Source organism: Pieris napi, chromosome 16 (assembly GCF_905475465.1).
Source record: "Pieris napi chromosome 16, ilPieNapi1.2, whole genome shotgun sequence".
NCBI classification, from domain to species: domain Eukaryota; kingdom Metazoa; phylum Arthropoda; class Insecta; order Lepidoptera; family Pieridae; genus Pieris; species Pieris napi.
Window position 1 is genome coordinate 9,269,168 of NC_062249.1, and position 144,179 is coordinate 9,413,346.

Here is a 144,179-nt window from a genome sequence, read left to right on the forward strand (position 1 = left end):
CGTATGATGCCACAGTGCAACTTGCAACTAAGAATATTGTAGTTTCATCACGATGAATTATACGTATTATAAAGTCTGGAATGTCGGAATATGTGCCTGTAATAGTTTCTTCGTAATTTCTATAGACCGATGATCAGCTATCTACCGCAATAAATTCTTTTTCGCTCACTCACGACTTGTTGATTTCCTATTTCGTAAATATGAACCTCCGAAAACGGGAACTAAACAGTTATAACTGTATAATATGAGGTTCTATTATTTAAAAATAAAGGGTGCGTGTACTTATGTACGCGCGTAAGATGTTATACTTCTTTGGCATTATTAAAAATAGTTTTTGATTGCATGCAACTAGTTAATTACAATTAAATAATCAAATACTGGAAAAGGAGTCATTATAGTCAATAAAGTTCAGTTTACATTTGAAAAATTAAATAAATAAATATTTATTATTATTCTCTTACGTTAAGTGTAACATAAATTCTATTATTATTCGTGTGGCAACTTCATTCTGTTAATTTTGTGTCACGGTGCGCGCGCATCGTAAAATTTCAATCTCATCAATTTTTCATAACGCGCCTAAAGAAGTATAACTTCAAAAAGGGACTATCACGAAATTTTATCCAGAGATATAAAAATGTTGAATTCGTTTATTGTTTTTTGAGAATTTCAACCTAGCGTCATATTGTCAAACGAATCTAATATGTTTTAATATTTTTAACCCATTACTAGAAAACTTATAGAAAATGGTATCAGTATGACTCATTAATTGCAGCCACAAACGGATGACAGGTAGCGACCTTTTCTAGTCACGATCAGAGGTGCAAACTTATTCTGATCTCATTCCTACCCTTTAACTTAACCATTGTGAAATATGCTTTTGTGCAGTTGAGAATTTGAACTCAATGAATATGAATATTAAAGAGCATTAAATATTAACTGGAAATCCAAAACTAAGATTGATAAAACTTGTCATTGATATTTACAGTTAAAAGTCATAACAAAGAAATGTTAAAAAAATTTAAAGTAAAAAAATCTCAAGTCTAAAACGCGCCGCGCACTGCATTGAGATTTTTTTCGTTTTGGGACCATAATGTTGCTACATCATTTAATGTTAGTAAGTGATACTACACTCCATTCTTTAAAAATACGACGATAATATACAAAGATACGATATAGAGATGTTATTTATACTATATACATATGCGCTATGTATGGGCATGAAGAATGAAATCTACATAGAACAAACATGGGAGCGATCGACTTAAACTGCACCAATTTTGTGAGTAGGTCCGGTTACCGCAAAATGTTTAATCCTAATTGGTTCGTTGAAGCGTCTGTAATCGACATTATTGCCCGTATTCTCATTAAATGTCAACGTCTAGGGCTGCGTCTAAGGAAAATCAGATTCAGGTATCGGCAGCCATTTGCCAATTTATTCCGTATATTTTAAGGAAGGATATAACTATTTGATTTCTGCACATTTCATGAAAAAAAAATTAACTGTCTCGGAACTTTCCACAACTTTTATGTAGCAAAACTTATGCGTTTACAATATGTGATTAAAGTATAAAAAGTGTTATAAATATCGGTGTTTAATTATTATAAAACATAACCTTATTCTTTTTGTAAAATGCACAATCAACTCCAACATTTTAGACGGAAAAAATCGATTTAGTCAGCCCTATTTCGCAGGCTTACGCGGTGTATTGGCGCGCTTAGTGCACAATTAGGCGAATGACCCATCACCTGAGGTCTACTTAAATAGAAGTTTAGGCTGCGTTTGGTAATTAGAACGAATACAGCTCATCTTGACGTATTGGTATGAACTCGAAATATGGGCTTCTTGTGCAAGAATGTATGAGCAAATCAGCTACGTAAGTCTGATTAGCAACTAATTAACGATATACGTAAACCAATTAAAATCTTTGTACCCCAATACATAAAAAGTCCTCTTAACGCAACGATTTATCAAACACCTGTCTCTTGTTATCACTGCTTAGACACAATTGTCAGAAGGAGACGGAAAAGTTCTTTAATTGAGAGTGCTATCAGATAAATATACTTTTTACTTATTGATAAAGTATACCAGAAACTATTCATTGAATTGAGTTTTTAGTTTTATGATACGACGTCAAAACGCCTAGTGTTATTTAGTTAATTATGACAATGTTACAAAAAATTCTGATCTCTACAGATGCAATCGTCAGCTAACATAAAAAATTTGACTTAATAAAAAAGCGATATTAATTATTTGCAAATTTAATGACTAAAGGTAATCTTAGCTTAATGACCTAAGCAATCACGACCTAACTCGGCTGTCTAGCTCTATATTACGCACTGATTCACTTTAAGTAGGGTGATCTTGATCGGTTAAAAAAGTAGACTTTTATCTGAATTTGTACTGTATTAGAAGGGGAAGAGAGGTAAAGAAACCTGGCACTAAGAATGTGAAATTGATTTAAAAACTTTTTAAATTAGTAATTTAGATGTTTCAATTTTGTATTTTACTGGATTTTAATTGTATTTTTTTTAACTAAACCGAAGAAAACCTTAGTTAATAGTCACGCTATCCTTCAATTGATGTGATGAAGGTCAAAGTGTGGTTCATACAATTTAAATTACCAAAACGTAAGCACTTATGTTTTTGCTATTATTAAGTAGACCAGAAGTTACATCACTATTATTCGTAATTGCCAAAGCTTTTTATGATAACTTAGTTTTAGTTCTCGACCAATAGATATAATAATTGAATCACCGTCATTTTTAATTATTAGAAAAAGCTCTTAAAACTTTCAATCTACTATTCAACCTACTGGAATTAAATTTCTCCCATATTAACAAAGATTCGTTTGATATGTCTGTTAGCAAAGATTTATAGCGACATGAGAGATAGTGTTGAATATACAAATGCAAATGAAGATATGCAAATGTTATGTAACGTACAAGCTTATTTGAATACTATTACCAGCATTACATCTTTGTTAATTGAAATATTTTTTTTACGTTGGACGTAACGTAACGACTTAACGACGTTAAAATGACTAGCTTTTTGAGTAAATGAAAGAAGAACGACCGCCGACTCGTCGACAGTCTAGATATTGCTGGAAAGATGCCGTAGAAAAAGTATCAGTAGCGCGCGATCGGTATATGTGACGTTCTCTGGTTTCAGGCCAAGAATCACTTTGGGTGGTAGTAAGTTTAAGCAGTTTATACTGTGTCAGTTACTATAGAAAACTGCGTCGATATATTATTAATGATAGGTTTAGGTATCTATATAAAACTAGAAACCAGTAGAAAGTTAGTGGAGTTGTTATTAACCTATTTCATTTCCAAAGGTAAAGAGGATTACCAATACTCTTACTAACGCACTTGTGTCACTTCCATAATAGTTGATAGCAACACGTTAACTAATTATAACTTACCATCATCAACAATGCCGGCGGCTTCATCTCTGGCGTTCTGCTCCAAGCTCTTTAGAATCTCTTCTGGAATTGGGGGAGGGGTAGGGAGATGAGCACCACGGGGTTGGTAGCCGTTCTCATCAGCGGTGTATGTGATGCTGTAGTCCTGACCGTCATCGCCCTTGTAGGAGAAGCTACCCTGGGACTGGACTCCGTTGGTGGCTACACCGGAAGCATCAGCTCTGATTCCGTTTGAGGTTTCATATTCGTAAGAAAAGCCTTCGGCGGTGACATCACTGTTAATAAAATTAAATATAGAAATGTATAGTATCTTTGCGTAACTTGACTATATAGTTTTACCTGTCAGTTCCTTTCAGAATAGTTTATTATCCAATATCTCAATACCTTAGAAATCTAATAATGAATCGAACCTAATCTTACTTAAACATATGTAAAAGTACCATAAATTGACGACTCATTGGTCTAGTGGTTAGTACCCCTGACTGCGAATCCATGGGTCCCGGGTTCGATTCCCGGTTGAGACGAACATCGGTGATGAGCATTTGGTGTTGTGCTTAGGTCTTGGGTGTTTAAATATGTATTTATATGCCTATCTATCAATAATATGTATGTATATCCGTTGCCTAGTACCCATAACACAAGCTTCACCAGCTTAGCATGGGACTAGGTCAATTGGTGTGAATTGTCTTTAAAAAAAATAAAAAAATATGTTTAGTACCTGTTAAGTTTCAGAATTTGAGCACTGGCGTCAGCAGATTGCCTGCCACCACCTACACCACCCGCGTTGTAACCACCAGCACCTCCATTTCCAAAACCGCCTGCGCCTCCCGCTCCGAAACCGCTTCCGGCTCCGAAACCTGCATTTCCAGCTCCGAAACCACCATTTCCAGAGCTGAATCCACCGCCGGAGCCGAATCCACTACCGCCGGAACCGAAACTGGATCCTCGGAAACCGGAACCTGTGGCACCATAGCCTGCACCATCTCCTCCTCTAGGAGGAAGGTAGGCGTTGTCTAAGCGGGCTGCTGAGCAGACACCAAGAACGGCGGCAACAATGAACTGTAAGAAAGAAAACTTATTGCAACTTAAAGACTCTTTTCTACTTTTCATTTAACTTTGAACTATTTACCTATATTAGCTACGAATTAAGCATTGCACAACGTGATCCAGACAAACTATAACTCTAATATAATTGACCTTTTGATATATTTCATAAATTGATGAGTTGGTTGGTCCGATAACCAAATGCATTAACAAATGTAGTTCGTGTCTGACAGTAAGCTTGGGGCAAAGTTTGTAGGGCACTTGCTCAAACACTCGATTTGCACTTGTGAAATCTGATGTAATTATACCATCTTTATCTTACGTATGATTCGATATCTTATAGACGAAACTTTGTATTAGAAATATTTAAAAGCAAATTATGTAGATAATTTTTACGACATTGTTTTTTTAATTTGCAATTTTTATGTTACTCATGTTTAGAAATGACTAAAACGCATTTCAATTTACAAAATTTAAAAGGGGACAGTTTAAATATAAAACAACTAACATTTTAGTAATCAAACAATTATTACGAGTATTTGGGACGTGAGAATAAAAGAAACTTGCGAAGAAAAATTGTTATCAAAACCTATATTACTTGGAAAATATGCTTGTCAACGAAAAACCTTCATTATACGCCGAAGAAAACCTATTTTAAGGTTATTATACCTATTAATGTAGACTAATTTAGACTAGACTAACATTTCATATTGTTCACTAAAAGTCTATGAAAATGGGACGGGGCGTAAACTCCACAAGTCAACGGATATCCGTAACATATTTATGACATTTAAAAAATTCAGAAGATCTTTTGACATTCTATTTTGATAAAAGTATGAAAGAATCTATCAGTCTATAAGACAAAATACGTAATTTGACTCACAAGAGAATCAGAATTATATCCAAACCCCATAAGAATTGAATAACTTTTATAAATATATTATATAAATAAAAATATAGTTATTAAATAAATAAGATATTAAAAGGTTTCAAAAACCACCCTTAAATTAAAAGAAAATATATAAAATATCTCAAACTTCACCATTTAAATATTACTTACCAGTTTCATATTTATAAATTAATAAATATATTAACTAAGTGATGTTTGCTCCGGTTAGGCACAAACTGTGCTGATGGATGCAAGGAGCTAGGTTTTATACCACTAAGATTGCCATACCAGCTTAAATGGTATCACGGTCAATTCGATAGTAAGGTCTTCTAAGTGAACGCATCTTTAGATGCGATAAGGACTGGAATTTTACTTTTTTACAGCCGACAAAGTATCGCATCCTTATTATAATCTGTGATATCAAGGTTTGTCAACAAATTTATTTAAGGAATAATAAATAAAAGAAATTAATAATTATAATATTATCTAGCAATAAATGGTAGTATTTGTTGAACTCTTTTGTATTGACTTTAAAGGAAATTGCGTAGGTACATATTTGGTTTTAGACTTAAGATGGATTCAATAAAATATTTATAGGCTTAATCTATTGAATATTAATAAAAAGTGTTTGATAAATTTCGTAATTATGGCAATTATACCTACGCTGTATAATTTATTGTCGGCTGCTTAAGGATATATTATAATCAATTTGATAGGTTAGATTTAATTAATATAATGAATTCGTAAGAGTTTTATAATTCTAATAACACGTGTAATTATTTATAATTTATAGATATAGATATTATCATATTTTTTAGTCTATTTTACTAACATAATTTTAGTTAAGTTTTAAAGTTTAAATTTTACATTTTGTTAATATTATTAATTATTAATTGTTTATACGTTAAACTTTAACTGTTTTAGATTGTCTGTATGATTAACTATCATCTTATTTTGTAATTTTTTTATATAAATGAATAAGTGCTTCTGTCAAAAGCTTAAATAAAATATAATAGAAACTTATTTTTTTATGTTTAGAACACTAGAACTACAGAATAAATTAATAGTCAATATAAAAAGATGCTCTATAATTTAGTTTTAGATTTCTGCATTTCATTAATTGTTATTTGTATAGACAAGTTGGATAAGTATGGTCGGTCGATTTTTAGGTCAAAGTTTTGCTGATATTGTGTTGCTGGATAAAAACGTTGATAAAAAAAATGTGGCGCTACAACCTCTTTAGGTTTTGGCCTTAGATTTTTTTAATCATGATCATTTTTAAATCTAATAAGCAAGTAGGTGATCAGCCTCCAATGCCTGACACACGCCATCGACTTTTTGGGTCTAATATCAGTTTTACATTCACGCGATACTTTAATACATATATCGCGTTTACACACTCGTCCTTCCGTTTTCCCTGCCCACTTCCCTGCTCACTACGGTTTCCTATCGATGTTTTCCTTCACCGTTCAAATGTTAAATGCGCACATAGAAATAAAGTCCATTGGTGCACAGCTGGGGATCGAACCTACGACCTCAGTAATTATGATGATAACACTGCTCTCAAGCGTTGATAAAGAAAATATAAAATTAAATTGGCATTCTATATTTAACTAGGCTTTAATAATTACTTTTATTGCTGTAAAATACATAAAAATGTGAAGACACTTATAATAATTAATCAGCAAGGTTAATTTCTGTTTTACAGCTTGTCCTTGGACATAGGCCTCCTCTAAGAGCTTCCACTCTTCTTGGTGACCAGCTGCTACTTATATCGTCTTCCCATCTTTTTATTTGTCTTCCTCGTTCTTTTGGCTTTAATACGTTATATTAAGTGATACGGTTATGACAGAATATTTTCATAAGCTTCAAAGGTTGTATAAATGTACGAAGTAATCGCGTTAGGAAACAACGGAGATGCGTTTTATATTATCTATTATGTTACTCAGAGGACAGTAATTACTTAGCTTCTTGCTGTGAAAACATATGGCGTATAATTTTATCTTATGCTTATTAATGTGTATATTTAAATAAAAAAAGTGCGTGCGTGCAAAGTACACATGTCAGAAGTGAAAGTTCTTTGGGAAACTAATTTTTAAGTGTTAGGGAGGGAAAAAGGAAGATATGTTAGGAATTTAATGAATTTGATTGTCATTAAAATTTTAAAAGTGTCGAATATTAATACAAATTATAAATTAAATTTTAATTTACAATTCGTCATTTGAGATTTCAAATTATTAAATTATTTTGCATTAAATATAAAATACTAATATTTCATAAATTCTCTTTAGGAAATTTTTATGTTAAAAATAGAATTTCTATAAGGTAATTCGCCCTTCTCACTCTCTTTCAATCGGTCTCAATAGCTCTCTCCCTTTTCTTTGACAAAAACGCTGCGCATCTTCGTGACGTTCTGTAAAAATTTTACCCTCATGCGCCTAAAGAAGCTTAACTTCAAAAAGTAGAGCCTCCTAGTTTGTAGTTGTGTATACTTGTTTGTTTAGGTTTGCATTCTGGATAAACATACGATGACATTTCGAAATCATTCAAATTTTAATAAAATTATAATAATTATTTAAACTAACAGACGTATTATATTAACGTATAATACGTATTTACATTCTGCTAGGGTTCGTAACATTTTTTTAATAATAGAAATTATCCTTCACTTTTTGGAGCACACCACGACTAAGTGGAACCAACTGCCCGTTGCGGTATTTCCGAACCAATTCGATTTATAGTCCTTTAAAAAATGAGCGTTCTTTTTTTAAAAGCCTAGCAACGCACACGTGAATCTTACAAAATTGTAAGTATCCGTGGGTAGCAGCACCATTAACGGACAGGAGGCTCACTCGATGCTAACAACGGGTTTGCTCCCCGTTCTATAAAAAAAAACGTTGATGAAGTATTTTTTACGCTGGCAGCATTTTCTCGCTGTATGCTTATACGCTGTTGAGTCCAGCTCTGGGATCACGGCTTCTGTCCTCTAGACACCAACTTATACCCTCGAAAATCTCTTAAGTTCAAAATAAAAATTATATTGATAAGCCAGCCTTGTTTGACAAGTTTTATTTCTGTATGTTCACAATCTAACGTGAGAATACAATGAATGGTTTTGAAATATTTTTTATACAAGTTATTTGAACGATTTCGTGCACTTAAAAGGGTACAGCCATTTCGCAGAGATTACTCTTGGTGCAAATTAGCTTACTTTTTGCGTATTATCTAGTTAATTTTCTGTTAGTTTGATTATGTCTTAATGAGAAAACCTATTATACAGTTTTATCTAAGGCACCTGTTCAATAAAGGTTATTTATAATAAATGCTTTCGACTCCATGAACTTGGAAATTTAGTTATTCTAAGAAACTAATTTATATACGTAATTGAAATATTTCGATTATTATCACTTTGACAGTTTCCGAAAAAAAAACAATATTTTTGACAATATTAGCGAATCGTCAATAGCGTCTATTAAAGTCACGTTCTCGAATCTTCTATATCTTCTTATAAATTTTCGTAATCAGCAAGTAGATGTATGCAAGCCCGACTAACTTTTATTTCGACCTTAATCGGACCCAGACACTCTATATTAAAGCCATTCAATGTAAAGCTATATCCATTAATAACCCGTAACCATGGTAACGAATACGGTAGTTTGTTAAAGATCGCCTTTGTTTCGTCCTAGAACAAAGAGGTTCTAAATGTATACCGAATAAAAAACAAAAAATAAATTAACTAAAGTACTATACTATTTTAGGATATTAACAAATTGCTTAATGGGTACGATTTTTTCCTCAATTACATTACTTGAGTTAAATAATAAAAACAGTCTATTAGTAAAAACCTTCAGGCTATTTCAAATGTTTAGTACGGTAATTATTTAAACTACTTAGAGAACTATGATTCAAGAGAACATTTGACTATCATAAAAGTATCTCGTAATTCGAATAAAACCCAAGTCACTGTCTTTTTCTTATATAAGAATATGTGCCACCGCCTATTATAATGAATTCTTAAGGTACATATGTTTTTTTGATTAGACAATTCACACCAATTGACCTAGTCCCATGCTAAGCTGGTGAAGCTTTTGTTAACCCACTAGGCAATGGATATACATACATATTATAGATAGATAGACATATAAATACATATTTAAACACCCAAGACCTAAGCACAACACCAAATGCTCATCGCATCACAAACATCATCGATGTCGGGATCGAACCCGGGACCCATGGATTCGCAGTCAGGGGTACTAACAACGAGCCCAATGAGTCGTCACACAGTCGTAATACAGTATTATTTCCTTAAAAAAACGACAGACCAACAAATAACTATGTTATGGGGCAGACATAGTTATTTGTTTAATATTGATTTGATGCATACTAAATCAGCATACTAAATCGGGGCACTGTATTTTAAACACCCTTAGTTGGAACACGCCTGTATACTTCTATTATGTCAATGTTAAAAATGTTTTGTATCTAGAAGTTGTATCATAGTCTGTACTTTTAATAAGTGTCGTTACATCCTTTTATGTCCTTTTAGGACCTCAGTATCTATATTTGTGTATTTGTTTCGTGATAATCGGCTTTTGTCTAATAGGCAAGTATGATCAGCCTTCTGTGCCTGACGCCTTCTACTCGATCTACAGCATGCCGGTTTGCTCACGATGTTTTTCTTCATCGTACTAGCGTCCATTGGTGGCACTACCGGGGTTCGATGTCATAGATGGGAGTCACGCGCTGAAGCCACTGAGCCAACGCTTATACTAATGATTATAATTACCTTACTTCATAGGATCATTTTGTACTTATGGTATACAATAATGAGAACATTTCTACATAACTCGAGATGGGTCTATGAGAATCACGAACGATTGAATATTCATGCAGTGTAGGTGTCTGTTAAGGTGACCGGAGATTTCATATTTTAATGCGAATATATTATACTAAGCCTTTTTTTACCTTTCCGTTTTTATAGGATATTTAATATTTAAAAGAACAGTATTTGCAACACCTGGACTTTTACCAACAAAATCTTTATAAAATATAAAAGATGATAAAAAAATAAATATAGAAGCGTTATAAACAAATAATTTTGTTATATATTACTACACAGGCATATATAATAGTACTTTACATTTTTATAAAACCCTTTTATTACAATAATTACATTTGCATCTAGAAGAAAAGAAAGAAAAACAAATGATATTTTGGTAAAAATTTAAGTTATATTGTGTATTTTGTGGAAGATATTTCCAAAAACTAATTCTTTACCTTAACCTTATCACTGTAATACTACGCAAATATTTTTTAAATATGTTTTTTTAAGTAATAGGAGGCAAATGAGCAGGAAGCTCACCTGCCCTGCGATTCTATAACTCACTTCACGAACTCACACAGCGGTTTTCGCATCTTCTGAAAAGGTGGGAGCTTGTACTTTATTGTTTATCAGAATGCCAAATCATAAAATGACTGCTTCACGACTGATTTGAGAGCGACCGCCGATGCGAAAACCGCTGTGTGAGTTCGTGAAGTGAGTTACCCGCCACCCATAGACGCAAGTGCGTTGCCGGCCCTATAAGAATTGGTATGCTCTTTTAATGTCCCTATGTGTGCGGCAGACCTTTGAGCACGAATCTTTGTCCCTTCACTAAAGGTTAAAGTAATATCATGAAAGCGCATTCTTTGATCGGATTCTTCACGAGAATTTGACATCGTGACCGAATCGGCGCGGCAGGTGTGCCGAACATTATTAATATATGTATGACATACAACGCGAGTTTTGATTACGTCTTCTATCTTTATATATATAATTCTTCTGTGAGTGTGTATGTCACTGAACTCCTCTCAAACGACTGGACCGATTTTGATGAAATTTTTTGTGTGTGTTCAAGGGGATCTGGGAATGGTTTAGATTCACAAATCAGCCCGCCAGATGGCGCTGCAGTCGGTACTTTCATACTTTGCTTTACTAATCGCTTGAAATATCATGCAGGACAACGTCTGTCGGGTCCACTAGTTTATATATAAGAACTGTATTAGTTTAGTAGTTAAACATCCTATCCCCGGGGGTTGTCCAATCCGGTTGTTGATATTTGCTTCTGCGGTGGAGGAATAAAGGAGTGAACACCTTTAATAGAAAAATGATCAATGAAACAGCAACCAATTGTTTATTAGAGAAATCTCTTTAGTTTGTATAATACTAGAGGTTCTTCGCACGGCTGACATTTTTTGTATGTTCAGGAAGGTAAAGTATTGGATTTGCGTTCCCTAATTGCCATTATCTTAATATATATATTTCTTGTGTGCGTGTGTATGTGACTGAACTCCTCCTAAACGACTGGACCAATTTTGATGAAATTTTTTGTGTGTCTTCAAGGGGATCTGGGAATGGTTTAGATTCACAAATCAGCCCGCCAGATGTTAAGGGTAGTCCAGTCCACCCCTAAATTTTTATTTTTTAGACAAAATTTTTAATTTCTATTTTTTTATGATACAGCATTAAAAAATACATACAACCCCTAACTTTCACCCCTCTACGATCAACCCCTATTTTTTTATTATAAATGATATACATGGCGAAACGACGTTTGCCGGATCAGCCAGTTTCTTATAAAATCTGATAGATGAGGCTGATTGCAGATGGATTAAAAAAAAAGGAAGGTAAAGTAGCTTAGGGTCACAGAAATATTTTATTTATTAGTAATCTTATAGCTAACACATATCACATATATTATAAAAGAAAACACCTAGACGATACATATTGCCAAAACAGATTACATTGATAAACAAAATATACGAAACAGAAAACATAAACATTAATAGACAAAAAGAAAAACAAATGAAATGATTTTAGAACACGATCAGTAATCTTTGAGTTCATATGGTTACAAACATATAAATTATTTATAAAATATAGTTAAAAATACACAAATTTACAATATTCTTAAACATAGTAATAATATTAATAAAAAATGTTTAAATGGAAAACTTAAATATATTTAAAAAGTTAGGACGTGGCAGTATACCTTTAATGCTGGCATTTCCTCGCTGAATTGCGATACATAATCGTTTATAAAATTACTAAAACAGACTATTCATTATTTATTCTCAATCAAGGAACACAACATATGTGCTTATTTAGAACGCTATATGACTTTCATTTGAATGTATATTTAGCGACAATATGCGTGTAGACGGGCCACCACTAGCCCAGCCCATGAATATAAAATAGAAATATATATTTTTGTGTATGTATAATGTATATATATATATATATTAGGAAATTTCTTAATGTGTGTATGAATGTAAATGTTTGTACAAAATATATGTATAAAATATGGTCCCGCACAACAAGTGTCGGGGATATTGGGAAATTTATTATATAAATTAAGAAAAATATGCGTGCTTACTGAGAACTATTAGGAGTGTTCGACACAACCGAAATCTGATGACAATTGTATTGTTCATTAACACATATTTCATACATTTATATAACCATTGAACGGAAAATCCTAATTGTAATTTTACAAGTTTCTACATGTTTAATATCAGAATGTTGATACCCTATAATTTGCTAATGTTGTACCTAACAACAATCAACCTATTATATTTTGTATAGTGTAAAGTAATAACTCAATAATAAATAGAACGTAAAATCGTTATATTTATATTATTATCACATTACATAAAGTCCGAATGTTCATTCCACAGCTTAAAGGTTCAATAGTATCGCAAATATAATTGTTAAAGATTGCATAATTATTTTGTTTAATTATTTAAAAAAATCATTGTGAAGTATTTACAATACTCTTAACGTACATAGAATAATAATCAAAATATACAATTAAAGATTAATAAATAGAAAATTAATCAAATTAAAAAAGTTTACGCTCAACTTTTACTTTTAGTTAACAGTTTAATTGTTAAAGAATCTAATATTTAAAATTATCGTGTCACAAAGTTCGTTCCCATACTCCTCCAAAACGGCTCGACTGATTCTTATGAAATTTCAGTAAGTCTGGGAATCGGCTACTATCTCTCAAAGGGAGGGCAAAACTTGCTGAGTTTCTTGCCCGTTCTTCTCAGAACAAGGCCTCCTGGTAGTTTTGCGAACGGATGGCGTAGTCTTGCACTTTCGTGAATTTTGTAAACGTTGCTGACATTCATAAGCATGCTTTAAGAAGCATCTAAATTGAATAAACGTATTTTGATTTTTGATTCTTTAATACCCCTAAGTGATAAAGAGTGTCTACTCCAAAAGTTTATTTTTTATTTTTTAGAGAAATAGAACAAAATATGATTGTTTTGTTTTAATACCTATTAATCTTCCCTATACCATATTACTTTTACAGTACTTTAAAAACATTTGCATCTAGCTTGTTAGTTAATCATCAATGTATGAAATTTGATGTTTTAAAATTTCTAAGTAATGTACCTATCAATTTTAAAATTATTTTCTTCACTACGCGTCAGTAAACTACATATCAGACGCTCTAATTTTATATGAAGCTTCGAGCAAGGCTGAACGGGTCACCAGTTCAGAGAATTCAAGGCAATGTTATTAACTAAAACGGTGCATCAAAAATACCAAAGCACTTTACACTTTTATTACGCATTTTATTTATTTTACCTTAAATAATCAAGAACATTTACGTATTACTTACTTAAACCTTAAATTTTTACGTTATGTTAAGAGTAGCATGCGCTGGGCGATTATAAGTAGTCATAAATTATATTTATTTAAATTTGCATAATTAATGTAATTTATTTTTATTAGACGCAATTTTCGAAACACAAATGAAAGCTATAGAGGCTTTTTTGGAAACTAAAGAAGTATTAGTGTGGGTTCTGGGTGTGACCATCAAACCTTCGTGGATTCGAATATCGACCGTGTAATAATTCTTTGTGCACTATTTTACACTCCGAGCGAGGAAGGAAAATCGTTAAAAACTTTCATAAAGAAATATGCGGCGAAGACTGGATGTTTTTTTTAAATTTTCAAGTGAATGGTAATTTCAAATTCCTATATTCAGATGTAATTTTAATATTTGTTATAGCACTACGAGCTTGATTGAGCTTTAAAAGTTTTAATAATTATTTAATAAAACTAGTTTGCGTTAATCGTGACCGAGACTATTCCAAAACTACTTTTACTGTTCATCTTCATGACTTGTTGAAATGTATTGCGAATTCACTTTGCTTCTTGATGTGACCTTTTCAAATTGTATCGCTCGTTTAATCTCGATATATTGGACTATTACAGAGATTATTTTGATCTCAAAATTTCATCAAAAGTGGTGAATACTTCTTGGAGATTAATACTGGCTGGTAATAGATTTTCTGAACATGTCATTTAAAAAAAAGTTATTTATTAATTCGAATGACAACCTGATCATAAACTCATATTAAGTAAGTATTGTGTGTGTGTCATAAGTAGTGCGATAGTAACCTGTTTTATCGTAAATGTATAAAAAAAAGTTGCTTAATTTATTCGTTTTTCATTCATTCTTGCTGTCATAGCCTTAACACAATTTTACACAAAAATAAAAGATTTAAAGGCTTGTTTATGTAAACAAAGGTTATATATTAATGTTTAACTAAAAAAACAACAATGATTGTTAAAAAGGATTAAATATGAACATTCTAAATTAACCTTTTAACAAATAATTATTGAATCAATTTAATTTACGTCAATATCAATAAAAGTTGTAATTTTCCTACGGATAGTTTAATTCAGTCGATGTCATAAACGGGGCTATTCAGGTAATACGCTAATAAGCTTTTAAGAAGCGAAAAACAATAACAAGATTTATTTCAAATAGGCTTTATAACATAGTAACTACTTTTCCAAAGGAAATTGATGAGATTATGCTTTCTTTCTTTATAGAACGGGGGGCAAACGAGCAGGAGGCTCACCTGATGTTAAGTGATACCGCCGCCCATGGACACTCTCAATGCCAGAGGGCTCGCGAGTGCGTTGCCCGCCTTTTATGCAAGCGAATATCGATTTTTTTAAAGAAATGGTTTCTCTTGTTTTTTAATTTTAGCTGATCCCCATTTAAGGCGGCATGTAGGACCAATGCTTTAGTGTATATACTTTATTCTTATTATGATTTTTAATTTTACCCTCAAATATATAGTATTTACAATATTCTTAACCTAAATAGTAATAATAAAATGTTACGGCTTAAATATTATTTCCTTCAACTTTGATTTTGTTCCCTTTGAAGGAGGGACTCTTGGTCCATGGGGTTAAATTATAAGCTGGTGCTATCCTCGCTCAACGATTTAGTGTCGCAATATAGCGAGGAAATGCTACCAGCATTAAAGGTACACTGCAACTAACAAAGGGGGAGAAAACTTTTGAAATTTTCTTTTTATCAAATTTAAATGTTTTTTTTTTATATTTAAGATATTAGGGGTTCTATACAGACGAACATCCACTCTCGTACTTCATTTGAAGGCATTTAAAAAGCTTCTTGTAAATTTTCTTTTACATAGTATACAGTAGTTGTTGCTTCTAATATTTTCTAAGTAATAATACTAATAATAATATATAACTACATATATACATATATTATAATTAGTAATAAAAGATTTGGCGTTTTAAGTTAAAAGCTCTATACGTGAATAGTCCTCCACAGCTAGTAACATTAATTGATCTACACACCTAGATTCCTCAAGAAGACGCCACTAACAAGTAAACGGTTCGCCCACAATATCATTTACTTTTGATATATAAGTACGACTTGATGCTCTAGTCACGATTCTTTCTCAATAACCAGACATTATACATGTAAAATAAATACCGGCAGATACGGAATTAGGAAAACTACCAGAGATAAAATGAGATTGTAATATCATACATGCAGGAGGCTAAACATAGCGTATTGTTATTGTATGTATTTCTAAAAAAAAAAAAATATATAACAGCTGCAATGTTTTAAGCAGGCTGTCTAAATGGGTTAAAGCGGATTTTTACAGGACAGAATGCAAGCCGTCGGGTTACTTAAAGCTAAGTATTTCCCGCCCAAGGACAACTGCAACACTGAGATTTGCAAGTGCGTTGCAAATCTAAGTGTTGATCTTAGTGGTAAGCTCTTCTCTTGAATGCCCCTTTTACCATTAACAAAAGAGAGTAATGTATAAGTAGACTAAAACATTTAAACTAATCACAAAAATCAAATAACTACAAGCAATTATATTTTTTTTTAATCAAGTAAATCAATGCTGTATGAAAGTTATAATAAACCTACCTAATAATAATAAAAATTAATTTAATTAATTGAGATTTAACGTGAAAGAGTTCTTGCATCGAATTATTATTTTGTTATATCACCAGTCTCAATTCTCAGTCGTATTCTTCTTTGCTGAAGGACGCGTATATGTAAGGTTCCTCGTACACTGCTAGTGCCATCTCCATCTTTGTTCGGTCTGTAGCTTCCCTGACCCAGCTGACCAGTGATAATCGTGACATGGTCACACCATTGGGTTAATAACTTGAAAGAATTTTTATTTCTTCAAAATTTCTTATTTTTACAGAAAATAAATTGCCTCGATATAGGCTGTATCGTTGTTCATCTTGAAAGAAACCCTTTAGTTTCTCATAAAACATTATATTTATTTTCTGTTATTGGGTTACGTGGAAGAGATCACGTAGTCGCAATAATGTCACCCGTTCTACCATTTAATTATTTTAATCGAAATATATGATAATACAATATTGTCTTAATTTCATTATTGGAACAAAATGCTTTATAGGCTTTTATTAATCTTTAGTAATCCTTATGCATCACTTTTGCATACAAAACGTAAAGTGTAATTTATTTTCAATTTTCTACATAATAACCGATGATTTATTTGTTAGGTGTGCTTCGAAGCCTTTGTATGGCGATTACACAGACCAGTAATTTGAACATGACTCAATTTATATAACATTTAGCCGTAGGTGCCATACTGTGTGGTTTAATAATATGTCTTTTCTCATAGATATAATCCACATCTGGTAATTTGACATTAGATTGATAGAAATTGCTTTGTTATATTCCCAATTGCTATTTATGAATTAACATTTTTTTGTATACTTGCGTGCTTGGTGCATCCGTGTGACTTCTTTGATACTTCAGGCAACTCGATTGTGACGAAGTTGCATGGATCTGGTTGGCACTGCGCCTGATTCGTAAGTTCTCATGTAATTTTTACACGGGTATATTTTATTTTTTCATTTCATAAGTGTTATTCTTAAGTGATTGTCCTCGTTTTAACATGTGTGATGTTTGAGAGCATAAGTAAAATAAAATCATTGATCTAAGGACGGTAATATTACGTAATCTTAAGATAACAGATTTCGGGTCGATCGCCTACACATTCATTTGATCAAATTAAGACAATTGTGGGTCTCTACATCCCTATGCCATGAGACAAGTTGAGGATAGAGCGATGTGGAGGTAGACCTTCAGTAAGACTACCTACAAGGAAGAAGAAGATTAAAAATGCCATCAGACGCATCTCACGATATTGTTTGTACTCGTAAACTATAGGAAATTGTGAACCATAATACATTTAACGTAATGTTTTTCGTTAGCTTAGGTTAGAGTAAGCTTTAAGGAGAAAGCATAGCTTATAAAAAAATATGCACTTCTCACACTCTTAGTTATTTTTAGCACGGGTTAAGTAATAGAAACTATAATGCCGCACGTTGGACTTTAAATGTACAGAGTTTTACAGAATTTAATTTTCTAATTAAATAAACTGCTGATGCTACTTCGTTTTATAATAATAAAACAATAATTGAATATGTATATTTATAAACAAATAACGTTATTTGTTTAGTGTGAAATACAATTATAGTTACGCAAAGTAAGGAAGCTATGTAATATAGTGTAAAAGCAATAAATAACAACAAATATGAAATGCCCACCTAATAGACACTATTTGTTAAAAGCTATTAATTGCTTGGTTATTCGTTAATTGCGTAGCGTAATACCGTTACGTTAAATGTTAAGATAGTTGGTCAGAGTTTGAAATTAGCCGAGTCGAAGAATGCTAAGGTGAATTGTGGATGACATCGGTCCTAAGCTCTTGGGGTCTCATACATCTTATCTGACACAGACTTACGCGAACGTATCAACTGTTACGTCATACGTAACAGTATAAGCCAGTTGCTCTCCTTTTTATTTAATTATGTCAATTGTACTATATTAATGTATATGCAACGAAGTGTTAATAAATAATAAATAAATATACTGCTGTCAACAACTTACTGTATTTGTGTTATGTGTGACAGTGTCAGTGAGATGGTTGTGGCGTTAGTTTCTTATGTACCTAATACACAAAGCATTTTCTGGGACCGTGTTATATTGTCTAAGTTATAGTCATCCTGTCAGAGTATTATCAGACAGAGTGAAGTGAAAAATTGCAATAACTTAGTAAAATCAATAGATAACAAAAACACGCTTTTACATTACGGGATGCTCAGGGCAGTCATCGCAAGCCATGGGCACTTTACGTATTGGTTGCGTTGCCGGCCTTTGAGAGATGAGTATACACTTTGTTTGGACAATGCATCTCCCAGGGAAGACCCCCCAAATGAATATTAATTGATTCCCATCTAGCGGGGGTAGATACGAAATAATATGTTATTTTCGAATTCTGCTGCACTTTGTTATTTTCATGTTATTATTTTAAAATTATTGGAAACGAGAATATATAAAAAGTCCCCCATATTTGCATGTCATTTTGCGTGATCCACTTACACAGTACAGCCGTAATGTCAAGGGTCGGCAGTCCTTTCTAAGTTTCTCTGTAATTAAACGAACAAAAACTTTATTGTGCTCAGGGCAAACTGAAGATGAGGCAACATATCGCACATCGGCAACAACAGTGTCACAACACATAAAAATAAGAAATTGAGATAAGTATCCCTTAAAAAGGGCAAACACAAACTTTATCGGCTAAAAAAACGTCATAATTATTGTGCTATTCCTCGCCGAGAGATGGCATTTAATACCCTTTTTCACTGAGCCACTTTCCTACCTTTGGCGGCGTAAACAATGTCACATCAAAGTTGATACGGAGCGGACGTGCTTCTTGTGTGTGTAGTACAGACATAACCTGCGTAACGACCCTATTACGGTAAGTAATTTTCATATAATTGTTTTGATATTTGCAAAAAGACAGTCACATCAAGTGAAATGACCATATTTTTGAGTTATTCTCCACTAACTATCTTAAAATTAGATAATAGAACTGTCATATTATGTGAAATGACAATTTTCGTGCTTTAGTGTTGACTGATACTGAATTATTATATGAGTAGAAGTGTTTTAACATGTTATATATAACTGTACTACCGACTAAGAAAAGTATTTAATTTGGTATTATTTAATAATGTGTCTTTAATTCTGCTTTATATAAAGTTTGAAATTTATCTTAGGGCGCATTACAACGGTTACAACTAAATTTTTTTTACTTTAGTAGGATATAATGAAGAGGAATTCAAGGAACAAGTTCATGATAGATTTAGTTTTACACAATGACACTCCAGAAGTATCCGTTGGCATAGATGAATCTGAAGCGTATAGAGAAAATCTCAATAATACCAATAAACTGAATCTACAAGTTTTAAACAATTTAGTCTACAACATAATAATTTAGATAAAGTAGTACGCAAAGATTTTATTAAGGATTAATTACATTATTAAGGGTGGTGAGTGTAAGTATAGATTAGAATGAAGACGATTTTATCGCAAATAGTGTCTATAGCGTTTATTATTGATCTAGGTATGCTAAGAAGAAGATTTGTTTGTAATAGCCAGGAAGAAATAACTGATATACAAAACGAAAATTCATAGAAGGTGGTAAGACAGCTGCAGACTAGAGAGACTATAAAAAGGATTGTGAATCAAAACAGCAACCTTACGCTAATGAGACAATGTATTAGAATCTTTAAAAAAACTTAAACATAAGTTTTGTTGCGACAAAGAAAGACCGCTGTGAACTTTGCACAAATTATGAAATTGCCGAAGGTAGTGCAAAAGAAAACTTAAAGCTGAAATATTGAAAACATATAGAAGAAAAGGGACGTGATAAAGGAAATATCTATTCTATTTTGTAGTAGGTGTATATGACTTACAAGCTGTTTTGCAGCTACCTCGTGAAAACACCTCAATTTTTATTATAAATCAAAATTAAGTTATTTTAACTTAACGATTTCACAATTGAGTACTGATAGAAACGAATGTTATTTCTGGCATGAAGGGGAAGCTAATCGTGGGTCCGATGAAATCGTGCGTACTATAAAACATTGGAAGCAAAACTACGTCTTATGATGGTCCAGGTAATTGCAGTAGCCAAAACAAAAACAGATTTATTTTATCGTTATATTAGTTTTTCCTGTGTAAGTATTAAAAGTATATCTCAAGTTTCTGATAACCGGACATACACAAAATGAAGGTGATGCTGTCCATTCTACCATTTAAAAACATACCGAAAAGGTTAAAATCTGGGCCTATTTACGTGCCAAACCAGTACGCTGAAGTGATCAGGTCAGCGAAGAAAAAAGGAAGACCGTACAACTTGACTAAAATTCCTGAATTCCAGCGATTTTTGTCGTTAAAAACTTTATCGCAAAATATACGCCATTTTGATGTTGTATGAATAGTTTTAATATCTTACTTGTTTCTTATATAACTGGTAATAACTACCTACAAAGATATTGTTAAATATTATTTGATTTACTTATAAAAAAACAATAAAAAGTATTAACAAATAAAAGTGTTTCATTTTACGAAATTTTTGATATTTTTTTCTGAAAAAGTGACACATTAGAGGAATTTAAAAGTAAAAAATAAATATAAAATAGAACAAATATCTTTAGATTTTAATTTACATAAAAACCTAATAGAGCATTAAATAATCTTCTTAAATATATCATAAGTTCTCCGATATGCTTTTCCAGCAAAAAATAAATGGAGTTCTAAATTTAAAAAATAAATAAATCGTCATTTCCCAAAAACTACATTTATTCTGTTGTGACACTCTCGTTGCCGATGTGCGATATATTGTTAAGGTTAACCAAATAATAGGCTTGCATACAAAGAGGTTTTGCCCTAAATAAACAATTAAACTTTCAAGTGAATTTAGTATGGAAAAAAATATGAACAAGAGTTTGCATTCCGTGTACTTAAAGTTAGTCACAGTAATATAATTATTTATTTTTATTATCACGCCTGTTTCCTGAAGACACCACGAATACGGTCCTGACATATCTCTCTCGCTTCATCCACATTCATGACATTCACCATGCATGCTCGTCGGTTATGGGAACTTTTATCTCGTCCCTTTTCTAGTATGTCTTACAATTTGGTCCAGGTATGTACGACCTTCCCAACCCGATTTAATCATCCACGGTTGTCATATCCTACTTGACAACCGCTTTCATCCGTTCGACATGGCCAAACCACCTAAGCATTCAAACTCAAACTCAAAATATCTTTATTCATATAGGAAAACAAGTACACATGAACGTCAACAAAAAAGATGATTCTAAATTTACATTTAGGTACTACCAGTTCGCAAGTCAAGCGTAAGGCGTAAGCGGGCAAGAAGAACTGGCAAGAAACTCTATGCTACCTACTCTTTTTTATCGCCAAGTTTTGAGTCATACAAATTGTTTCATACAAATACAAACTGGAGAAAATCATTCCCAATTAAATATTTTTTTTATTTAAGATTAGGATCATTTAAATATTCGTCAAATTTATAAAAAGCTTTATTGATTAATTTACTTTTAACGAGTGTTTTGAATTTATTCAGGGATAATTCTCTAATTGCGCTTGGGAGTTTTTTGTAAAAACGAATACAATTTCCCTTTCGCATCCTTGTCATTGCGTCCTATTTAACTCAAACTGGTATATAATTATAATAACAATACAAATTTTACGTCATTTTAATTTTGCCCTTTATATCTGCAGTAACAGGATCAGGATTTCAAAAAGGTTAACTGTATCATTGTGACTCAGAACATGACGTAAACCAAATAATAACTTCGCGAATAACACTTATATTAAGTAAGTAATAAATTGTTTAGTAAATGGGGCAATTATGAACCATTGATTTGGGTAATCTTTGAATATTCACGATACTGGTAGAAATGGTGTGTGAGACTATTTTTGAAGTGAAACTTCTTTATCGGGGTTGGAAAAAAATTTAGTGTAAAATTTTTTCGCTACGCGTCACGTTTTTCGGTTACGCGCCATGTTCCTTTTTGAAGTCAAACTTCTTTATCGGCGTTGGAAAAAAATTTACCGTCACATTATTTATTATTTATTATTGAAGTGAAACTTCTTTATCGGGGTTGGAAAAAAATTTAGTGTAACATTTTTGCGTTACGCGTCACATTTTTCCGTTACGCGCCATGTTGCTTTTTGAAGTCAAACTTCTTTACAGGCTTTACAATATGACATATTATAGTATGTTTTTGACTTTGAAGATTGACAACGGATTACATTTTCGAAGTCAAACTTCTTTATCGGCGTTAAAATATGACATATAGTATGTTCTTGACTTTGAAGTTTGACAACGGATTACATTTTCGACTTGAAATTTGCGAATCGCAATTTGCAGCAATTAATTTGTAAATTGTATGCTAGGCAGTGTATCAAAATTTACTGTGTTTAAATAAATAGTTTCGGACCTCTAAACTTAAACCAATTATGGCTCTGCGTACAACAAAGGTTTTATATAAGTTTCACTTCTTACACCTAGTACACGCACACATTTTTTTATTATTTATTATTTATTATTTATTATTTATTATTTATTATTTATTATTTATTATTTATTATTTATTATTTATTATTTATTATTTATTATTTATTATTTATTATTTATTATTTATTATTTATTATTTATTATTTATTATTTATTATTTATTATTTATTATTTATTATTTATTATTTATTATTTATTATTTATTATTTATTATTTATTATTTATTATTTATTATTTATTATTTATTATTTATTATTTATTATTTATTATTTATTATTTATTATTTATTATTTATTATTTATTATTTATTATTTATTATTTATTATTTATTATTTATTATTTATTATTTATTATTTATTATTTATTATTTATTATTTATTATTTATTATTTATTATTTATTATTTATTATTTATTATTTATTATTTATTATTTATTATTTATTATTTATTATTTATTATTTATTATTTATTATTTATTATTTATTATTTATTATTTATTATTTATTATTTATTATTTATTATTTATTATTTATTATTTATTATATATTATTTATTATTTATTATTTATTATTTATTATTTATTATTTATTATTTATTATTTATTATTTATTATTTATTATTTATTATTTATTATTTATTATTTATTATTTATTATTTATTATTTATTATTTATTATTCGACACTTAATATTTTAATGACAATTAAATTCATTAAATTCCTAACATATCTTCCTTTTTCCGTCCCTCTAAGTATCGGAAATCTAAACTTTGTGATTTGTATAAATATGAACAACACTTCAAGATTAGTTTGCCACTGAAGTTTCACTTCTGACATGTGTACTTTGTACACACACACTTTTTTTATATTATTTATTTTACCGTCTCTAAACAAGTCGAAGTAGCAGGTTCACAATTCAACGCGTATATTTTTTTTCACACTACGCCTAAAAAAATTAATTGTAATTCATGTAAAGTCGCGCACTCTTTTGTGAACTTTATAAAGAAATACATATCCACTTAATTTTTACCCTTCTACCAGTAACCCCCAATATTAAATAGCGATATTGGTACTATAATAATCTTTGTATGGCCGAGTCAGTGAATAATATTTGTTGGTAATTTATAAGAAAAAACCTTAACTGTCTTCAGTCCATCGCTTTCGCATCGTGGTCTACCCACGTTTCATTTTCCTGGAGGTCCCCTCCAACGGGTGACTTCGTCGGTCCATCTTTTTTACACCTTGCAATATGGCCTGCCCATTTCCATTTCAGCTGTAAGGCGTGGGTTAGCGTGTTAGTGATCTTAGTTATTGACCTGAAGTGACTCTTTTCGTATTTTGTGACTCTTTTCTATTTTTTTGGATGCTCCGCTCCATTGCTCTTTGGACACGAGTCACCTTTGACTACACTATTTCCGCAAACGTCCAGGATTGGCTCCTATAAACAAAACACATTACATGATAGGAATTAGTAACATTCCATAATAAACAAACAAAATAGATAAAACAGTTATGACCATATACTGACGATAAACCATTCCATTATATATTAATTAATAATAACTAATACATATCTAATTTATAAAGTAACCTAGACTTACTTTCTAGTATATGTCGCGACCGTAATCTTAAACGATGCAATATAATAGTTCAACTTCAGTAATTAGTGCAAATCGTTTGCGCATCCTTGAACGCTCCCTTCTTTAGCAATAACATAGATACAGTTTCGAAAATATTATACTTATTTTAAATATATGTTTCAATTTTGTTAAATTATATATAAATTCTAAATTTAATAAGCGTTTAATGTTGTATAGACCAGTGTTGGCCTGTGTGACTATCATCCCTAAGGTTCGAACCGCGGGAAAATGGACTTTTTGTCTATTTGACACAACACTCGCTCGTACGGTAAAGGATAACATTGTAAGGAAACGGGTGTGAGACCTAAAAAGAGAGCGTGTATCAGGCATAGTAGACATAGTGAGAAAAAAACAATTGATAACGAAACAGAACATAATTTATTTTAATATTAAGAGAAAATTAAATAGCCCAATTCCGTTAAAAATACTATAGAAACGTAGAACATGATGACCTCATACAGATCAAAAATACTTGATGTTTTATGCCTTCGACATTCAAGAGCCTCTCACGTCAAACCATTTACCTAACTAAATCGTCTATTTCAAATAGCTAAGTACACTATGGTGCAAGAAGTTAAGATGAAGCATTATCTATCAAGATGCCTTCATTAGCGCTCGCCCGCAGGTAGAACTTAATTAGCTTAGCTCACTTTCCCATGAGCCTTATATGTACTATCAGCAAACGACTTCTAAAACATTTTTGATTACTTATAAAATTATTACGCCAGAAGCTCACTAGATGGCGTTGATGAATGACGCTCAATCTATGGTTCGTATGAAATGGAAAACTATGAGAGTGATTGTTTGGTTATGACTGCGTGTGTGACAAAGAAATGTGTAATCGGAAATACACGCTAAAGTATTCTTAAAACACTCTCGCTTTTATCGAAATATATATATTAAGTTTATAAAAAAACGACCAATATTTAGGCCTTGACTTGTTTAAGCTATCGCGGAATATGGTTAAATGGAATATTAAGAATATCCATAGCGTTAAATCACCTGCATCATCAGCACACCCCACATACATACATAACTTAAACCAGGTCTTTTTTAGGAAGGAAAATAACCTATTGCTCTCAGAGAAAGATATAAATAAATATTACCAAAAAATTATAGCAGAAAAAAGTTAATCAAAATATTAATTTCCTTGCTGATAGTACTTTGAGAAAATTGCATTTTCATTTATCATTATTTTGATTAAGAATATTCTGATTTAAAATAAGCTTTACTCGAACAAATGGAACTACAATGTTTTAACTACAGTAAAAAGTGAGTATAAATTTATTTATAGTTTACAATGTTTACATTATTTAGTATTCATTCCGTGTGTGACAACGAAGGCTCTCGCTGACGATAGCCAAAAAGCGCTAGAAATGATGATTTATATTAATAATGTAATAAATTATATCCGTTAAAGTTTAATTTAAATTTGTAGTACTTGTGTAAGCCAAAGACAATATAGTATATGAAGGATTGAACATAAAATTTTATTATGTACTAGTATACTCGGCCAAGCGTTGCTGTGGCTAAGATTTTTATTATATTACATAGTAGTAAACTATTCAAGAGAAACGGCAGGAGAACACCTATCCACCATGCCTTTTTGGTGGTTATGCCATTTAATTGTAGCTTATGTGAAACGTTGGTATTTATTTTGATATGGATCAATACCTAGGTACGAATAAAGAGCCTTTACTAGCGGTGGTAGTTTAATAAAAAATAATAATAAAAGGACGCTTATTGTGACGTAACTATAAAAGATAGAGACATGCTGTCGTATGTATATCATTTTGTTCTATCATTAATAGTTTTCGCAGTGCACGCGATTGAAGGAAGTTTTTTGTTTATTTTTTTACACCTTGGGTTATTCAAGTTTTAGTAAGCATCCCTAATTTTTTTGAAAATATAACATAGCCCATATTACTCGAGAATAGTGTAGCTTGCCAACGGTGAAAGAATTTTTGAAATTAGACCAGTAGTTTCGGAGCCTATTCATTTCAAACAAACAAAAAATCAAATCTTTCCTCTTTATAATATTAGTATAAATAGTCTTACGCGATTTTGTTATTAACAAAATTAATCTTTTTGCTTAGATGAAATACATTAAGGTGCAAGATTGCTTAAGATTTCCATGCTTTATTCCCAACAAATGTGTCAAGTTTCCTAAGCAAATACATATTGATGAATATAAATTTAAACTAGGTTTGACCTTAATCTAAACCACCTCCCTAATTATTTAACGGGGTTAGGTTTGATTTCCGGTGAAACAATAATTGTTTTATGCCTTCTGAAACTTCAGAGTAGATTCTTTATAAATGTAATATAGGTGTTTTTTAATTTGAAAAAATCGAGTAAACATCTTTATAATGGGTAATAGATGTAGTGTAGCTACCACGCTACAAAGTTAAATAATAATTTATTGAATGTTTTATTTATTTATTTGTATTCGTACAGTTACATATATTATAAATAAGAAAACGCAGACAATATACAAAGCCAAAACAGATTACATTGTTACACAAAATATACGAAAAACATAAGTCGATAAAAAAGTAAACTGAAATTTAACATTAAACAAACAACAACTAAATATTTTAAGGAAAAATAAATTGTTACTACTGCTAACTTCTAAATAAAGTCAAAGTCTCTAAAATGTTTCCCCAGACCCTCTTTGGTAAGATGGCTTCATAGTCAGCGCATAGCCTTCGAGATGAACAGGTAGAGAAATACTTACCATAGTGTGAAACTGGCTCACATCGCCTAATAAGTAGTATCATGATTATTAATTAAGACATCTCTACTCGCTTTTGGTATTAAACCGCTGACGATACAATGTTGTATTTCATCAGCTGACAATAATTTAAATACGATTTTTCTGAAATTAGCGTGGAGTACTTGGACATTAGTACAGAATATTTTATTTTATAATGATTTCTAAGAGGTTTTCTAGTATTTTTCTCTTTTGCACGGCGATTGTTGCAAAAATTTTCTATTCTTATTTACGCTACAAAAGAGTTTATATGTAGTATTGTCTTTGATTAACATAACCTTTACACATTTAAAGAAAAAACTTTTTACCGGATTAAAGTTATGTATTATTATAAATTTACAATTATTTAACATAATTTTAAATTTAATTATTTATAATATGTAATAATTACCAATAAGGATTTGCAAAGATATCCTTTGATAATAAAGGTCATTATTATTTAGGAATAATCCGATTCCTTATTCGTGAGCAATTTGATCATACGGTGTACAAATATTTTGTCGGTGATGAAGATTGAAAATATTTTTTTCTTATGTATTGGATTTTTAAACATGAATAGTTGCTACTGCTTTAGGTTTTTAGGATTTATTATATGATTTTATTGTTATAATATTTACCCATTAAGTATAATATGTATTTATTTTGGCAAACGGGCAGGAGGCTCATCTGTTATTAAGTGATAAAATGGACACTCTCAATGTCTGGGCTCGCGAGTGCGTTGCCGGCATTTTAAGAATTGGTACGCTCCTTTCTTTAAAGACCCTAATTCAATTATAGCTCTATTAAGACTAACAATCAAAGTTTGTTTAAGGAAATACCAAGGCTTTATAGTTTCATAAACGGTATTGTTAGCGATATAAAAATTTCTCAATACGATACTTGACCTTACAAAGAAACGCCTTAAGGAACAAGTTACTGGCAATTTAACGTCGAAGAAATCTCCACATTCTTTGTTAAAATATACAACGGTATTTTGATTGAGCCGATAAATCCAATACATAGTGTAGTGTGGTCTCAGTATTCGCACTTTTGGTCCGTTGTGCGTTAAAGAGATTAGTATTAATTTAGGCTAAGGTGCTATGTGAGTAGTAAAAAAATGGTTGTCGTGGCATGAATAGCGTCTTGCTTATGATTTGGTTTTTGTTTTGTAATCAACAACATATTATTAATTGTTAACGCGTGTGTAGTCCAGACCAGCCTTGCGATTCTGTAACTCACTCTTCGAACTCACACAGCGGTTTTAACAGCGGCGGTCGCGCTCAAATCAGTCGTAAAGCAGTCATTTTACGATTTGGCATTCTGCTAAACGATCAACTACAAACTCTTTCCTTATCAGCAAGGCAGCACTGGTACTATGTCGTTACTACTGCTATATTGCTATAGCTATCCCGGCTTCAATCATGATTTTTTTCACCAAGATTGCGACATAGTAACGGATTTTCAGAGAACATCAGAAATTCATACCAAACGCCGGGTTTGGAATCTCGCTGTTGGCAATTACAGAGTACAGGCGCTGTCCTCACTTTCAACGTAGCGAAAATTGTATCAAGCTATTTAATATAAAGAAAATTATAGATAAAATAAAATTCTCCAACAAACGAACTCACTACAGAAACAACAGGCTAATTTAACACTTATATTTGACATTTCAAGTTATCAATATCTAGAGCTTGAACAATGGGTTCTTGCAATAAGTGTCATGAAGGCTATCTAAATCTAAATAAAATGATGAACCTAAAACAAAGGCTTTTAAAATGATGATAAATATATTGTATGATATCCCGTTAGCTCTCATCGGGCATGGTGTACTATGTTGAACTATGTTGAAATCAACATAGTTCAACAAACTAACTTCAATATAACTAAGACATGGCAATATCAAGAAATATTCTCGTACATTACTCGTCGAAGACCAATCCCTCTCCGAGCGGCTTGATTCCTTGGCGTTGCGTAGAGGTCATACTGTGTCTTCTGCATTTACCATGGAGAGTGTTCAGAGGAGTTTTTCGGATTGATACCTGCAGCTGAGCTTCATCATCGGACGTCGAGGCAGAATACGAAACTTCACCGGTATCACCCACGTCCGTCGTTCCACAGCTAAACTTTTTTTAAGGCAGTTTTTTCCGCGCACCACTACTATGTTGAACCAGCTGCCCACTGAACCAATAAGGCTAAGGTTCGTTCGAAAATAGATAGTACCAATTTTTAAAAGGCTGGCAATGCAATCGCAAGCTCTTTGGCATTTAGAGTGTCCATGGGTGGCGGTATCACTTAACATCAGGTGAGCCTCCTGTACGTTTGCCCCTTGTTCTATAAAAAAGAAGCATAATCCATCCACCATTGGTTCGCAGCGCGCTAAAGTTCTATGCTCACATTTCTCTTCTTTAAATCTATAGATGTAATTTATTACAATTATTTGACTTTTTAAATGCTGTAACTTAGCGAGATTACAGTCAGTCAATAATCCCTTTACTTACCCAGTTTAATTTTATAATTTTTAAATTATTTTAATAATTATGGAAGATTAAATGCATGTCATATATTAAGCATTTACCACAATAAAGTTAAAGAACGTTCCCAATAAATAAAAAACAACATTTGTAATCAGCGCCATCTATGAAAGCTTCTACAATTCAGAGAACTAACAAAAGGCTCTTTATATTCTTCCAATCGAATGTATTGATACATTTGTTTGGTTTGCGTGTTCTTCGCTAGATGGTGTTAAATTACATTGAAAGTATAATTATTTGGGTTGTATTAAGAGTGTGGGATAATATAAGAATATTATAGATTTGAATATTAGGGCATAAAAAATCATTGATGTATCAGTAAAAATTTAATAACAATATTTAAGTAACAATTTTAATAATAATAGCCATATTTAGGATTATATGTTGGTAATTGTTTGGGTCCGCTGAAATCTTCTCCTCTAACCTGCGTTTGAGTGTAAACAGGCATGGTTTCCGTGCGAGGACTGGCCGCAGTTACCCATTTTGGATTTCCGGTGGATATCATTACTTCGTCGTCCTCTGACATGTATGTTGACTTATATGATGGTTCTGTGCTTGCATTTTCTATAGAAAAGTTTGGTGTGGCCGTTGTTGGAAAATTTGTCATCATCTTAGAATGGAAATCAGTTACCCGACTAGGATCACCATTTAAATGATTAAAGTTCATATAATACGTTGTTGGAGAAATGGTACTTTTATAATTTTCACTTTCATAATTATATTTCTTGTTGGGAAAAAATGGCTGATTATTTTCATAAATTCTCACTTCATCTGTTGGTCCAAATAGATTTGGTTTTTCAGAATTGTTGGTATCATTGTTTGGTGAATTATTATATGAATTTGCATCATTAACATTCTCCATAGATTTGATGCTACCTACTCGTATTTTAGGTTTTGGCGATTCAGATGAGTTATTTTCTGTTTCTTTACCAATAGCTTCAGGTGAATGTAGTGGTCGATCATAGCTGTAGCCCTTATCATAGATTACTTGCACTGGAATTATTACATTATTCAATGGGACGTTACTAGGTCGGTTCATGTTATTTAAATTATCGTCAAACATATTCGTAGGTTCGACTATCGTTTTCTTCGTAAGAAGCCCTTTATTTTGTTTCGTAGCTTTATTATCATTGCGAGGCATATAATTCTTATATCCATACTTTTCTTCATTGTACGATCCTGAAAAATAATATTTTTATAGTTTCACTTATATCACGTAAAATTTAAAATATTTGTAAATAATATATTACCATCATCGACAATTCCTGCGACTTTATTGATATAAGCTTGTTCAATAACTTTTTGTATCTCTTTAGGAATAGGAGGTGGCGTAGGTAAATGGGCACCACTTGGTTGAAATCCATTTTCATCTGCAGTATATTCCATCTTGTAGACTTTGCCATCATCACCGATGTAAGAGAAAGATCCTTTTGACTTTATACCATCTTTAGCAGTACCAATAACATCAGTGTTAATACCATCAGAAGTATCAAAGCTATAGGAAAATCCATCTGATTTCAAATTATTGTTTTGCTTTGTAATTATAGCGTTTCTGTCATTATTTTGTGATTCCATCCTTCTGGCAGACGACAAATTGGGTTCATATAGACGAGGTGAGTATGTGTCATATTGTTTCTGGTCACCTTCTATTTCAACTTCTTTGCCTGAATTAATAGTAGGATAATAATAGTCCATGTTAGAAATTTGATTTGCGAACATTGTGTTTGGTTCAAAGTTGGACAGTGATGACATTGGAGAGAAGGAATATTTCTCCTCGATTCCGGAAACTGGTATAGCTACTCCTGTACTGTTAGATTTATTAACATCGCCATAGCCGAAGGGTTCATCAACTCTGTGTGATTGGTTGATAACCTGTGGAATTTTGGATTCCGTGGTGTCATAAATAAAATCAGTTAATGTCGGCACCTGTGCAGATGGAGTAGAAATATACTCTGAAACTGAGTTCGTAGTGGTCGCTAAAGCAGGTGTTGAGCTTGTTGGTGTATTAAAATCGATATCATAGGACACAGGTTCACTGCCTTGAGAGCCAATATAGTAATTTCCCATTTCTTTAAGTTCTGGAGTAGTTTTCAGGGCTGTATATTCCGTATACACTTCATGACTTGGTAATTCTAAGGGTAGATCGCTGTAGTTAAGGTCTCCCGCTGACAAATGCGCATCAGGAGGTGGTAGATAACCACGACTTAATTTGTCGCCTAACACCAATTCGGTTAGAAAGAAGAGAACCTGAAATTGTAAAAGGTTATTAATATTTTAAACAGTATTAGTAGCAATATATGATTAACGAGTACTAACCAAAAATATCTCCATAGCGATGTTTTAAGATCAGCCACCAGATTTGATGTGTGCTTTGTATCATCCAATATTGATATTTATAGTATCTTTATCTAATTGCTATAAACTGGACGTGACGGACAGACAACGTGACAAAAGTCTAATTGTTGCTGTCAAATGTGTAATGTGAAGACGATTTCATTCACATTTCATCAACGCATTGTCGTAGTCGTGTAATAATTGATCCTTGGCATATTGGTTAAAATGTAATATAGTATTAGTAAAACTGAAATTTAAGTTGTACTATAATAATTTTATAGAGCAGTGTTGGCCTAGAAGCTTCAGCGTGCGACTCTCATACCTGAGGTCGTAGGTTCGAACCTCGGCTGTGCACCAATGGGCTTTCTTTCTATGTGCGCATTTAACATTTGCTCGAACGGTGAAGGAAAACATCAGAAGGAAACCGACATGTCTTAGACCTAAAAAGTCAACGGCGTGTGTCAGGCACAGGAGGCAGATCACCTACTTGTCTATTAGATTTAAAAAATGTTCATGAAACAGATTCAGAAATCTGAGGGCAAGACCTAAGAGAGGTTGTAGCGCCACTGATTTTTTTATAATAGTTTTATATAACTTAAATGATTTAGGACATTTAAAAATATTACTTAAGTATGTTAGAAAACTATATTAACTTCCAAAACTAGGAACACAAATTTAATAAAGTTATTAGTTTAATTTTATAACAACACAATTGAAACAGGTGCAAAGGTACGCAAAACTAATTCTGGATTTGATAAATCATCATAAATTTCACACTAGAGAAATGTAACTTATAAAATCTCCACATTGGCTTACTGTACAATAGTTCTTTTAAGCGTAAACTAAAAGTTAAACTGACGGAATAATGGTAAACTCGAAAATTTCTTCGATTCTATAATATAGCCACTACACATCTTTAATCGACATTTTGTCCATATATTTTAGGTCTATAATTTGATTTGGTCTATTAAGAAATTAATAGGATACATATAATTCTTGTTGCATAACCAGTAATTGGAAATTTATAGAGAGACCGCAACATAGCATATATCGAAAACGGTTTCACTATATTTTTTCCAATTAGCCATCCAACGGTGGCGTACTATACAAAATTATCTAGGACCATCAATCATTTGATCCTCTTCCATAAGTCGTGACCCCTTATCTGAAGCAAGGACATAGATATAACCAATATTTACCATTCAGAGCATTTATTTGCGAAAGGTCAAAATAGACACGAAATCTAATCGTCCGACCATTGTCTCCATTATAATTTGGCCTGATCTTTGACTCGGGCAAGTTTTGTAATCAATATCGATATAATTAACGTCAATGCACGGTCTCATCATTTACAAATTAAGCGTGAAGGCTTCGAAGGGCGTGTACTGCGTGTAATGTAGTTAGTGTTGCCCAAAATCGGTCTTGGTCTTGCAGTCTTGGTCTTGTTCTTGCGCTTTTGCAAGACCAAGACCAATACCAAGACCGCCTTATTATAGCAAGACCAATACCAAGACTGAACCCTGCAAGACTTGAGCAAGACAATACTTAAGCCTGCAAGACTCTTGCGTCTTGCAGTTAAGACAAACTGAGATTTGGGCGTTATTAAGTAGGTATTTGGTTTCAATCCCGATTTTGAGAAACGTTCCCCAGTATCAAAACCGTAGGTATCACAAATCATAACACTAAACTAAGGGCTGCAGTTGTATTTGTAAGTGGCAACGTGCCGCTCGTCTGAAAGCACCCTGAAACGTATTGTATATTGATTAGGTAGGTAAGTACTTATTATATTTCAACAATTTATTAAGTAGGTAGCGTGTTAATACTCACAAATCTGTTCCCTAATAACTTTCTAGCAAAGTTCATACCTTGTAGGTATCTACCTATAATAATATGTTATGCTTGTTTATGTCTAATGTGCAGATCTAACGTTAGTACTCGTAGGTTGGTATGTGCTTAAAATTATAGTTAACAAAATTATATAAACATCATGTAGGTGTGAAACTTATGTTTCAAAGTTTATATTATTCTTCTATTTAGCAGAATTTAAAACTAACAGCGAGTCGAGTAGGTCTAGTAACAGTTTCTACGGCAGCCAATACTATGGTACAGACGCCAGCACATCAAGCTACTACAATCTATCAAATTTCTTCAACAGATTTTCAAGTTTATCGCTAAAGAATTAAGGTTCAAAGTTGATTGGCGAAATGTGACGTTCTGCGAATAAACTGTTGGTCAGTCGGTGTATTAAATACCTACTTATTTGATAATTTACCGACAAAGACACCGCGGTTTGGAACAAGTGTAACACAGCATTTGACACTGAGCGCCGCATTCGCCGACAAAGAGTACGGACAGAGGCACACAAATTTTTACCTATTTTGGTAGGGTTGGTATAGGAGTATAAAATTAAATGACCTTGAAGATGTCCCAGCAGTATGTAGGTATATATTGAATGCTCTGAGTTTTTTTTATTTAAATACATTCTCAGACTGGCTTGAATTCGAACACTACAGCGTTAAAAGCTGTCGGGCGAGATGATAATTAATAACTAAGTAGGTATTGCATCTATTGAATTGCGAATATTTTGATTTCGAAATAATCATTGTTAATATCGGTAAATGATAGATAGTGAATGATACCTAGGTACTAAAATGTGAGCAGCAAGATTGAAAAGTGTATATGCCATGTCAGTGCTTTCAATAAGTTTATTTTAAAAAAGCTCTCTAGTAAGATTTAGAGTTTACCATTCAATTACACACAACATATTATTGAAAAACAAAAATTATGAAAAAGATATTTAGACTGAGTACTTAGGGTCGATTCGACCAAACAAGAGTAAATCTTAATCTTAGAATAAATCGTCAGTTAATCGAGAGTAAATAAATTTTACGTTTTACCAACTACAAATTCTAAGAATTCGAACCGTTTCGCACGGAATAACAGCTATTCCTAGAATAATTTAATGGCGTCAGTCAGTCCAATCAGCTGATTTCTGTCATTTCACAAATATGTATTCTGTGTTTTAATTTCAAGTCAACGCAACGCACTAAATTAATAGTCTGGCATTGTATAATGAAACGTTTAAACAATTTAGTATTTATTTATTTATTTTTAGATTTTTTATTTTCTATAATATTAGAATGAAATTCAACTAGGCTCAACAGAAGTTCCTTTTTAGACGAAAGCCTCAAACAAACAAGAAATAAAAACTTTTTGTTGTCGTTTAACACCTGTTAAAAGCTACTTTTTCACACTATAATACGGCAAAATCGAGTTGACATGATATATGCTCTTACACTGTCCCGTTGTAGAACAACATTTATTTGCCGAGTTTTATTTTCGTTCACCATTTTATTGCTATTCGCGTATTGTTATTCCTAGCGCAATTATACTATCGATTACGTGCACAAACGACTATGGATTTACTCGAGATTAAAATCATGGAATAGATTATTCTTGGTATAGTTACTCGTGTATAAATTGAAGTTTGGTCGAATCGACCCTTAGGAAATTAGTAGAAAAAATATTCTATCGTGGATACCTAGTTATTAAAAAGTGGATAAACGTTGTATTTACTTAATTTTATTTTTCTGTGCTAATGCCAACATTGACAACCCCACCAAAATAGGTAAACATTTAGTCCGCTTCTAGACTTTGTGTTGCCGCCGTCGCTTTCATGTCAAAGGTCGCCGCCACTGCCCATGTTCTAAACAATAAAATAAGTTTCCGGGTGCTCAGAACGGACGCAAATAGATTATGTTGTCCTCGCAAGGAAGAATGTAGTCGTAAGGATAGGTAGATTTTATAAAAATTGTTGTAAGTAATAAAAATATACCTAGTTTATATTATTACTAGCTGGCCTGGCGAACATCGTACCGCCTAACAGTCGATTCTTTATTTGTTTAAAATACTTATTCTGCTATTCGGGACACCGGTCTAGCTAGTAAGATAAAAAAAGAAAATTGATAAGACAACAAATACATTATGTCAAAAAATAAAAATTTACCTTCCCGGAACCCCTCCACTAACACTTGAACTTTATGCTATGGTATTAAAGTTCAAATTCACTTTTAAGTATTATTACGAATATTTTGTATGGGAATATAGAAAAGTGTTGTTTTTAGACTGATTCACTCAATTTTATTTTAATTTTTCTCCATAAGAACCATCTTCGTACTTCATGGTATATTATTTAAAAAAATCAGACAAATCGGTCAAACCGTTTTCATGTTATGTCGTGACAACGGAAAACGGGTTTCATTTTTATATATATAGATTACCTATTATACCTTTTTAAAGGACATTGCACTGCAAAATTGGAAGTGGGTGATTTTAACAAACTTGAAACGTGGAAAAGCTCCAAATATGAGCGACGTCATATTGCTTTACGCATTTTGTTTTAAAATCATCGAGAATTGCAGTGTCGGTTTATCAACTTCTATCGTACCTACTCTAGTAGCGACTATTGTCTTCAGCGATGATTTACTAAATAAATAAAAATAATCGTCGTGTAGGTACGACGATTATTTTTCTAAGGAATACAATTTTGTTGTAGTAGGTACCTACATCGTTTCTTACTTACACATACTTTAACGACAGTACCTACGTAGCAAAGCGCGACAGTCACGAGTACGACAAATTGCCTAAAAAATGTACCTACGCACACTGTAATGAAATCTGCTAATCTGAACACAATGCCTGTGGCCTGCCTGCTATTATTGGTTGATGTACAATACATTGCTGAATGCTCCAGGATAGCCCGCAAGCCCCCACAAATAGCAATAGGCAAATAGGTATTTGCAAGTCTTGCGAGACTTGCGAGACTCTTGCTGCAAGATCAAGACCAAGACCAAGACTGAGAGCGCAATACCAAGACCAAGACCAAGACCAGGTGTATTGACGCAAGACAATACCAAGACTGGCCTAAGTCTCGTCTTGGTCTTGCATTTGGGCAACACTAAATGTAGTGGTAATTTCTAGAAGTATAATGACAATTTAATTATTAAAAGAATATCTTACATATTTATTTTCTATTACACGCCCAGCTTACAGAATTCCTGTTATACTTAAAGCTACTTTTACTATCATCTGTCATGAAAACCTTTAGTCTGTCAATTGAATTGTCCTGTACTGACCATGAATTAATTAAAACCGCCACCGCTATGATCATCTGCTTGCAGCTAGCAACACCTCGTTCTATATATGTGTAAAATCATGATTTAACAATGATAATATTGTATTAGAACGTCACCAATGGTACTTGGTAGTAAATAAATGTCATTAGATGTGACTATGAGCAGTGTTGGCCTAGTGGCTTTAGCGTGCGACTCTCGTCCCTGAGGTCGTAAGTTCGATCCCCGGCTGTGGACTTTCCTTCTATGTGCGCATTTAACATTCGCTCGAACGGTGAAGGAAAACATCGTGAGGAAACCAAAAAGACAACGGCGTGTGTCAGGCACAGAAGGCTGATCATCTACTTGCCTATTAGATTGAAAAATGATCATGAAACAGATTCAGAAATCTGAGGCCCAGTCCTAAAGAGGTTGTAGTGCCATTGATTTTTAGATGTGAATATGAGTTAACTAAGTAACTGCTCGGAAGTTGACAAGTATGAATAGGGTTCTTGAGTGCTATAAAAAATTCTAAAATATTTCATACAAATATTATACATATACACATTTTGAAACCCTTTTAATTTAAATAACTAAGAATACAGTATACCCTTAGAAAATATTTTTAACTGTAAAACAATTTTATCTGTTTTGTTGGACATTCCAAAACGAAGTCAAAGACTGATTAAAGAGTTGGTGTTAAGACCATTTTTAGTTTTTATTTATTGTTTAAGATATCATTGGTAACTAGTTTAGCTCAGAAACATCGTTAATTTTACTATTCATAGTATAAAATATTATACTACCCATAATATTATCAGAATATTATGTTTAGAAGTATCAACTTAGGCACTTTTCCATACTAAAACAATTATTTTTAAATTAGTAGTGTAAGAGAAAATGGTGAAAAGGTGGTTTCACAATTTTAACACTAAAGTAAAAGATACGCCAAGCTTTTAAAAGTTATAAAATAAAGAGTATATTTCTTCACCGCGCTTCTTTTTTTGTTCGTGAAAAAGAAACAATGTCTGATATGTACGATTATCTCTGGTAGAGATCTTGCAAGACTGAATGTAAAATTCAATGTAGTATGAAATTTTATCTAGATCAGATCAAGTTGTTATAATAACTTGAAGACGTTCAAGCTTTTCTCTATCTAGATTTGAAGTCATTAGGTAATGTTCTAAATTTAAAAATCTGCATTGTCATGAAATATTGTGAAAGTGATAACGTTTACCTCTATTTAAGATATTACTACATCTAGTTACTACTACCTGTTTATAAAAACTTTAGAGTATAGGTATAGTTTAGGGAAGAAATTTTTCATTTCTAGATACTATTTACATTTTGCACAAATCATAAATTCCTATTTATAAAGACTGAGCAGTGTTGGCCTAGTGGCTTCAGCGTGCGACGGTCATCCCTAATGGAGTAGGTTCGATCCCCGGAAGTGCATGATTGGACTATATGTCTATGTGCGCTGTTAACATTCGCTCGAACGGTGAAGGAAAACATCGTGAAGTCACCGGCTTGCCTACGACCCAAAAAGTTAACGGCGTTTGTCAGGCATAGGACGCTCATAGAAAATTTATTAGATTGATAAATATTAAATACCATGAAACATAAATCTGAGGCCCAGATTTAAAAAGGTTGTAGATCTACTGTTTTCTTTATTTATAAAGTTGTGTTTACACTGTAATAAAAATCGTCATTAATATACTGCAGATAAAACGGTGCAATTATTTGGATTTATTTTTTATTAATAGAAAGCTAGTAAGTCATTTCATAATTCATATATACGCTTCAATATTCAGAGACAAATCTGGCTAATAATGCATATTTGAAATAGGCATGAGCTTTTTTATTGATTAGCATTTTTTACGTAGTAGTGTAGTCAAGAGTAGGTATAGTAAAAGAACAATTTTCTTCTATAATTTATTAAATCTAAGTCCGTCGGAATGCATCAGTCTATATCAATATCTTGGAGGTAAGTAAGCTTTGGTCACCGAAGGAATTCTTGATGGTTGATAATAGTTAGGGTTTCTGAAGGCTGCGGAATCGGTGATGATGGAGTCATCGTCTGTTTGGGCGTTGGATGGATCAACGGTGTATCTGTTTTCATAGTTACCGTAGTTCTCTTTGTAGTTGTTGCTTTCATATTTAGCCTCGTTGTATGAGCCTGTAAAATTTCGCTTTAATACACTGACATGCCTATGTTATAAGGGAGCGTTCAAGTATTACGTAACGAATTTTGGACGGGGGGGGGTTGTAAAACGTTACGATGCGGGGCGGGGATTGAATTACGCGTTCTTATCTATATTATTTTAGACTTTCCAGTACTTTACACCACATAATGATAAGTTTTAGGTATAAAGAGCCACTGGGTAGTCACGAAACGTTACGTGGGGGGAGGGGTCAATAATCTCCAATACACTGGAACCCGCTGAACCAATATTGAAAAATCTTGAGTCTAATTTCCAATAGAGCCGATAATTTCAAAAGCTTTTCCATAGATGTTGCAAGTTTATTGCTATTAAAATAAAGTATTTACCGTCATCAAAAATTCCCGCAGCTTCATCCCTTGCGTTTTGTTCTAGAGCCTTAAGGATTTCTTCTGGAATGGGTGGGGATGTGGGGAGATGATCGCCTTGTGGTTGGAAACCGTTTTGGTCAGCGGTATATCTGTAATAAGAAGATTTATTTGTTATGTTTTGATTAGATGGTAATAGTTTTCTCTATAAAACTGTAATAAGTATAAATGTTTAAATTCAGTGACCATCTGAAAATTATTTTGTACGATTGTTGCGTAGATAATTAGTGTAATTCTGAAGGAATAAAAGCTTTTATTTATTTTCTAAATATTAGTGTATTGCTCTTTTCCAATTAGAAATATCTTCACCGTGGTTAACTTATAGCTGATATAGGAAAACTAAAAATGTAAAATATTTTTTTTTTTTGGAAAGGAAAGGAATTACTTACCTAATACTGTACTGCTTTCCATCATCACCAATATAGGAAAAGCCGCCTTGAGCCTCTACACCATTTGTCGCTACACCGCTCTCTTCAGCTGCAATGCCATTCTCTGTTTCGAATGCAAATGAGTAGGAATCACCATTGTTCACATTGTCTTGGCGGAGGATCGCTGCGTTCCTTTCAAAAGCAGCCTGTGTTCTCTCCGGGCGGTAGTCAAAGTTGCCTTCATAGTTGTATCTGTTGACGTCTTGGCCATTGGGAATGAAGGTATCACCAGAACCGAAATTCGGGGTATCCAAAAAGTCTCCACCAGCAGCTTGGGCTGATGAAGGAGGCAGGTACGTTTTGTCCAGCTTAGCTCCGCTAGACAAGGCAGCCACGGTTAGGATTATGAACTGAAAAAAATAAAAAATCGTATTATTCTTTTGTTTAACCTAGAAAAATACAGGTAATCATTTCAGAAAAAAGAGTTAAGGATATGTATAATTTTCCACTATTAGATGCTTAGAAGTCCGGGGTTTGATTCCCAGCGAAGCAATGATAATTGTAACGAGCTATCAGATCAATGGTATTTAAATTTCACAGTCCCATACACGATTATATAGGGTGATTAGTACTCCATACACACAACTCAATTATAAAGTCTTTAAAAAAGCTAATCAACTTGCAATTATAGTAAAAGCAATATATAAACAAATCTATACCAGTTTCATTGCGAGGATGTTGCTACTGCTAAAACGCTGATAGTACGAATGTGTTGAGAAAAAAATGATGTGCTTATTTATAGCGAATGTTGTTCATATCGATCTATATTAATCCACTGCTCTTTATTAAATCGTGTCTTGATTTTGTAATCTAAATACGTGAAGATGGACGTATCATTATTGGACGGTGTTATGCATGACGAACTTGAACAAAAAGGCAATTGGACCGACCGAGAATGATTTTTTGTCATAAAAATACATCATATTCACTTATTACATTATCTCTAACATATGTATAATATATCAATATAATATTGTTACAAAAAAAATATTGGTTGTTTGTAAAGTAGGTTTACGATCGAGATGTTTACGTGATAACGTCTTATTGGTGATATAAGTTTTTGGGAAGTAAGGAATTAATGAAGATAACAATTTTTTCAAATTTTAAATTACATCTATCGTTTTATTCACACTTTTGATGATAAATTTCGGGTGTAAAATGACAAGTTTACTTATTCGACTATGATATACATTTTTCTTCATACATTCACGGAATGACTGGCAGCGCTCGAGATGAGACGGGAGATCGGTCCGTCTCTCTCTCGTTATACCTGCGATCGCGCTCGTGAGGTTTTGGTGTGACACAAGTTTCTGAACATGTCACCCGACTAAAACGATTTTAAAGACGTTATCACGTCAAAAACACCGTAGATCTCTTCAAGGGTTTTTTATTAATTCAACGATTACACGCAGAAATACACTATTTACCACACACAAAATACTATTACTAATTACGTGCACTTAACTCAGTACTTTTTCACTTGTCTTCACTATTCGCACTTTATCTCTTCGATTTTAATCTCTTGGAATCGCATTCGCAATCGAATTTTTTGGGTCGCGTTTAGGCTCGCTTATATATCCTTGTCGTAACGGGGTCCTAGAATGATCTTTCTGGCTTCGATAAGGTTCCAATCTTGTGAAAACTGCATGAAAATGCTTGCAGTTTCTCTTTACCTCAAGACGTAATAAAAATGCCTAGAAATGCCCATTTAAAGTTTGCATAACACCATCCACCAGTAACAAACGTAACTTCTATGATCATGCTTCTTTATGGACTCCGCGACCTTGCATACCAAGCGACCTCAATATTTTTACTTTTATTTTAATTAGTGGTATATTAGCACTCGTGATCTTAAAAATCCGTGTTGATACATTGATCTGGACAATTATATTAAATGGGTGAACTTAAAAGCTTTAATAAGTGTTATTTATGCGTTTAAGCCTTTCATATATTATATTTGAATATATGTATATTAAATGTACATAATATGTTTCTAGGATAATTCTATCATCCTAGAAACATATTATGCATAAATATTTAGATTTTTTATTATAATGTACCATCCTATTACGCGCAATATAATACTTATATGTTATATCGTTGATTTTAGTATTCATTTCTCACTTCCTCTCAAAGTGGCGAAGACTACTTCAAGTCCTTAATTATCGTGGTGAGCCTGCCTGATAGCTTTAAGATAATCCCACCACCTTGAACCTTTGATCCTACCCGTAGTGCTCCGTCTGTTACCTTAGGTCTCGTGGTGCAGACCCGTACTTATTAATATATAAATACACTATTATGTGTTAGAGTACGTCTGTAGGTTGCCGTAGGGTTGTTAGGTCTCACCCTCTTAAATATTTAGTTCAGCTTGCTTATACAATACACTACATATTATACTATACAAATACTTCTGACATGTAATACATATAAATTTAAACACATATTTCACAGTCCACTGGCTGGCAAGCTGTACATTATATATGTCACCGTAAAATTGTAAACACCGTTAGATTGTAATCTATCTCGCGAGATTATAAACTGTCGAAAGATTGTGAACCTCAACATACTGCTTACAATTTAACGTATTAATATTCGGTAGTTATATGAAATTGTTGGAAAGTAAAATTAATCTGTAATTGACCAAAGAAGTTTGAATGATAACTAAGTTAGTGTAGTACAATCTACCGAATAATAATACGTTAAATTGTAAGCAGTAAGCTGAGGTTCACAATCTTTCGACAGTTTATAATCTCGCGAGATAGATTACAATCTAACGGTGTTTACAATTTTACGTTAACATATACGTATTGATTTTGTTCGACGTCCTGGGGAATAGAAAGTATTTCCACCACACTATTGTTAACTTATTTTTTTAATTATGTAGATATTCAATAATAAATAAATAACTTAATGTTTCAAAGCTCTTATTAAACTCTTAAATAGCTCTGTGCTTTCAAGCAGCGTTGGTCTATTGTCTATTCTACGGTCGTGCACTCGTATACGCTGTGCACCAATGGATTTTTCTACGTCGCATGACAGACGTGAGAAAACCAGCATGTCTTAGAGCTAAAAATCTAATCTTAAGTCTCTATAAAAATGATGATGATGCAATTTGAGCCCAGGGACCATATGGGGTTGTAGTGCCATTGAATTCTTTTATTTTTCGCTCCGTACTTTCCCCAGTTATTTTTTTCTGGGGCGCGACTGCTTAGTGCGGGAGGGTTTTTGTGCATACCAACTAAAACCCCAAGGCGCCACCAACAATTGCCTTAGGCGGAATGCGGAACAGCAGAGCGTTCAAAAAATTTCATCAAAATATGTACAGCCGTTTAGGAGTTTAATAACGAACGCATGCACAGAAGATTATTACCAGCTGTTAATTTTCTGTATAGATAAATAACCTAGATACCGACTGCAGCACCATCTGTCGGGCTGATTTGTGAATCTAAACCATCCAGGGCGCCACCCAAACGCATACAAAAAAAAATCAATTAAAATCGGTCTAGAAGCTATATATATAAAGATATAATTTAATGAAAGTATAACGAGTGAGTTATTAATGAATGTGTAAGGGATATACAATTAAATTCGTGACGACCTGCGACAAATGAACCGTGCAATTGCATTATGCATTTTGCCGCAAACAAGAAACATGATTTATACTTGCATTTATGAAGGATCCAGCTAGTTCGTTATTTTGTAAAGGCTTTTGTTCAATTGTCCCAATGTTGGCTTTGAACGTGTGAATCGGCTGCGCATTAATGGACTTTACTTTTTATCCGCATATAACAAATTCTGTGTTAATTGAATACAAAGAAGCTTAAGAAAACCGGCATGTCTAAAGGCATACAAGGACGTCCCTAAAGAGCTGTCAAACAATTTTTTATTTTTAAAGATTGATATATGTGATACTAAAGTAGAGATTGTGACTTTAGCAACGAATTGGAATACAGGAAAGATACAAAAATCGTCATCAGTCACAGATAGTTGATCAGCTAGCTACTCTTTAATAAGATTATGATCAAAGAAAAAAAGCAAGATTAAACCAAGACCTTTAAAGTCATAGCGCCACTGGATTTCTATTGTTATTATTTATTAAATTTATGTAAGAACTTTTATAAGAATAATTGAAAATCTTTTGTCTTCAACTTAAGTCCTTTGTTGGTTATTGTTAAAAGTAAAATAATTGAGGTATGGTAACGTGTTTGAATCAAAATTATACTTTTTATTAAATTAATTTCTTATTACTATAATTTTCCAGTGTAATCTTAAAATGGTATTTAAGTTCGGCTGCTTCTATGATATTTAGGAATAAAACTGTTTACTAAATCAAGAGTGGGAGTTAATAGTAATAAAAATAACAAAGTTTATTTGCTTCTTCACAATATTGCATTACACGGGTTCATATAATACAGGTATTGAACATTTTTGTGGGAGGCTGGTGCCTATAGAAGTAGGACTATAGAAGTCTTGTGGTAAGTGTGCACATCACCAGCATTCCATCGCGGCCAGAAAATATACAAAGAGACGACTACATATTATGACTAAACTAAACTAACAAACGAAACAAAATAAAACTAAATCATGAGTTGTTGTGGATGTGTGAATATGTGTAAGTGTGAGTGAATTATACGTGTGTGAAAGAATTTAAATAAAAGATAAGATTCGGGTTAACTCATAACGCAAACTCACCACCAGTCTTTTTGATCGCCAAGCTTTTTACAAGATTTTCATTCTCACAAGTTGGAATACATTTCCATTCAAATCCTTTAAAGTTATCATTAACAGGAATATTATTATTACTTTTACAGCCTAAATAGAAATATTTCGTATCAGCATCAAATGTTTCCTAAAAACCCAAGTCATAAATTAATTTAATAGTATACGTGAAGAAGTTGAACTAACGATGGCTCATTAGATTCATGCGTGAAGTTTTTAGTTTTGTAACAATTTTAATGTAACGTTGCAATGTAAGTAATGTTCATGTAATCCGTCTTGTTTATGGTTCAATGTTATGATGAGCTTTTAGTATTTTAAATGTCATAAGGATGGCGCTGTTACATGCGAGCCGTTGGGAGTTTCCATATGCGATAGGGGTACAGCCGAGGAGTGGTTTAGTAGGTATTTCTCACCCGCCTCTCTGAGTAGCAGAGTGGTTGCCTGGTGTGTGTGGAGTCCCACATATCCCTGTTGTCTTCCAATTGCGGGGATAGCGTAAATTTCTCCACGACACTAAAAATACTTTAAAAATATTTTATAAATATACAATAGCTAACGATACATTCATGCCGGACCATAAATTAAGTTACATACAATTTCTTTTTCTGTATCGCTCTGTGTATAATCTGTATATCCAATGAAATAAAATTCGCAAAACAATGATTATATTACCAAGTAAAAAGTGCTTTGAAATTGAAAGCTTTAATGCTGTTAGTTTTTACCCATAAACCAAGGGTTAATAAATATAATAACCTACAATAATTTTTATTTGAAGACTTTGCTTTTTTCTTAAACAAATATATCTATTGATTAATTAGCTTTATTAATTTTCAGATTCTAAGAATTATATTCTATTACATATTTTGTGCCCTACTAAGAAGTCGACTAAACGACAATTAATGAACCCAAAGAAGGTAATACCAATTGAAACGCCATCGTTGCGGTCTTAATAACCCTTCTTTCTTGTTTTAGTAATTATTTTGTCGTGTTTTGTTTCAATTACAATAATCTTATAAGATTCGATAGAGATAGACAATCTGTGCTGGGGAATTTCAGTTTGGAGAATTTTGGGAAAAAACTATTTGGAAATTTAGAAATATTTCTTATTCCGAACAATATGATTGTAATAAAGAATGATTCAATTTAAAAGTTGTTATTTTGAATCACATCATGTTTGTGTGCCTCAAATATTTCTTTTAAATGGCTTTTTTATGAAAATGCCTCTATCTACCCAAATGTATTCATGTTTGGGATTTAATAATATCATCTCATGATATTTATGACAGGCCAACAACAAACCCGAAGCCCTCAAGGTAGAATTTAGTGCAATTTAATAATTTCTTAGTAGGCTCTACATGTTTGTCTTACTCAATCGTTATACTGATCCGTAATGTCATGCTATCATAGTAGCGTTGCGTGTTCTATAGATTGACCTTTTAAACCTATAAAAAAGCTTCGAGTGCGTGAGCGTAGATTGAGATGTTTCGTAGGAGTATTTTTAATATAAATTATCCGTGATATTACACTAAGTGGTAATGAGCAAGGAAGTTCATGAGAAAGAGAAGTTTCAATTGAATTAATATAAATACACGAATTTTTTTTACATCATTTATTGCCATGATCACTTGGTGATCTTAAACATAATAAATTGTTCTATTTACAAATGCTCGATAAACTATTTTTTACATTTTAATGCCTCTTTCGTTGTATATAAACTATTCTAGTATTTGTAGCCTTCTTCTGCGTTATAGCTTGGTGGTTGACGAGGTCCACTGAACTGTTCCGGTTGGTTCGCAGATGGAAATACCGGTTTTGATCCTTGATCTTGGGTTGGTCTGTTGAAACCAGACGACGATCCTTGAATTTGAGAAGGGTTAGTCTGGCTTTGACCTGGATTCTGATTGAAACTAGATTGCAATGGGCCCTGGCTTTGAATTGGCTGGTTATAACTAGTTTGTGGTGAACCAAATGCAGGTTTATTGGCACCAGATGGTATCTGGCCTTGACTTGCTGGTTGCCTGAAACCATTTTGCGACAACTGATTTTGGTTGAAGGGTTGAGATGGCCGTTGGTACTGGTATGGTGCTTGAATTGGTGCGGTTTGTTTCGCAATAGAGTTAGCGACTACAGGCAAGTTGTTTGAAGTAACTGAAACTTGGTTTTGAGGAGCACCATTAGGTGTATTGAAACCGTTTGAGGAAGGTGTTATACCTTGCGTGTTTTGTTGATACTGTTGGTTTAAAGGTCTGTTCGAAAATTTGTTTGACGGGTTGGTTTGATATTGATTTCCGCCCTGAGGCTGATTAGGGAAACTTGGCCGCGCTGTGACCCCAAAACCTGAATTTCCTGGTTGATACTGAGAGCCTGAAGACTGTTGGTTGTAATTTTGCGCTGAAGATAATTTAGACTGAGGTCCCTGACCTGGTTGGTTTGAAGAAGGTCTGTTCGAAAATTGGTTTGACGGGTTGGTTTGATATTGATTTCCGCCCTGAGGCTGATTAGGGAAACTTGGCCGCGCTGTGACACCAAAACCTGAATTCGCTGGTTGATACTGATAGCCTGAAGACTGTTGGTTGTAATTTTGCGCTGAAGATAATTTAGATTCAGGTCCCTGACCTGGTTGGTTTGATGAAGGTCTGTTCGAAAAGTTGTTTGACGGGTTGGTTTGATATTGATTTCCGCGCTGAGGTGTAGCACCCTGGTCTAAGTTTTGAAAACTGGGCTGATTAGGGAAACTTGGTCGTGCTGTTACGCCAAAACCTGAATTTCCTGGTTGATACTGATAACCTGAAGACTCTTGGTTGTAATTTTGAGCTGAAGATAATTTGGACTGAGGTCCCTGACCTGGTTGGTTTGAAGTGGGCTTAAAACCAGATTGTTGATATTGTGACACTTGACTAGGTTTGAAATAGTCTTGCCCACTCGGTATTGTTTGAGACTCAGGTCTGGAGGCACCGTTGAAAGGGTTTAATTCCTGTCCATTTCCAGATTTTGAAAATGGAGAGTTTGAAGGGATTTGGGATCCAAACTGGGGACGAGATTGGCCGGGCTGGCTACCAAAAGCTTGTTTAGTGTCCTGTGTGTTCTGAGGACGAGAGTACTCGTAGCCAGGTCTTCTCTGTAACTGAGCTTGGTTAATTGATCCTGCATTCTGATTGAAAGACCTGATCGGTTCAAAACTCGAAACTCCATTTGTGAATCTATCCTTGTAACTAGTCTCACTTGTCGGTACATTTTGGAATCCAGGTTTTGTTTGTTGAAATCCGATTTGAGAACTTGCTGGTTTATCAATTGGAGCGGTGTATTGTTGAGATGAGAACTGGTCTTGTCCCTGAGGCTTGTTTATAGAAGTGGCGCCTGAATAACCTTGGGAATTATCTTCGTTTTCATAATCTTCTGGACGGTAAGCACCTGTAAATATAATGGCAATTATAATTTATATTTTTAAAATAAATTACATCAAAACAGAAATGAATCAATTTTGGTAAAGTTGAATTGAAGCGTTCAATGTTTATGCATAAGTAAATGTAAGGTTAACATGATTATTTAGCTGTCTTAGAAAAAACATATACAAAATAAACTACGGTATTTCATCAGTTCAATTTCTTAGTTACTTGTATTTTTTTTCATTTATAATATAATTTAATAGCGATATTCAAGTGCTACAAAAGCATGCAAAATATCAGTAAGTTTTTTTTTTAATTTTGAAACACTAACGATAATTATAGTTATTTACTCGTTAATTAATCACATATATATTATTTTATTAAATCTTACCTTCTTGTGTGCCAGCTGCGGCAGCTTGCGCATTTTTTTCTATCGACCTCAATATTTCCTCAGGAATTGGGGGCGGTGTGGGTAAATGTTCTCCTTGTGGTTGGTAACCTTGTTCATCGGCAGTATACGTAATAGTGTAAGCTTTTCCATCATCACCAGTATATGAATACCCTCCTTGAGCTTTAACACCACCAGACGCTACGCCTGTTTCCTCAGCAGTTATTCCGTTAGTTGTTTCAAAGCTGTAAGTAAATCTGTCCCCGTCGTTTTCGTTGACGTATTTGAGGATTTCAGCGTTTCTATCAGCAGCCGCCTGAGGGCGTTCAGATTCAGGGCGTGAAGAACTTCCTACAAAGTTTTGACCGTTTATCTGGCTGTATCCAGAGGGTGAAGCAGCATTGGGTCCAAATGAATTACCAAAAGATTGCTGACCCAATTTATTGGGGGTATTTGATTCCAAAGATTGTGGCTGGTTACCTTGAGAATTACTTGGTCCAAAACCTGAAACTAAACCATTATTTCCTTGGTTTGGTGTGCTGTCCGCAGGTCCATACACCTGGCTGGGTTTCGTCGCACCAGATCCAGAAGTAAATCCAAATGGGCGGTTCGATTCGAAATTCAAAGATCCTGACTCTTGCTTGCCTGGCGTTTGTTGATTACCTTGACCGAAAGAATTAGGTCTGGAAGGCTGTCCAATAGGTGGTTGTCCTAATGGTTGGTTGGCTGGTCCTGTCGTCCCGAAATTCGACACGCCTGGAGCTGTTAAAGCTCCCGGACTACCACCAGCAGAGCCCGCATTAGCCGGTGGAAGATACGTTCTATCTAATTTATCCCCATAGCTACATGCTACTATCGATAATAATATTAGCTGAAAATAAAAGTAATATTTTAGTAAAATATTTTCGTGTAAAAAGGTTTTAAAACAATTTTTTCTACTGTTAAAGTTGTTTGTTTTATGTATGGGTAAAATTCAATAATTACCAGCTTCATATCGGTTGCTAGATGTAAGGACAGACACAGAATGTACCGTTCGTCAGAACCATGCTATATTTATATCTCGAAATTCGTTCACCTTAGTTACTAAAAGCGCTCACGGACCTAACCTTTGACTGTAGGTGAATCTTCATTTCACTGTGTGAGTGCCGTCTTACACAATTTTCCGATCGATTTTGTTGATACACTAATTATTTTGATCGACGATTTGTTGATTTTGCGAAGGCACGCGACTCATTGTATACATATAATAATAATAAACGAGATATATAATAATTATTATCTTTATTTAAAACAAAATATAGTTGTTAAAATTGTTTAAGGTTTCCCTTTGTTGGTGAAACTATTTGAAATATTATTATTTCATACAGCAAATTTAAAAAAAAAAAACATCATTAAGAGTACACTCGCAGTAAAACCTCCTTGGGTCCTCACTAGGGTCTACAAAGTTATTTATACCAGTATATTAAAAAAATATGATTTTTCAATGAATTAAGATTTTTGCTTGATTAGTAAAAATTCATATTATCACGATCCTCATCCTACCAAAACTATTTCTCAAATATGTTGCAATTAAGTTCATTCCAATTACTTTACGAAAGTGCTTAACATTATATTATAATATTTATTACAGTTAGTAATTGGTATTCGTTACAGAAGGGCATAAAATGGTAATGTGTTAACAGTGAAATGAAGCATAGCCTTTACGAGCTATACTGTATTTGTTATTTAAGTAATTAATCAATAATATTAATTATTTAGCACCAATGTATTATTGTGAGATATCTAGTAACCCAAAGTATGACTTTCACATTTATTCATTTTTCATTATGGAAATGAATACGATCTCGTAACTACGAGAAAAATGCTTAAATAATAAGATCCTCCTGCGTCCTGGGTTCAATTCCCGGCGAAATAATAATTATTTCATATTGGTAATAAAAGGATGTGTAGCTTACTAAAAATGTAGTGTCTGTATAATTGGAATACAGCACTTTAAATGGAAATTCGATTATTATTGGAAAATATATTTATTTCCCAACAAAAAATTCTTATAAATAAATATTTATTTTATTCCCATTATTTTTACCTCAGTTGAATTTGGTATACATCATAGTCGATGTATACAAAATGTAATTTTCAAATCTTTGTAAAGTAAAATATCGTGAGAAAATCGTTAAATAAATTTATGGAACCTAGTTATTGCGTCTGTTTAAAATTGATTCATAAGGCATTGTTTCATTCGTTAGTAGCGAAGACCCTCGACTTGTAAATTTATGGAACTACAGAAATCAGAGTTTATAGAAACCTACATTACATCGACAGTCGCCTTACTTACGCCCGAACCCAATAATCAATCCACAATCTCAGATTGTTTTCAAGACCGTGACAGTCGATCGATCTCTTATCTGCATCCCAATAACCAAACCCTACGAAGACAATCCATTTTTGGCGATAAAATGCTCTTTGTCGTTCCATTTACCCAGTTTTCACTCATATTTGATAATCAATGTAAACCAAATATAATAAATAAATCCGTACAAATAACATTAAAATATACATTTGTATGTTAAAACATAACAGTTTTTTTAATTATTTAAAAAACTGGTGTAAGTTAAAATCTGTTAAAATAATTAACTGTTGAAATTGAGCTTTCGTCATGTGTCATTTTCATACAAAGGTCTATCCACAGACACCGATACGACCTCCAATGGATAGCTTGTATCGACAGATGGCTATTACAATCAGTCGATTGGTTATTGGCACACTTGTTACAACATTTGGATTAAGATTACTATCTCAGATGGTGGATTATGGATTGAGATAGATTATTGGGTTCGGGCGTTAGACGTAACTTGAAAATGCGTATACTTACATATTTGGAACAGTGGCTCCATCTATTTTTAAAACCAAGAGTTCTTCGTCCGTTATCACACATATAATTTACACCTAGAGGCGTAATAATTTAATTCTAGGTTAAGCATCTTAGCTATTTAAAATTCCTAAACAATTGTGAAATGTTAAGTATGGTGTTAATTATAGTCATTCATGTTCATAATTCGTTTTAAGTTTTTGTTGTAATGCCCTTCAGAGGCGCGATTCACTTAATATTAGTTAAATGACGGTACTTCGTTAAAATTTATATGAATGTAGTTTAATTTAGGTGAAACATGTATACACAAAATCTGTATCAATATGAAGCTTTGTTTTTACCCACTGGTTCGAACTGAAAATTATTTTTATTTTGTATAATCATAGTTATTAAAAGTCCATAGCTAAGTTTAGTATGTATGTAACTCTTACTTTCTTACAGACAAACAGATATGGTCACTTCTTAACAAAATCAAACACTAGTTATCAAATAAATTACATAATTCACAGTTAGAGACATCGACAGTTTTTGTTTAAATATCGCGTCAATACGACCGATAATTTAAACAATTTAAAGAAGGCTTAGCAAAGACTTCAAATTGTTTTCTCTAGTAATTTAAAATAAATTTATGGTTAAATCATATGGCCTTTTCATGAATGTATGAAATTATGTTTCGCGTGTTATGCGTCGCGTAATGCTTTGTGTTAAAATTGTTAAGTTAACTATTAAGTTTGTTATGTAAGACACATGTATTTTTTACTTAAAAGGGTCCCCAAATCCATATAATACATTGTTATTATGAATAAACACTTTTTTTTATTATTTAACATAGCAACGACAAATTCTATTAATTTTCATACAAAATAATGTTTTAATAAGAATATTTTTTATAGTTTTCAAATGCAATTTTCAAATTTTATATTTTCAAATTATATAAAATTATAAAAATAATCAATTAAATATGTAAAGGTAAGTTGGTGAATCAGCCTTCTGTGCCTGACACAGTATGGTCTCGATTTTTGGTCGAAGACGAGTTTCGTATCGAGTAAATTCGGACATTACGGTAATTCAAATACACCACCCACAAGTGTCGCTAGGAGCAGCTACAGCCGCTAGGCCAACACTGCTCCACCACTCTAGCATGTACTTCAAGTACAATGAGGATCGAAAATCAGGGGCTGAACTACTTCGATAACATTGCTGATCCATAACATCATATGACAAGAATGCATATTTGAAAAAGGAACAAAATTTGTCTACAATATTTATTCAAATTAAGAACCCTTACTGCCTCACCCTACCTTGCCATTGCAAAACCTTCCCTAACTAAAGCATTGAGGTAGCTATAACGAAATGTACGTATTATTTGTTTAACTCTGCGTGACTGTTCATCAAATGACGCTAACACATCAGGTCATCTCGCCCACGATTATTTCGTGAATGAGCTAATTTATAATGCTAGTTATTCGATCTGGCTTTAACCATATATGATACATATTTTATGATAAAATTAATAAAGCCACTTTAATACAAACTGTAAAAATACATATCAAATGGGTGTTAGTTATGTTATTATACTCTTAGTCTACGTTCAAGATTCAAGATTCAAAGCCTTTATTTCAACTAATACAATAGAAAGTTTACAAAATATAAATGTATATAAAAAAGTTCTTTAAGAAGGTTTTGTTGCACAGCTGTCTTCTTGTACAGCTTGCCTTTGTGGCACAAAGGTCTCCTCCAGTTGTTTCCAGTGCTTCCTATCCTCGGCAAGTCTTTGCCACAAGGACCAGTGGCTTTTTGTAAAGTCATCAGCCCACCGCGCACATGGTCTTCCTCTCTTTCGCTTGGTGTTGTAGCGAGGTGTCCATTGAGTGACTTTTTTCGACTATTTTGCTCTCTATCTAGTCTACGTTAGTTATTGTTATTTCCGTGTCTTTGTGTTCTGCAGACAGCCCTTTTGGGTTAAAAACCTCCTCCTGAACTTTCCATATAGGTCTGTTGTTACCACCATCCAATTCTCCCCAGAAACCTTAACTAAGTCGTCAGCCCATCGCTTTTTGGGTCTTCCCACGTTTCTTTTTCCTGGAGCTCCCCTCCAGCGAGTGGCTTCGGCGGTCCATCTTATACATGCACACCTTGTAATATTTCCATTTCAGCTATAAGGCGTGGGTTAGCGCGTCGGTGATCTTCGTTTTCACCATGATATGGTCCCTAAGAATTGTGTGGATCTTTTTTAAATTTAGGATGCTCCATTGCTCTCTAGTCACCTTCGACTTCACTTTTTCCGTTAACGTCGAGGTTTGGCTCCCGTAGACCAGGCATGGGAGGATGCTAGTGTCCATAACAGTAGGCTATTTAAAAAATTCTTTTAATGTCCATTCCACGCTTTTGATTCCCTTATTGCCACTTCTTCCTCAATATTATCTTTAGTAAAGGATATTTGTTTTCCTCAATATGTGTATTTTGTAACATAATCTATTTTTTTCTTCTAATATTTATATTTGGCTTTCGGCTGTTCGTTTTCTTTGTCTTTTGTTGTCTTACTTGCGTTCACTTTTACACCAATATTAGAACTCTACGGGTTCTATATTATTACCACCGTTGTTTGATAGGCTACGATGAATGCACGTGGATGTTATGATAGGTTCTATTCCCAGGAAAACAATATTTGTTTCGGTTGCCAGTATGGAAAATGTTCAATGAACTATGATGGTTTATTTTTATGTTTAAACAAACATTATATAATATTTTTACATATTTAGAGCATTACGAAGCGTTATTGACGTTTAAAATTCTATGTTATTATAAGTAACAACCGACATCAATATATTTTTTTATTGAAAATATAATGAAAATTTTATTTTATTTTTAAGTAATTCTTTCCAAATGGCGGAATTTTTTAAATAAATAAAGATCATCAATTAATTTGGCATCATTGTTTTGAAATGTTAATTTTCTTTGCATTTTTTGGTCCCAGGTTCTTATAGTAAAAAAAAAATAGAATTGTTTAAATCAATGAACAAGGTTCATAAGACGTGGAGATAAAACTACTTGTGTATGTACGGATATTTTGACCACGACCTGTGAATTCTATCAACCTGATTTGTTGATGGTTTTTTGTTATTGATTGATGTGTCCAACATTTAATATTACAGATGGTGAAGGCTAGACTTACAACAGATATTTAAAATCAAAATAGTAAACAAAAATATTAAGCCTCATTTGTTTAGTAAAAAGACAATTGTTATCTGTCAGTTTATTTATTACGATTTGCGAATGCTTGGGGATAAGAATAAAAGTACTTTATATTCCGAATATAAGCTATTTAAGAAGCCTTTTTCATATAAGTAGGCAGAGACTACAGAACTTTGTATATAGATAACTTTTGCCTTGTCATAAAAAAATACATATTATACATTTTCTCAAACATATGTAAATATCAATTATATTGCGCAGTGTTAGCCTAGTGGCTTCAGCGTGCGACTCTCATCCCTGAGGTCGTAAGTTCGATCCCCGGATGTGCACTAATGGACTTTCTTTCTATGTGCGCATTTAACATTCCGTCGAACTGAGAAGGAAAACATCGCGATGAAACCGGCTTGCCTTAGACCCAAACAGTCGACGGTGTGTGTCAGGTACTGGAGGCTAATCAACTTCTTGCTTATTAGATTAAAAAAATTATCATGAAACAGATTCAGAAAAGACATTTTTTTTATTGAGAAAAAGCTTGCCAACGCTCGGCACACTGACACATTGGTAAAAACAAACACAAAATACAATTTTTAATGTGACAAGCACTTATAGGCAAACATGACATACATATAGACATCATAACCTATTATTAAACAAAACAAATATTACAAAAAGAAAACAAAACAATTACTAATCAAATAAAAAACTCTAATTACAAAAAACTAAAGAAAAATCCATTTTATAGTGTGAGGGGAGCAACTATGTATATCCAGAATGAGAGTGAATCTGAGATCCAGACCTAAAGAGGTTGTAAGGCCGATTTACATTATCTTAGTGTTTAGGAGAGTGCTTTAGGATAGTACTTTAGTTGAAACATGTAAACGCTACTTGCTTTAGTAAACTCTACGCTAAAGAACTTGCCTTTCAAGTTGTACTAAAGCACTCTCCTAAACACTAAGATAATGTAAATCGGCCTGTAGCGCCACTGATTATTATTATTATGTAAATATCAGTAGTTTATATAAGTAAGCGTTAACTAAAACAGACAACAGACAATTTTAAGTATCTCAATTTGGTTCGATATTACAAAACAAACCTGTCATTTATTATAATTTAGATTATGATATCCTAACGTAGGTTTCTGTATTTTAATCGCAAAACGCACCTATATTGTTTCAAGCTCTGTGAACCTTTTTTGGTCAAAAATACAATTCTACCTAAATTTATGAACATTTTTACATATTTACATTTTTATAGACAGAATAATAATAAGAAAAAAGACTAAATAGGATAAGCGTAGGATGAAAAAAGTGATAGTATGTTAACTTCAAGGATTCGAGCCGTCATCGTGTCACGCAGTTGATTTTTTTATTTATATACATACTCCTAAGGATATATTTTCCTTATTTCCTATTTTTACAGCAACGTTATAGTAATATAATATAAAAGCAATAAACTAGACATTATGAACAAGTGTGTATTTTACAATAAATAAATTTTGTAGTTTGAACGCACATATTGAAAAATTACAGGACAAAATAGACAGTTTTGTTTTTGGGTTAAAACGACTAAAGGAAACTGTTAACCATGCTATGGTATTAGCTGCTTATCATGCATATTATGCATGATAAGCAGCAAAAAAGTGGGAGTAAACCCTGAACAAGACAGCTTATGTTTGCTCTGGAATCTTTACAAACAAAGGATTTTTTAAAAAGAAACAAATGAGGAGGGTTCATATCAACTTGTGGTCACATACTTCCATTTTAGATAGATTTTGATGGTTGGACTTTCTATTGTTACTGATAAATTAATAAGTCTTCTATATACTCTGTTTAAAACAGATTCTAATACCATTCCATTACAACCATAATTGTCCTGATTATATCACCTAAAGTTATTGTTGAATTTATAAACCATTATATATACCATTGAACTTTTGTGGGTCTAAAGGCGGAAAATAAAATTAAATGAAATACACGCATTGTTATTTGCGGAAATAACATTAGCTGTAAGTGCCGATTACAGTATAAAAGGGCAGCCAAAACATTTAATAATCATATTTCATTACTATTTATACTATTATGCAATTATACACACTAATGAAGACATCCAGAGCTAACTACTGACGGCTACTTCGGGCATGCGTAATGCTACAAACGTTATTCTGAAGTGTTAGGGTGATATTTTATTAAGATTCCATGCATCCAATGCATCACTCGATTCGAGATACGGAGTCATACTCAGCGGTAACTCTCGACTCTACTAAATACTACCATAAGTATCTAACTCATTTATTCATATACATAATGTACACTTACCGTACCTACAATCTATGGTGATCTCGTAAATATATAGATGCGTAATATAAAAATATGTATAAAACTGAATACTGAGTTGTATAGAGCAGTCCTGTTAGTTTTTTTTTATATTTTCTCTAAGCTCTACTGACGGCTAACAACTCATATTGAATGTTTCACTATTTCATTTCATATAATGTCTCAACCATTTGAACAGAGAGCAGTTTGTAATATTATATGTATCGATAGGCCCTTTATGGCGTGTTGCGTGTATGAGTTAATTGTTTGATATTTGTAGATCGTTACAATGAAGGTGATGGACAACGTAACACAGTGAAGGTGAATTTTTACCTAAGTTGATTAAATATATTAACAGATATGGAATTTGGACTTCGGTCTTTGCAACATCATCTTATGTGCTTGCGTTGATGTTAAAAATGTATTATAATATTGTTAGAAGTAAACTTCTTTTACGTTTTTATACATACTCGTTTAAGGTCTGTAATCTTCAGCGCAATCTATAGACCAATTAAATCTAGCACATCGATCTTTTACAATTTTGTAATATCTGTAGTACATTTTACGTAGTTAAGTAAACAATTTATATAGGTATTATTTCATTTTCATTTATCTATTTGAAAGTATTGATAGGCCCAAGAGCTGATACAATCAATACATAATAAGAAGAGATAAGGACGACTCATTGGTCTAGTGGTTAGTACCCCTGACTGCGAATCCATGGGTTCCGGATTCGATCCCCGGCTGAGACGAACATCGATGTGATGAGCATTTGGTGTTGTGCTTAGGTCTTGGGTGTTTTAATATGTATTTATATGTCTATCTATCTATAATATGTATGTATATCCGTTGGCAGGACCCATAACACAAACTTCACCAGCTTAGCATGGGACTAGGTCAATTGGTGTGAATTGTCTTTAAAAAAAAAATACAAAATGTATTCAAAGTAAGTATTGTAACTTAAGACAGTAAGTAATGTAAGACAAAAAAAACAATTTTATAAAATAATAATTTATTTATTGCTCCAAACATTAAGAATAATATCACACTATAATTTGCTATGCGTTTCAGTTAATTAATAATGATAGCCCGTTGAGTCGAAGGTTGATGGTATTCTATTAACATCAAATTGTTCCCCTTTGATTGTTGAACTTGCTTCTTGCAGCGTTAACGATTGTGCGTTTAATTCATTACGATTCGTTTCGGGCTTACCTAATTGTTTGTTCTGTTGCAAATGCCCACTACAACATGCGCTACCAAGAATTGTTGAACCAATCGGACGAGAATCCGCTTCCTTTGACGCTTCAAGCTTACTTTGATCTGGTTTGAATTGATCAAATGTTGGTCCTTGTAGTGTGTTGGAAAGTGTAGGAATCACCTGGGGTGATGATACTGGCTTGAATTCAAACTTTTCAATAACAGAGCCTTTATTATCTAAACTAAACATAAATTGGGGATTGAGTTGACCATTTATTGGGGGTGTTTCTATTATTTTCTCTTCACTTTTTTCAGGCTTAGCAGGGAAGGATTCTTCGGGTTTATTGTACTGATAGATTGCACCGTCATATGTATTAGAAGGTTGAAACTGTGAAATAGGCGTTGGCTCTTGAGGTTTCAAACTTGGCAATGTTGGAAATGGTCCCGTTGATGCAGCAGCTTGGGCAAATGTAGAACTTGGTCTAGAATTGAATGGCGAATTCGTTGGCTGGTTGAATAGTGAGGCAGTATTCGGGACAAATGAAGAAATTGAAGCTTGAGTAATGCCATTGTTTTGGAATGAACTCAGAAATTTACCAGTAGTTGATGGTAGAATCGGCTGCGAGGTTGGTTTATTAATATTTCCAAAAGACTGAGGACTTTGAGTTATTCTACTTTGATCAGAGAATGAATTTGGTTGCTGGAAGGGCTTGGAAGGTATGTCGTAAGTAGCATCGGGCACTTGTGGCCTGAATTGATTAATTATTGTTTGACTGAACGAAGGTATAGTTGGTTGTGGTTGTACAAAAGTACTTTGTGGTGGCGTCCTGTTTAAATTCTCAGAGGTTGTCTGTTCTTTCAATGAATTGGGGGTTTGTATACTATAATTTAGCTGAAACATACTTGGAAAGCTACTTCCAAAGGAGGGTTTTGTTGATGTACTTGACTGTGAAGTTTGATGGTTTAACATGAATGGTTGCAGTGACGGCTTATTGTGTTGATCGAGTTTTTCAATATTATTTGTAGATTGACTCGGTGGTAATTGATTTTGTTTCTCAAAGTTCTGTTGCTGCTGATTAACGTTTATTATTGAAGATGTTGTCGACATTTCCTGCATTTGATTAGAATTTGAAGTTGGTCTATTATATTCATAAATATTACTTTCGTATGTTGAGCCCGGTTGATTTGACGGAGTACTTTGAATTGCAGATATTTGTTGTTTAATGTTAGAATTCTGGCTAAAGCTCTCTATGGAAGGTGTTTGACCAAAGCCTTGAATATTTGAAGATCCCTGTGACAATATTGGCTTGTTGTACTGGTAAATTTCGCCATTAATTGGTTGCTGTGTTAAAGAGTTTTGCTGACTTACTGGTATTCTATTTACGTCTTGCTTATCGTCGGATCCTTGAAATGATGGCTTTTGGAATACTGTTTCTGGAGACAATGATGGTTTATTGTAATTATAAATGTTATCTTCGAATTTATTTGTCAACTGACTCTGTTGTTCGTTATTCTGTGGCTTACCAGCATGAGGCGATGTAAAAAAGTTAACTGGTGCAAACACCTGAGAAGAAAAAGTGTTTACAGGCTTATGGTCTGTACCAACGTTTGACGTTACAGTTGTCTCAAAAGGAGTAGTAAGCTCCCTGGATGGTTGGTTGGTTGGTGAAATAGTTGCTTGTGAACTTAAAGCATCTGATGGCTTTGTCTCTGTGAATGGTTTGATTATGTTTCCATTGTTGTTTATGGTTGAAACTAAAGAGCTAGTTTGTGTTGGCAGAATACCCTGTATGGTATTCATTATTTTAAACGGCTTCCCCGATGGAAATGCGGCTTGTGTGTTATCCTCATTTTGCAAAGGTTGTTGGGAAAGGGGTATAACAATATCTTGCGATGACGCAGGTGTACCATCATTTACCGATGTATTTAATGTTCCTCCGAAAGTTTGTTGAGAAAACTGTTGACTTGTTGAGATTGTCTGCTGATTTAAATTTTGTGTGGGATTAGTTTCTCCAAACCTATTATTGGTAAGAAAACTTGCTTGGGTGATATCTGGTTTGTTAATGAGCCCTGGAGTAGTGTCAGTTGCGAGATTAGATGTACCTTCTGAAGTTTGGAATTGAATCTGGTTAGCTTGTTCCTTATTATTGAAGATGCCTGCCTGGTTACTAAAGTTAGGTTTAAACGCCTGATTGTTCTGAGTAATGAAAAAGCTTGAAGGGGAATTAGATCCAGGTCGATTGGCAACTTTATTTGATTGTCTGTCGTTATATCTATCATTATCGCTGCTGTCTGAATAATCACCGGCGGTATTGTACTTCTGCGCGTCGTAGGAGCCTGTAAATAGAAAATGAAAGTTAGTTGATCATTTGTCAACGCCTCTGACTAGTATTTATGAGCCGCTTAAACATTCATCAAATAATACAATGGGATTACACTAATCGGTCTTGTCGCTGATTTTCTTGTGATTTAATAGTAATTATAATGAAAAGGATTTAGTAACGTATATCGGTAGGTCAGTTTTATAAAATTTAATACGTTAATATTTTCTTTAATGTTGGTCAGTGATTTTTGTTAATTTTTTTATCATTTAACGTTGAACTAATTTTTTTTAACCGTTCTTTTTTACAATTTTATTATTATTTCATGTATTTTTGTTAATTTGAGAATTATGTACTGCACTTTCTTCAATTCAAATATGATCTATATATTACAATAAAACTAGAGAAAAATGGCAGCTAAATATCAATTAAACATCTATTTTTAACTGTTTATGTGCTAGAATAATTGTTATGACATTTAAAAAATATACACAAAATGACAAGGTTAATGAAACCTTTCACTTAATACAACGGATTGTCAGATAAAAAACAATTTCAGTTTGGCGTCATTTCCGAAAACATTACGTCAAAAATTGTTGTTTTTGACAGTTACATTTTAAGAAAAATGTATGTGAATTACATTTAATTATATTAATGGAATTACTAAAACAAAGAAATAATCTTTAAAACAAACTCTTGAAAGTTTCTTCCAGAAAAGATGGAGCATGTTTTATGGTATTTGTTCGCGCAATAGCTTGTAATCAATTTACATTGGGTTACTACTAAAATTTGTCTTAATAATCTAATAATAATATCATTAATTAATGAGTACTGAAATCTTAAAACAGGTTGAATTAATCGTGGTTTTGTAGTCTGTAATTATGTTGCAATAATTGCTGTACTAAATTTAAAAAAAAAAAAAATTATTATCCATTATCATAAAATACTTTACCTTCAAGTTCATGCGATTCTGACGCTTAATCAATCTAAGAAAATACCAACAACTTCAACTAAGGCGCTACAGCAATTTGCTTGGCGCATTAAATTCGAAGAGTCGTAAAAGATTAATATTTAAATATTGTACGCTCTTAAAAAAAACATTGTTTACATTAAGTGACCATAATTATTGTGGGCGAACTTGCTGGTGAACAGGTTTATAATATATAGATTTCATTACTTCCGTATAAAAATTGCTTTCACATAAACTTTTGTTTATCATAACAACAATAAATTATCGTGTTATACGCGTGTTTTGTATATTATGACGTCCAATGAAACGGACAAATATTACAGTCCGGTACGGTTATATTTCTTTGCCAAAACAATTACTGTTTCGCCGCGAATCAACAATAATTGATTAAACTAGCATTTGACTGAGGCTGTTATAACAGTGAATTAAAAAAGCTCTAAAGCTTCTATTTCGATTCCCATACATTTCTATAAACAACAATTAATCTAACTATTAAGATTTTTATCATCACGATAATGAAATCCGTCTCTCAATTACATATTCGGGAGCTATCAAGTCATTTATTTCACTTAATCGATCGTAGAATCGAGTTAAGATTCGGTCAACGACCTCGAACATTAATAAGATATTTATCAGATAAACAATAACATTTAAGTTTATCGCTTTTAACAGTTATTTTTAACTGTGAGATTTTATTTATGATAATACATAAATAATGAACAGTGACAATTTATAAAATTACATTATTATATTAATAGGCTCGCGTTACGTTAAATACCAAAGCTGATGTAGAGATACACGTAGAAGAAGAAAAGTAACTGTAAAGTAACCAAACCCTATTGGTATAATGGGTTAGTGCTCATGCGCATACTGTAGCGCAATATTTTGGCTGTTAAGTGCTCTAACTAGTTTTTTTTTTTTTTTAATTTGATCTCAATTTTTTAAAGTGACAAATAAAACTGGACAAAACCAGCCCAGCCAAAATGGCCAGTAGAAAATATTATAATACATAATTTGTCATGTCAAACATAAACTACATCATTTTAGATTATTTTTTTTTATTTTTTAGCTTAGGTATATAAAAATTATAGAAATTTTATATTCTATTTCTTTGCTGGATTGACCATTATTTAAGAACCTGATCAGGTATTGCCTACCACCCTACGTCTACTTTGTTTCGGTAATTACGTTAATAAAAAAATTTAACATATATATACTAATATATAATAACGGCTAGATTTATGTCATTTTAAACAAAAAATATGTATATTTAAATACTCACCATCATCAAACAACCCCGCAGCTTCATCTTTTGCATTCTTTTCCAAAGACTTCATAATTTCTGGTGGAATTGGTGGAGGTGTTGGCAAATGAGCTCCTTTAGGCTGGAACCCATCCTCATCAGCCGTATACGTCACAGTGTACACTTGCCCATCATCACCAGTATAGGAATACCCTCCTTCCGCCCTTACTCCATCGACAACAACAGCCTTTTCAGCGGCGCTTATACCATTATCTGTTTGGTACAAATAGTTGTAGCTATCAGGGGTCAAGTTGTTCTCAAGCCTTACTATATTGGAGATACGATCGCGACTGGCCTGAATCCTCTCTGGCCTATTAAAGTCTACAAATCCTTGCGGGAGAAAAGAAATTCCACCCTGAAGATGTTTGTCCCTGAATGCCGCTTCTCCAACTTTTGAGTTTGTGGACCCGTAGCTGATTCTTGAAGCTCCTAGACCTGACAGCCCAGACTGATCTGAGGCTCTTATTCCAACTGCGGCATCAACCACGACTCCTTGATGGTCGTTTTCATAACTTCCAATAGGAAGGTTCGGAGGTTGTAGGATATCTGATGAGCCCCCGGCCGCTTTAGCTGAAGATGGCGGAAGATAACTGCGATCTAGATTGGCAGAGCTGCAGACCGCTATTAAAGCGGTAAAGATAATCTGAAAAATTATTATGTACTATTAAGTTTTATTTACAATTCAGAGTTTTAGCGATACATAAGCTATTAAAAAATTGGCGAAAATATTCAATAATCTTATTTTTTTTAGACTACAGCCATTTCCAATTAACCAAGCTTTCCACTAAGCACTAATTCACAACACAATCACAAAAGCTCGTTACCGCTTTCATCCTTAAGCACAGCTTCACACTGATGAGTAACCACACACTGATGCCCAGAAAAACCGACTTTATCTTTTATATTGATACCAAACTCATCCAAAAAAACGAGCTTATAGCTTTCCACCAAGTTGTTAATGCATTCTCATACAGCACTATATTCCTTATTACGATAAACATAAGGTTTAAAGTATAATTGTTTCGCTGCATATTGTTGCTCCGATTCTGATGCAGGCATAGACTTCAAGTTCAAGTGCCTACAAGAGTGATTAACACACGATTTTAATTGGGAATGAATCGGTTTAATGATCTAAAATGCCTTTATGTTTGTCGTGAAATGTTATACTAATAGGACGTGATAAGGTCAAAATTGTGTCAAGGAATTTATTAAAATTATTTGGATATGATATTTGTTTATATTTTGTTAATTGATTATTTATCTAGTAGTTTTATGTTTGTTCATTTTGTTCAAAAAGGGAAAATTGTAAGGAGCAGAATCATTGATATTAAGCGATACCACCACGCCCACGGACATCACCGTGCAAGCTTTTGACAAAAATTATGGCTTGAGCTTTACACTACGGCCGCTCACAGCTTGTTACGGTTTTTTTTTTAATTTTGGAAATTAATATAACCTAACATAGCTTAACTCAGATATAATTAAACCCTCGAATGGTGAAAGAGTTTTTAAAATCCGTTCAGTTTTTTGAATTTTACATTACAAATATACAAAAATGCAAATCTTTACTCTTTATGATATTAAGTATAGGTAGATTATACAATAAAATCAGTCCTATTATAATTGGTCTTATTTATTATTTCATAGGCAAAATGTTTACATTATTTCGAAACTTCCTTTAATATTAACTATAGTTGATAGATATACGATTTTATTAAGCGTGGTTACCCTGTGATGAAGAAAGAATGGTTTAGTTTAAATTGCGTGTTTAAGGTATAGTTAAATTTTTTATAAGGGTGTATGATTGTAGTGTAGTAATAATGATATATACATATTATGACCTATACCAGCTCGTGCCACACGATTGATACTTATTTTATAAAATGATCAATCATTGTCTAATTTTTAAATAGATATAAAAATAAGATTATTTATAAAAATAATAAGATTATTAATAAATAGATAAGATTTTTAAATACATTCTGTGTATATAAAGTTAAGCTGTGTTATATTATCCGTGTCAGCATTTTAAATTTTCTGAATCCATCAGATTGAAAGTACATAGCATTAAAAACCACTCACACGCCTTGAAAATGTAAAAATAGTATATCGCGGATGTATTTTTTTTTAATTCGTTGATGGTTAAGTGATTAATATGTCGTCCCATAGTACTGCAACGTGATAGCAATTCATTGACATTTTTACTCATGCGCATGGTATGTAGGACCCTAATTGGTTACGTACCGTATGCACTTGTATTTTGAATCAGTAATTTTTTTTACTCACAAGTGATGTGTGTTTGTGCCTACGAAAACATAATTTGATTCTTTTTAATACTTTTTTACTGTATTATACAACTGCTAAAAGCTTTAAAAAGAATCAAAGTTTTTTTATGTAACAGGATGTGAACAGGCAGGAGGCTCACCTGAAGCTAAGTGACACCGCCGCCCATGGACATTTATATTGGCAGAAAGCTCGCAAGTGCGTTGCCGGCCTTATAATAATTGGTACGCTCTTTTCTTGAAGGCCCCTAAGTCGGATTGGTTCGTCATCTATTTTAGCGACATCTAGAATATGCTACAATCAATACGTATTGGTACAATCACGTCATACCCTGAATAGCGCTATCCAAGTGATTCTCAGACTTCTCAGTCTGAATACATCTCGACTTCAACCACTGGGAATCCAGTGAGAGTTCCTTTCATTTGTATCGACACCGACAATTTGCGCTTACAAATCACTGCGATAACGTCATACTCTGAAACGCGCTAATTAAGTTAATTCGACCCGTAAAAGTATATACAACCTCTCAATTTAAGACATTGGGGCCTTCTGGATGACCAGCCAGTGGTTAGACTGGTCGAGGATCCTCCCTTTACGTTGGAACCTTCCATTCTTCACACCATCTTTGTTTCTCGACAAGTGTCTAGACATAATGATTATATACCATAAATATGTCCATGAATACAATAAGACGAGTGTGTAATCAACTAAAGAGATAGCCAACAATACGAAAAACATAAGATTACACACTGAATACGATACAATAATGATGGGAATCCCACATTATTAAACCCGATTCAGGGGATTTTTATGTATTTCCAACAGGATGGAGATATCCCATCAGCATACATAACATGTATGTTACTCTTGGTTTCATTAACATAACAAATTACGAGAGATATTTCTATGAAAACTTTGGACAATCCCTATTTAATAATTCCCTATTATGGAAATGGATAGAAAGACGACCCACAACAATTATGACATATTTTGGTTTAAGAAACCTTAGTCTGCTATTTTAAAAAGATTAATTTAAGATTTTACCCCTATAATATGTCAAATCCAATACGCTTTAGACATATTCGAGTGAAACTTATAATATATATCCCACATTCTCTAGCAATCTTAAGCCAATCTCAGCCTGTCCTATCATGAAACGGTAAGTATTCTTCTAGTACAATAGTTAATTATACAATTTAGCGTTATATAGTATTTATTAAGTCAAATACCTAAAATTAATAGTCAAATGAAAGGGACGCACGACATAGGAAATCCTAGTGTGGGGTCTAGAGCACATACTCTGTTAACTATACATCGTTTTTTACTATGCGTAATAAAGATTTTTTCTTTCTTTCTTTCTTTATGCCTATACCTATATTGCGTGCTCATTTCCGCATCACTGGATTTTGATCGTCAACAGTCTCCTTAGGTTTCGAGGTTGTCATTGGTGACCAGGGGTGTTTATTACGTACATACAGGTTTATTTAGTAAATATATCCATTAATCGACTGAGTAATTATCTGGAATTGGTACAAGTAACCACAAATCCTAACGTTGTAGAAGATTCAACATCCGTAGCACGGATGTCATACGAAAACTTACTATTATTTATTAACAGGATATTTAAAAGCTCTAAAAAAATATGCATTGGTTAGTCTATTTGGAGATAAGGAAAAACGTGGGAAACATAAAAGTCCTCTTAGTGCATTTATAAAAAACACTCTTTCCGAAGACACTCTTCTCAAAGCCACAGCCAGCATCAATATTCTTGACATATCGAACGACGTTCAGTTTCGCGGTCATTTGAAGGGAAAAGGTAAATTTGCCTCCAAAAAGTTTGTTGTGCTCAGCAAGGCACAACTGAGTGATTTTTAAGGCAGTTTTTGCCGCGCACCACCACTATGTGGACCAGCTGCCCACTGAAGTATTTCCGAACCAATTCGACTTCCTATCCCCATACACTCCCCAAAAAAAATCGCTCGCCGCCAAAGCATGAGACTATTAATCTGCAAGAGCAAGTGGGTAGTTTTTTAACAATGCAATGTAAAGTAGGGTATAGAGCGAGGTTACTGAAATAGGAATCGCTTTTGAATTTACAGGATCACCCAGCTGCTATCAACGCCTTTCAATTAAGTCCAGAACAGACTCAAAAACAGTTACATTACTAGAAACCACAGTGATTTTTAAAAGTAATATTTTTTGTTTTTTTTGTATTAATCTGTATTAAATAGGATTGACGCTGATTTATCTACGATTTACCATACGTTAACGAACTCACTCATAGGCGGAAGTTTTAATCAAATAAACATTCCTCAAATGTTAAATTTCATACGAATTCGCTACACATTGGCCCTTGAGCACTGACAAGCGTTAAATTCACCAGAATATTGTTTTATTCCGGATTTATGAGGTGCTTAAATTAACTACATTGTATATTATATGTAGCTGTCAATCACAGATTATTTAAAGCATACAGCTTAATGTTGATTACCTTTAATTTACATTCTTTCCTACTAGGGTTTTTCGCACAAGCTGCTAGATTTGACTTTAAATAATTGTCATGAAAAATAGTTTTTAGATGTGACAATAGATTAGACTAGATAAAAAAAAGGTTTTTGTAACAGTTATGCAGTAGTAAAAACATGTTGACCGATAGCGTATCGTATTTATTTTAAAATAATTGTCATTTGAAAGGCAAATACATGCGCATACAAACACGGGTGTGTTTAAACGCCAATCGTTTTCAAAGCAAATATTACCACCTTTCCTATAAAAATCGTGATATAGTTAGTATAGCGGGAGTCAAAACTATGTTGTACTGCGCGCACACTCCAACTGCGCGCGAGCCGCCACTCACGGATCTACCTTGATAGAAACCTTATTAACTATACCACTGAAGTATTTCCGAACCAATTCGACTTCGTGTCCTTTAAGAAGAGAGCATACGCACTTGCGAGCCTTCTGGCAATGTGACTAGATCTATTTGTTTGTGCTATGGCTCTAATCAGAAGATCAATTTACTGTATTTTTAATTGTAGAATTATCGGAATAGTTTGTAACGTGTAATCTATCGTATTAGACAGTTCTATCGATATTATTCTATTTCCGAACCATTTCGTTCGAAAAAAAAACGTCAATTCCTAAAAAGCCGTGATAGTCAAAGTCAAGTCAAAAATTATTTATTCATATAAGTAACACAATTGGTACGTTCCACTAAGCGTTCACAACGCTCACGCTCACGATCACTGATTTCCCCATTCCACTTGATTGTGAATGTTACTGTCTTTAACTCAAGTGGAATGGATTATGGAGCGTTTCGGGCGTTCATGTAAATATTACAAATGTCAAGTTTGAAAATAGTAGAATTTTAAGGAGGTTAGGTAATCATAAACAATAAGTTTTTATTATTTGTGACTTAAATTTATTTATGTTAAAAGTGAAGAATAATTGAATATTTTATAAATAATTTTGGTGAAGTTATCAAACAACTTAAGTTTAAATATAATCGAAATGGCTTTGACGGCAGTTGGATATTTGCTTATGCATCGCAATAAAGCTCCAGAAAGTAGTTCATCTAGCTCAGATGAAGAATGGGATGCAATTATAAAAAATTATAATCGTGAAAACCGACAACTTAGGCCACATATTATTGACTATGAAAATGTGATTTTTCTTGTCACCATCTTTAAGCTTTGAATATAATAATATTATTATTTGTCATATTTCAAAAAAAAAATCAAAAATTGCGCCAAATTATTCTCAACGTTCACAACGACCCACCTATTTAGATGGGTCGTTGTGAGCGTTGCGTGAGCATTAGTCATAACGTCATGAGTGACGTTTTCGCCGTGACCACAACGACCGCGGTCGGTATGTGGAATGGCTAAAGGAGCATTTTGATCGTCGTGAGCGCTTAGTGGAACGCACCAAATGTACACTTATGAACGTCAAAAAAGAAATATACATTAAATGCTTCTAATTTTACATTTACTGCCAATTCAGAGGATTTAGGATTCAGAGGAGGAGTGTTCAGAGGAGTTGTTCGGATTAATACCTGCAGCTGAATTTCATCATCGGACGTCGAGACAGAATACGAAATTCCACCCGTATCACCTCGACGTCCGCCGTTCCACAACTGAGCGTTTTTCAAGGCAGTTTTTGCCGCGCACAACCACTTTGTGGAACCAGCTGCCCACTGAAGTATTTCCGAACCAATTCGACTTAGGGTCCTTCAAGAAAAGAGCGTACCTATTCTTAAAAGGCCGGCAACGCACTCGCGAGCCCTCTGGCATTGAGAGTGTCCATGGGCGGCGGTATCACTTAACATCAGGTGAGCCTCCTGCCCGTTTGCCCCCCGTTCTATAAAAAAAAAAAAAAAAAAAATTATCAAATCAAGGGCGTAGAACGGAATAGAAGAACTGGCAATAAACTCTCCGCCACTGTTTTTAATCGCCAAGTATTTTTTACACAACGTTTGGAAGGAGCTGCAACCATTACACCATGTTTCACATAACATCTTTAGTAATAAATAATAATAAAAATTAAAAAAAACACTTGCGAGCCTTCTGGCAATGTCATTGTCATTGGGCGGTAAAAATAATTGTAATAAAGATAAAATATTTATGTGGGATATAAATAATATATATATTTGAGTAATGAGTTCAATGTGCAGTAGGATTAAGCTTATGAAACATGTTACAAATGAATTGTCTCTCAATTTAAGAAGTGAAAACTAGAACAAAGGATGTAAGACATATGAACCGGATATATTAAGGATGAAGACGGACTTAGATATAAAACAAATGTTATTAGGTACACTGTTGCAAAATTGAATATTAATACATTCGTATATTTAAATTACCGCATAAACAGAATTATGTCATTTCACAGAATGAGGAAAAGACGTAAATACGTAACCGACGTTTTAAATTATTGTGAATATTACTCATTGAGAAATGTCTTGTAACATTCTAGTAAACAGCAACATAATTAAGGTTTTATTGTATTTGTCTTTTATTAAGTCAAATATAATTATTTCAATAGAGTTAAACCAATTTTTGAAGTAGAGATCCTTCCATGTCTTTATGTTGTGATGAGACAAACGAATGCTTTGCTTGCAATATTCTACCGTCTTAGTACATAAGACAAGTCATGTTTGGCGCTGTTATTTTTATAAAACACTGAACACAAAATGGGAACGTTCTAAATTTAAAATATTACCTCAAGACGTTCTGAAAATCTCTTCATTTTACACGGTTTTAATGATTTAAATCATATTTACGTAGATAATGAAGTAAGAATTGTAAAAGCTTTTTATTTGACCTTTAATGAAAGGGAAGCTATAAATGCCCACACAGTGACATTTACTAAACTCTTGTTATATGCCACTTACTATATAACTGTAATAATAATATTAACTTAATGGAGTACGTTTATCTGTATTTGAACTATTATTTTAGTGATCTACCTTATAGCATTCCTAATAGAATAGCTAGTTTCCTAATCAGTCTAATTATAATATATACTCGTACTATGAAATCTTACTAGTAAATGTACCTTATTTATTATGTTGTTATTTTAATATTCAAATGTAAACAATAATGTGATGGTGAAAAAATATTGATTCAATCTTTTCTGTTAAAATTTTGTTAAAAAATTGATTAGAATGATAAAATATTTTTTTTTTTACTAGAATTTTAAAAATTGCTAATCACAGCGAACGATACATGTGAAACACTTAGTTACCTCTCTAAGTAATAATAATTACAATAAAAAAGAAATTTTGCACACTTACTACATTACATTTAAAAAAAAATGCGCCATTTTAATGATATGTTCGCGATGTGAAATCTTCAAAAAGTTATTTGTGAGTATAGTTAGATATATGTATTATTAAGTCATTACAACAACGCTAATCAGAGTTGTTCTAGTGGCTGGAGCCTGGGACTGTAATTCCTGAGGTTGATGATACGACCTGACTGTGTACCCAACTTATTACTAGATCATACGCCCGAACCCAATAATCAATCCACAATCTCAGATTGAAAATAAACTGAGATCAGACCGTGACAGTCGATCGATCTCCTATCTGCATCCCAATAACCAAACCCTACGAAAACAATCCTCCAAATTTTTGGGGACGGATAAAATGCTCTGTCGTTCCATTTTACCGAGTTTTCACTCATATTTGATAATCAATGTAAACCAAATAAAGTAAACTAAACCGTACAAATAACATATAAATATAGTTGTGTATGTAACAATCAGTTTTTTTAATAATTAAAAAAACTGTTTGTTTAAAATAATTAACTGTTGAAATCGAGCTTTCGTCAACTGTCATTTTCATTTAAAAAGGTCTATCCACAGACAACGATACGACCTCCTATGGATAGTTTTAATCCTTTGATTGGTTATTGGCACACTTGTTAAAACATTTGGATTAAGATTACTATCTCAGATGGTGGATTATGGATTGTGACAGGGAAACATCGCGAGGAAACCCGCCTTAAACCCAAAAAGTCGACGGCGTGTGTCAGGAGACTGATCACCTGCAAGTAGGTATTAAAAAAATAGACCGAACCGACGAAATATTCATAAATCTGGAGGCCAAAACCAAGGGTTGTAGCACCACTTTTTCTACAACAACGCTTTGTACAAAAATCAAGTCAAATCATATACCTGAAAATGTGTTAATGGTTTACCGCGGTAATCTCAGAAAGTACTAGTTCTAACTAAAAAGTATTTTTAAGCTATTGGACTATACCTACAACCGTATTAACACGTGAAACCACAGAGCGTTACAAAAATGATTTACTTAAAATATACACTAGATTAATTATCCTTGTGTGCAAAGTTACATTTATTATTATAATACAAGAGCAACGAACTTTCATTTTGTAAAAATTTGTCAACTAACCGTTAAAACGGTTCATGGCGATTAGTATCTGAGACAGGACTGTGAGAGCAATTAATCAAACCATTGAGAACTTGTCAAGTTAAGTAATAAATTAGGCTATTATTAATTATGGTTAGACTTCGGCAACCGCCTTCATAGATTTAGTTATTCGCAAAGAAGCTTAGAAGTTGTTTTTCAAATTATCTTATTTTCTATTCGATTAGGTAAGGCTTTTTCTATGTTAACATCAGGTATAAATAGAGGTAAAATTAACCGTTAATAATGCTTTAAAGTGTAAATAATATAACTTTTTTGACAGTCTAAGTACATTTTACTGATAAAGGTTACTATATATTGTACTTTTGATGTCAATTTTCTATATATTATTTATCATGCAACGTAAAATGCTACATACCATCAATTTTTAACATAAAATTTTCCTCGTCAAAACTGTACAATGTACATCATGTGTAATACAATTTTTATTGCTTCTTTGAATTACATTCATTATTATAAATGCATTAAATGAAAGGTTCATCCTTTTGATTTATAAGAATCTATTGAAATAACAGACTACTAAATTGCGTCAAAACCATCATAAAACCTGTTTCCCTGTCCAATCTTTTGTGTCACTTGCCGTTGATTTTGTGAGTGAAGTGCTAATTAATTTCTTCCCGATGTTATCCTTCAACATTTGACGACCCATTGGTCTAGTGGTTAGTACCCCTGACTGCGAATCCATGGGTCCCGGGTTCGATCCCCGGCTGAGACGAACATCGATGTGATGAGCATTTTGGTGTTGTGCTTAGGTCTTGGGTGTTTAAATATGTATTTATATGTCTATCTATCTATACATATTATAGAAATATGTATGTATATCCGTTGCCTAGTACCCATAACACAAGCTTCACAAGCTAAAAGAATGGGTGCACATAGACAAAATAAAACCACATACAGTCGAACTGGTCGCTAGTTTTCAGAAACACATATTTCCTATTAGAATTAACCCAAAAATAGGTAACCGTTAGAATTAGTAGGACTACTTTGGAATCCTTTAAATGTATAGAGATTGGGTCAAGGTTTCTAGAGCTTCCGTGAATACGTGATTGAGCGTATTCTCACGGCACACGAGTTATCTGAAGCTGATCCGAAAAGCACGTTTTACTCCGGAACGCACGTTACCGCTGACTGGATAATTGGTCCCAAGTACAAGTCTGTTTTGGGAATCCGGAACTTAGTATGTTTATATACCTACTTAGCACCTAAACCTTTTTACTAAGTTATGTGGCATTTTTGTTTATATAAACGACCCCTACATCCTAGCCTATCAGACACGCAATCTAAGCTGCAGGAGAGTGTCGAAATCTCCCCTTTCTTAAAAAGGGACATTATTAAAGGGTTGGCGTCTCCCGCCGTGCCCGGACGACCACTACTCCGAAAATATCGTCATAATATTTATGGGCGAGTCGGGGCCCGCTGCCCGGCGCTACCCGCGTTACCTCTCGTGCTATTTTTGTGTGTGACATGTTTGCCAATCTTGCCGCAGAATTTTTCCAGCTGCGATCTGTGCACAAGCATGTAGCATAGTATTGGATGTTGTCTGATATGATTGTCATTATTCTAGACGATAAGGATAAATTGTTTTTTATGGAAAATATGGTTGAATAACATTTATATTAAAACACATCCAAAGTAGAAAGTTATAATAGTTGTACGTACTGTATTAAATACGATATATAATTTTTAAAATCTTATTTATTAAGGGGACAACTATCACTCTTATTTCTCTCAATTGTGTTGAAGCTGTGATAAAAAGAGATGTACTTTTTATAAAACGGTGCAATTAACCTTTTAGTTGTTACAAGTAACTAAATTTTTTAACATATATCTTAATTGAATATTTAAGTAACCAATCTGTTGTTTATTTTTGCATATCCTCACAGTGTATAATGTTTTCTTAAGTTGTCTGGAAGTGATCAATAATTATAAATAAATTTTGTTTTTATTATTCAATAAAATAATATTTATTGTGTATACAGCTTTTATTTACATTTAGCACTACTATAATTGTATTTACATTATTGCTTTATTATGAGTTCCAAAGATTCGGCATTTGAAATGTGGTGTTGGAGGAGAATGTTGCGAATACCATGGACTTTAAAAAGAACCAATAAGTCCATTCTCAACCAACTAAATATCACCACAAACTGTCGACTATCATTTACAAATGAGTGCTTAGCTACTTTGGCCATAATGCCAGGAGAGAACCGGATAGTCTCGACATGCTGGTAATGGTAGGGAATAGTGATGGCAGAAGTCAGGGTTGATCGCTTGCCCGTTGGTCTGGCCCCATTAAGATAATTATGGGTCTCAATATCCCTAAAGCACTGAGACAAGCTGAGGATAGAGTGTGTGGACACAGCATGTCGACGTATCGGTTAGGGCTATGAAACAGGCACGTAATTTAGTAATCAAGACTACGAAGAAGAAGAGAGTTCCAGTCAATATATTGCATAAATTTCACACACACATATTGGTAAATTTCATCAGCCCTATAATTTTCACCTTACTTTACACCCGCCCATAATAAAGCAAATTACATACTTTGTCTAAATTGCATCAATAATTCGTGATCAAATCGTTCAATGGTTGTACTCAAAGCGACCTTACATTGACGTTTTATCGATCCGATATTTGAATCAATATTGGTGTATATATTTTAATTAAGTTCTTGATGGTATTCGCTTTGACTGGCAAAGGTTAAAGGGCCTGTATTTGGAGGCGATTAAACCAAAAATGTTGTAAAAGCTAAAATATATTATTAAAAGAATTTACCTTAGGAATACAAAATGTTAATAAGTGGGTACATACAAAATGTTGTCTGGAAGAGATCGCTCAAAAGCGATAAATATTATTGATGATCGTATGATTTAAATATTATAATGATTTTCGTAACGAAGTAAAACAAAAGTTAACTTTATCAAGGTGATAAAATTTAAATAAGTAGAAAATTTTTAAGATAAATAAACCGTTTTAAGATTCAGATTTACTGATTAGAAAAAAGCGCACAATCAGCCATATTAAAATAGGCATGTAAATGTCATATTATTAATTGTAATGTCATAATAAAAAGAACAGTTAAGATTTATATTAGTTGTCAAAACTTTTGATATAAAAACTCTTCACATTATTAAGCCACCTTGATTTTAAAGATCTAATCACTTTCCCCCTGAGAGCACTCAGCAGTTATATTATTATGTAACTTCTGGTTAGGTGATTGAACAAGCTGTTAGGGGTATTTGTTGTGGTTCCCCAAGGGAGTCGGAGGGAGGAGGTCGGTACGGAATAAGTTTAAGGAATGTACATAATGTATGTTGTATGTAAAAAATAATATAAACAATTTAAAAACAAATGGTGACTTTCACCATTTTATTACTGGAAACAGAACTAATTTAAGCGTACGACCAACCAGGCTCCAGAAGATAAACCACTCCTTATATGGAAATTGTTTTCGTTTTTACAACAAACTCCCAAGCGAAATTAGATAATTATCACTGAACAAATTACCTCTCGTTAAACGTAAATAAATCAATAAAGCTTTTTATAAATTTAACGAATATTTAAATGATACTGAATCCTTGTGATTGATTTGCTCCAATTCAAACAATTTCTATGCCGTGTTAGATTCAGTTTTAGTGGTTTAGAAGTTCATTTTTATGATTTTTCAGAGTTAGTGGTGGAGGCGTGCAATTCACTGAGCGCCTGCGTTCGTACCCGGCTATGTCATTTTTCAAAACATCGTGTGGAAATCGGCATTGTCTTTTTAATTTAAAAAATAAGTACCGGCTTTTTTATTTAAAAAAAGGGACCGGTTTTTGGCACTGAGCAATTGCATAACGTAATTTTATATATACAAATGTTGCTTGTTCAATAACAAGTAACATTGTATAATTACTATGTTGTAAAAAACACACGTTTTGTATTCCTTCGGAATATGTGTAGGCGGGTGGAACCACGGGAAACAACTAGTCAATGATATGATAATTGATCAATTCATAAGATAATCCTAAACAAACTTTAATCAATACCATTGTGAAATGATATTGATTTAAGTTTGTTTAGGATTTGTAAGTAAGATATTTTTATTGTAAGATATGTTTTTATAGAACAGAGAGTAAAGATCGATCAGATGTTAAGTGATGGACGCCTATGGACACTCTCAATTCCAGAGGGATCGCGAGTGCGTTGCCGGCCTTTAAGTTGTTATTGGTTTGTAAATTAAATTAGCAATACTTCGCAATGATTGAATGATTCCTTAGATTTAATTATACTACTAACTATAGGTACTTAATCAAGTAAATGTATAAATTGCCATACAATTGTAATTGAAATAATACAGTTCATCAAAGTAGGACATCGTCCTTGGATGTGTAATTTTAGCAAGAAAATTGAAATCACGTAGTTTATGGATTATGCAAATATCATGATTGGCTGTGATGAATGTTTCTAAGTGACTCATAATCTAAAGTAAGGTCAGATATTATCAGTGCTTTATTTGAAGAAAATATTTATCTAACATTGCGTCAATATTGTTTACCTTGTAAACAATAATTTTTATATAAAAACTGTACAAAGATCCCGAAAAATTTGGATTTGTAGAAAGTCAGGTGTTTATGCAGTGGCGTAACCATAGGGTGGCAGAGCTGGAAAAATGCCACGGGCCCCCGACCCAGAGGGCCCCTGCCCAAGAGATATTATGTTCTGTGGATGAGTGTGAAGTCTCCAATACGCACTGGGATAGCGTGGGGACTACAGACAATTCCCTCTCGCATAATAGAGGAGGCCTATGGCCATTAGTGGGACATATACAACGTTTAATTGAGTACTCTGAAAATCTCAAAGTTTATCAAAATTCAACTGTTTAACCATTTTTACTGATAGGGCCCCATTTAAAGAATTTGCCTCGGGCCCCAGATGGTATAGTTACGCCACTGTGTTTATGAGAAACATATTATTACTGTTGACAATTCGATTCCAGTCGATTCCAGTTATTCACAGTTTAACTGTCAAATAGCTAAAACTCTCAGAAAACTTGCAAAAAACTATTATCTCTTATCTTGCTGGTCAGGCTTCTTTTCATCAGAAGTATACTTATTTTATTTTGATTGCACAGCACTATTAAAGTTATGATACGCATAAAAAGTTATCATAATTCTCATACGAACAAGTGACATCTAACGAAAAGAACTATAACTTAAAGAGACAACTTTTGTCAAAAGATATAATTTCTAGTTTGCTAAAAGCGTCATCTTACCATAAGAAATATAATTAAAATCATTCGAATTGCTCTTCTTTAGTCACAAAAAAATTACATTTTATTTGAAACGCCATCTTGTGATTATATCATTTATTTTGACAGTTGATTAGTGACTAGGTAGGCATTTATTTATAATGAGTAAAATTAATGTTAATATTCCAAACAACTATTGAATAGAAGCATATTTACTCATTGATTATTTAACTACTTGATATTTATGAAACAATATTTATGACTTTGATGTAATTTGTTGACAGCTGGTTGCCTGGCAATTTGACAACAGAATAAATAAAAAAAAACTATCGAAATCGACCAAACCATTAACTCCATTAAGTAGGTATTCCAAGCAAAACGCAGGTAAAGAACCCTTTTTTCTTGCAATAGAAATGGATAAAGCTTTTGAGATCCAAAAAAATGCTCGAGACAATGTGAAGTCCTTACAAACATATCTCACAGACTTGCAGAATTGGGAATCGGAGATGAAACGTAAAGAGGCCGCGCTCAACGGAAACTTTGAGCAGGTTTAGAGGCATTTTCATCTTCATTTGCACTATCAAACGTATTCTCACAGTATTGGATAATATATAGCAAATAAAATCCACTTTGTAAAATGTGTTTAGCTTATTACTTTGGTAGTTATTTTGTAGTTCAAGCGTTGGTACTTGGTATCTTTGTCTATGCAATGTACGATTGCTGTATAATAATAAGTTTAATGTTGGACTTTGCATAATTTTGGAAATAGGATTTACCTCCAGTGAGAAGCAAGACACGCAAAGAGAGGCCAATTCAAGTGAAAAAGAAGCAACTAAATAGAATATCCTCGTCAGACTACAGTAGTTGGGAGAAATTCGATGTGGTATGTATTTCGGTGTACATCTAAGTGCATTTTAAGTTTTTGAGTTCTTATCTTTTTCATTTGTGTTTTGTAGAAATCATAAAGTAAAGTATAGTTAACATGTCAAAAGAAACAGACTGGCTGCCCACAACACAGGGAATCCTAGTGAGGGGGCTAGTGCACTTTATTTTACATAAATATCCTTTTATAGTGAATCATAAAACTTTTTCTTTCATCCAGAAATCAATTAAAAATATAGCAAAAGAGCACATGGTACTTTTCATCACATCGTAATATTTTAAGAAATTTATATTTATAAGTAATAGATATTATTAATATTTTTTTTAAATTTCTAAAGTTCCAGTTAGATATCATTCTTGCTATTTATTTTCCTTTAATGAAACACATAATTTATTTTAGGACAAAGCATGTGAAGAAGTAGATATGGCAGCAAAGGGCCCGATGTCCCTTGATAGCAAACAGAGTGAGGAAGAGAAACAGGACAAGTTAAGAGAGGAAGCGCAATATGAGAAAGAGAGGGTAATGGATTTTTTGTGTTCATTATATTATTATTAACAGTGAGTAACAATTGTACTGAGAATTGTTCATTAACCAGTAACAGTTAAATCAAATTAAAATAATATTGTAATTTATTTAACATTTTAATAATCATATTAATAATATAATTCATTGCCTTTAACTTAAAATTTAGTTTTTAAATTATGAACAACTGGGAAGAAACTCTTATGCCCGCCTTCCACTGCGAGCAGAACTGACCCATTACGGACTCCGCTATACTTGTAGTGATGATTTACATTTCTGTGGGAAACTGTCAACTCTCTAACCTTATATTATGTGACTCTTTCAACTCGCTCTCTCCGCTACGCTCGTCTCCGCTTTGGTGGAAGCACATGTATGAAAATCATTGTTACGGGTATAGCGGAGTCCGTAATGGGTCCGTTCCGCTCGCAGTGGAAGGCGGGCATTTGTCACTGAAGCTTTGGTAGAGTTTTGAGCAAAATTGTTTAACTAACCAAACAGAAGCTAAAAACTTTTATAGTACAAATTCCTGTATCAATCAAGTAATATGGGCAATAACTATAAAGAATTATTGTTTTAATTAGTTCCATAGTTTTATAGAAATATAGTAGGACTTTAATATTCTTTATTTATTAACAGGGAAATACATTTGTGAAGCAAGAGAAATGGGATGATGCAATATCTTGTTATAATAGAGCTATTGAATTAGTCAAAAATGATGCTATTTACTATGCTAATAGAGGACTTTGTTATCTTAAGAAGGAGAGGTTGGTATTTATTGGTATTGTTGGTATATCTTAAGTAAAAAAATTAGTTCAGAACTATAGACAGCTGCGAAGTAATAACTTTAATGTTATAAATTGAGACAATGCTATTTTGGTAATATTGTTTTGTTTTAAAATTCTTTGTTGACCTTAAGGCACATTTAAAATTCTCTTTAGATGTAGATAGGTTTTTGATAAATAATATAACTTTCTGAACGACAAACTGTGAAATGGTAGCGTGTAAAAAAAATACAGAAAAACTTAATACAACTTGTTAAATGAAAATAATTATTATATATTAAAGGCATTAATAAAAAGCAGTTCAACTTGATTTCAACTCTCTGGAATTATTTATTTTAATGACATGGTATTCCATGTATCACTTATTAGTGATACCTGTATCTTATACTCCATAATAAACATATTTTATTTTTTATTTTATTACCTAATAAATAATATAATAATTATTATTTGTTTAGCCTCCATCAAGCAGAAAAAGACTGTACTGCAGCTTTGAAATTGGACTCGACATATGTAAAAGCATTACAGAGACGAGCCACTGCTAGGGAGAAACTTGGCTCTCTGAGATCGGCCAGTGCTGATCTCTATGAGGTAATAAATAAACTATTTATATATTATTAGATACAGCAGTGTTGGTTTAGAGGTTGAACAGTGTGCCTCTTGACCCTGAGGTAGTGCATTCCCATCACAGCTTGGGGACTTTTCTTTCTATGCACAATTAAAAGTTGCTCATATGGTAAAGGAAAATATTGTGAGGTAACTGGCTTACCTTAGATATAAAGGCCTGTTACGAAAATAAAATATCATGAATTAGATACTGAAATCTAATTTTCTTTTTCCTATGTCAAAGGAAAGTACCCTAAATATTGTAGATAGGATATTTTGCTGAAAACTGAAATTTTTAGAAAACCAGTGAATGCAGTAATACTTACTTTTTAAAATAGTCTTCTTTTAGCAAAATATCCTATCTATGATATTTAAGGTACTCTCCCTTTATGTCTCATAGTCTTGGGACCACCTGTATCTGTAAAGCAGAATAGTTATATAAATTGTGGCTTTACACAAATAGTCTATTAAATATTATTTTAAATTTGGTGAAAAGCAATTAATAATAGAATTTATCATAATTACTTGTATGAAATCTTCATCCGTGGCTAGAATATTAAAAAAATACTTAAATATTTAGTTTAGTTCACTTTTGTGGTTAAATTTGTCAGATATGTAAGCTGTAAAAAGTACTACATGTGTAATATTTCTTATTTGTTGTAATTTGTCTTGTATTTCAAAGATATTTAAATGTATTGAACAATTATTATTTTTTATGTACAGGGTATGAGGACTTTTGGAAGTCTACGAGCTCATAGATTAAAATTTAATCCTCTTTCGTTTTTAAAGTTTTATTAACACTAAAAATCTATAAATAATTGTGGTTTAAGGCATACATATTGTAATTACAGGTGCTAAAGCTTGAGCCTAATAATGTAGCTGCGAGAAAACAATTGGAAACTATTAAAGCTAGGATGGGAACTAAGGGCGTAAGTATTTATTTTTATATAACTGAGGGTAATTATATCTGTTTAACTTTTGTAGGTTCTGTGTATTTTTTTTGTATTCAGTAATATATAGATAAAGCAATATTACCTGCATTTTGTCATACAATATAAATGTTCTGTATGATAATTTCTTTTTTCACAAAGCAATGCTTGTGTTGTATGGGAAAATATTACACTCAAACATTGAGGCTTGTCTTGTTATTTTGGAAATAAATAGAGCTTTGTTACCTATCAATAATGTAGCATTCTATTGGTGAAAATAAATAAATAAGTTCAGTAGTTTTTATGTTTAATAGTTACAAACAAAAATATATTTCATATATAGATATAACTATGGCTAAAGATGATTTAAATAATAGAACCTTTTAGAATAAGATCGAGACTAAGTGCGCACTGAGTTCCAATTAGAAAACCAATGCGTTTTTGACATACAGAAGAATACTTAGCGCTGAATCTTACACTTAAATCCATAATAATATGTGTTAGGACCCTGCTTAGGATATTTTTTACTATGTACAATTAATTAGCAGTACTAGGAAGGAAATTATTAGGAAGAGTCTACAAATTTAAAGATGACTGCCCCTTTTGGTCGTCCCGTAGGCTCGTTTGCCCCTATTCTTTAACTAGAGTTTTATTGACACGTGTTCGCGTAACATAAAAAAAATTATGATTCCAGTCAAAATCTAAGTCATCACCGTTATCAACCCCAACTTTGGAATCCAAGTCCATAATCCCAAACGACTCCAAACCAAAAGTGGTAGAAATTAGTTCAGTTGAATCGACGCCGCAGGAGAAATGGAGGACCGGTGTTGGGGAAAATATTACGGTCATTAAAACGGTGAAGAAGCCACCGCATTTGAGATCCAAGGTAATTTTGATAATTAAAGTTTTCATTTTACGAACTTTTGCGTACAGCTTTTTGTACCATTTAACATTATTCAAAGTAGCAGAGTGAGTTCATTTTTGTGTAGCCATACAATTACTATTATATTAAGTAATGACGATACCCAGATTTTCTGAATACTATCTGACCTGAGATAACAAATTTCGATACAGTGAAACTTTTAAATGGAAACTGCATTATTTTTTCAAACTTTTTATTTATAGTGATAGTCATTCAGTATCTTTCGACCAACAATTAATTTATTTTTGATGTGACAACCTCTAATAAATCGATGAACGCCGGTTGCACGCACGAAAAAGCATGACTCATTGTCCCGTTACGCTTATTGTACGCATGCCCTGCGTTTATTTCTCTTCCACTCGAAGACTTAAGTATGCCATCATTTCATCAATGTTTTGTTATGACGGTGTCACTTTAAACTATCGTCTGTAAATCGACTTTACAACCATTTTTTTAAGCTATTGCATAGATTTTATCGCGGGCTTTGAGTGCGGCGAATCAAGAAATTCCGTAACGAAAAAACCTAACACACGATGACGTAATATAGGTGCGGCAAATACGCGTTAGAATGAAACAGACTATATAGGCGTTTTAGTCTGAGTCTGGTAGAGTGGTAGATTGAAATAATATCAAAGAAAAACAAATACTGCATAAATAAATAATTATAACTGCATAAGTTGATAAAAAATGCTATGCTTTACCGCGGCAGTCCCCGAGTGCCACACTTTTTTTTTTAATAGAACCTGCATATATATAAATCTAAACTTGACTTTCAGAGAGCCTTAAAACACGTAACAATACAAGAAATACCCCTTGGCTGCACAGTACCCAAAGTGGAAGCCAAAACAATCGACAATTTAGCCCAAGGTGACACCAATAATAACTCAGATGAAACAAAAGACTGTGCTCTGTCAGCTAAAGGCGATAATATAGAAATTAATTCAAACGAAATTAAATCTATGGATAAAATGGTCCCGCCAGTGAATAGTGTTCAATTTATGAATGAATGGAAGTGTTTGAAGGGTTCGGTTGAGGCAAGGAGTAACTACTTAAATGTGAGTATTATAAATATTTATTTTATTTACATTTTGTACAGAATTAAAACATGTGTTTACTTTGATTTTAAATTTTAAAACATATCGGCGTTTTGACATTTTTTACCAAATATAAACGCGTATAGTGTCAAAATTTAAAATTCTAAACCAGTGTTGGCTTTAGCAAGCATAGGTCAACTAAAACAGCGTTTAAACCCGTTTTTTTGTAAAATGTGTATTTCTATTTAATCATGGAAAAGTTGAAATAAGTATTCAAATATTTTCCAGCATTTCTAGCATTTTCAGCATTACTAGTTTAGTCAGAATTTCTAGAATTTCTAGCATAGTCAGTATTTCTAGCATAGTCAGCATTTCTAGCATAGTCAGCATTTTTAGCATAGTCAGCATTTCTAGCATAGTCAGCATTTCTAGCATAGTCAGCATTTCTAGCATAGTCAGCATTTCTAGCATAGTCAGCATTTCTAGCATAGTCAGCATTTTTAGCATAGTCAGCATTTCTAGCATAGTCAGCATATCTAGCATAGTCAGCATTTCTAGCATAGTCAGCATAGCCAGCATTTCTAGCATAGTCAGCATTTCTAGCATAGTCAGCATATCTAGTGTAGTCAGCATTTCTAGCATAGTCAGCATTTCTTGCATAGTCAGCATTTCTAGCACAGTCAGCATTTTTAGCATAGTCAGCATTTCTAGCATAGTCAGCATTTCTAGCATAGTCAGCATTTCTAGCATAGTCAGCATTTCTAGCATAGTCAGCATTTCTAGCATAGTCAGAATTTCTAGCATAGTCAGCATTTCTAGCATAGTCAGCATTTCTAGCATAGTCAGCATTTTTAGCATAGTCAGCATTTCTAGCATAGTCAGCATATCTAGCATAGTCAGCATAGCCAGCATTTCTAGCATAGTCAGCATTTCTAGCATAGTCAGCATTTCTAGCATAGTCAGCATTTCTAGCATAGTCAGCATTTCTAGCATAGTCAGCATTTCTAGCATAGTCAGAACTTCTACCATAGTCAGCATTTCTAGCATAGTCAGTATTTCTAGCATAGTCAGCATTAGCCAGCATTTCTAGCATAGTCAGCATTTCTAGCATAGTCAGCATATCTAGCATAGTCAGCATTTCTAGCATAGTCAGTATTTTTAGCATAGTCAGTATTTCTAGCATAGTCAGTATTTCTAGCATAGTCAGCATTTCTAGCATAGTCAGCATTTCTAGCATAGTCAGCATTTCTAGCATAGTCAGCATAGTCAGCATTTCTAGAATAGTCAGCATTATTAGCATAGTCAGCATTTCTAGAATAGTCAGCATTTTTAGCATAGTCAGCATTTCTAGAATAGTCAGCATTTTTAGCATAGTCAGCATTTCTAGCATAGTCAGCATTTCTAGCATAGTCAGTATTTCTAGCATAGTCAGCATTTCTAGCATAGTCAGAACTTCTACCATAACCAGCATTTCTAGCATAATCAACATGTCAACTATTAACATCGTATTGTAATATTTTACACTCGAGAAATAAAATTATAGGGTCTAAACATTTTTCCTATTTCAAATTTAATTTAGTTGTAATTATTAAGCGAAATATTATTAACATCCTAAGCATAAAACTGATTGGTTTGAACTATAATAACAATAAAAGGCCGGCAATGCATTCGCGAGCCCTCTGGCATTGAATGTCTATGTGATGCGCTATCACTTAACATCAGGTAACGCTCGTATGACCCCAGTTCTATAATTGTTTAAAAAAATAATATTAATATTATTTCTGATTAAAAATGTCCTTATTGACAAAAGCAACTTTTAGACGTCTTTAAGAAGGTTCACTATTTCTTTGGATGATTTATAATTCCTTTCCTCAATATCTTTCAGGATATCCAACTAGGAACAGACCATGTTTCATAATATTTGGTTCTTTGAGATATTTTTCTAATACTAATTAAATGATGTGCTTTTCAGATAATCGATCCAACAAATATACCATCGATATTTGCGAATGCATTAGAAAGTGATGTTTTATCGGAATTATTGAGTGCATTATACGAATTTAAGGACAAATACACACGAGGTCTGAGTCTTTACCTTCAAGCCTTCACACGCGTTAAGAGATTTTCCGCGTTAGCTATGTTTTTGGCTGATAATGATAAACTTTGTAAGTATTTATTTCATTGATGTTGTTTCAAAAAACACACAGAACACACACACATTTCAACTTATCTATATAATTATTAAAATACACATACATACAAATTTAAAATACAAACTGTGTGCGCGTGTTTATGAATTAATATATAAGTGATCATCTCATTTTTATTATAAAAAATATTTTAGACTTAAAAAAAGAATAATATGTTTTTCATCTATTTAGCTTTATTTAAATAACACAATATTTAAGGTAATGTTTATAATTAATTTTGCATTTTTTTTCAGTGGTCAATAAAATGCTGGTACATTGTAAAACAAAGGAGGGTCTTAGCGATGACGTGATAAATGAACTGAAGAACAAATACGAGCTTTAGTTAGCATTGATTTGTAGATAGAACGGAATATGCGTGTGATTGAAATTTTTTTTACGTTAATTTTAGTTGAAATTAAAATGTTTATAAACAAAAAGACACGGAATAGAAGAAAAATAATGAATTTAAAGTCAAGACTTAAGCAAATATGACTTCCATACGTCAAAATCCATTACGTTTTTGGGTTTCATAGTTTGTTTTTTGACTATGAAACTTAATAAGCGTGACGCATAGTGCATGTCGCATCGTCATGATGATATGGTGACAATCTAATTTTGGAATGTCGACTAAAAATAAATTCATTGGTTACCATGGTTACGATCTGTCAAAATTTTTGCATGTTGACACTCGCCCTTCAATATTTTTTATCTATTCCATATTTAAATCCAATGCAATCTATGGACTTTCAGAGCATTCGAATTGAACTTCATTCCATTGCTGAAAATTTGTATTGCGTTCTAAAATCAAATTTACGTCATCTATTAATTGTCATAGATAAAGCGCGCCAAAATGTTTTTTATTATAGCGATGGTACGTTTCAAAACACGCATAGTTCCTGTTAAGGAAGGGAAGTACACGCGTGATGATTCTTATGGCCTCAAAGTAATAAATTTAAGTGAAATTTTAATGTGTTTAAATGTATCTAATTTAGCATATCTGAAAGAACAATATTTACTGTTAGCTTAAGTAGTTTTTTTGCAAAATTAAACTAAACCTTCAGGAATACCATGCTCGTTTACTAAAACCTTTATATGGCTTTGAAGGTTTATGAATATATAGTCTATTCATTTTATAAAACGTATTCATTTAATAAAACCCGTAATATTGTAAATGTATTGCGATTATTGTCTACGGAAATAGTATTTTGTCATAAAACGTGTAAAATGTATGGCGTTTAACTCTCGCTTGTGACGTCACTAATTCCATACAAATTCGTTTGCGTTCGCTGCCTTAAATACTTTCAAAAATAGTTGCCCCATTTAATAAGATTAGGGTGATTTTTGATTATGGGGTCAATGACTGGAAAATGTGGCTTGGGTTTCAGGTTGTCTACAGTTTTTTTGCTGAAAATTGATTATGCTATTATGGACACAATATGAATGATCTAACTTCTTTATAATAGAATATTAAAAAACATTTTGATGACGTAGATAATTTTAATACATAAAAGAATCTTGTGACGTCATAATAGACACTCAAATGTCAGTATAAATCCAACTCTTGGTAATTTGCTATAAAATCATCGTAATAAGTTTTTCATTTTTAACAGAAGTATAGTTTAAGTTGATCAAAAACACATTGTAGGGTTTTTTGGTTCTGAGTGGTGCGAAGGGTTATTTTCTAAATATAAGTTTTATACGTATATGTGTTTCATTTTTTAAAAGGTATTATCCCCTTAATTACCCCTATCTTTATTATCCCCTTATTACCCTCATAATATTTTAAAAGGTATTGTGTCGAAAAGTTTTTTTGTATACCACTAGACAAGAGTTCTGTGCATGTATTCCATATGTCTATGACAATCCATAGAGAAATCTGAACTCAGAGACAATATTATAAAATTGATATCTTAAAGAAAGTTAATAGAATTTGATTTGATAATGGATTGCCGGAGTACGTTGCTGCCGCATCTAACACAGCTGATGAGAGAATGTAGTTTTAAACAGCTAAGAATCGATCACGTAAGCATCATATTAAGTGGTCCTTTCGGAATTACGATACCATAGACAATCGCGTAAATCTTATAACATCCCTTTTTTGCACCATCGGTTAAAAGGTCAAAGTTTCAGTCACTATGAAACACACATTCACGTTCTATTTAAGAAATTAGATAACAGCTGTAAACTGAGATACATGTGTTTTTCTAATAAAGCGATAAAATATTCATCATGGTACAATTCAAAGGTTCCACGAAGCTTATGTTGCCAAGGAGTTTCTATTTAACTATTTCTGTGAAGAGCACAATTCCTAGTCTATGACAAATGACTCGTAATAGATATATCTGTCGACGCGCGCTTTTTGTGGGTTTTTTCTAGTAGTTAGTTAAATTTTCTTATATTATAAAAAAAATATTTTATTTTTAAATTGCGTATTAAATTTTAATTGCAATTACAAGGGAATAGTGTTGATAGCATCGTTTCGCCTTCTTCGTAGGTATTCGTGGCAAGATGTTTAGCGGCCTATTCAACAATAGACCCTATATTATTTCAGTTATTTTTTAAATAATGTTCATAGATACCAAAACCTATTGGTGAAAACAAATTTACAAGAACACATTCGGACTTCATTTTATATAATCCTGTATCCTTACCGACAATGTGGCTAAGTTAATTAAGCTTACGACTTTCATTTTGAATCCAGAAATATTTCTTTATAAGAAAATTATCCCATGCTAATTTAATCTTTTGTTAAATTAACAAGGGAGTGTTTAGCCGATAACAAGCTTTAGTAATCAGCCGTGAGCGGAATAAGAAATTACAAAACAATGCTAAGATGTTTACGTTTTCCTTAATTATTTGGCGTGTTTTTGAAACCAAAGAACTAAATTATAGGAAGTTTTGTTTTGATGAATCTTCAATAGTAATTTATTTAATAACGAGCTACCACGGTTTAAGCTTCTTTTGTTATTCTCGACTTGTTTGTAAAATTCGGAAAATAATTAGTGTAAAATACTTAGATTAGATATATTTCTGTACTTTCTTTGGGGTTGCGGGAAGTGAAACATTACTCATAAGGCCAATTTCACGAAATCGGAAAACAAAGGCAAATAAAAACAGATAACGTTTTAAATTTAATTTAGGTTTGAGACAAAATCACTTTTCGACAGGCATGACCCATTAATGCCAAACGAATTTGTATGAAAATGGTCACGTGACAAAGTACGAGCTAATGTCATTCTCATACAAATTCCTGTAGCGCTAGTGGGTCACTAGCTCTTTGTTTGCCGAAATGCAGTAATGAAAGTATAGTTTATTTGTTTATTTTACTTTTTTTCTACTTTATTTTATAGGAACGACGTGTGTTCGTGCTTGTTAGCTCCAAATACACCCACGCAACGCATCTTATGTTACAATAATTTATCGTAATTTTTCTGATACAGAAGATATTCCGAATACTGGTCGAAACTTGCGTTAAGCCCTGAACACGTCAATGAGCAAAATCCACATACCTAGGAACTATGCATTATTAAACAAACAAAGTTTCAAATAAAATTGTTAGATTTTTCAGATTTTTAAGTCGTCTATACATAAATAGATTTGTTTATGATTGTCAAACAACACAATTACTAGTTGTAAAACAGTACAGACGGTTGTTTATTTACTACAAAATTGGATTGCTTAGAAGATTTATCTAATAATACTTTAGGCATAAAAATACAAAGAAAATATAATGGAACATTTCTTTATTAGTAAATCAACGAATTAGTGGAGATATAAGATTTGACATAGGGATGGAGCGAAAACAGAAAAATAATAACATTCCGAGCACAATACAATTTGATGGGGAGGAAATTATTTGGATTGGAGGGGGTGAGGGGGCAATTAGGTCGCTTCTGGGTCAATAGGATGAGAGCGTCTCAGAGTAATAGTGTAGGAGTTTTACTATAGGAAGTAGTGTTTATAGCTTTGTATTAAACAAAAAAAGGGTGCGTGTACTTATGTACGCGCGTAAGAAGTTATAATTCTTTGGCATTATTAAAAATAGTTTTTGTATGCAAATAATTAATTACAATTAAATAATCAAAGACTGGAAAAGGAGTCATTATAGTCAATAAAGTTCAGTTTACATTTGAAAAATTAAATAAATAAATAGGTATTTATTATTATTCTCTTACATTAAGTGTAACATAAATTCTATTATTATTCGAATGTTGTTTTTAAATTATGTCCAATGCCTTAGCATCTTCCGTGGGCAACTTCATTCTGTTAATTTTGTGTCACGGTGCGCGCGCATCGTAAAATTTCACTCTCATCAATTTTTCATAACGCGCCTAAAGAAGTATAACTTCAATAAGTAAATTTCGTACCTCAATGTCGTGGAAATTAAAAAAAAAACTGTGTCGCTACACCCTTTTTTGAAATAGTCAAGTATCAGGTGATCAGCCTTCTAGCACACGCCGTCAACTTTTATCATTTTACTCACGATGTTTTCCTTCAGAACCAGTATTATATTGGCACAAATAAAAAAGTCCATTGGTGCCCAGCCGAGATTAGAGGCTCAAGGATGAGAGTCACTCAGGTCATTAGGTCAACACTCCTCTATGGGGATTAAGTATTTATATCTTTAATAATATTTTAAAAGCGGCTGTATGAAATTATGCATATCAAATTAATTTGCACACATATGATTGAAACGTACTTGTACAGCGGAAGAAAAGAGGCAAGCACTAGCTTAGGTGAAGCAAGGCCAAGCTTCTAAGCAATGCCTTTTTCATTAAAAAATACTCTGAAAATGTTTGATTAATGGGGCAGGGGTGTAACAGACAATTTACAATAAACCCGTTCCAGTAATTGTGGCAAAAATGTATTATTATATAATAGTAATAATAATTTATTTTCTCCCATATAACATTTACAACAAACAATAAGATTACAGTTGAGAAGGCATTGGGAGACTGGTTTCCAAACTAGGTAAGAACCTGTGATATGGATAACCAGGCTTCCATTCCACAGCAAAATCATATTGATTGGTTACAAAAAGTACATACATATATGGGGTAGGCAAACAAATTTAACGTTTTAAATAAAGAAATAAAAACAAAACAGTCAACTAATTAGGAGTTAGTACAAATAAAGTTGTAAAGTAGGGGTATGTAAGAGTGTGTGTATGTGTGTGTGTGTGTGTGTATGTGCGAGTGTGAGAAGAATATAATTAAATGAAATGGCCAATCACTGTCCTGTAACTATTTTAAAATAACAGAATATAAATTATTTTTGTCGTATTATGCTTCGTAGATCTATCTCCTAGTCTAGAAACATTTTATGTACAAAATAAATGCGCCAAGTGTAAAGGTTTAATTTGTCGTTTCCAAAGGACAGGACACGCACTGGTCTACACATGAGTTGATTCCCGGCGGAATACGCAGTTCAGTTGGAATATATTCAAAAATCAGAGTGAGATACAGAAACTTAGCGCAAACTGACTCCAGTATTTCAAATACTTTTCATATTTGAGATGCTTGAAGTCAAAATTGGACTAAGTCTACGTCAAAACGAAAACAATGTTAGACTTAGCGAGACAGGAACAATGTTTTAAATTCGATTATGAGAAACTGGCCTCGTCTTGGCCACAACTCGGCTTTATCCTGGACTTTGACCTTACAATAACGCCTCTGAAACATACCCTGACTCTAGTCCGTTTATAAAATATGGAAATTGTATCTTATGGAATATATATGTCACCGTAAAATTGTAAACACCATTAGATTGTAATCTATCTCGCGAGATTATAAACTGTCGAAATATTGTGAACCTCAACGAACTGCTTAAAATTTAACGTATTATTATTCGGTAGTTACATGAAATTGTTGGAAAGTAAAATTAATCTGTAATTGACCAAAGAAGTTTGAATGATAACTAAGTTAGTGTAGTACAATCTACCGAATAATAATACGTTAAATTGTAAGCAGTAAGCTGAGGTTCACAATCTTTCGACAGTTTATAATCTCGCGAGATAGATTACAATCTAACGGTGTTTACAATTTTACGTCAACATATATATAACTAGCAGACCGGCCAAGCGTTGCTGTGACTAAGGTTTTTGTTATATTAGATAGTAGTAAACTATTCAAGGGAAACGGAGAACACCAGTCATGGCGACCACCAAGCTTTTTTGGTGGTAATGTCATTAAATTGTAGCTTATGTGAAACGTTGGTACTTTCAACACAGCGCCATCTGTTAGAATTGTGACTATCAAATAATTAACAAATAATTTGCAATAAAATAATATTGCGGGTATAAATTGAGATGTAAGCTATCCTATCGTTTAAGTTAGATCAAACCGCACACAGTGTGCAAATTTGATTGAAATCGGTTCAGTAGTTTAGGAGTCCATAGCAGACAAACAACGTGACACGTAATTTATATATATTAATTTAATTTAATTTATATTAATGGAAATTATGGCTTGTAAAACATGTTTTTTCTAATGCATGATTATATTTTACACAGAAAATGTGTCATATAAAGCTTTAATTATCTTTTATAAATTTATATATTTAATCATTTAACTTTATAACGTTATTAAATATAAATAAATCTATTTCTATTTAATAAGGTTATTGAATTGGAATTCATTAAAGTGTCATTAGCAATGTCTATACTGAATTATTAATTAGCAAAGTTGTTGTCTCGGCCACTTTTCATTTTCTAACTGAATAAACTCGTAGATATTTCATGACTCGTAGGTATTCATTTCATATTATCGCGGTATAAAATATCGAAGCAAATTATGATTTATATTTACATTAACAACTCTGATAAGAAATACCTCTAAACAATGTTAAAAAAATCTTACCGATAACATCGTTTGGTTTCTTTTTTTCTTTTTTTTATAGAACAGGGAAAAAAATAAATAAATTAACAGATTTTGAGGAGGCTTTACCCCAAAATGGGCCATACAGAAACTAGATATAAAAAATTATAAATAAAATCTAACTTAAATTTTGTTAAAACTTACTAACTTAACTAATACTAATATTACTAACAATTGTTGTATGTATGGATTAAATAAAGCTTTAATAATAATAATAATAATAATAAATGGTACACCGGTCATAAACCACAATCTTGTCAATATTAATCAATAAGTTCCGTGGTTGTTTAAATATTTAAATTTGATTCAAAGACTGAATGTTGAATTGGATTTATTATATTTAAAAATATAACATATATTTAAAAAGTTGAGAGGCATGGCATTCTTATAATTATTAAACCTCATTTATTCCTTGAAACATTTATGAAATACACACACACTCAAAATAAATAAATTATAAATTTTTTCAAGAACCTCTTATAGAGTATATGCTTCTAATTGGCCCCATCTCTTTCTGTCTCGAGCATTTTTCACCCAATCCTCTCCACCAGCTTCCTCAAGCTCGTCACCACCGTGCAAGAGGGCAACCTCTCTTTCTTTTTCCTGGTGGCCCTTTCCACTATGTTACCTTCTTTGTCCATCTGCCATTGTTCATGCGGTATGGCCCGCCCATTTCCACTTAAGTTTTTTTTGCAAGGTATATATAGTTCAATAAATTACTGGGCTATTTTGTCTCCTGGTAGGTTTGTTTTACTGTTGTACTTATAAAGCCTTTTGTACTTTTAACAATTTAACTAAAGTCTTAGGGGTTTTCACGAAGAGAGCGTACCATTCTCTGATAGGTCAGCAACACACCCACTAGCCCCCGGCTTTGCAGTTGTCAATGGCCGGCGGTTATCTCTCTATTCAAAGTGACCTGCCTGCTGGCTTGCCCATAATCATGTCCCTTAAAAAAACCCAATTATCGAAAAATGCCTATTATAAATATAAAGCACAATAATAAATCTTATAAGGATTCTCTGTTAGGTTTCACCAGCTAAGAGACACTTTATTATAATACAAAATAGTAAACGAAACGTTTTACATCGGTGCATTTGTACAGATTATAAGAATCACATGATTCGTATGAATAAAATCAACTGTAAATGTTCAACTATTTTTCGAAATCTTTCAGCAATGACCGATAAGTTTTATCTAGGATTACTGTGTCCGTGCTTTGATGGTACGTTTTGTATGCCAATTGAAGGCTTATTAAGATGATATAAAGAAGAATAAAAGTAGTCCTTTAGTGTTGTCTTGGATTTTTGTTTAAAATAATGTTCCCCAATTTTCCGATAGTTATCAGCAATGCACGATAAATTTTATCTACGATTACCGTGTCCGTGCGTTGATGGTACGTGTTGCCAGTGAATAGCAATTGGAAAGAAGAATAATAGAAGTTCTTTTGTGTTGTCTGATTTGAAATTAAGTTTTCCAACGTTAACTGATTAGCTTGTCTAGTCTAGGGCCACTATAACATACAATATTAAAAGTAACTTTAAAAAATTGAAGTCACTTCAGGTACCTGGAAATATAATTAAGGTCCCCTTAGAAATGCGTATATTTCAAATACTGATGAACCCATTTGGATGAAAGATGGACTGTTGTTAAGTTGGAGTAAAAAGGATCTTTTCGATATGGTTTAAATTTCCGAGAAACTTGTGGATGCACTTACGAAATTTAGCAAACGTGCTTCGTCGTCTAAGTCTTTAATGCCAATAAGAGTTAAATCTACTTCAAAAGCTGTCAAACCATTTTTGCGAAGTTTGACAAATTTGACATCGCTCAAGATGGTGTCTTGAATTAGAATAAAGTCCTAAATAGATATTCAAAACTCTACGAGAGTTCTACAATTTCTAGAAGTTTTTGATGTTGAAAAAAAAAATAGTTACAGAATACAGTTAATAACTTTAGTTACATGATTTTTAATGTTTGTAAAAATAATAAGTAATAATACATAATATTGTTAATGCTCTGGAGGCTGGACAACAATTAAACGCGGTTGAAACCGGTAAACAAGGCTATTCCCAATTATGAAACTCAGGTAGAAGACCCTCGTATTTAATTCAAAGAGTAAGTTATCAAAACATGAAATTAATTCGTCTGAGACAATAGAGCTCCAAACTTGGAGGTCACAAGTTTGGAACAAAACTAGATAATTTCTTGGGACGTGCAAATAATTATTCAAACTAGACCAGTGAAACTAAATGACTAGATAGACTATATATATTTATTTGTTTGAAAAAGCTTGCCAACGCTCACCACACACTTATAGGTAAACAACAAACACGAAGAGAAAAATCTACATCGATTCATAAATTATAAAAATAAAAGGGGAATTGATTTCAAAGTGTGAGGGGAGCAACTATGACCAGACCTAGCTCGTTTATCAGAATGCTCAATCTGGATATCAAGTGACATTTGGCCAAAACGCGTTCTTCTGAAAGGAAGGACCAATAGAATGAAATAGAATGCCTGAGGTATCTAAAGGGTACACGAAAATTAAATTTAGTTAATAGGTTGCGGCAACGAACCTGATTCATAAATATAAACTTACACACAAAAATGTGATGCCACGGCCAAAAGTGTCATTGGTTTTTTTATGATAATCATTTGTGAAGCTTAAATATATTTATTTATATCATTAATTTTACAATATGTAACTACGAAAAAAAATCACATATTTTATGCATATATTAACTACAGACAAATATTATAAATATTAGACAATATTATAGAAAATTAATCTGTCATCTGAATTCTATCACTCCTATACGGTGCAAAGTTTCCAGCTTTGGAACTTACCTCTTGAAAATAGACGAGCTCAGTCTTTAAACTCATTAATTTAGGAATCTACTCGAGCATTTCTATTCTACTTTATAGGTTTTTGAAGTTATACTTCTTTAGTCGCGTTATGAAAAATTTATAAGAGTGAAATTTTACGATGCGCGCGCACCGTGACACAAAATTAACAGAATGAAGTTGCCCACGGAAGATGCTACGGCATTGGACATAATTTAAAAACAACATTCGAATAGTAATAGAATTTATGTAACACTTAATGTAAGAGAATAATAATAAATATTTATTTATTTAATTTTTCAAATGTAAACTGAACTTTATTGACTATAATGACTCCTTTTCCAGTCTTTGATTATTTAATTGTAATTAATTATTTGCATGCAATCAAAATCTATTTTTAATAATGCCAAAGAAGTATAACTTCTTACGCGCGTACATAAGTACACGCACCCTTTTTTTTCTAGATTTTAGTATAATTCTAGTGTTACTTGTAATTTAATTATTTTTAATTTAGTTGTGCAAGTCTTGCGCTATACCCTCAGCAGGTATTTCTTTTTTATTTATCCTTCGCATGAAAGAAATCACTTGTTGGAGATTATCTTACGTAATCTGTTTTTTATATTTATGTTAAGTCACAAATTGTAAAGGAATAAAAAAATAACTCTTCGTAAAGTTAATGTCGCTTATACTAAAATTAATTAGACCACGTATCATAATAAGGTAAGTAAGTGAGCTTGCAAGTGGTTCTCATACTGAAGGCTACGTGCAAAAGATTAGCTATAATTAATGAAGCACAATATCTTGTCGGTACATCATTAAAATTGCATTAGGGCCTGTTTATAACGTGCGATGCGATAAAATTGTCGGTAATGGGACCCTCGATAGTTTATCTTTAGTAATAAAATTGTGCACTTTGCTTTATGTGTGGTAATTTGAAAATCATTTACACATGATTCTCGTGAAATATGTAGTCAGCGGAAACTAAAAATATGTCCGCGTTTAAGATTTCAGTTTTAATTATAGTTTAGCGGTGGCATTTGGGGTTTTGATTGTATTCTTCGTTAGTAAATAATTTCAGCGATAGTTTTAGTTTAGTTAGTTTCATCATCGGACGTCGAGACAAAATACGAAATTTCACCCGTATCACCTCGACGTCCGTCACCACAACAGAGTTTGATGACAGTTTCTGTCGCACAGTACTTCAGTGGAACTAGCTTCCCACTGAAGTATTTCCTAATCAATTCGACTTAGGGTCGTGTAAGCAAAGAGCGTACCAATTCTTAAAAGGCTGACAATCCTCTCGCGAGCCCTCTGGCTTTGAGAGAGTCCATGGGCGACGGTATCATTTAACCTCAACTGAGCCTCCTACCCGTGATCTATAAAACGTGGGACCACATGCTCCGGAGGGGTCCAAACCTCATTGATAAGCAAAGTGTTGACTGAAATCTCCAAGGCAAAAGAAAACGTGACCCAAGACAGACTTAGAAACGAAGCATCATTCCAGAGTTGAAAGAGCAAGTGGTAGTCTTACTAGTGTAAGTCAGAGCGGCTAACTCCAACGCAGCTTTTACATTTATATCACAAACAAATGAATACATACACATAAAAAAAAACAACAAAATAAAATAAATAAATAAAATATTTACAAAAAGACTAACTGATTTATGTATTCCGTGGAAGTCATTAATTATAAATAAATGTGAGATTCTATTACATATAAGAACGGTGTTTGATGATCTATCTATCTAAACTAATTCAAATAAGACGTATTATAATGAAATGATTCTAGAATAGTTGAAGTGACGATGCCAGACAACGGAATGTCTTCAAGATAGATGTCTGACGATAGCTTTGAGCGAAGATGTAATGAGATTTCAAAGGGTTGTTTCTTAAATATAGTTAAAGTTTATCTTAAAACATATATATTTAACAAGCTATAGCTTAACATAATAGAGTTTTATGCAGCTTTATGCGTCAACCGTGAGGCGAAAGACAGCTTGACACCAATGGCTTTTTTATATACGAAATTAACTGCTCTAACGAAGCGAAAATTGTGAGGAATATAGTGATGTAGCGCCATTAGATTATATTATTAGATTATTATTATAACGTTAGAGTAATGTTTACAACTCCCATCCCTGAGGTAGTAGGTTCGATCTCCTGTTGTGCACCAATGGACTTACTTCCATGTGCGCATTTAACATTCTCTCGAATGGTGGAGGAAAACATCGTGAGGAGACCGGTTTGCCTTAGACCTAAAAAAGTAGGGGAGGCAGGTCAACTTATTGCCTATTAGATTGACAAATCATCATGAAACAGAAAACGAAATTCAACAGACAATTATGTTTTAAATGAACGTATTTTTTGTGTTAATATTGCTGACTCACCGACAAAAGGTTATTATTAAATGATGACCTCGACTGCTTCTGTCGGTTGTTTGAACGAGATAATGTCAAAAACGACTGAACTGATTTTTCACGGTTCACCAATACTATAATTTATGAGTAAGGTTTTTTTTGAATAATTCATTATGATTTTATGTAAATTGAAATGTAACAATTATTGGTGAAAATCTTGTCAAAATACAGTTTTTTGTACAATAAAAATCGAGTGCTTGCAGTTATCAAATACTCCCACAACCATGCTAGACGTTATTATTATTATTAAAGCTTTATTAATGAGGATGCTAGACAATACAAGAACATAAATAAATTATTCACATCGCACGACAACACCATTGCACGTATACAACGGAATGTAGAAGCTCCGTAGGTGTCTTGATATGCTACGACGTAGCTTCCGCTACGCCACCTCGGCGTTTTATAAATAGCTACACTTTTTATAAAATTAATATATTTATTCCCTGTTTATTTGGAATAACATTTGCATTTGTTATAGGTTGATTTTTCTGTAAGTGTGATTGATAGTGTATATGAGTAATCTATAACATCGGAAATACGGTATTATAAATATAGAATCGTGAAGTAAATGTAATGCCTGGAATAGATCGCTCATTTGTTTTGTTTAGTTTTTTGTAATTTGAATTTTTTCTTTGATTAGTAACTGTTTTTTTTTGTAATGTTTGTTTTGTTTAATAATAGGTTATGATCTCTATATGTATGTCATGTTTGCCTTTAAGTGCTTGTCACATTAAAAATTGAATTTTGTGTTTGTTTTTTCCAATGTGTCAGTGTGCCGAGCGTTGGCAAGCTTTTTCTCAATTAAAAAAAAAGAAAGTGATAAGGCAGGCTATTGCCCCCCTTATTATACAACTAAATATAAATACATATTTTAAAGTTATTTGTAAACAGCTGGGACATTTTATTATTGAATTTCTCTTTTCTTATAATTAATTATTTATAATTTAGAATAATTATTTAAACTATTTAGTATTTATAGAAAACTATATCGACTTTCTCACCCTTTAATTTCCCTTGCATACTCAGTAAAACCGGACGCACTTTGGCTCAGTAAACTTCAAAAATACCCGATCCTTTGTAAACCTTTATAAAATCCTGCATCGCCCTCTAACGTTGCGCTATTTTGCATCTATCTCACTCTTACAGAGGCCATGTAAGTGACTGGCTTAAATGGTTCTTTAGATTGATTTTCCGCTTGAAAAGAACTCGCGTGAGCAATTAACCGAGTAAACATGTGGGCGTTTTGTTGACGGTTTTTATGTAGATTTGGACTAAAATGTTTAGTTTACTCTAAATCTTAGTTAGTAGATTCCTTTTTTGAAATGTTTACACGCTTTACATATATTGGGAGGTATAGTATTATACTATATCATATATTATATAAATAACCCTTTATTGCTATTAGCTTCGTTTCGCATTTTTTCATGTACGCAAACGACATATAACATAGTTATTAAAATTGTTTTATGAATTGTATAATTATCCAGGTGTATGAATTATTGAGTAGTTCTATCGCATTAGACATAATGGGATAGAATGGGATGATTTACTATAGCAAATAATATAGAATAATTATTTCATAAATATTCAAACAGGTGCCCAACGCCGAGAGGTTTACAAGTTCTTTGGTGGTCTTTAATCTTGTAGTACATTTTTGTAAGACTAGAAATATGTAATAAGACAAATGTTTAGATTGGAAGTGCGTGACAGAATATATAGCGCTCGTTCGTGGAACCATAGACGTTAATAATTTTAGCGAGTAGGTGATCTTTGTTTGACACATAGATTTTTGTCTTAGACATGCGAAAAAACCCTGGGAAAACTGTTCCTCGTGTTGTTTTCCCTACACCTTATGAACTGGTATTAATTACGCAAATTTTAATTTTTTTATCATAATATAATAATATAATCGAAATGTAGTTACTATAAATGTCTACACGGGACATCACAAAAGTCCTGATAAAAGTTATATTATAATCGTACAGTGACCCTTGCCCGTGTGAAATTACATGACCGTTCGAGGGGACGAAAAAGTTCGGATTACTAATATTATTTCCAAGTATTTATTTTATTTGAAGACGAAAGTAGAACAAGAATGTCAGATCTTTTAATATATAGAGTAAAGTGTATTTAAATATATCTGTTTGAAACTTGGAAGCAAAGAAAGAAGAAGAAGATTTAGTTTTAACATAGAGTTCTGATTCTAGAATTTAATTCATCTTACATGAGTTACTATAACTATATATAACACCCTAAACACACCACGCATTTAAAAATGAAAGTATGGAAAAATGTAATAGTCTCAAAAAGATTTTTAATAAGGATATATCGCTTCTAACAAACTAAAACAGTCTAATTGTATTTTTGTAAATACGGGAACTTACATACTAATGAAAGTTAGAATCGCCGCCACCTAATTAATTCAATCATTTGATTTAACATTTAGGAAAGCTACGAGTTAATTAATAAACTAGGAGATTTTGGAGGAAGATTGCTGTATACTAAAATTTATATAAAATTATCCAAATCATATAAATATAGAAACTCTTTTAAAAATAATTCTAGCAGAGCTGGTAAAAGCTCGTAATGGACTTTTACACATTATTTTTACAATGGCAAACTTCAAGCTCAATTTTTCCTTCCAGTTAAAACATGATTTCGAGTTTAATGTAATATTCATTTTCGAGCGAACCAGTAGGTATTATTCTTTAATTTTTAATCAAATTATTTTTAATAAAGTGCAGTGCCGTTAGCGAAAAAAATACAATGTTAAATTATAAATATAAAATAATAACGAAGGGGTTGTATTGTTATACGCGTTAGTATGATTCTACCCGTGACCTACCTTTACAGAACTGGGAGCAAACGGGTAGGAGAATCATCTGATAAGTGATACCTATTCCTATGGACACTTTCACTTTCAGGGGCTCGCAAGTTCGTTGCCGGCCTTTTAAGAATCGGTATATAGGTTTTCTTAAAATGTATATGAAATTCCGAAAAAATATTTTGCAGTTAGCGTTGAAATTATGTAACTATAACGCACTTCTTTGGTATGGTATTTGATGATTATTATTTGGTATGTATATGGTGATAATATGTATATATATTTATTTTGCGAACTAGCAAACTGTGGAATCGACTCCAAATGTTTTCTCCCTCTAACTCCCTCAGAGATTCGACCTCCAAATGTTTAAAAATCGAGTGTACTCCTCCCTCAAAGGCCGGCAACGCACCCACTAAAAATGGGTGTCTATGGGCTGTGAAGACTGCCCTTTTTGGTCGTCCCGCTTTTTGACCTCCCCTATTATAAAAAAAACCTCAGATACTACACAAATTATATGCTGAAATGAAGCCATTTTAGTATTAATTTATTTAAAAAGTCAAGATATTTTTAGTAACAGGAAACAAAAGAACGAATTTATTTTTACAATACGGAAAATCTCCAAATAGCTACAGTGTTTTGTAAAATTTTATAAAAATACTTTTGTAACTTTGTTATTTATAATCTTCTGTTTTCGTTAGTGTTAGGCAAAACATTTTTTCAGTTTGAATCGCGTAGTTTTAATAGCTAATTAATACTTGATTGTAAAATTTGCAATTTTTATTGTCATATTTCTGAACAATAAAACCAGTAGTGTTTAGTGCATAAAACCAGAGTATTTTCCTCTTTACAGAGACTGTGGTAGTGTCAACTCTATGTGTGTTAGACTCAAATTTCTTATTAGTCTTAAATTAATCTAGATAATTAAGTATTTACTAGTTTACTTAACCTACATAGTAATAATAATAATGAATAAAAAAGAAAACTAAATTAAATCTTAAAATTTTGGTCCCTGTGGCCTATAATGCTGGCAGCATTTCCTCGCTATATTGCGATAATTATACGTTGAGCGAGGAAAGCTCTAGGGTACTATCTACCAGGCGCCAACTTAATTTTTTAATTAGCGCCCGTGCCCTTGAACCCAAGAGTCCCTACTCTAAATGGAACAAAATCTAAGTTAGAGAAGAGACTCTTATAACTATTTTTTATCCAGATTGTTAATGTGTCAAAAAAAATTAGAAAACATATAATTTTGTGTTCAATAACATTAAAATACGACTTTAAGTAAATATCGCTTTTTCATATTTACGAAAGTATTCGCGATTTATATTATTGGAGCGTAATGCTTAGATGTCAATAAGACGGTCGTATCGAATAAGAAGCGTTTCAGTTTAGTTGAACGTTCGTGTGATCGTGTGTAATGGATTGTGAGAGGCGTTCGCGTGGACTCATCCGCTTCTGCTTATGGTGTGGTAAAAGTATAGGCGGTAAGCGATTTAGTTCAGTATGTTTACTTACATATAAATTATTGTTTTGAAAATATTTCAAAATTTCTGACAAAAAGGTTACTCTACAGTGGATAAGAAGAACATAGAGGATCTCTCGGCAATGATGCTGCCGACGACCTAGCAATGAGAGGTTCTAGAATGATGTTAACTGGCCCATACCCGCTCTTTCGCTTGCCCCAGTGCGAACCTGGATTCGCCAAACATCCACAGAACTCCAACATCACCGATAGTCTCAAAACGCGGACTGCAAACAGTCCAAAATAGCACTACCAGGATTTTAAAAATAATGTTAGGCACAATTACGGGCCACTTGTCTCCTTAATAAACATCTCTTTGTCCTAGGCGTGACATTGTCAGAACAGACCCACGTACAGAGGCTGCTTCAGAACAGAGGAATCAGTCACCCACATAGTCTTTGAATACAGTAGGGCTGTGCCTTCCCAACGAACCCTCGGAGCAATGAAGGTCGCTCCGTGAAGCCTGCGAAGTGACCAGGGAAGTTCTGAGAAAATGGAAATCGAACTCGAAGAACATTATAAGAAGCAAAATAGGGTTGGATTAATTATGTATTAGAATTGTATCAGAGAAAGCAAAAGGAAGAGGGGACATCAAGTAACATTAAGCCTGATAGAGCTGAATGGGATAATCAAACTTGCTTCAAAAGTCGTGTTTTGACCAAGATTAAAATATAGGTCGTTCTGAACTAGCCGGGTACATGACATGCGCGTTAACATAGGTAGAAAATCCACGGTTATATGTTTAAAAGAAACAAAGTGTGAAAAACAAATAATGCGTAAGTCGCGTGTTATGAACAAGAACGCTGCCAAACTTTGGGGGATAGAACCAATATAATTTGTAACATATATTAATTACTTATATCTATTAAATATATAGAAATATATTTTTCCTACTTCTTAAAACATAATCCAACTCGCTCACGCTTATAAATTGGTTTAAGTAATGCTCACTGCATTATATGGTTTAAACAGGAAATTTCTTATTTACTTTACAAACGAATTTGACACCTATTTGTTGAACTATACGCGCTCTTTTTGAATTTAAAACATTTCACTGTAATCTTTATTGAAAGCATGCGAGCAATTTTATTGGTATAACTATGTTAGAGCTGAATTGAAACTATATCTTCGACATTTTGCAGAAATAAACACTGTAAAATACAAATTTAATGAAAACAAAGTTGTATGGATACACTCACAATTCCGGAAGGCACGGGTTTGTCGGCTTAAGACATTCTGTATTTATTAATACAAGGCTTTGTGATTCAACTGCTCAAACATACTTTTGGGTTCGAAAACGTTTTAATTACAAAATTAAAACGTTTTTATTTAAAAACACACCACACACACAGAATCATGAATCACACATCAAACACATAATACAACGATATTACATTTATAATACACAACGCTAACAAGCGATATCTTCGATTTTTTCTATTCGAAAAAATAAATATGAAGGGTAACGTGCAGAAACTGCATAACTGAATTTTCTAAATAAGAATACAATTAATAATGTAGACTTATACAATTACAAAACTAACGTCTAAAATTAAAAGAAATACTTCAGTTTCTTAAGAATTACGAATCACAATTGATGTGAAGTTCCAAAATACATGAAAAATTGTGTAATTACAAAAGTCACAATTGAATAGAAGAAAACGATTAGGAGATGTTTACGTAGAATACTTTTAAAGGACGTTATTCGCCATATATGCCAGTATACCTACCAACAACCAACCAACTAACCAGCCAGCACCCAAGCTGCTTGCGAAAAATATTTGTCAATTTTATATAGGTGAATTTCATTTTGTATTTCAAAATTTAATATAGATAGTGCCTACAGTTTCTAAATCTTAATTTGAAATTTAAGTTATAAATAAACATTAATAGAGAAGAAAGGAATAGTTTCCGCTAAACTAAACAAACAACACCGAACAATTGTATTATAAAGTAAATTGCATTGAGCGAAATTAAATGACAAAGTTCCTGAGTCAACACTTATCTCACAACTATTTAGTTTTTCACTATGGACACTCACAAGGAACAATTAAGGGAATCCTAGATAGGGGATCTAGGTATCCCTCTCCGAACCCCATATAAGGGTTATTTAAAAATTAAAAATCATTTATCAATGAACACTTACGGCAAGTGGCAAAATATATTTCTTATACATTAAATGCTTCTAATTTTTAATTTACTGCCAGTTCTCAAATCAAGGGCGTAGAACGGAAGAGAAGAACTCTCCGCCACTCTTTTTAATCGCCAAGTTTTTTGTTTTACACAACGTTTGTAAGGAGCTGCAACCATGTTCCACGTGAGTTTATTACTTGTTCCACATTAATTAAAAATTATAAACAAAGATTTGTCCTCTATCAGCAGTAGGCATGGTGAAATAGGAGCACGCACTTACATTCTCGTGGGAACAACACACAAATACATAGTCGCAATAACTAACATCACCGCATACACGTATTCAAGGTCGACCAGTCACCACAAGTAGCACCCGTACACGAGTATGACGCATGGCCAGCCATCGGCCCCCTCTTCATATTTTAGGGAGAGAGACTACCCGACCCGATTCGTTTTTACAACAAACTCCCAAGCGAAATTAGAGAATTATCACTAAATAAATGTAAACCCCTCGTTAAACGAAAATCAATCAACAAAGCTTTTTATAAATTTGAGGACTACTTACATGATCCTAATCCTTGGGATTGATTTGCTCCAGTTCAAACAGTTTGTATGACAATACTTGGCGATTAAAAAGAGTGGCGGAAAGTTTCTTGCCAGTTCTTCTTACCCGCTCTACTCCCTTGACTTGCGAACTGGTAGTAAATGTAAATTTACGATTAATTTAACTTGACGATTTAAAAGTGTACTTGGTTACCCACTTGAATAAAGATATTTTGAGTTTGAGTTTGAGTTCGACGCATAAGAAAATAATACTAATTATACTGAAATAATTTGGTACCATATCACGGTTTGCTCCCACTTTACATAATCAAACCTCTGTCTACTTTTAAGAAAATATTATTAAAATTTTATAGGACAAAATGCTTCCACTGATACCAAACAGTACCTCCGTTCCTTTTATCTGCACTTCCATTTACAGTAAATTTCATTAAAACTAAATCAAATATACGTTATTCTACAACTATGAACGTGACTAGAAAATTCTAACTGAAAATACAGGGACAATTTTCCATAAAAATATACTCAGTTTAAAATAGAAGCGAAAATCAACATATTGAAGCCGCGATCATTATTCAGTGTCGCCGAGTGTCTAATAAAGGAGCAAAACCATCATCGCGGGTACTCTATTATCACTAATGTGTTTAAGCGACGACCATACTGTTTTACATTTATTTTAAGTGTTAAAATTTACTTAGAAAGTCCTCTTTAACATCTTTCTTGAATTTTGAAGCCCTACGATGAAAACCAATGGAAATACCAACCTTATTGTGGCGATATGTTATATCGCCAAACAAACCAATGGCGCTACAACCTTTAAGGTTCCTCGTTAAGCCTCAGATGTCTGTATACGTGTATATTTACCTTTACTAATAGACAAGTAGCTCAATGATCAGTCTTCTGTCTAAGGCAGGCCAGGTTTCTAAAGATGATTTCCTTTACCGTATGAACGAGTATTAAATATGTACAAATATGGAATCATCATTGGTTTGGCCGGAGATTGAACATACGACCTCAGGGATAAGTGTCGCACGCCGAAGGTTGCGTCGAAATTTATGTCTGTTACGATGTTCAGTGATCGAAGCGAAACACTTGATTTATTTATTAACAGTTCGTGACTGAAATAAAATACAATAGTTTGGAAAATCCAAAAGTGCACGCCTCATAGCCGTCATTCACATTAAAAAAAAAATATATATAAATCATTCGTTTACATTTATTTTTATTTTTACTTCTTACTACTCACTTAATATAATAAAAAATATATATAGTGGCGCCATAACTCTAAGGTGAGGAAAGGTGAGAAAATATACTAAAATTCGTATTTTAGTTTTTTTACAAATAATAATTAAACGACAGTAGTTAGAACGCTAATATTAACTAGGAATCAGCCCAGGGTATAACTATATATAATAAGAAAAAAGTATTCTGGTACGATAAATTTTTCTGCCACATACATGGATCCATAAACACAGACTGACGGATGTCCAAGAATGATTGATTTTAATGTTATTATTTACTATGTTAAACAAAATAATTGTTCATAAAAAATACTATATGTGCTTGATAGATTATTTAACTCGATAGTCCAAGATCCCAGGGCCGCCAGACGTCACGTATTTTCTGACGGATGAAATGTGGACGATTGGGTAGTGTTAGTATGTACTATGATCGTATGCCTACCTGCTAGCTTGGTCAAACGGCCAATTTCCAGGTATCAGGTAATCAAGGTACACAAAAACATTACTTACTTCACGTAAATTCTCATGGCTGATTTTTATATATGTTTTCGAGTGTATAGTTAAAAATAAATTGTCAATACTCCCAGACACTTTCCGTCGGCCATATTGCTTGACAGACGCTTTAAGGGTCTCAAAATAATTAGTCAACTTCACGTAAATTCTGACGCTCCATTTTTATATATGTTCATCCGACAACTATTTTAAAAGCTTTGACAAGAAGACAGACCGATCCAAGGGGCCAATCATCCCCTAAACTAAATTTTAATATCTCTATGAGTGGGAGAGCATTATCTACGCGCATGAGACTGAGTGAGACCGACTGCGCTATTAAGGCCATGAAAATTACTCGAACAGATATTTTATAATTTTTTGGAACTTTTGTTTACAAGTAAATTATAGCAACAAAAATAAGAAAAAAAATTGACACATTTAGTTAGTTAGCCGACATTTTTTTATTTTTTTTCAATTTATTAATTAGAACTAAATTTTTTTTTTAAAACTACCACTTATATTTAAATAGCAGCAATTTTTTAAATTAATTATTTATTGGAAATTTGGAAACATAGTGGAAAAATATTAATTCTTCAATATTTCTTAACAGTGGCTTTTAATCTTCATTATCATCATCGTTCAAATTAGATAATTCATCATCCAGCCAATCTTGAAATTAAATATCTAAATCGTGATCGTCATCATCAGCATTATCCTTATTTTCTTCCTCTGTAAAAAACAAGTTAAACAATGAAGGTCTGAAAAAACCAAAAAGATACAAATAATATGAGAAACGAAAATAATTTACCTGATTGTTCTTCCAGCGACTCACTGACAAAACCCGGTAATTGATCTCCATCGAACCAATGAAAATCATATTTACCATCTTGTAGTGTCCAGCCATTGTTTTCGGGGTTGAAAATATTTATCATCTTCATACTTGCATTGTTCCAAAGACTAGCGATATAGCCAGCCCGTCGAAACTTTTGCCAAAGCTCACTTTTACAAGGTGGTAAGTTACTGGCATCGAAGTTTCTTAAATTCTTTCGATTGAATTCTTCATTTATATCAGATACCATGTATGTATTAATAAACAACTGTAGTCTGGCAGCATCTACATCAATTATTCCAGGAACGTTGTAAACATCACAGATACATTTTTGTATTATGTTGAAAACACGTTCAAGTAATTTTCATGGCTTTAACAGCGCAGTCGGTCTCACTCAGTCTCATGCGCGTAGATAATGCTCTCCCACTCACAGAGATATTAAAATTTAGTTTAGGGGATGATTGGCCCCTTGGATCGGTCTGTCTTCTTGTCAAAGCTTTTAAAATAGTTGTCGGATGAACATATATAAAAATGGAGCGTCAGAATTTACGTGAAGTTGACTAATTATTTTGAGACCCTTAAAGCGTCTGTCAAGCAATATGGCCGACGGAAAGTGTCTGGGAGTATTGACAATTTATTTTTAACTATACACTCGAAAACATATATAAAAATCAGCCATGAGAATTTACGTGAAGTAAGTAATGTTTTTGTGTACCTTGATTACCTGATACCTGGAAATTGGCCGTTTGACCAAGCTAGCAGGTAGGCATACGATCATAGTACATACTAACACTACCCAATCGTCCACATTTCATCCGTCAGAAAATACGTGACGTCTGGCGGCCCTGGGATCTTGCTCTACGATTTTAGTGCACTCATATCCTGTAAGTGTTATATTAGTGAGAAAAAAGTCATTCAAGTTTCGAAAGACTAGGTTTTTTACATGTCGAGAGTAGAGCACTGCGAGGCGCGCAATTGACATAATTAAAAAGGAGGGCAATTGGCGACATTATTGCTTTCGAGCGATGTCTTCCAGGCTGTGAGAAAAAAAATCATAAATTAGATAAGATAACCAAGAGGTGCAAAAATACATAAGACATACAGTTATTTAGACAAGACCTAGGAAAAAAATAATGCAATTAAAACATACGTTAGCAGTGAGCAGGACAATATTAAAAAAGGAGGCACGAACAAGAAAAAGTGCACATGATTTACTTGTACAGTAAAGGCTTTGTACAGCGTCAGCGTTATCAACAAAAGTGTTATAAGGAATCATATTTGCTATTCCATTCCACTGATTATTTATTTTCCTTAATAATGGGTGAAATTGTGTGCCTTTTATATTTAAATTGCGTATCAAATTGTATGGCTTTGAACTCTGAAATTATAGTATTGATGTATACGAATACTTGATGAACTTGTAATAGCGAATCAAATAATTTATATCCAATAATTACTATGAGGACAGTAAACTGAAGATTACAGGTTACAAAGTCCTGGATAGGTTTTTCTTTTTATTCACAAAACTGTCAAACCTACAGCAAAGAATAGACCAATATTATTTATATATTTGAATGAGATATGATCAAGAGGCTTATATGCATATTTTGTTACGTTTTGGCGCTAGAACTGAAAAGTTGGCAACACCGGCTATAACAATTTGGCGCTTAAAACGCAAAGTTTGCGTTGGTAACACTGATATAATGTAGCTGGTATTTATACAACTATAGAGCCTTAAGACTTACTTGAAACTTTAAGCTTTTGGAATTAAATTGTCTCGAATTGTGTTTATTTTCTGTCTGCTCCTTTACATGTCTTTAATTAATTGTCTTAGTTTAACTTTGTTGATCTATTCATTGTATATTTATTGTAAAATTATTTCGTAGGATAATAGCTAAAGTGGTTTTGGCAGGGCCGAATTTAGAGGTCTGGAGGCCTCGGAGCAACAAAGGAGTGGAGGCCCCCTGGCCTCAAATTAATTTCCAAATAAGATGAAAAAAAAATTATCTTTCGAGATTTTGTAAAATTCTAATTACAAAAAAAATCAGTGGCCCTACAACCTCTTTAGGGACATATTATGCCTCATATTATATACCTTGTGAAAACAACCTACAAGATAAAGGTTTAAGGTTACGAAACGGAAAGCGCATACTTGCTGGGAGAAATCATGAGGCTATACGTTCCGGACAACTATTACCGCTGCCGGAAACATAACCTTTTTGCTGTGCGTTCGGCTCGAACTGTCCAGCGACAACAAGCGCCCATTCCTCGGCTACTCTCGCTGCTTAATGGGTTTCTCGTCTCTTCACCGGCGAGTGACCTATTTAGGAAGCGTATGGGGGTAGTAAGTATACTGTGATTTGAGAGTATACTTGGAGGGGATAAGATTTTGTAAATAACTTAATTGTATTTTATTGTAGTTTTATGTCATTTTTAGTCTAAGTTTGGCCATGCATGGGCTGTAAATAAATAAATAAATAAGATGTTCTATAGTAAAAGTAGGTAATAGCGATTACATCGCTCGATATGTAATCACATCGAGTAATTCAAAAGCAATTATTGTCGAGGACTGTTGCACCAGAGAGGAAATTAATTAATAACATGATAGATACCAGCTCTGTTCCATTTCGGTCTTCCGGCTGGTTCTGTAAAGGTTCAATTCGAACTATCAATGGGCCAGATGATAGTATATTAAATCAGTTATCGCGCAATCCAGACATACAACGACCACTATTTAATCCTTGACTTGTTTAAGCTATCGCGAAATTTGCAAAAACGCAAAAATCAGTGTCAGACACAGAAGGCTGGATAAAAAATAAAAGAAGAAACGGATATCAAGAAATAATGGGGTTGTAGCGCAACTGGATTATTATGTAACAATGAGTATATTGGGAAACGAGTATAAGCGAAAGCTTATTATACTTGTGGAAATAATACACTGTGGTCCTGAGAACTATATCACATGAACCAATCAATAAAACCAACAGAAAACTTGTTCTTACGACATTTATAACTGTCAATTGACGCATTGTGTGACAGTTGTCAACTGTCAATGTCAAATGACATTATAAAAAAAATATATAGATTAATAATATCTTCGGTAGTAGCCACTAGCCAGATATGATGTGTCCTTTGATTCTGTTTATACTAGTGTGTGCATACCAGATACAATGATGGTAATAGTGCCAAGAACCGAAGTTAGGATGATTCAGAGTTATTTGTCATAGCTGAGTTTACGGCTTAGTAATTGAATACTAAGAGGTAAGATTGTATGTAGATTTACATAAAGTCTTCATATACTAGCTTTGAACCGATTGATGACCTTTGAAAGAAAAACCTAACCTAATGATTTATAATCTCTTTTTAGTATGGGTAAGTATGTAAAAGATCGTAGGGGAACTGATAGCCGCAACCGAAACAGTGATTGGGGTGAAGTGAATGGAATCAAGAGTGGAATGTTCAGCTCAGTAATTACCAATACTAATGAAAGTTCGCGATACATCATCGACCAACCCACTTCATTTTCGATAATTTGCTACTTTCATTTGATTCATAGTAATTTATACCTATTTTATTTCAATAATTTCACTTATATTAAAATAAAGCATTAACCTTTAACGTGATTTCGACGGCTTTACAGAACGTAAAGTCGAGTTATGCAAATTATGTATGGTAATTCAATATGCGTAATTGTTTTATGAAACGGTATGAATGATAGTCAAATAATTATTGGATGACTGTGATATTCATAAATATAAGTTTTGAATAGTTAAATAATATTTTGCCTCGTCTATTTATGAATAAATAGAGTGTGTAGTTAGGACTGAGTTTCCGTACTTAGACGCCCATTTGGTCCATTGTGTAAAAAAACGTAATTATCTAAGACTACGATAGTAAAAACAGTTTTTCTTTATTTGTATATTTTATGTATATTAAAGTAAATCAGAGGTCAGAATCACTACAACCTTTTTAGATCTGTTTCATGATCATTTGTCAATCTAATAGGCAAGTAGGTGATCAGCCTCCTCCGCCTGAAACACGCCCTCGACTGTTTGGATCTATGACAATACGGTTTACTCACGATGTTTTCCTTCACCGTTCGAGCGAATGTTTACAGCCGGGGATCGAACCTACGCCCTCAAGGATGAGAGTCACACGCTGAAGCCACTAGGCTAATACTTTTTTATGTACTCGTATATAGGAGATGTTAAAACCACTGTCATAGCTTGGTAGTGCATGGTTCAGGAAGTCTCAGATTGTCATCAAGGAATCTGAAATTTTATAATGTGAACAACCGCAATGCAATAAATGAAAATTATTAAAAACATGAAATTTATTATTAACGCTGGCAGCATTTCCTCGCTGTATTGCGATCTTATTCTTTGAGCGAGGAGCTCTGGGGTCACTGGTACTACCTACCAGGCGCCAACTTAACTCTTTAATTAGCGCCCGTGCACTTGAACCCCACGGCCCAAGAGTCTTTACTTCAAAGGAAATAAAATCGAGTTAAAATGAATCGCTGAAATTCCCAACAACAAATCAAACAGATTTTCTTTAAGACTCTTAATATGAAAAGTAAGACAGTAAGTCAAGTCAAATCATGTATTTCAATTAGACCACCTAAAATGGCACTTTTGAACGTCAAATAAAATATAAAGATGATTCTAGTTGCCCCTTCCATAAGGTAGTTTCGCGGAGAAGAATTGGCATATAACTCCACACTTACTCTTTTAAAATAGGCTTATAATATTTTGTTTACATTAGGGTCTGTTTCACAATGTACGGATAAGTTCCAAATTAGCTATTTATTACTTATTGGCAGGATATACACTATTGTTGCGTTTCACGACTGTCAGATAGCGCTATTCGTCACATAAAGTCCATCAAAACTTATGAGTCCGATGAAGTGTCAAATAGGACAATTTATCTTCCAAATAATTTATGTGTTGCATAGCTATTTGCTACTTTATCCATACATTGTGAAACAGACCCTTAGTTAAATAATTATGATAATATGATAATGATAATTATATAAACTACTATACTAAAATAGGCACAAAGTATTACTTACAAATTGTAATTAAAATTACAATTACTATACTTTTTTACAATTTACAATATTGTTACTTACCTGTGGTGTCAAAGAGTTGAATAGCCTCGACATTCACGTGATGGTGGAGCCTATCTTCGTTGGCTTCAGCAGTATTTTTCATTATTGTGGCGACTTCAATAAATTTACAAGATATTTATTACGATATTGGCTATTTAACAATATGCTACGAAAAACTGCAGGCAAAACCGCAGGACACATTTAAAAACAAACATAATTGTTTGAAAATTAACTTTTAAACTTGAATGTAAAATATCTGATAGCCCTATCTGGCTGTAATCCTGTATTGTTTAAAAGTAACTATAAAAGCGGTTTTTATCCACACGTAGAAACATGAGAGCGAATTCGAGCCCATTACGCCGCACCTACATAATAGCCTTGGTTTAAATGTAGTTGTAAACGAGCGTTTTAAACGCTACAACTAAAATATGTTTTAAGAGGACAAGCCTTCAGGTAGTGTGTGTCCATGGGCGGCGGTATTGCTGTAACATCGGATGAGCATCCTGCCCGTTTGTTCTATAAAAAAATCTTTCAAATAGTTACTTTATTATTGTACATAACTATTTCGTTTTCACACTTTTGTATTTACTTGTTATTATTTTATTTTTTCTCGGTATGTGTATTATTGTATTATTTTTTTATAGAACTGTACAAACGGGCTCACTTGATAGAGTAATACCGCTGCCCATGGACACTCTCAATGCCAGAAGGCTCGCAAGTGAATTGCCAGCCTTTTAATGTCTAAATATTTCATAAACAAATATCATTACAGGAGACCGAAGATCTGGCAGCTACCTCGGACAAAGAATTAGTCTAGCAATTCAAAGGGGGAACGCTGCCAGTATCTTCGGAACCTTGCCTAAAGGGACTCCTTTTAATGATATATTTTAGTTTATGTTAAGTTTAGTTATTTATTTCAATGTCTATTATTTTATTATTAGTTTTATGTGTCTATATGATTACAATATATTAATAATATCATTTAACACAGTTTATGTTTATACAATATATACATAAAATATGCTTAAATACATGTTATATTTAAATTAAATTATTTATTATTGACATTATATTTGTCTATAAATCAGAAATAACTAGAAAAGTACAACAAAAATCGGTAGTGAATGAATTAAACAAAAAAAAGAAATGTGTAATTATTCAGATTTTTTATTTTAATCAAAACGTTTCCAAAACGCCCGTCCACCCAAACCCGCAAAACTGTACAAAAGGACATCTCTTTCAACGCTCACAGAAAATAATAGGCCCGTTACGATTTCCAGTGTACAAAGCTAAAATAATAAAAAGAGGAAAAACATCTCATACGAAACACAATACAACTCGAACTGCTCCTTTGTGACCGGTCGTAACTATAAAAATATCGTTTGCCAACATTCATAAGCAGTTCCACACAATCAGATAGACTAGTCGAAATATTTAGCTTTTCTAAGTTATATCGTCTGTGGTAAGCAGCAAAATCGAAACTGTATTCAAAATGATTATACGTATTTTAACTCGAGAAATTCTATTTTTAATTATTACTATCTGACCCCAGTGTATAATAATAAATAATAATAAAGCCTTTAATCAGATAGAAAATAATGACATAATTTTAAACTTAAACTTAACACTAGTGAGTCGGTGACACCGACAACCCATCTGTTTGCCCAACTTTGGCAAAGGCCTCCTCCATTTCTCTCCACTCTGCTCTGTTCTGAGCTTTCCTGGTCCAAATTTTCCCAGTTACCGATTTTATTTCGTCTTCCCACCTTCGAAACTGTCTACCTCGTTTTCTTTTATTATTTCTTGGGTACCAATATATGATCTTTTTGTTCCACTTTTCTATACCTCTTATTACGTGACCAGCCCATTTCCATTTCAATCTTCGTATCCTCGTTGTGACGTCTTCAATCTTCGTGTGGTTTCGTATGATTTTATTATTGATTCTATCGGACTTCCTGATATTTAGCATGCTTCTTTCCATCGCCGTCTGGCATGTCTTCAGTTGCCTGGTTTGCATTTTAGTGAGTGCCCAAGTTTGGCAGCCGTATGTTAATACCGGAAGTATGCAAGTGTTATACAGCTTTGATTTGACATTTATTTTTATTTCTGTGTTTTTCATGATTTCGCTAAGCCCCCAGTAACATTGACCCCAGTGTATATCTTAATATATATAAATCACGTGTCACGTTGTTTGTCCGCGATGGACTCCTAAACTACTTTACCGATTTTAAATTAAATTTGCACACCGTGTGCGGTTTGATCCAACTTAAAAGATAAGATAGCTTACATCTTAATTTATAGCCGTAATATTATTTTATTGCAAATTATCTGTTGATTATTTGACAGTCACAATTCTAACAGACGGCGCTGTGTTGAAAGTACCAACGTTTCACATAAGCTACTATTTAATGGCATAACCACCAAAGAAGCATGGTGGTCCCCATGACTCTTACTGTTTCCCTTGGATAGTTTACTACTAAGTGATGTAACAAAAACCTTAGCCACAGCAACGCTTGGCCGAGTCTACTAGTATAGATATATATTTTAGTTAATAATTAGAAGCGAAAACCAAATGTTAGCTATCATTGCACACTTGAAGCCAAAATTGGTGTAATAATTGTAATATAACATTCTCGTTCCCGATAATGTCCAATAGGTCGATTACACTTATATTGAAGTGTCACTTAGATTTAAGAACCCTTAAATAAGCCAAGTTAGTGTTTTGTTTGCGTCGCAACCCCACTAACACTAATTTTATGTTAGTTATAAGTTCATATTTTAAACGATAAACATTTGAACCAACAATCGCCACCGAACTTAATCCCCACCAGAAGTTTTTTATTTATTAATAGCTGCACCAAGGCCAAGCATAAGAAATGTGTGCGTGTACTAGTGTACACACGTGAGAAGTAAAACTTCTTTATGACCTTATTTTTCGAAAAATGATCAACTATATGCAACTTTACAGAAATTGGTTAAATAAAGTAAAATTTGATAAAGTTTAACAAAAAGCTTTATCATAGTCATTAATACAAATAATACAATTATTTCATTTTACCTTATTACTGCTAAGATTATTACAGATTTTCATTAATTGTAATAGAATTATTACAATCACTGTTATCGTTATTATATGTTTTTGTTACTAATGGCTTCGAATCAACCGTGGTAAGGACAAGAAAAAGATGGCGCGTAACCGAAAAATGTGACGGTAAATTTTTCTTACCGCCGATAAAGAAGTTTCACTTAAAAAAATAAGCAAGTTATACAAATTAGAACCAATGTGTGGCCTCGATAGTAGGTGCAGGTGGCATAATGCTAATAATAAATGAAATTTCTTTACTACAATTATTGAATTCGAATTAATTAGAAAGATTAAAAATTAATAAGAAAATATTATTGTAATGCTCTATGATCTGTGTTAAACGATATGTGCAGCGAATTCTGTCAATATTTCAAACGGCTGATAGTTATGTAAAATAAATATTGTCGTTAATTTTTCAAAATTTCCAATGTTCCGCTCATCTTCCTTAAGTTTTTCTTTGATAACCTTCTCCTAAGAATTGGAATTAGCGAAATTCCAACAACAAAACTTCTGTTGTGTTGCGATGACCAAGGGAAATAAATGGAAATTCGTTTTTATATGTAATAGATTGGTAAATTCGTTGACCTTTCAACTCAAAACAAAGCATTGTTTGAATTCATATAATATACTCGGTTTCCACCATAATTCACAAATATTATGAAACAAAATTAAATGCGAGATATGAAAAAGCAATTATGACGTTCACAAACGTAAAATGCTAGAAAAATCTTATTTAGCGTAAAATGTTTGAATAATTTACATTAATTGTTAAAAGAAATATTTCTCGCAGCTGTCTGTAAATTATTCCGCAAACAATCGCAGCTAATTACAAAAAGGCAGTCTACCGGAAAGTTGTGATAAGCTTGCTTAATGAGCTAAAGAAATAACATCTATCTTTTTTATGTACACCAAAGGCATACAGCCTTGTGTACATAAAACAAAAAGTACATAGGCATATGTTTGAGTTCAAAAACAACAATATTTTCTTTTACTACCGCGAGTATCACTTGCAAAAATAATTATAGATAATTGCGGCTTCCATCACGGTTTAGTCAATCACACAACAATTCAAGGTATTAATCTCGACATAGTATAAAATAAAGATACTTCCCACTTTCTGTTTTGAGATGTTTTTACAGAAGTTGCGAGGACAACAGCTAGACACCCGTACCAAAACAAAAAGAGATTTATTAATACGACGTAAAATATTAACAATAAATGGTAAAACTAAATATGGAAAAAATAAACTAATATAAATATATAGCTCAAATATAAGTCTTACCTCCAACTTCGATTTTATTCCCTTTGGAGTAGAGACTCTTGGGCCGTGGGGTTCAAGTTCATAGGCGCTGATTAAAGATTTAAGTTGGCGCCTGGTAGATAGTACCGCAGCGCTGGTGCTTTCCTCGCTCAACGAATAAGTATCGCAATACAGCGAGGAACAAACTTTTTAAATTGGTTTTAATTTTCTTTTTATTGATTTTTAATTATTTTTAATTATGTAGGTTAAGAAAGTAAATACAGCTGTATATTTGATTGTTATGATTACTAATAAATGTAAAATTAAAAGTTAATATAGGAAGAAAAACATAGTGCGCAGTAGTTACTCGTGAAGACTTGGTACCACAGCATTGATTTTCAGTGAGGCTGTTAAGGATACATAGATTAGAACCTACAAGTAGATAGATAAAGTAATATATAATCAAACTCATTCTAAACCCTACTATAATATAATCTTAAGCTATAACCTAGCGTTGACTAAAGTATCATAAAACCATATCGCCACATTCAGCTGTTGGCTCCATTGGAGTGATGCAATCTTTCGGGTCGATACATATACGTACTCTCCTTCATAATATTTATTTCTTTATAAGCAAATAATCTTACAGCTTCACATATCTATATTACAAAATAAAACACTTAGACAATATATAAAGCCAAAACAGATTACATTGATAAACAAAATATATGAAACAGAAACATAAGTACATTAATAGATAAAAAAAGAAATCGAGATAATTTGCATCCATTGTTTGTTGTGTTTCAAAAACAGAATCGTTTTTAAAAAAGGAACGCCCGAACCATCCAGGATGTTGACTTTGACCTGGCTGTAAATTCTGTTTTAAAATAAAACAAAAGTAATAATAATTTGATGAAATACGCTGTATATAACAGACTCAGGGTTGCCCGCAATGATAAATGTGCAACGTCGTACTAGATTCCACATAATATATTAAGCAAAACAACTTACAGCCCTGATGCACCTTTACATTACATCTCGGGAGAAATAACCAGCTGTTTATGGAGCTATTTTGCTGTAATTTATATTAACGTTTATTTAACCGTTTATTTTTAAGCTTACGTAGTATTAGTATTATGAGAACTCGATTTATTCATTGGGGAGATGATTATCTTAGAAAAAAGGTATGGCCATTGTGTTGCCAAGAATATTTGAATTCAAAAATCGAATTTAAATAATTCAAAGCAGGTTTATATAAAAAATTCCAAATTCGATTTTTAAATTACTATCTATATTAGTCCATTGAAATGTTACAATTTGAGGGCCAAACTGAACATTTGTTAGAGGACGCAATTTTATTTATGGAACATGTAGGGGGGGTCATTACAAGCTTAACCCCAAGTTTGTGGGGTTGGCGCCCTTGTCCCCCGGCCGCCATCTTGGAAAAGGGGTGAAAACACGTTTTTGGCTATTTCTCCTAAACTATCCATCTCACAAAAATTTGTAAAGATATATTTTGTAGCAAATTGCTTTGCCTACAATTATGTTTGTGGGACTTTTCACCATAAATCCAAAATTCTAAAAGTTATAAGTAAAAAAGTGAAAAAAAATCCTTTTTTGCTTATATCTTTGCCAAAAATAAAATTGCGTCCTCTAACAAATGTTCAGCCCGTGTAACATTTCAATGGACCATATAGAACATTAAGAATAACGCTAGTGTTTAACTATTTCATTCCCGTTACCGTCAAACCAATAATTGCGTCATATTAAATTGCCCCACGATCAAATAATAAGGATAAATAATTCGTCAATTGTTTAATTAGGAAAAAGAAAAAGAGTTTAAGGTGTAAGTCTTAAAATAAAGCTTAATTTTCCTTGTCATGTCCGCATCCACCGAGCCGATGAAGCAACGATTTCATTATGAGCGGAGAACGAGAGGTGTATTCTAAGAAATGACGAATTATGTAATACTTAATCGAGTATTTAATTTACCTTTCATTTATTGTTTAAAAAAATACGGACTACTTTATAGCAAACTGTTATAAATAACGTAAATAATTACTTTTCAAATGCTTTTCCACAAAATTTTCAGTAATCAGTAGTTATATAAATAATGTAATAAGAAAAGTTTATTTTTTTTTCTCTACAACTTCTCTTAACCAGGTACACATACCAAGTACTCTTTTGTCTCTTTCTATCAAATTTTGTTACGGTGTGATGAAAGGAGATATGAATATTTTACTTTAAATTCTGCACTGACTTTCCGTTAAAACTAGCATTCAGATCACCAAATCGCAATGATGGCGTATCGGCTTTACTGTCACATATAATCAGTTGCAAAGAAAAAAACCGGTAGATGTCTAAATAATGTAGTTAACTATTTCATTCACTTATTAACCAACTTAAAAAAACGAATAATCAATTCGACGTGTACTTAGTATTGTCTTTTATTGACATAACCTTTACACATTTACAGAAAAAACTTTTTAACCGGATTTTTAAATTTAACCGACGTTTTGCGTGCTTTACAGCGTGCGTGGTCAAGGTGACCACGTGACTTTTTATGTACCTAACAACATGGTACTTAAAGGTTTTTACAATTTTTTAAACATATTTTTGCTAAGGAATTAAATGACCATTTGAAATGCCCGCGTAAAATGTGTTTTTAAGTAATAAAAAAAACGTAGTAATTTTTTCACGTTGGTGAATGGCAACTGGATACTGTTGCCAGAGTTGACACTGAATCTCGAGATTTTGGAAACAAACCTTACTTAATAAAAAACGTGTGTATGCTTATTACTTATGTACACGCGTTAGAAGTTATACTTCTTTGACGTAACAAGATAACAATCTTTTCAAAAAAATTATTCTACGTTTGTAGAAAAAACGACACTAACAATAGAAAATCTAAAATATTCACTATAGCTAACTTAGGGTGTTCTTACGTTGTGCGCGCACATCGTAAAAATTTACTCTCATAATTTTTCCCTAACGCGCCAAAAGAAGTATAACTTCATAAAGCACCGTAGCGTGGTAATAATTACTTTATATTTTCTTTACAAATATACATTCAGCTATCATCCAGTCTCGAATACGCACTCCATAACTTGAATATACTTAAATTGCGACAAGAGTATCTTATCTGAACAATAAAAACACAATTCGCTCTCGAGCTGAATGCAAATCTTTTAAGCGACTTTCGCGGAGTTTAGTCTGAGTAAGTAATATAGAAGGCAGCTGAAACCGTTGGAGAAATATGAACGAAGTTAATGTAGTTGACTTTGTATCTAAGAATTGCCATAAAAGCTTTTGCCTAGGGACCAAAAAATATATAATAATAACAAATTGAAAATTTATTGACTATTCAGAGTTATTTTACTTTTACCTTATACATCTTCCTACTAGATTAAAATTCGATTTCGAATTCAAATTCAAATTTGGAAAACTAGATTTAAAAATCGACTTAATATAGGTACTACTTTTGGAAAATAATAATTTGCGTCAAACATTACAATTAATGTTAATTTGCTAACGTAATAAAATATTTTAATAACATAATCATGTAGTGATAAAATAATATAAGAATAGACTATAATGATATGACTCAGAATTTATGTAACTTCTATGTAAAATTCAATTTAAGACAAATTTGCACGCCATGTTTGTGCGAATTTTGACCACCTTATATTTTTGCATGCAAATAAGTTATTATTACTATGTCCTCTATAAAAATCTGTTGATATCCCGTGAACCCAATTGTGAAAAATTACAAAACCGATGTTCATGTGAGCCGATAACTTCATATCCAATTCCATTCCGATGACTTTTATATTAAGTATCAAGATTCAACTTAAAACTATAACAGTACTGACAATGTAACAAAAAAGGTACTTTAGCATTGCAGCGACGTCAAATCACACGACAGGGTCTAAAGTAAAAAACAAATGGTTCTAATTCGGAAATAATATTTAGATTTTTACAATCAATACATCAATATGTATGTAATAAGCTGGTGTGCGACTGCCCTATTGGATAGTTAGAACTACACATTATACACTGTTAATAATAGGGTTAATATAGTAACCGCACAGTAATTCAACAATCGCAGCAAATGAAGAGGAAGGGTCGGATCTACCGCAGTATAACACGTCATTTCACGAGACATTAGCCCTAATGCTGGCAACCGCAAACTAATGTTCGGTTCCTTTATTTAACTAACTGGTGACCAACTCTGAATATTTATATCGAGCAGTATTAGTATTTTGAGGAAGACAACGGACTGTTGCTAGGATCTGAATTACGTTGCTATAAGGAAAACATCGTGAAGAATATGTTTTATTTCATCCTCGATGTACAATAGGCATTAAAGCCTCAAGAAGAATTGTCAATGAAACGAAAATAGAGATCTATTTATTTACACTTACACCTAACACATATCGTGAAAAGAAAACACTTTGACAATACCACAAAGCCAAAATAATATTGATAAACAAAATATATGAAACAGGAAAAAATTGTACATTACATAAAAAAAAGAAACCTGAATTAAACTTTAAACAAATGACAACTTTATATTTTAAAGAAAAAACTAAAATACTAACTATGATCAATATAATAGTAATAAAGTAGCAACAAGATTTAAATAGCAAAAATGGATTTAGTAGTAGCGTTTAGTGTCGAAGGGGTGCTAGGTTAGTACACTCACCTTCCTATAAAATACCTGCGGCCTATTAGGAATAACGCCAATGTATATGAACAATACACTGCTTTAATTTATCTGTTTTTATTCGGTAAAAAGTTCTGATCTGTATTTATTTCACGAAGAAGTCTCACAATATTGAAAAAGAAACTCAAGAAAAAATTATCTTCTATCTTCCTTGGGGACAATTTTCATTGATGAAGAAAATGATTTAAAAATCATAGGTTTGAATTATTCTAATCCCATGGGGTTCGTATCATCAATTAAATTGTAATACGTTTTTGTTTATGTAATCTATAATTATAATACCGATATTGTCAATTATATGCATATTCTTTGAATTGTATTTTGTTATAACTTGAAATTCCATGATCCGGTTTCTAAGAAGTACGAGAACAATGCTATAACAATCCAAAGTAGTTGTAAATTCATAACCCGACGTAAAATAAATTGAATAGCGAGCGAGAAAATCTTTTCAAGTCGAGAGAATGAGAGACGGAGCGATAACTGAAATTGTACTTAATTATACGTAACAAGGTTCCGGGGACGCGGCTCTTTAGTTTTGTTAAATACGAGAGCTTGGGTATTGGCTAGAGAGTAAACTATAACTGCGTGCTATGTTATGCAGCTGAATATTTCAAAGCTTAGCCTTAAATTTCTATATTTGTTTTTTGTGATTTTTTATTAGACAAAGATTGCCTTCTGTGCCAGGTACAAGTCGTCGATTTTGGAGCATTCAGCCTAGTGATTTCCTCATGATGTTCTCCTCAGCAGATAAATAATAATATCTATGGGCAGCTACATTTTCATTACTATGCATAAAAGTAATTTTTCTTTTAGCCTGTGGAAGTAATAAGGACTCTTCTATCCTGCGAATTATTTTTGTTTGTAGTCTTCATTACTAAAGATGGATGTCTTGAATATCCTTTACCGATACGTCGATATCCACACCACTCTATCGTCAGCTTGTCTCAGTGCATTAGAGATTTTGAGAACCATAATTGGATGCATATATTGTAGTTTGCGAATAGTGAAGGGCAAATAAAATGCGTTTATGCCTTCTACATTGTACTTGGATATCGGTCATACATGTTTTAGAATGAATGGTATGAATGCATAAAGCTATCAATAGGAACAATTTCACATCATATCATCTTAAATTTATTGACACGAAATACCTTTTATCTGTCCTACAAAAATATTAGATATTCAAATAAAAATAAAATAATTTAATAATAAAAGTAGTATTCAAAGTAAAGTATAGCATTTGCTTACTATATGACGTCACCTACCTGCGACGAGTGACAAGCTCACGAGTGCTCCAACCAAGTATTATGTAGCTTTCATTCGACAACTTTCTCCAATTAAAACCTAACTGGTGTACACTATTGTCTAAACAGCTGAGTGTTGTGGTGTGTTAATGGGTTTAGAATTTAGTATTGTAAGGTGACACGGTTTTGAGAGGGTTTTCGCGTTCACTATTTTAACTAATGCCGTGAGTATATTATACTAAAAGAGCTGTCTACTCATTAGTTTCAGGTTTTAGGATTTCAGTTTATGTTTAAATTTAAACATAAACTACTGGTGCATGGAATGAATAATGTTCGTGGCCTCGATACACCGTAGATGAAAGGGGGAACGTTCTTTATGAAATAATACCTACTGGTAGGCCAAACAAGACAAATTACTCGAATCTCTGTAGTTATAGAAACGGTAGGTTTATCGCCGCCAAGTACATACTTTGGTTATTAAACCCGTAAGTAATAATTAAATTTTTGACGTAATATTCATAGATGTTTATTTATTTATTTACACTTTATTACCTTATACAAAAACATACATATACAAAGAAGCAGGCTACATAAGTTATAAGGCAACGGGCGGCCTTATCCCTAACAAGCGATATTTCAAGAAGTGCATAAATAATTCACAAAAAAAACTCAAAATAACACGTAACAATAACTAAAATAAAATGAAGTAAAATCTAAAGAAAAAAATGAAATTAATAATAAAAAAAAATAAGTATAAACAAAAATTTAAAAGCCAATGAAAGGTTAACCGAGTCACAATTATTATTAAGTTTAGTTCATAAAAACATTCTTAATAAGATTCAATTTTCTCATACAATTTAAATGTAACCAAGTTAAATGTCATTAAGATAAAAATAATCGATGTCTTACGCACCGGCGAACTCGCTGTAGATGATTTCACGATTTATCCTTTCTGTAGGATCTTTTAAGGACAAAAATAAACCTTAAAATTACATTATACTTAGAAAAGTTTACAACTATTTCCTGGTGGTTGAAGGCTCGTGTTCAACAGTACAATGTTATCGTTCTTTCTAAATCGAATGCACGAGTTGTTCACATACGTATGGAGGTTTTATTATCTATTGTATTTACAAACAACCTTACCTGGTGATTAATATGAATAAAGATTAAGATTTTTTTATCACTAACTAATCCATTCCTTACATTATAGGAAGGACATTTTGTTATGAATCTCTTAGGCTCCTTTTCCACTATTATAATTTGTTATATACTAAATACATATACCACGAAATACTTGTAATCTTGTTACACACCATAGAGGGGCTGCCTAGTGGTGAGACTTAAGAAACGTTAGACGGTGAGAAAAAAATAAGATGAATTTTGTTACAACCATATTTCAGTCATTAATAAAGGTTTTTTTATAGAACAAGGGGCAAACGGGCAGTAGGCTCACCAGACGCTAAGTGATACCGCCCATTGACACTCTCAATGTCAGAGGGCTCGCGAGTGCATGGCCGGCCTTTTAATAATTGGTACGCATTTTTCTTGAAGGGCCCTAAGTCAAATTGGTTAACCTAAGGATTCAATGGGCAGCAGGTTCCACATAGTGGAGGTGCGCGAAAAAAACTGCCTTAAAAAACGCTCAGTTGTGGAACGCCGGAAACGATTTATTATTATTATTGTAATTTTTATGTATATTAAAACATAAACTTTTAGTTTGTGCACGTCGTCTGGCACCAAATTGGTTCTAGTTGGCGCAACTTGATTCTTTTCTTTTTGTGTGTGGTCTTGTTATTGCGGCTATATAAATAAATTAAGTTTAAGCCATGATCAGCAGAATGCCGATTGACCTGAAAAATTTAACATCTTCAAAAAACCCTTTGGAAAGAAATGTTTCAAGCTAATTTGTATAGCAAAAGGGTTATCATGTTTATTCAATTAATTAACAGTCGCTGACATGTGCGTGCCATAATTACATTTATAAAAGAGCCGCCCGCCCTGACGTTGGTAAACTTTTCATTCAGAAAGTGACCCTTATTTCTTAGACAACAATTCTAAGTTATATTCAATGTTTGCTTCATAATTGTTTCTTAATTTTTGTATTTCTCCATGGAACATGGGCCGGGTGCTGGTATGGGATGCAACCTGTTCTGACACACTAGCCCCTTCCCATCTACATGGAACCAACAACAGAGCTGGTGCGGCTTGTGATGCGGCTTGCAAATACTAGGGGTCTAGGCTCTGAATATGATTTTGTCGCATTCGGTGTCGAGACCCTTGGTCCTTGGGGTCCTAGCGCTATAAGGCTTTTAAGGTAATATCAAAAAAGGTTAGTCGACATCGCAGGAGACTGAAGAGCTGGCAGCTACCTCGGACAAAAAATTAGTCTTGCTATTCAAAGGGGGAACGCTGCCAGTAACTTCGGAACCTGGCGTAAAGGGACTTCTTTTAATAATATACTTTAGTTCTTATTTAGTTCTAATATTTAGTTTCTATTGTTCTTTTTTGTATTTATAACATAAGCATTATGAATAAAACTTATAGATATTTTCTTAATTAGTGAAAGTAATCCCTGATCTACGATATAATATATGTATATATAATATATATACGTATATGTTAATGAATAACTATACTAGTTAGTTTACCTTTATTAGCAAAATTGCATGCTTAGTACCAGAGCACGAAAAACTGTTGTTTTATTTTGAACACAAACTCACTTTTGTATACACATATATCTATTTTTGTATATTGATACACCCGTTTACAAAGCCTCTTGTCGTGACAACAGAACATTATAACTTTATAGCGGACAAAAGTATTATGAATTTTATGGCGAGGACAAATTGTAACATAAAACTTCGCCCTAATTGTATTTCGGTGAAAACGTTTTGTTGTCTATTCATATAAATAAATTAGCGGCGTTGAAACTTAAGTTAAAAATATTTTTCCATTAATATTGGCATTCTCGAGTACCTACTATTTAAAACAACTTTTTAAAGGATAAAAACGGGTAGTTATAACATTTATATAACACTACGTTTCAAGTGCTTTTCAGTAATTGTTATCAGCGAGAGACTGTCACATCAAGCTGACAAATAGCTATTTGATATTGTTAATATTCACTAATAATATTTTTTATTTATTTTCGTTAAATATCTATACTTTTATGAAATTTTAAGAAATATTAAAATTATGTATTATAATATACGTAATAAATTATTAATAATAATATATATTTTTCATTATAAAGGTGTCTATTCAAAAATATTGAGTTTATGATTAAAACAAGCTTAAATATTTAAGTGGGTGTTATAATATTGTATTTTCACGTCATTCAAGAGGACCACATTGTTCGCGAACAAAAGCTCGCTCAAAACCGCTTCTATTCCAGTTACTTAGTATTAAAACCGTTTATTATTCCATATTATTCGTTTTACAATTTAGGTAAATTAAATAAAGGAAGAGCTTTTCATAAAAAGCGCAATTTTCTTTCGCTAGACTAGAAAGTTACATTTGCTAATGGATTCGCAAAAAATCACTTAATTCCGAAACCTAATTTCGATGTAGTTACACTCAAGTATCTGAATGCGCGCTTGCGATGTATTTAATAAAATAAAAATGTGTGCGTGTACTAGTGTACACACGTTAGAAGTGAAACTTCTTTATGACCTTATTTTTCGAAAAATGATCTATATGCAACTTTACAGAAATTGGTTATATAAAGTTTAATTTGATAGTTTATCAAAAGGCTTTTATTATCATAGACAGGAATACAAATAATACAATTATTTCATTTTACCTTATTACCACTAAGATTATTACAGAATTTCATAAATTGTAATATAATTTTTAGTATCATAGTTATCGTTATTATAAATTTTTGTTATTAATGGTTTAGAATCTCTTCGAATCAACCGTGGTAGGGATAAGAAAAAGACGCGCGTAACGGTCAAATGTGACGCGTAACCGTAACATGTGACGCGTAACCGAAAAATGTGACGCGTAACGAAAAAATGTTACACAAAATTTTTTTCCAACCCCGATAAAGAAGTTTCACTTCAAAAATTGGAATGGCAAAGACCGAAATTGGCAGTACCACCGTGCCACATTGTTGCCGTTACTTCATGTGCCCACAGCTAAGACTAAGCTTCTAAAAATTGAACTCATAATTGGCTGTATTACACTAGTCAACGAATAGGTTGACGAAGATTGTTTAGTTTCCGCTTAAAGAACTTAATTGTAAATTAAAATGCTACGTGTTTTTATCATCGATGAAATAAATTTAAAATATTAAATTTATAATGTGTGTTAATTTTCGACACTTTTAATATTTTAATGGCAATTTAATTCATTAAATTCCTCACATATCTTCCTTTTTCCCTGCCTATAAGTCTCGGAAATCTAAAGTTTTAGATTTGTTGTAACGAAATTAACTCATCAGAATGAGATAATTAATTAATTAATTAATTATATTAGTGATAGGTTTAGGAGTGGGTCTGTGTACACGTAAGTTGTTCCTTACTACTTAGCTAAAAGTATATTTTAAATTTTTTTTTTATTTATTGTTATATATTACAGATATTTGTATTAAAAACTCCAGCATTGTAGCTTTGTTAGTGCCCATAGGTGCTTATCGTAAAGCCTTCTTAAAAAATGGGCCTTAGAATCTCGTTATTAACTAAATTATACATCTGAATTTCAGTTTGACAGATCGTTTCATACCAAGCAGAGACCATTTTAACAACTGTACAAAGGAATTTGCGACGGAGTTAGGTTTTAGGCATTAGAGTGATTGGGATGTCAGAGCCAAATGCTGGTATCTTTAAAGCAATGGACACGCGCAATTCTCTTTGTTATTGCGCACTGAAATGACGCGTATAATGAATAGAAGGTATGTAAGGTTAAAGAAGGTAGGGAAAATAGGTAGGAATTTTTAATTCTTTAGAAAATATAGAATAACTAGCCGTTTCGCGCCCGCTTTGCTGGACGAATTAAAATAAATGTTATGTTTCATTATTTTATTTTTTTTCATATTTTTATTATTCTTCTTTTTAACTTCCCGCTAAGAAAATTGAAATATTTCGAAAATGTAGTTTTTAACAGATGTTGACGTTTTGCGGTTCTAGGAAGCCTCTTTTGTTTTTATTAGCGGGAAAAATTTTCATAAAAGTAAAACAGAAATAAAAAAATGAAGGAACGTTGGAATTAAAAAAATAAATAGCCATAAACCATCTAGGAAAAATTTCGCACGAATGGTGGTAGTTTCATGTCGATACGATCAGTGGTTTAAGCGTGAAAGAGCCTCAAACGAACACCATTTTCTTTTTATATATATAGATTGATAATTTATAGAAGAGTGGTCAAACAGGTAGGAGGCTCATCTGATGTTGTGTGAGCGTTATGGTTTTGGCTCCATAAGTAAAGACAGGCGGGATGCACTGATTGAAGACCTTTCTTTTGAGTGCTATAAAGAGGGGTCCCCACTATTAAATTTGCTTCAAATGCCCATGCCTGCGAAATACGTATGTCGACTTCAGCTTGAGTTTTGGGTCCCAATTAAAGTTAAAAGTCATACTTAAGATAATAAAAATAGACTGTATTCGAATACTACAAAATCAGAATTACGTCCATGTAATGTTTAACATAACGGAGTACTCTTCTCTCATTCTCGCCACCATTTTGTAGTCCTTCCCCACTATCCCTTTTATTAAAGTGAAACTTTTATTACATCGTCTCAAACTTTTTCGTCTGTGTGTTGCATGTCGCGTGACGGTCGGCCGCGGAGTAAGGATAAAGTGAAAGGCGCTCGTCATAGCAGCCAAGGCCAATATGACGGCGCCTATAGTTCGCAGCAGCTGACCGTGTAGTGTATAGACTATTTAATATGTGTATAAAATCTAAATAATTGTTAAGTATTAATATGTATGTCGTACTCTCTGAGACACAGTGTTCAATAAAAATATTAGTTGGAGACTTAGTCTTCTTTTATTATTTCCCAATAGTATTCCAATTTACCAAGTATAAAATTAAGATTGATGAAGCGATTTTTATACCCTTAATGGAATTTTATTCCAGTGTTTTTTAGTTAAATGTCTATAATGTTTCACTTTTACCGTGATTTCATAAAACCACACAATCCTTTTTTATCTTCCCAGGTTTTTTTTGGGAGTCCACTCTTTTTTCATTCCACTGGGCATTTCAAGTAAGGGTCTTTTTGACCCACCTATCTTTACAAAGGCAGGCCGGCCCATTTCCACTTCCACAACTTTTTTGTACGTAACGTCTGTTAGTAAGACTTCGCCTTTAAGTTTCACTCCTTTTTTATTGGCGCCTTATTAAAAACACACATACTTAAGATATATATAGGAATACTACCTTAAACTAGCAGTGAACAACATTTAAATATTATAATGACATGAATAATCCTCAACTCCTATGTTGTTACGCAGATATGGCGTAATTACCGTTAATCGCGCGTTTCCCTAATTAAATTAGATTAATTAAGGAAACACGAGTGGGTCGTCATTCGTCCTTAATACAATGATACACATTAATTGAAGATTTGTGTTACTTGTAATAAGAAAATAGCGATTTATGAAAAATAGTCTTTTGTTTTGCTTGTTAGTTGAATTCTCTATCAGTCACTACATTCACAGTTTGGTCGCTCAGGCAGCGGCTGAATGCAAAAGCCAATATTATATAGGCAGCACAATGTACATTCTTGAACAAATTTTTCATGTATACTATACCAGTTTAACCAAGGACGTAGAACGAACAACAATAACTGCCAAAAACATATGATAATAAAAAAAAAACAAATGACTAGTAGGCAAACATTCCCTATCGGTAGTAGGTATGGCAAAATAGAAGCACACACTTAAGTAGAAAAGATACGAAAACACGAAATGTCAAGGTATCACGAAGTAAGAATAAGGGGATGATCTAAATGAATAGTAGACAAACATTCCCTATCGGTAGTAGGTATGGCAAAATAGAAGCACACACTTCAGTAGAAAAGATACGAAAACACGAAGTATCAAGGTATCACGAAGTAAGAATAAGGGGATGTGATTTCAGATTAAGTACGTGACTAATTTAATGATTATAACGATTATTTGCATACAATATTGAACATCACACAAAATGTGAAATTGAATGTTCCGTTACAATAAGCTACAATAACGAAATAAACATAGGATTCTTAATTAGTTTTTATTAATGATATCATTATACGTGATAATGAATCCCATAATTGATAAATATTATTTAAACAACTTTTATTACTAATTTGTGAATGAAATTTATTAATGACCACACACCGGACTTTTATTAAGAATAAAAGCGCTGATGTTCTCTTTCACAATGTAGAACTTATCTTAAAATAGAACATACGAAGCATGAAGGAAGGTATTAAATCGCAACATCCTAATACATAAACTGGAAGTCACGCCTAATTTCGAAACACATAGATATGTTTTCTCTCCATATAAATTACAGGGGATTGGCAAAGGCAGTAAACAAAAGAAAACAAACTAAATTTTCAAAGGATATATAATCCTTTTTTTATTATGCGACGACTAACAAAGAGCCTTCTTTTAGAGTGATTAAGTTTCCGGAGAATTTAGGAATAAAAGCGAAATCGTTTATTTGCAAAGAAAGTGGTACATTCAGATTGATTAACTGTACAATACATCCGCACAATCAGCCATATAAAAATAGGCATGCAATTATTTATAATTGTTGTCAAACTTATAGTCTAAATACTCTCCCAAGCTATAAAGGCACATTTTCTTTTTCAATTTAATCACTTTACCCTTGAAAAAAATACACGGCATTGATCTATAACTTCTAGGAAGGTAATTAAATAGTTGGATAGCCATGGCGTAACAATTTTTTAAATATATTGCCATGTTGGTTCCCTCGGTAGTACAGGCAAGTTTATTTAAATGTTTTAAATACGTTTGGATGAAAATAAGTTTATAATGAAAATTAAAATGTCGGTAAAAAAAGATTTTCGTATCAGACATATTTCTGTTCTAATGCATCATTTTTCTACAGCTTAGAACGCGCATTGCGCATTGCATGTTAGGTACGTCTTCTCTGTGCTGCTCTACGGCGTAGAATCTTGTACACTGACAGAGCCTATGTCTAAAAAACTGGAAGTGTTTAAGATATGGTACGACGTATGCTTAAAATATCTTATCGCATACGAAATACAACTGCTGGACAGAATGCAAAAGAACCAAGAACTGCTTATGACGGTTAAGAAAAGGAAACTTGAGTATTTGCGACACATTTTACGTAACACTAAAAAATATGACCTCCTTCAACTAATCATACAAGGCAAAGTGGCAGGTAGAAGGAGACCTGGCTGCGTCTGCACGTCTTAGTTGAAAAACCTTAGACGATGGTTTGGTCAAAGCACCAAGTCATTGTTTAGCCATGATGATCCCCAGCCTTCCCAAGACACTATAAGAAGAATAATTTTTCAACACAGATGATTGGCGTTCTGACCTTATGCGTCACTATCTAAGCCATGCAGGTATCGTGTTTATGGAATTCCTGTCGACTTTTTGTTAGTGTCACGAGCATGATTTCTCAAATTCTTTTCGATGCAACAAAATATATTTAAGCAGAATCTATGATTCTATGGAAATGGTGAGCCGAAAGTTTATTCGACTATAAAGTTAGGTGAGATGCGATGACAGTGTGGTTTACGTCCCCTATAAACAGACCAGCTGCCGCATAACTTCACTGGTCTGCTAAATTGGAGTTTGCACCATAAAAATGGTATGTTCTGAGTTAGGTTGGATTTTGGCAGCGATTATGTTGTAAAGGTAAACTTGTAGACAAATCTAGTAATATTTATAATATACTAGCAGACCGGCCAAGCGTTGCGGTGGCTAAGGTTTTTGTTATATTACATAGTAGTAAACTATTCAAGGAAAACGTTAGGAGAACACCAGTCATAGGGACCACCATGCTTTTTTGATTGTTATGCCATTAAATTTTAGCTTATTTGAAACGTTGGTATTTTCAACACAGCGCCATCTGTTAGAATTGTGACTGTCAAATAGTAAACAAATATTTTGCTATAAAATAATATTGCGGGTATAAATTGAGATGTAAGCTATCCTATCTTTTAAGTTAGACTATACTACACACGGTGTGCAAATTTGATTGAAATCGGTTCAGTAGTTTAGGAATCCATAGCGGACAAACAACGTGACACGTAATTTATATATATTAAGACTATTATGCTGCAATTTTCCATCCAACGCACTGTAATTCACAGCTGTGACTGTACCTAATAGGTGGATATGTCATAGGATATTGAACTTGACAATTTTTTTAACAATGAACGCGCTTCACGCGGGCACCAATAAAACAAAATTATACTCTGATTTTTAATTCCGTAGAATTCTGACAGTCATCATTTTTTGACATTTCAGAGATTACAAGCCTTTTTGGCCCGGCACATTTTTCAATTTCAATACGAGTCAACATCTGACTATATTTCATTTGTTTGTAAGTGAATGTATCCGTCTTATTAAGTGCGGTGCTCAACATTAAAAGTGGTTTTACGGCGACATACCTACAGTAAAAAACGCACAAGTAAAGATAACATTTTTTTTTAAAAGGTTTACTAAACCTGGAATTAGTGATGCCAGCTAAAGAATATAATAAAGTAATTAAAGTTAATTCGATATATTGAAATATTTGTTACTTTTGTATTAGGTCCCTTGAGTAAATATTAAGATTTACCTTTTTGTAGGTAAAACATAAACAATTCGTAGCATTTTATTTTATTGCCCTAAAATGGGTTAAATTTGTCCCTTTTTCGGTAGAGAACTTTTTTAGTAGCAACATTTACGAAATGTCAGAATTCTACGGAATTAAAAACCAAAGTATACAGCTCTCTAGGTGATACGTTTATAAAAAGTATTCAATAGTTATTAAAATATGGGTGTCAGATTTCTGTATCTGTTTCATTATCATTTGTCAATCTAATAGGCAAGTAGGTGATCAGCCTCCTGTGTCTGACACACGCCGTCCACTTTTTGGGTCTAAGGCAAGCCGGTTTTCACACGGTGATTTCCTTCACCATTCGAGCGAATATTAAAAGCGCACATAGAAAGAAAGTCCATGCACAGCAGGGGATTGAACCTACGACCTCAGGGATGAGAGTCGCACGCTGAATCTATTAGGCCTGCATTAACAATTAATTAAATTACTTAACAATAACAACTTTATTCGCTGAAGACCACTTAAACCTCAATAAATTTATTCTGTGAAATAGAAGAAAACTCTTAAGAACATTTCAATTGAATTCAGTGAAAATATTCAATAGATAATAGAAGTTTCAAAAGGCTATTTAAAGGTCCGCAGTCGGATTAGCATAATTCATAGGGTCATAGATCAGGGTAAAAATGCTTCTAACGAGAGATCGAGGTAACGAACTGCTCTCGGGGGATCTACACGATAGAAATACGCGATTAGTGAGGGAGTTAATAGATCCATCCGCGCTCAGAAATTAATGTTTTCTAAACAATCGTCATCAAATCATCGTATCATCACGTTTTATGAATATGAAAGTAAAGCCAAAAATGATACAATGTATGTATATTAGTTAGATATTCTATATAATATAGATACTACATTCCTTGATTATTTTTAAACTAAATACTTATAATTTCGATGTAGAGTTGTGTGTGGCAGTATGTAGTGAATGGAGGTTTGACAGTGTGTGTGAGATTTTATGTGGCTTTTAAAAACACCTTTAACTTGTTTATATCTTTTCGGGTATTCTGGAAATAAATAAACGGATTTGAAGATAAACAAAGAGAGACTTCCGTCCTTGTTGTATAGTTTTATAATTAATTATCATTATATGACTGTATAATGCATATTCCTAATGACAAGTTACAACTGTGAGCAATTATTTACCTGCGATAAGTTTTGTAAATACTTTTTTAAAGAATGATGTTGTGATATTTTAAAATTGAAGTTGATAGATGTATGAAGTCCCTTTCAGCAAGTGGGCTGATTTATAAACGTTCTGCGAACAATTGCACGATTTTGCAATTAACGCGTTTTGACTATTTTTGCAAAAAATCTTAGGCTTTTACGATCCTTGTTTATTTAGTCTTGGAATAGATGTTATTTACTGTAATGGGAAGATACTGAACAGATTAATTAATTTATTTTGAAGTTTTTACATTTTTGCTACTAGATCCGTAACAAACGTTGTTTCGCCATATTAATTAATACCTGCAGCTGAGTTTCATCATTGGAAGTAGACTTAAAAGATCCACCTGTATCAATTCGACGTCCGTCGTTCCTTCAATCGTCAATAGGACTTAGGGACAAGGAAAACCCGTATTAATTATTAAAAGGCCGGCAACACACTCGCGAGTCCTCTGGCATTGAGAGTGTCCATAGGCGGCTGTATATGAGCCTCCTGCCCGTTTGCAGTTTATATTTGTTTAATAAAAACTATATATATATATATATTATTACAATACTAATATCGCTATTAACAATGGGAGTGTAAAGTGTGAAAATTAATAATTAACCCTTATAATGGCCTATTCCCAGACTTACCAAATATACACAACATAAATATCATTCAAGCAACCACTGATACGTTATATATATATATATATATATAGATTATTAAGATATATAATATGGCTTAATATTCCATCAAACCTTTGTGAAACATTAATCAATGATCTGGAAATATTAATATAGTTTTATATTAATTGAGATGATTATTGATACTCTATCGAGCAGATTAATTTACTAATATCCGGCGGAGGAAATGATGAAAATAATACTTAGTAATTCTATTAAGAACGCCAGTGCTTTTCGGAAGCTCGTCTACGTTGCAATTAATCATTTTAAACAAAAATAAAATAGTTTTTCAATAAGAATTTTTCACCAAATATTTGACGAAAAGTAAATTATATTTTTTTTAATATTATTACTTGGTTTTATTTGTTTAATTATCGAAAAGGCCGAAACAACATTTAGAAGGAATAACTTAGTTATTGCAGCTGTTTCGCTATTTCGATTTGATTCCATTTTTCTATCGTGTTTCCACGTAGACAGTTCTTCAAATGCGATATGAGGAATCTATTGTACTTATGATTGCTTGAAAAGCAGTAGTTTTATAAATGCAGTTTTGGCATTTCATTATTTATTATTCTAGTTTAAGAACAAACAACAGAGATAGTATACGATAAAGATGTAGTTATTAACTCAAACATATAATCAGAATCACTGCCATAGACAGTAAAAAGAACAAGCAAAATCAGCTTAAACCCTACATTGGATAGTCCATTGTAGGGTTTTAATTAATAATAGATTCCAAATACAAACAACTAAACCAGCACTGGTCTGAAAAGTTTTACACCTCAACCAATATAATCAGATAAGTTAAGTCAAGATAGGGAAATAAAACATCAAATTACAAACCATGTTTGACGTCAGGCAAAATAATTAAAATTAAGTCGGCCATAAGATCTAAAACGCGTAAGTTAAAATATTCTTTCGCAGTCACCGCAGCCATAATTCACAAAAACAACATAACATTCACAATATCAGAGGCACTTGTATAATTTGAACATAAATTACTGTATTTTGCGCGAACATTCAACAAATCATTTTTTCCGAGGGGATGCATGTTAGCTATTTTAGTGATTTTTATAAAGATTTATCACGTTTTACACGGTGAGAAATAAAGGTCAAAATTGACAGGAGCAAATGGGCTGAGGCTTACGTGATGTTAGGTGACATCGCCGTCCACACAAATGCCAGAAAGCTCGCGAGTCGGCCTTTTAGGAATTGGTACGCTCTGCCTTGCAATTCTGTAACTCACTTTTCGAAGCGAGGAGGAAGCTTGTAGTTTATTGTTTATCAGAATGCTAAATTGTAAAATGACTGCTTCACGAATGATTTGAGCGCGACCGCCGCTGCGGAAACCGCTGTGTGAGTTCGAAAAGTGAGTTACAGAATCGCAAGGCAGTTCTTGTTATTACAAAAATTGCGTAAAACAAAAAACAAAAACAGATTAAAAAGAGTGGCGAAGAGTTTATTGCCAGTTCTTCTCTTCCGTTCTACGCCCTTGATTTGAGAACTGGCAGTAAATGTAAAATTGAAGCATTTCATATATATTTCTTTTTTGACGTTCATATATGTACATTATGTTATCTATATGAATAAATGATTTTGAATTGAATTCGACTAGGATCGGAAATCCTTCGGTGGTCTGCGATAGTGCTGCTGGGAGAGTGAATTGAAAACTGAATTCCAAAACTTATGGTAAACTAATTGCGGTTATCAAACTGTCGTTAGTGTTTTACTAAAAAGCTATTTAAACAATTATTTTTTACGTGATAGGAGGCAAACGGGCAGGAGGCTCACCTGATGTTAAGTAATACCGTCGCTGGACACTCATATTGCCAGAAGGCTCGCAAGTGCGTCCCTTAAGGAATTGGTACGCTCTTGAAGGACCCTAAGTCAAATTGGTTCGGAAATACTTCATTGGACATCTGGTTCCGCATAGTAGTGGTGCGCAAAAACTGCCTTAAGAAACGCTCAGTTGTGGAACATGGATTAATAGTCTTGAGGACGTTATCACCGGTTTGCCTGATAGGCTTACAGCTAGATTTTCAAACCAGCCTGCGGGACAGTCATAAATGGTCCTGACCTCTAAGGGAGAAGTATGCTCTCTTAGTTGGTATTAGGTAGACAATGATACTGGCTGCGTGCGTTAATTTCAGCAGACTACATGGTTGTACAGATACATACAAATTCATAGACATTAGGTATCACACATTACGCGTCAATCCAATTAAGTACCAGTTTGAAAAATCTTATCTACATTATAGTCTAAGTTAACGATTCTTCTTATTATTAGGAAGGCATTATGTAAGTATCATTATTCTTCGTAATATTAGCGTGTTTAATCAATTCAAAAGGGCATTTAAGATACATATTAGAATGAGCCTAGTCGGCTAAAATTGGGATAGCTGATGGCGACGCGTATCTTGTTCGTATATTATATTAAGTTTCTCATGTACCTAAATAAAAATACTTTTTCTAATGAAAAATAAAGTTCTTTAAACATTAAACAATATTCTGTGAACAGTATACAGTTCTGCGTAAATTACAATTCTGTCTGATCCAGTTATCTCAATTCTGATCATAAGGAAAAACTGTGTCAGGAATCTTTATGCTAACGTTTTTCCAGTTTCAAAGCATTTTTATAAAGTGAAATAACTATGTTTATAAAGAAAAGCTTCGGTTAAAGGGACTCCAGGTCGAAGCGCGACCTTACCTTTGTCCAGTCGCGTTCTTGACATCATATTTCTGTCCATCATTGATTACTTTTATATAGACAAGTCGGTGATCAGCACGTATTTGTACACGATACACTGAAACGAAGTTATTCCTGCCGCTAATAATATATATGACTTCTCGATATTAGCCACTGGTCCTTCGAGCAAGGCAGTGCTTAGACTGATCGATGACCTTCTCTTTAGGTCGGAGGACCTTTAATCCTCTACATGCTAATTAATACACGGTAGTCTTTAAGGCTAGGACAAACTAGTTTCTTCTCATTATCTTTCTTCACCAGATGTTTTTAATAGCGAAAATAGAAACGAAAATCTAATCGTGCATAGCTGAGATTCCAGAGCATTTCAGGGTTAACGGTCGGAGGTATGTCAAAGTCAGACAGACACCTTATCTATAAAGGGAAATTACTAATAAAATATACGAAAACGTGCTCAAATCGAGACGACCCATCAGAAACAAATGAATAAATAAAATAAATGAATCCTTGAACACGAAAAAATGAAAAATTCTGTCCAAGAGGTAAACTTTATACGAAACACTGGACCAGAATTGTAATGGTATTTAAACAGTCTCATAATTAAACGTTTGTATCAAAACTGCAGAGGTGGCTCCCAAGAGGTTAAATCATCAGTTTCATTATTATTCCCGAGATTTACTTTCCACAGACCGACTTGCTTTTTGTTTTAAATCGATTAACTTTTTGTGAAGAGCAGCTAGAAACTTTTATCAGGGACGTATTCAACAATTTTTAAATTATTCGTGTTCAAAAATGGCCGGCAAATAAATTCTTGCCAAACAACAATGCCATATTTGTTTTAAAATAAGTGTTGTTTGATGATTTGCTATTTTAAAAGAGTACCGGGAGTTTTTTACGCCGGCTTTTTCTCTCAGCCTACACCCTCAGTCTTCTTGACCGATGAGTAGGGATTAATAATTTAATGACGTGGAATAAGTGATACCTGTATCTTATGTTCCATAATAAACACATTTTTTTTAATTTTTTTAAATGTATGTAACCAAATCACAATCACTTAAAAAATGGCAATAAGTATAACACGTGGACATCATCATCACTCCAGGTAGTGTAGCGTGTCATATTTTATGTGAATTAAAAGTAAGATAAAGTCATAGTTTTCGCAGTGTTGGACTAGTGGCTTCACCGTGCGACTCTCATCCCTGAGGCCGTAGGTTCGTCCCCGGCTGTGCGGACTTTCTGTATATGTGCGCATTTAACATATACTCGAACGGTGAAGGAAAACATCGTGAGGAAACCGGCTTGCCTTAGACCCAAAAAGTCGAAGAAGAAAATCACCTATTAGATGATCAGGAAACAGATAAGACCTAATGAGGTTGTAGCGCCATTGATTTTTTAAAGAAGAGGATCATTTAATTAGAAACGACAAAGTTATATAAATTACTTCAAAAATTCTTGAAAATTTCAAGCACTCTTTCAAGTACGTGCCTGTGCTAATCCCCACTGAGTGTTGGGATATCACAATGTTCCTAATGCTATTTGTCTGCTAAAGCTAATCTATGAGTTTATGTTCCTGTCTAGAATTAAGAATTAAAAAAAAATTTAGATTTTTAAACTCAGCGTTACTTGGTCGATGCTAGCCGATTGTTATGGCCAGTTGAAGTAGGTACAGAGTATGGGAAATATAATATGAGTTGTATAGAAGAAGTGAAAATTTAATTATGGTAATGACTTTACGACAAATAAAACATGTAAACATAGTAAACAATAGAAATCAGAAACGATAAATATAAATAAAAAAAACACTCAGCCTAGGAAGTTTTATTCCTTATAAAATGATTTTATTTAACTAACTACAACACTAAAATAATAATCGATCAAAAATAATAATTAACATAACTAAAGATCGAAACTAATACACAGAATAACCACTAAACATAACCGAGACGTCCGTCACGTCCGAGAGCCAAACGTAAAATACCCCAAACCGGTGTTCCACTCCTTTTTTATAACCTCTCACTCGGTCCGGTTTGCTGGGTGGGGATTGTTGGTATATATTAAGCTATAAAAAAATATTTTAACAATCAATTAAAAAAAAATATTTTTTCTGTTCTTTAGAGCTACCTGCACTACCCTGGCCTTTGGTTACTTGAGTACAGCATTGGCACAGACTGAATCCTAGGCTATTTGTTTTGCGAGTAAATCCGCTGTCACATTTCACTTTGAACTCGAATATCAAAAGGCTGTTATGTTATTCTCTGTGTGTACTGATAAAAATATACAATGCCCGGTCATATTTATACTCGTTAACTTTATGCGCGGAAACGCTCAACAAATTCAGATGAAACAAAACGAAAAATTGCTGCATATTCAAAACATTTGCGACTTTATACGTTTAGTAATGGAAAACCGATTCGTAGAGAGATTACATTTGAGTTGAGAGTGTGGTTAGGTCAGTAAGCAACGCGACAGATAACAATGTTAAATTGTTACATGGCAAGGACAGTACTAAGTAAGAAACTACGTGTGTTGTACTTCAGTACCGCCGAATTACGTACACAACACACACAAAGCGACATCGTCCGCCGTTACTTGACACATATGATTCGGTGTATTAATTAATGAAAAATTGATGAGAGTGAAATTTTACGATGAGCGCGCACCGTGACACAAAATTAACAGAATGAAGTTGCCCACGGAAGATGCTACGGCATTGGACATTATTTAAAAACAATATTCGAATAATAATAGAATTTATGTTACACTTAATGTAAGAGAATAATAATAAATATTTATTTAATTTTTCAAATGTAAACTGAACTTTATTGATTATAACGATTTTTCAGTCTTTGATTATTTAATTGTAATAAATTAGTTGCATGCAATCAAAAACTATTTTTAATAATGCCAAAGAAGTATAACTTCTTACGCGCGTACATAAGTACTCGCACTCTTTTTTTATTATGTAATTTTGTTTTTGCTAATTAATTTCGTATGTTTTCTTTTTTCGTTTCGTCTGTAAATTTTGTTCACTCTTGTCAATTTTGGGTCGCCTCTCGCAGGAGTGTTTTTTAATAAATAAAAAATAAATGTTAATAGTAAAGTTTTTAATAGTGTATAGTGAAAAACATAGATTAAGATAAAATGGTTGAGTTCCTATCCTTAATTTTATAGCATATAACATTTATATGCAGTAAAGTACAAAAACAACTTTAGTTCAAACAAGAAATATCAAAAGATGGACTAAAGACATATCAAGCATGTTCCAGTACAAAATATTCAATAATTAATATTTAATTATAATAGGCCAATTATTTTTATATTTAAAAAAAACCTTCGCTTGTCACTGTGACCCTGGTACTATGCAAAGCATGATTTTATCTTACTTTTATATGAACTGGCAAGCCGCCCGCTTCAACATACTACCCAAAAGTAGCCATTTCGGATTATGCATACTTAACGGCCGTTATAACGATAAGTAACGGTGATTTATGTGGAGGGAGCATTAAGTTGTTAAGGCTTTTAAAGCTTTTCAGAGCGAGTTTTTAAGGTCTCATGACACTTTGTGAAAACCATATGATTTTTGCGTAGTCATCGGTGTAGAATAAGAAAAAAATTGTATACCTACATGACTGTATTTATTATCTTTGCCCAATATATATATATATTTTAACTTTAGATATATATATCTAAAGTTAAAAAAGCCTTTATTTAAAAAAAATATAAAAAGGAGGGGAACGGGCGGCCTTATCGCTTTCGAGGAATCTCTTTCAGGCAATTACTGCGAGGGAAAAATAATTGATGCGCATGAAGTTCAAAACTTACATGTACAATTGTTTAGACATAAATAATGAAGGAAACAAAGAAATTAAAACATATCTACATTTTGTATTCAAATATCGACTTGTACCTAAATTTAAAAATAAAGTGACCTCTTCCAGACAACCATAGTGAGGAAATAAAGCATAAGAAACTATAAGTAACAGACATATATATTTACTTTATTCAAACTGAGGTTAAGTAAACATAAAAAAAAAAAAAATCAGTGACGCTACAACCTCTTTAGGTCTTGCCCTCAGATTTCTGAATCTGTTTCATGATCATTTTTTAAATCGAATAGGCAAGTAGGTGATCAGCCTCCAGTGCCTGACACAGTGACACACGCCTTTTTGGGTCTAAGACATGTCGGTTTCCTCACGATGTTTTCCTTCACCGGTCGAGCAAATGTTAAATGCGCACATAGAAAGAAAGTCCTTGGTGCACAGCTGGGGATCGAACCTACGACCTCAGGTATGAGTGTCGCACGCTGAAGCCACTAGGCCAACACTGCTCAAATAAACATATATTACTATAATTTATTAACCTTTTTATCGTTATTTATTAGATGACATCGTTGTTTAACAGATTATTGTATTAAATTGCTTTTATGTCATCTAAATTAATTATCAGATGACAATCAATACGTTCTAATGAGACAACATGACATGTCTGGCTTGATTTACTAATGTATGCATAGTATAGGATTTTCACCTTTGACTGTTTTCGCTATGAAAATACTGAGTGAAATTTAAAATAAAGAAGTTTTATTTTTAAAAAGAAACCAAACCATTACTCAAATGCTTCATTGGAAAGAATCTTACAGTTAATAAGATTTATCGCTTAAACACTCGCCATCTAATAACAGATAGGTTTTCTTATATTTTTTTGTCAATTGACTCATAAAAGGCGAATTGTAAAACTTTATTCATAATTCAAAAAACCTACTAAGTTAAGTGTATTTTTGAAAAACGAACCGAAGTCTATTGCTCGATTGGTGCAACTATTGACCAATCATAATCAAGCAACAAGTGTTTCGATTTTCAAATTTGTAGGTAACTAATTTGTCCCAAAAAATATAGACACGATACTGCCGTTGTACGACATATTGTTACCCAGAACATAATGCATTTCTCCTTTACGTGTTATTGATGAAAAAATCAATAGAATAGCACTTGAATAGACATGTAAGTGCACACTAATTGAACGCCCCTCCGCGTGAGGCGTAAACGAGTACAGATAGAAAAAAATCTGTGACAGTTATATAAGAAATAATAAAAAAAATACCTTTTATTTAAAAGAACTTTTTAACTAAGATACTTTTTTAACGCACCATAAAGCGTCCAGGAACTCTGTTACTCAGTGAACTGAGTACCAACATTAATTAAAGTACCTACTGTTAAATAAACATAAAGTAATGTGAATATTTTTTTTGCAAGAAATAAAAGGTTTTTTATTATAATGGGAATATATGAATACATTGTTTTGTTTTATTGATGGTTGCGACACTTTGATGATCTAAGAAGAGCAGAAGTTATTGATAGAAAGGAAAATGCCCAATTAAAAAGCACATAGTACCACCATACAACATCACGGAGGAAGCCAAAGCACATAAACCAATGGTCTGGCCACCTAGAGAAAATGGTATAGGATCAGCCAAATAGGTATGCATTCTCAAGCAAGCATAGGTATAGCAATGGGCCATCGACTGTCGGGAGGCCCAGACTTGCGTAAGCTCCAAGTGGCCGATGGGCAAGCAGCAGCTCAAGATCATCGAAGGTGGAGTTCTCTTGGACATGATTTACTTTGGGTCGTTGCGCGCCCCAATCAGTACTGTACAGTACTTACGATTTGGCATTCTAATAAACAATAAACTACAAGCTCCCTCCTTATCAGAATGCCAAATCGTAAAATGACTGCTTTACGACGGATTGAGCGCGACCGCCATTGTGAAAACCGCTGTGTGAGTTCGAAAAGTGAGTTACAGATTTGCAAGGCTGATACAATCAACTGAATTATTTCATTAATTATTTTATTTGAAGTTACAGAAAAAATTTATTTCGAAAGTAGTGATCGCTTTTTTTGCGGACGGTAGCGGTGATACAGCACGTCTGCCATCAATCGTTATTTATTGTGTTGTTTCAATCGATACTCAATATCAGGACATGCATAAAAATAGAAAACTTTGCTTAGAATACATGCAATGTTTGGATCTATTTTCATTATACATGACGCTTTTATTTGAGCTGCCACGTAAACCCAGGATATCTGGCATGCGAAGAGAGATTATGGATTCGATTTCTGACGATGACGGTAAGTGAATAAGGCTGTTCCATCAAATAACCAGAAATAATGATCAATGATCAATCAAAAAATAATACGCTAATAGACCTCTCAATGAGCCCCATTGTTGTGGGTAACTAGATAACAATTATTACGTGGTACATGGTGCATGTTTAAAACAAAAGGAATATTTATGAACCAATTTTTAAGAAAATGGAAATGGATATGTGTGTGAACGTGCTTGCCCAGTCTGGGTTAGATTTTGCAACCTCAAAGTCATGCCAAGACATGTAGTAATAAGGCTTCTGCAGAATCCAAATCGTTTCGAATAATTTTTATCCATTTGTGAGTTCTGGATAGTTTGACTATTAGAATAGCTGATGACAATATATACTATAATAAGAGCAGTGTTGGCCTAGTAGCAACGTGCATCTCTCAACCCTGGAACGTAGGTTCGATACCCGGCTGTGCACCAATGGAGGTGCGCATTTAAAATTCGTTCAACGGTGAAGGAAACCGGCTTGCTATAAGACCTGAAAAGTCGATCGGTTGATCACCTACTTTCCTATTAGATTGACAAATGATGATCATGAAACTCATACAGAAATCTGATGCCCAGACATAGTACTATTTTATACTATCCACGTATAATTTATACCTAATAAGTAATAACTAAACCCACCCACGTTTGGGGGGTGGGTTTTCAGCAAGAAAACAACTAGAAAAATCCTGTCTTGCCAGCATGCAATGGAAAGAAGCATCCTAAAGTTGAGGAGAATAAACAAAATAAAAAATGTTGAAATCCGTAAAAAAACCAAACTTACAGATGCACTGGAACAAGCTCTAAGGCTAAAATGGAAATGGGCAGGTCATATTGCTAGAGCGCGGGATAAAAGATGGACACTAGAAATAACGAAATGGACTGGACCTACTGGAAAGAGATGTATAGGACGACAAAGGAAAAGATGTACAGATGACATTGTAGAACTAGCGGGGGAAAACTGGATGAATGTTGCTCATAACAAAGAGAAATGAAAAAATATGGAGCAGGCTTTTACCCTAAAAGGGGCCATACAAAAACT

At 33.0% G+C, this 144,179-nt stretch overlaps 5 protein-coding genes across 10 annotated transcripts in view; 1 reads left to right on the forward strand and 4 right to left on the reverse strand.

Annotated features, from left to right (window-relative positions):
- LOC125057442 (pupal cuticle protein 36-like) overlaps positions 1-5,640 on the reverse strand; it is an 8,989-nt gene extending 3,349 nt beyond the window's left edge. Inside the window, exons 1-3 of the mRNA XM_047661136.1 lie at positions 5,527-5,640; positions 4,141-4,481; positions 3,423-3,697 (exon numbers count right to left, since the gene is read on the reverse strand). Coding sequence (XP_047517092.1) covers positions 3,423-3,697; positions 4,141-4,481; positions 5,527-5,535 — 625 coding nt within the window. The 5' untranslated portion in view covers positions 5,536-5,640. The remainder of the gene's footprint in view (positions 1-3,422; positions 3,698-4,140; positions 4,482-5,526) is intronic.
- Positions 5,641-39,422: 33,782 nt separating this feature from the next.
- LOC125057474 (cuticle protein 3-like) lies at positions 39,423-41,281 on the reverse strand. Its single transcript, XM_047661199.1, has 4 exons — positions 41,179-41,281; positions 40,481-40,869; positions 40,053-40,183; positions 39,423-39,680 (listed from the first exon to the last, which is right to left on the reverse strand). Exons 1-4 carry the CDS (start codon positions 41,185-41,187, stop codon positions 39,475-39,477), a joined length of 735 nt encoding a protein of 244 aa, XP_047517155.1. The 5' UTR covers positions 41,188-41,281; the 3' UTR covers positions 39,423-39,474.
- A 5,557-nt stretch (positions 41,282-46,838) lies between these two features.
- Positions 46,839-50,074, reverse strand: LOC125057473 (AT-rich interactive domain-containing protein 1A-like). Of its 2 annotated transcripts, XM_047661198.1 has the most exons (4): positions 49,997-50,074; positions 49,016-49,883; positions 47,692-48,649; positions 46,839-47,496 (listed from the first exon to the last, which is right to left on the reverse strand). In XM_047661198.1, the coding sequence occupies exons 1-4, from the start codon at positions 50,003-50,005 to the stop codon at positions 46,959-46,961; spliced, it is 2,373 nt and encodes a 790-aa protein (XP_047517154.1). In that variant the 5' UTR covers positions 50,006-50,074; the 3' UTR covers positions 46,839-46,958. The 2 variants fall into 2 exon arrangements, with proteins under 2 accessions (XP_047517154.1, XP_047517153.1); XM_047661197.1 differs by having other exon boundaries at positions 46,839-48,649.
- Positions 50,075-58,383: 8,309 nt separating this feature from the next.
- On the reverse strand, positions 58,384-64,078 carry LOC125057378 (formin-J-like). Of its 3 annotated transcripts, none has more exons than XM_047661037.1 (4): positions 64,004-64,078; positions 63,159-63,822; positions 60,556-60,922; positions 58,384-60,498 (listed from the first exon to the last, which is right to left on the reverse strand). In XM_047661037.1, exons 1-4 carry the CDS (start codon positions 64,010-64,012, stop codon positions 58,464-58,466), a joined length of 3,075 nt encoding a protein of 1,024 aa, XP_047516993.1. In that variant the 5' UTR covers positions 64,013-64,078; the 3' UTR covers positions 58,384-58,463. The 3 variants fall into 3 exon arrangements, with proteins under 3 accessions (XP_047516993.1, XP_047516994.1, XP_047516992.1); XM_047661038.1 differs by having other exon boundaries at positions 58,384-59,882; positions 60,000-60,922; XM_047661036.1 differs by having other exon boundaries at positions 58,384-60,922.
- A 13,817-nt stretch (positions 64,079-77,895) lies between these two features.
- LOC125057321 (RNA polymerase II-associated protein 3-like) lies at positions 77,896-87,217 on the forward strand. 3 transcript variants are annotated; one of them, XM_047660968.1, is made up of 10 exons: positions 77,896-78,007; positions 78,417-78,530; positions 78,930-79,049; positions 79,689-79,816; positions 80,293-80,425; positions 81,292-81,369; positions 82,064-82,255; positions 83,068-83,346; positions 85,298-85,490; positions 85,769-87,217. In XM_047660968.1, the coding sequence occupies exons 3-10, from the start codon at positions 78,954-78,956 to the stop codon at positions 85,855-85,857; spliced, it is 1,188 nt and encodes a 395-aa protein (XP_047516924.1). In that variant the 5' UTR covers positions 77,896-78,007; positions 78,417-78,530; positions 78,930-78,953; the 3' UTR covers positions 85,858-87,217. The 3 variants fall into 3 exon arrangements, with proteins under 3 accessions (XP_047516924.1, XP_047516923.1, XP_047516921.1); XM_047660967.1 differs by having other exon boundaries at positions 77,901-78,031; XM_047660965.1 differs by having other exon boundaries at positions 77,947-78,195.
- The last annotated feature ends 56,962 nt before the right edge of the window (positions 87,218-144,179 follow it).

Excerpts from the sequence above, each read along its gene's own strand:
- LOC125057474 (XM_047661199.1), bottom strand. Across the intron at positions 40,184-40,480 it reads GGAAAGCAGTACAGTATTAG|ATATACCGCTGACCAAAACG; the intron begins GTAAGTAATTCC and ends TTCTTATTACAG. Across the intron at positions 39,681-40,052 it reads TGCGGGAATTTTTGATGACG|GCTCATACAACGAGGCTAAA; the intron begins GTAAATACTTTA and ends GAAATTTTACAG.
- LOC125057378 (XM_047661036.1), bottom strand. Across the intron at positions 60,923-63,158 it reads TGCGGGGTTGTTTGATGATG|GCTCCTACGACGCGCAGAAG; the intron begins GTGAGTATTTAA and ends TTCTATTTACAG.
- LOC125057473 (XM_047661197.1), bottom strand. Across the intron at positions 48,650-49,015 it reads CGCAGCTGGCACACAAGAAG|GTGCTTACCGTCCAGAAGAT; the intron begins GTAAGATTTAAT and ends TTATATTTACAG.
- LOC125057321 (XM_047660965.1), top strand. The coding sequence starts at position 78,061 with ATGGATAAAGCTTTTGAGATCCAAAAAAATGCTCGAGACAATGTGAAG. Across the intron at positions 79,050-79,688 it reads CGCAATATGAGAAAGAGAGG|GGAAATACATTTGTGAAGCA; the intron begins GTAATGGATTTT and ends ATTTATTAACAG. Across the intron at positions 85,491-85,768 it reads GGCTGATAATGATAAACTTT|TGGTCAATAAAATGCTGGTA; the intron begins GTAAGTATTTAT and ends ATTTTTTTTCAG.